The sequence below is a fragment of the Siphateles boraxobius genome, unplaced genomic scaffold, assembly GCF_051911475.1.
Source record: "Siphateles boraxobius isolate OS27281-9 unplaced genomic scaffold, OSU_SipBor_1 68, whole genome shotgun sequence".
NCBI classification, from domain to species: Eukaryota; Metazoa; Chordata; class Actinopteri; order Cypriniformes; family Leuciscidae; genus Siphateles; species Siphateles boraxobius.
Window position 1 is genome coordinate 3,134,761 of NW_027509195.1, and position 144,179 is coordinate 3,278,939.

General features: G+C 40.7%; 1 protein-coding gene across 1 annotated transcript; it reads left to right on the forward strand.

Moving 5' to 3' along the window:
• Positions 1 to 655: 655 nt before the first annotated feature.
• cntn3a.2 (contactin 3a, tandem duplicate 2) lies at positions 656 to 100,973 on the forward strand. The gene is made up of 23 exons (XM_077214098.1): positions 656 to 1,064; positions 13,425 to 13,562; positions 17,488 to 17,617; positions 31,203 to 31,378; positions 39,778 to 39,870; positions 47,594 to 47,797; positions 48,960 to 49,062; positions 49,536 to 49,720; positions 52,979 to 53,115; positions 53,341 to 53,470; positions 56,652 to 56,802; positions 62,556 to 62,683; positions 65,592 to 65,761; positions 76,518 to 76,635; positions 78,029 to 78,187; positions 79,095 to 79,244; positions 81,574 to 81,644; positions 81,950 to 82,184; positions 84,077 to 84,186; positions 84,604 to 84,790; positions 85,572 to 85,684; positions 86,050 to 86,215; positions 94,763 to 100,973. The coding sequence occupies exons 2-23, from the start codon at positions 13,508 to 13,510 to the stop codon at positions 94,861 to 94,863; spliced, it is 3,072 nt and encodes a 1,023-aa protein (XP_077070213.1). The 5' UTR covers positions 656 to 1,064; positions 13,425 to 13,507; the 3' UTR covers positions 94,864 to 100,973.
• Positions 100,974 to 144,179: the final 43,206 nt, after the last annotated feature.

A 144,179-nucleotide genomic window follows, 5' to 3' on the forward strand; every position in this document is an offset into this window, starting at 1 on the left:
TCTACTAGAAATATTATTTTTTAAGTCTCTTAAGCAAAGCTGTATTTGGTAAAAATGCAATAAAATGAGCAATATTGTAATAGTAATTACAAGTAGTACAATTTAAAATACTGTGGTTGTTTTCATGTGTAATATGCTATTTATGCCTGCGATAAAATTTCAGCATCATTTGGCCTACCCCAGTCTTCAGTGTCACATGATCATTCAGAAATCATTGTAATATGCTGATTTGATGCTCAAGAAATATTTCTGATTATTATCAAAGTATAAATGTTTTGTTGATGTTTTTGCTGCTTAACAGTTTTGTAATACCTGTGATACACTACCCACATTTTGAGGTATTTACACACACTTCGCAAAGACTCAATAAATTGATCAAACGTGAGTGTAAAGACATTTATAATGTCACAAAAATTCTTTTTTTTTTTTTTTGTGAAACAATGTTTTTCTTTTGAAATCTGAAATCCGAAAACTGCTTGGGGCATTCATTCATTTATTCATTCATTTATCAAAAGAAAAAGAAATCATTTATATGGAACCAATCGTGAAGGGGAATCTAAAACTGTAAAAAAAAAATCATAACGGCGAGTTGTGCGGTTCGGTCGGAAGGTAGCGCTGTTGTTCATAAAGTGCCTCAATCCAGTCTTTCGCTATCATTCTGCTGATTTGTTGGACCCAGCGCTGGCTGGACACGCTGAATGTAAATCTGGCCGCAAACAACGTCTCAGTCTTTCTCTGTGTGGCTGTGAACCCAGCGAGGTGAGCTTGGCACAGGCGCAGGACTGACTAGCTTTGAGCGCAGTTTGCAGACACACTGCGAGGGAGCCGTGCTGGAATATTATATTCAGGGGTGAAGTCAGAACCGAAGGAGAAAGGGCGAAACCTTCCTACATCCTGAGCTTTTCTTCTGTCCCTCTCTCTCTCTCTGGACGCAAAGACTTGGGCAAAATGGTTTTCCCGAAATCTCATTGACTGCGATGTCAGCATCTCTCATCTACCGCTTGTGGAACACAGACTGAAGAAATACACGTACTGCGAGGAGGGGAAAAACCCACGTTATTCGGGTAAAGTACAATTTTTCTAATCAGAATTTAGTTGTAATTATTCTGTCTGCTTATTGTTTCACCGTGCATCGGGTTTCAGGTGCAGCCGTGTGTTTTCATTTTATTTGTTGCTGCATTAAAATTCACATCGAATCAGTGCTGATTGAACCAGCAGATGCTTTAATCAGCAGGTCAAATATTGGTTCACACACCAGCTCGTGTTGGTTTATTGTTACAGTGTGTGTGTGTGTGTGTGTGTGTGTGTGTGCTGCATGATGCTGATTGACATGGTTTGATTTGACAGATAGGGATATAAGGAGCTCTGCAGCAGTGAAGTTCAGGCACAGCTTCAGCTGCAGAAATGCACAGGTGCTCTGCTGGTGTGTCAGGAAAACCCCTGGAGAGAGCCTGACATTCAGAACAAAAAGTGGCTAACGCTTTATATTACAATGTCCTTGTTACAACAAACTGCATGTAATAGGCTATAAACACCACAGAACTGCTTGTAAATAGTATAATTTACTGTATAAATTATTTATATATATATATATATATATATATATATATATATATATATGTGTGTGTGTGTGTGTGTGTGTGTGTGTGTGTGTGAAAGCTGTCTAAAATTCTTAAGTACAATCAACTTGTATGTCATTAAGTCATTTCAGCTTAAATTAAATTAAACTGACTTGAAAAGATTAGTTGAATCTTGTAGGCTGTAACTTACAAAATACAAAATATTTGAAAATGTATTTTGACGAGTTAAAGCAATGTAAAAACATGTGTTGCCATAACGAAAGTGTGTGTGTGTGTGTGTGTGTGTATATATATATATATATATATAATAGCAAAAAAAATGTTTCTAAACATGCATATTTCCCTGCTATGTAATATGCAAAATAGTACATTTTCGACGAAAGGTATTTTGTTTGTTAGTAAAACCACTAAAAGCCCATCTCATTTTCAGAAAGGAGGTTACATAGTTTTGTAAAGTTCTTGGAGAGAAGGCTAAATGAGTATGAAACAGAGGAAGAAATAAACAATACTTCTTTGAAAGAATCCCCCCCCCCCCCCATACATTTCTGAATCATGTACTCATTTGTCTGATGTGTTGTATTTACAAGTAGCTACAGTACAGTAATTCAAACTCTCATGTTGGTTACTTATTATAATCATGTAACATGAATACTGTAATGTAAAGAATGGGTTGAATGTGCCCAAAATGCCTGTTTGTGTTTCCTGAAAGTGTGGTGATACTGTATCAGCGAGGCATTTCATATTTTTTAGACTTCTCATGTGATGTAACACTTCCCATGCTCTGTGGTTGAACCGATATCAACCACTTCCTCCAGAAATGATCCTTGTAATATGGCTTTGCATTTTTAATGTGAACTTTTGGTTTTTAATTTCACTTGAATTATTCATCTGAAGTATGCATGCAATATGAGATGAACATTGAATCGCATGGAGTCAAGAGAAGTCAAGAAATGTCCCTACCCTTTTCACACAGCTTAGAAGTGCCAAGCGTCCTTTCATCTCACAGCCACAGATTTAATACGAATCCGCGCTAAAATTCAGCCAAGGACTCTTCCCCAATGCGTTCTGCATTGCGTGTGTGGAGAGGAGACTCTTGGATTTAATGCAGCATTCGATCATTTCATTCCACACGTGTGGTGTAAATATTCTGTGGACCTCTAATAATATTGAAGCTGTGAAATGAAGTCATTCATCGCCACAGTTACAGCCACAGACAACTTGCGTAAAATTCACACCATGTAGAATCTTCAAATGACCTGCTTTATATACGTGCGCTCCCCTCAATTTATTCACGCCAAGAACTAAATTGCATTTCTAAATAATCTCTAGCGGAGTCTATATGGCACAAAAACAAGCGATTCAAGGTATTTGTTAGCATAAGTGCCCTTGTGGGTTGACATTTTTAAAAACGGGGTTGTTCTCAAAAATCCTCATGCACAGGGAGCAGCCATGATGAGACTTATTAGTCGTCTAGTCATGTAGGAGTTGGAAGAATTCTGTGTCCTGAGACCTTCTTTCCAAAGCTGCCATTCATTATCCTAATGAGTGTCTCTGACTTTGGGCTTAAGGGAGCAAATAAATTAAGGACAAACGCATGCCTTCTCAAATTACAACAGATCAGCACTTAACAACACAATGTGACAGAAAAATCCTCAAAGACACATATAGACGAAACATGGGTGATTTATACAATTAAAAGTGTTTGGTTTGTTAGTAAAAAACACTTTTTTTATTTCCAGAAAGGAGGTCAAAATGGACATTATAAAATGGATAGTTCCGTTCCTTGTTTCTGATTGGTTGAGCCACGTTTGAAGCCATTGTAAATTACTCTACAATCATACACCTGTGTTAAATATTGAAATAAATATTTTTATGGACTAACCGTTTTATAAAAGCCCTGTGATGCCGTGGTTTACTATAAATTTAGAACAGCTGTTTTAAAATCACTGTAAACCGCGGCTTCGCAGGGCTTATTGCTTTATTGTAGCTTTGAAGTTCTTGTAATAAAAGCTAAATGAGGTCAGTACTTAAGAAAGAAGGGGAGGAAGAAAAAAACATAATAGTATCGAAAGAATGCCTTTTTTTTTTTACCATGTACGAATTTGTTGAATGTAGACTTACATTGATCAAAAGGAAGAAAACTTTAACACTGGTTAGGATTTACCCCTGTAAAGTCTTACATGAAATGATAGTCAGAAAAATATATATTTTTTAATGCAACACTTTATTAAAAAAAATATTAATAAGTGTGTTGTCATATTTGATACATCAGGCTTTTATGGCTCATTTATTATGATATAGGAGAATATGGAGCTCAAACTCAAAGAAGAAAAAACACCTTGATATTATTCAGAGGCTTAAACTGAGCAAAAAATATGCAATTTGGTGCAGTTGCTGATATTTATATGGCCAAAAAGAAAGATAAAATTCTGATATACTGAGATCTTTATAGCAGTATAGCAGACTGTGTACATAAAATGCATGTATACATCAGTGTTGACTGTATCTCTCAATAATATGTTTTATTATGATGATAAATAAATACTTAGTTTTATGATCAGATCCCTGTTGTTTATTCTGGGGGGCAAAACATATAATGCAATGCAACTGAGAAATGAACAAACAAACGTTCCTCAAAGCCTGTTGAATTATAGTTGCTTAAGTCCGGCCAATGTTCATTTTGAAATATAACTACACTGTAAAAAGAAAGTTGCTGCCTCTTTTATTTTTAAGTACAATCAAAAACTACAATCCACTTTGATGTTTAAGTCATTTAAACTTAAACTACATTGAACTGAGTTGATTCTTGTATAAAATAAAAAACGTTGCAATTATTTTGATGAGAATTTTGATGAGGTTTGTTTTGTCATAACTATTTTTTTTTACAGTGTAACAATATGAAAGTTATTCTTTCGTTTACTGTTTAAAAATCAGCTAAGATTTCATAGAAAAAAAGATAGGTGTACCACAACCTGAAGGGGGACGTTTTTATAATTATACTAAAAGGCCTTTTACTTGTTAAAAAAAATATATATATATAAACTATCAATCAGATGAGAGAAGGCATGTAGTAGATTGTGTACAACAGGATTTCCAGCCAAGTTTTGATCATGTTGGTAATTTACAGGTCTTTGAAATTCATGTATCAAATCAGGTTTTTTATTCTAAATCCATGAAAATAAAATCCATTGCATCTCTGTTCATTTGCAATTAGTATAGTTTTGTGTTTTCCCTGCCTTCTCTCAGTTGCTAGATTGGTCATCTCACTTGTTGCTACGTGCAATCCAGCTATTCATCAAACATTTATTCATCATTTAAATAGACATCACATAGAAAAACAGAGCCGTTACAGTAATGCAATAATGTGCTGCAGACTGCACATTTATCCCAAATCTCACTTGTATTGGCACACAGCAGTTTCACTGTCGGGAATGGTTTTGATAAGCTGTCTTCTATGCATTTGCTTAAACTAACATGTCACTATGAGATGCAGTTGTCATTTGTTTTGATGTAAAGTGCCTACAGGCAAAGGGACAGAGTGAATGATGATTATCACGAATCTCGCGTCCCTGTGTACCGGTTCCCTCGCCGCCAGTCTCATTTGCTATTTTGATGATGTGCTCCAGTACCCGTAGAGGCCACTCTTTGGTTCGAGAGAAAGAGAAAGCAATTGATAGGCCGTTATTAATGGCTTTGTGTTTCAGAGACAAAGCTTCACTCGTCACCAGCTGAGATTAATATTGTGAGGTCCACTACAACTGTGCCTCAAATCGGGCCTTGCTCATCGCTTTATCTCTGTATTTGTTGGTGACAGTGGGTGCTAGTCGGTCAGTAGGGCTGACAGATATGGATGGATGGATGGATGGATGGATGGATAATTGAAATGATCGTTTCAAACTGATTCACAGAAATGGATCAAACCATCTTTAAATGCGATTTTTGCTACTGATGGTTCAAGTTCCAAGACAGAGGAAGGTCTAGTCTTATGAGATAGGAAATGTAATTACGAAATAAGTTAATCTTTTTTATTATATCTTTAATGTTCAATCCATAACTTAGCCCTATATGTCATTTATTATACGTTGTATGTGTGTTTACATGCAGACACTGAAAACTATCAAAATCAGCTCAATCTCATCTCAACAATACACACACACAACACATTGGCATGATGAAATTCACAGCTACTCTACTATTTTTGGTTATGACATCAAAGCCATGAACAGAAATTAGTCATGCACACACTGAATTAAACACCAGAACATACGTGTTAACATGCAGAGTAAAATCAGAGCAAAAATCCATGCGTACCGAAACCGTATAATGAATAACAACAGTTTTACATGGTCTTACATGCTGTCGGGTTATTAAGCATAACATGTGTATGACTGTGCATTGTCAACACACTTAATATTAGACATTATAGATTGATTTATTATTTCATTGAGCTTCTATTATTAAAATTAATATCTAAAATAACGATGTATTGCAGTTTGATGTCAGCCTAACTAAACCAGTCAATCTCTCAGCATTACAGCTACATTCCCCCCCCCCCCCCCCCCCCCCCCCCCCATAAATCCTTGGATAAGTCACACCTGATGCCATTTATGTCCTTACGTAAGGGACGTAATAGATATTCGTCTCGTTTCAGCCTCGTTTCACGTGTCATCCACCCTGTAAAATAATGAAATAAATGAATACAAATATAACATCTGTCCCGCTAAACTGCGCTCAACAGCTTCGTAATTGAGAAAATCAGTCAGGCCGGCCAGCGACACAATAATCCCTCTTATACCCCGCAGAGGACCATCAAAACAAGATCTCACCCGCATATTATACAGAATAAAGTTATGAGCCACGAAGACGTCAGTTAACTAACCTATAAATGCAACGTTACGGGACTGTAACAGATTTATTTGTCATAAAAGGACTGTCTTTCTGAGTGTGTTGCTTATCAGAATGCTTCTTTTTGCCTTAATGTCTTTGATATTTCAGTTTTCTGAAGCACTTGAGGGCTTCATAAAACAGTTTGTTACAAAGCTATTGACAGAATATTGTCCTCAGGAGAGAAGAATACTTTAGCGTAGTCAATTTACGGCTACAAACGTTTTCCCATAACATTCGGCATCTCAGCAACATCCACTGCATAGGGTTGATGAAGATCTGGACGCATGCGTTTGTGTATTGACCTCTTATTATGTTGGTCGAGGAACAAAGCAACACAATCAAAGAATCCGTAATGGAGTGGAGATGGCGCTTTGAAACAGTCTTCGCCTCAGAGAGTTCGAACATTAAGCAACATTGATGCGGTTTTACATCTTCAGGGTGTTTTATTTGGAGGCATGTTGAATTGTTTGCATAAAAGGCATTAAATTAGGCTGCAAATAACAGAGCCCCTAATTATACAGCGCACACTTTCATTAATGGGAACGAACTAGACGGTTCACTGTGAAGAGAATGTCTCACAAGCTCACTTCAAGACTGCTTAGCAAGGCGGAACATGACATGCAGTGTTCTTCGCACAAAATCCCATTTTACACACTTACTCCTGCTAAAACCAGCCTAAAACTTGAAAGATGAGGGGAATCCTTCCTGAGGTCCCACGCTCTGACAACTACACAAGATGGCAATAATTATCATTCTTGGAGTGCCCTTATAAGTCTTCAGTGGCCTGGATATTACTCGGCTTTGTGCAAGTGTGTGTGTTTTGTGCGTCAGTGAATTGTGTGAACCGCTCCTCTGAAGTGTATTATGAGAAAATTGACGTTGAGCATCTTAATGCATTGGTTCTTAACTGGTGGCTCGCAACTCAAAAATGGGTCACAGGTCTGTTCTGATCAAACTCTGCAGTATGTGGGCGCAAATTAGTCTGCCATTTGGTAGAAAATAGTCAAATAAAGCAGATGCCAACATGGACAGATTGCGTGGCATGCTCTTATCCTTGAAAATCATGAACATAACTACACGGTTAAAAAAAATATGACCTGCGCAACATTAAATATGCATTGCAGCTAGGATAAACATGTCTTTGTGCCATCCAGAACATGTTCAGTGAATATTTGATTCTGAAACCATCAACATTGAGGAGATTATGTAACCAAAGAGTTTGCATCTCACAATTTTTACTTTTTTCTTACAATTACAAATTATAAAGTCTGAATTGGGAGATATAAACTCACAGTTCTGAGAAATAAAGTTTGAATTGGGAGATATAAAGTCTGAATTGCGAGATCTAAACTCACAGCTCTGAGATATAAACTTGCAACCCTGAGAAATAAAATTATACAGAGAATTCATGACTTTTCTCACAATATGCAAGTTTTGATCTCACTATTCTGACTTTTTCTCGTAATTCTGACTTTATTTCTCAGAATTCGTTTATATCTCACAATTCTGACTTATATCTCGCAAGCGCAACTTCATGTCTCACAATTCTGACAAAAGTCAGAATTGCAAGATGTAAACTCAGTGAGACAAAATGTCGCAATTATAATTTTTTATTCCGTGGTGGAAACAAGCTTCCCTAGAATTTTACTGTTCAATTTAAAAACGTAAATGATAAATTTAAATTGTATTATGTAGTAAATATAATTATTTTTTAAAAGGAAATGAATAGTTCTATTCAGCAAAGACACATTCAGTTGTTTAAAAAGGACAGAAAAGACTTTCACATTGTTAAAAACAAAAAAGTTATATAATCTGTTAAAGGTCCTCTGTCTTGCAGTCTCTCTGTTCTCGCATCAACAGTACTACATCCTTCCTTTTGTCTTGCTTTCTCTGTCTTTGGCTCAATAAATTGATTTAAAATGTTGCTTGGCAGATTGGCATTGTAGAAAATAAATGAATGAACATCATCCAAAACCCATAACTCACTGGCTGTTGTGAATATTGTGTCAAAACCAAAACCAGCACAATCTGCAGACCATCATACTTGTAAAGGGTACATCCTCTGACTGAACCAGTAGGTGATGGCCAACTGGCTTACGACATTACCATATAGCCGGACTGAATCTCCAGACTTTTTAATATTTTTGTAGTTGATTTTAGGGTAAATGGATTTAAACACTAAAATAGAGTTCAATAGAGTCGAAGGTATTTAACTTTTATTGATAACTGAAGCCATGAAGGGCCTGTTTCAAATAGAATAAAAACGTTTTTGTGCCTGTCACTGCATATTTAACTTCTTTAAGCTTTTCTTAACATCTTTTATTTAAGCAATGGATAAGTAGTTTCTTCATAAAAAAAGAAAAAAAAAGTAGTTGCTTTAAGTTGTTTTATAAAAGCCTATATTAGCAAAAGATTGTTTTGGTTTAAAAATAACAGTATGGGTCTTTGAATTTGACTGGCTCTTATTTATTATTACACGTGCAGTTGTCCTTTATAGGCTTCGTCAGTGTTTGGGACAACCATTTACTAGGTGTGAGTCTCGAAATGTCCTTTTCACACAGGAGCTTATAAAAGAAGCTTAAATGCTGTTTGTTTGAATGGGCAACCAAAGTCAAGTTCGTATTTGAGTATCGTAACCAAAGTAACAGTGACACAAGTAAATATTAATGAAGGTGACGTCTATAAAACATAAAAAATTCATATTAAAATTGGCATTGCGCAAGTTCATCCGTCAAGTCTTAAAGGGGTCGTGCATTTATGCATTTAAACATCTTTATATTGTGTTTCTAGAGGTTAGCTTGGGATGTTAGCAAAGTTTTTTGCAGCGAAAAGTTAAAAAATTATCCTAATTTACCCTCATTCACTATTCCCTACATTAGTCCATTAATATCGTTCATTTGAGGGAGTGAATGAAAACGAGTGAGTGAAATCGGACACTTGAGTGTGCCGGAAGGGCTGCTGGTTTTGCATGGTTTGTGCTTGCTGTTTAATAATCGTTTTAACTGGAAGCTCGAGTAGTTGGCTAATGGAAAGATTTATCTTTTAACTGTCATGGAAACTTTGTATAAACCTTAATTAAACAATTTAATAATCAATTGGCAAGGAATTTATACATTTATACATGTATGATATTACACTGTACCCACTGATAACCACGTATCTACGTACTGCATAAACCACACCTGCATATATTCAACTTGACTGTGCTTTCTTCACATAATCTATTAATAGATACAACCATTCAACTCTAGAAAACATTGTTAATCCATGTATGTACTGATCTGATTAGCAACACTCTAACAACAACACGCTTGGTCTCTTAATTGCATGAGAATAGACATGAGAAAAAAGTAGGCTATTTTCCACATGTCTACTTCAATGTTGAAAGTATTTGCAGCTAATTTGTTCTTGCACAGACCACAAAATTGATGGGAGAAAATACTTTTTTTTCACATAACTATGTTATTTTGAAAGGTGATTGAATATTCATGGCTTTAAAGTCTGCATAAAACATAAACTGCGATATTCTTTTTTTCCGTTGTGATGTATAGTTGAAATGGCTTCTCGAACAAGAAAAAATGTAGGGCGGGACTTGATTTTGTCTATGGAGAATTGTTTGGATGGTTGTGGTTTGCCATTGGTGGATCTCATGTGAGTGACATGTTGCCCCGCCCTCACGCCAGTAAACACGTCATCAGAGAGGAGAAGAGATGTCTCTGTAAGAGGAAGGGGAAGTTATTTTGATTAAAGATTGCGAGGGGCACATTAATAAAACATTTTTTTATAATAAATAAATACTGCAATATCCCCCCAAAAAAAATATTGTCAATTTTGCTTTCATGCTGACTTTAAAGGTGTCCTATTATGCCCCTTTTTACAAGATGTAATATAAGTCTCAGGTGTCCCCAGAATGTGTCTGTGAAGTTTCAGCTCAATTCCCTGTATGTCCATTTTTGAGTGGAATGCAAAACATGCTGTTGTCATGCATGTATCTTTAAATGCAAATGAGCTGCTGTTCCCAACCCCGTTTGCCAAAAGAGGGTGCAGCCTTTAAGACTCTTTTTGGTTTTGTTCATGCTTTCATGTTTTTTATTTTGAGATTTGTCTAGGTCTTGTTTCCTGGTTTGTCTTGTGACTCCCTTGCCCCTCATGTGATCTTTTCATGTGCTCCTTAGTACTTGCATCATGTCCTGATTGGTTCATTGTTTTATTGTTCACAGGTTTTCCTTGTTATGTGATTAGCCTAGTCCTTCAGTATTTAAGCTCTCATGTTTTCCCTGTTACTTTGTTGGGTACTGAAGTAAGTTGCTGCCTCATGTTTAAATGTGCTAGGTCTTTGTTTAATGGCAAGTTTAGTTTTTATGTTCTTGGATTTTGGGTATTCTGTAACATAGCTGATGTCGAGCAGGCGAAGACAATGACGTAGCGAACCAAAGTGCAGTCTCTTTACAGTGAAAATCCAATACATGAAACAAACCATTAACAGGAACAACACTTAACTTGGGGAGGAGCTAAGGGTAATGAGCTAAGCTAATAGGGCAGAATCTATCGCCAGTCGTCGGCGGGGTATAAGCATGTGACGTCACTTTGGATAGCAGTTTCCCGTACAAAGACATAACTTTCTGCTTAACTATCATAGTACGATGCATCGTTGAAGAAATCAACTGGCAAGTCTCAGGTCTCAGGTGCACGCCCCCCCTCCGCTGGGCTCTGCCCAATTTTCCAGCATTTTTCAATTACTGGCAGTGGGTGGAGTCAGGCTCTGACTAGGGGTTTAGTTACCCTTTAACTGCAATAGGGATAAAAGACCTTCAAAATCGCTCTGTAGAACACAGAGGCATTCCACTAAATTAGCTTTTAAAGGGTAAGTTCGGCGTTTTACAAGTAAAGCCCTGTTTTAAGATCGTTTCTGATGAAATCGAACGGTTAAGATAAAAATTCGGACACATGCTTCTGTCCCGAGAATTTTAGGTTTTTGTGTTAGAACCCCCCCATCCATGAAACAATGGTTTCATAGGTGCTTTGGAACAATCATTCATATTAACACATTAAACTTTAGTTTACAAAGACGTGAAACTCACTGAGTGGTCTGGGGTGTTCACTGATATGCTCACGCAAAGATCGCTGCAAAAGATGCTTTCCAACAGGTGTTTTACCATTCGTTGTAAAACTGTGGACCTATTTTTCCAAACGCCTCACAACCGGACATTCTTCCAAAAACTACGATAAAACCTGTCGGAAAGCATCTTTTGCAGCGATTTTTGCGTGAGCATATCACTGAACACCCCAGACCACTCAGTGAGTTTCACGTCTTTGTAAACTAAAGTTTAATGCGTTTATATGAATGATTGTTCCAGTGCACCTATGAAACCATTGTATAGGTGGTGGGGGCGTGCATACACAAAAACCTAAAATTCTCGGGACAGCAGCATGTGTCCAAATTTTAATCTTAGCCGTTAGATTTAATCACAAACGATCTTAAAACAGGGCTTTACTTGTAAAACGCCGAACTTACCCTTTAAGTCCACTAATAAAACAGTAATCTGTTTGAGATCAAATTAATGCTAGATGTTTTGCTATAAATTACGGACATGGCATCTGAGGACTATTTCTCATTTTTCTCAGTTATTTTGCTTTATATTCAGATTCAATAATAGGCTTGTTCTTACCTACTAGAGCACGTACGCACATGCGCACTCTTCAAAAATGAAAATCACTTGACAAACTATAAAATGAGAATGACATTTGTATGTATTAAGAAAAGATATAGATTTCAGCTGAATGTCAGCTTGCTTATTTGGCTCAGGATAAGGATTTATTGAGTCCACATGTCATGCAAACAAGAACTACTGTATGCTTCTAAACACAAGTCGAGAGCTGTCGTTCCAACCACACAACTTTGCAATGCTGTTTGCGAATGTTCGTTGGAACTATGTTTTCGTGAAACACGACAACGACAGAACTTGCGACCATAGTTGGCTAATGATGCTTTCGGGAAACGCACCCCTGAACTTCCATGCACAACTTTTGTTTCAATCGGACTGAATTCCTTCCGATTGATGATTACCGCAATGGATGGTTGTGGATGGTTGTGTACACACACTGCTGACACATAAATATGTTCAAAAACAAAGTGAATTTTGCATAATAAGTCCCCTTTAATATCACCGTCTTACTACATTAGGACTTACCTGATAACAATAACTATGGGACAATGGAGGAAAGTCTTGTTTTGCTCTCCAGGTGGACGTTTCTATAAGCATGTGACGTCAAGTTTTCACCAGAGCTACTTTATAGCTGAATGGAACTCATTTCATAATTGATGTACATTACGCAGTTATTGAACCACAATGAATTGACACTGATCTGAATTCAAATGAATAATGACTCTATATTATTGTCTTTTTACCACTGCTTCAGCAGAATTGAAGTCTGTTTCCATCATTGAATCATTATTTTCCTGTTTATCACGGTAACGCTACTTTGAAACAGTATTGTATAAAGCGCATTATAAATAAAGGTGACTTGACTTGAAACGTATGATTTGTAGTGTATTTTCAACATGTTGTTGTATACTTTTTGTATACTTAAAATGGATTTTGGATAGTTTAGAGATTCCTTAAAATAAATGTTGTTGTTGTCAAAATCTACTTTAGTTACTCCAATATATAATTTACATAAAATGTAATCTAGCCGATGAACATCTATTTGCATCATGGAGAGTGTTTGTTTTCTGGTTCTGAGTGCAAGAGGTCTTCTCACTTGTGATCTTTTAAGCCACATTAGCTGCATTAGTGCTGTCATTTTTGCCCCATAATGTGTATCATAAGCACACAGCAGCCACCGCTCATTACCTCATGGCTTTCTTTTGCATACATTTTTTCCAGTTAATTGAGAAAAATTGACTGTACTATAATAGATTATTTCTAATATCTCTCATAATCTGATCCTCAACAGGTCAGGTGTTTTTCTCATCGAGAGAGCAGCCGTTCATTCACGGCGCACTGGATTCAAGTAACACTCGCCCCTGGCAGCTGAAGATGACGTTACTATGGAAACAGTTTTTGCTGCTATCAATCATGGAGTATCTTGCAGGTAAAATGAATTGGTAATTCCTTCCCTGTGTGGCTCTTGTGGCGTATTCACAACTATGTCTCTATCAGCTTTAACTTAATCATTTTATAGGAAGACTATACTGATGTTTTGATGCTCAGAGTTAATATAAATGAGAAGTGCTCCTCAAAGACAGCTTGACGGTCACGGACCGTTGCATCCGATGTCTCCTCTAGTTCACTGAAGTATTATTGTGTGTGGTCAACTTGTCTGGTCATTTATTGTTTCGGTGTGAACTCACAGCAGAAAGGAACAAATGTGATGTTGCAGCATTTGTTGCTATCAGCCCATATCTTGATTATGAGCAGAAGACAGTAATAGACCCTGACGCAGAGAATCAGGCTTACAGGAGCAGGACGTGTTTTGGATGTGGTGGAAGAGCTTTCAATTAAGCTGTGCAGTCACTTCGAAAATGAATTGTGTTGCGCCATAGAAGGTTTTGGAGGCCTCAGTACAATGTGTCCTCCAAGGAAATTGAACTAGTATGTCACAGTTTATGGCTTCACTCCCTATAGATGTGGGAGGGGAAATAATTTCTCTGAATATGAATTCATTTGAAATTTACAGATTTATAAATACCAAATGGTCCTTGAAATTTGAATGAAGATATTGTGAATAATTGTACTGGTTGCTCTTTTCCCTTTCGAAGTCTTTTAAGCTTCGAACAGGAAGAAAAAGCACCATAAAAGTGGTCTGTACAACATGTGTGCTGAAAGTCTTCTGAAGCCATAGCTTTGCGTGAGGAAAAGATTGCAATTTGAGTCATTCTTCACCGCCTGTGAGCTGTTAATGGCTGTGACGGGATCATTGAGTATGTGAGTTGAACTCGAGAACCAATTCGATTTATGAATGAATCATTCAGGCTGGTTTTGCAAACTAAATCAACCGATTCGTTGAAAAGATCCAACTTAAATATACTTTGCTCATCGAAGTCATATTGAATCTGCAAGTTATTGTTTGTCAACTGTGGTAATTCCAAGTACTTACACTTTATGTTTGGTTGAATTTCACCGGTTGCCATTTTTCAACATTGGAAGTTCTCATAACAATTCCACACGTCTAATTGCGGAGACGTAGAAAATTACGTTAATACGCAAAACTGTTATCCAATCATAGCAGTGGGCTTTTACATCCAAACCATGAATGCAGCATGCCCATCATAGCGGAGCTGTAAAAAACCCCACAAAAACACAGGATAGAAAATAGCCTATTACTTCTAAATGATCAAGTTTTTTTAATGTAAAAATCATCATAAATGGACCTCAGAAACCATTATAAATTTATTTAAAATCCCCCTGTAGTCAATAAGTGTATCCCTTAAAACTCATCTTTGATCACCAAAATGACATATTTGTTATAAATAGTTTTGTTAAAGATAAAAGTTTTTCCTTGAAAAAAAAAAATTCTTCATGTCTTAAAATAGCTTGAGAATGTAACTCTACACCCTTGCTTCATTTAGTATTCGTGGCTCTATGAATATGTAAATTAGCCCCGCCTCCACTCACTCACACCAGCTCAGAGATCCAATTGTTGACGATCACACGTTGACCTGATTGGTTATACAAGGTAGCTTGTGACGTCAGAAACACCAGCGATTTCAAACCGTGTTTTTGTGACTGTCTTCGGTTCACTGCAGATTTAAGGAGAAAATACAATGGTGTTGACTGATGAATTTGCACATGGTTTGTCTTAAAGCACATTAAAAACACCACATAGACATAAACAACATTGAAAGCTTGATTTTCACCACAGTGGGACTTTAAAAAAATGCAGTTCATGATCCCTTTAAAATCCCAAATACTTCAAATGAATAAATCAGTGTGTAAAAATGTATTAAACACACATCACATTCAGTTGCCTTTTGCAACTGTAAAAAAAATTCTGCAGTATATAAATCTTAAACACTAAACATTATGCTCTATTCCATTGTATGTTCGTTTGCAAGAAAATATTGTTTATTTAATTTGTTTCACATTAATTTATGGTCGTATAAACATAGCTGTTTTGTTATAGATAATTGTTTATTTTCTTTATTTTATGTTTCAGAAAATAAAACAATGTTAATTCTGTTATTGATTTAACATTACATCCTTAATGATACCCATCCCTAATCGTACATCACATTATCATATTTGGCCTGTTCCACATGCCAAACTGTTGTATAATTCTAGTATAGTGCACAGGTTGGACTTGCTTTTGTGGTCCTTTTGTGTCCTTTTTGAAGCTTGAAAGCTCTAGTTGACGTGTATTGTGCATGAACCAGCAACCAACTCATTCTTCAAAATTTCTTCTTTTTTCTTCCATTGTCAAATGACAAAATCATTTTTTAAAAGCAATATAAAACTGAATGGAGACATTCAGTTTAGCTTACACAGTTTAGAAAGGGATAAGAAACAGTATTGTTAAGTAGAACTTCATTGTGCACAATATAAATGTCATATTAGAGCGCCTTAGTTCCCATTTTCTAAACAAATATCACACGTAAATGTGATTATTCCAGTGATTTTGCTGCTATGAAACCATCTTAAGTAGAAATTGAGTGATGAGAGCATAGCACTTGATTAGAACCCACACACCTGGTGTGATCTCTCCACATATGGTCTGTGTTTCTGCACTCTATGTATGTGTGTTGCGGTGCAATTCTGTCATTTGCAGAATATTTACCCTCAAACAAAAAAAGACTTGAAGTCACCATGAAATCAAAAATGACAATTCTTTTTCCTTTTTTTTACAGAATGTTGCCATGTTTTTTTTATAAACGATTTATCTGCAACCAATTTTTTTTTTTTAAGTAATACACCCTCTTTAATCAAAAACATTAACCTCCCCTCCGCTAAACAGCATCTGTTCTGTTCATGACTTATGTCTCGGTGGAGTGGGGACTGAATAAATCATCCACCCACCACACACCCGAACCTATGATTTTCTCTGATTTAGATATCCGTACCCGATCGTCACATTACAACTATTCTAAGTCTCAGTTTTCAGCGTTATGATATGGTAACATATTACACTGAAGTAGGCTGATCTTAAATGTAATTCTTCTTTGGCAAAATTACATATCCTTAATAGCCTAAACACAGGCTTTACTCCCTTCAAACTTAAATTGGAATGTCACTGTTTCCGTCACCGCAACTTCCTGAACACACACACAAGAAATTAAATGTGTTCAGCCCAAGCAAAGGCTTTTGCTTCACAGCAGTTTTACATCACACACCCAGCACTTGATTGGTCCTGGTTAACCACTTCAGTAAAACGCTCCCACACTGGACTTTCCTTTCCATCCGTTTGGTTTATTTTAATTCTCCCTTTTGAAATTTCTCTCAGATCTGTTGTGCCTCTAAATTGCTGCTTAAACAAGTGGACCCCAATTTGCAAAGTAGTGCCTGATGAAAAATTAAGCTTTGAACGTTACTATTTCCATCATTATGTTGGAAAACACAATTATCAGAATAATTTCTGTTACACCTTGTGGTGTTGATTACGAGGGCACATGAATAATAAATTTTAAAAAACAATAGGAATTTAAAGGAATTTTCAATTTAAGGAGACTTATTCTCCCCCATAAGTCATTGGTTTGACATGTTACATCCTGCCAACAAACTCACACCACTCATTGAGCCAGTGTCAATGTCTCTGGCTGCTTGATATACTCAAACAAACAGATCAATGTTTTGAGAGCATTACAGAGCCACAATTTGTACATCTTTTGAAGGAATAAACCTACAGTATGGCTTACATATAATTGTCTCTCCTTATTGAAGGAACCAGTATTGTGCTGTTTATTTTTGGGTGAACTATTCCATTAAGATGAGATAGGAAAAGGTATATTAACATGAAAAAACTGATACACTTCAGCCCAAACTGTGCATTAAGATAAAAACTGTATTCTGTTGTTTGCTCTCAGAGTGCCTGGATTATAAATCTTTTAATGGGCCAAAATGGCGAATGGAGCCCAGTGATCTGACAGTGGGTTCACTGGAGGAAGAGGCTACGCTGACCTGTGACGCAAAAGGCATTCCTACCCCTCACTACAGGTATGGACTTTGCATTTTCTACTTCTGTTTTTCGCACTCTTTAACTCTGTTCCTTTGCTTTCTAATGCCTTCATAAGGGCTTACAAATAGTGTTTGTTTGCTGGTACCAATGTTGCCAACGATTCCACACTCTAATAAACATAAAACCACATGTTCAAATATAGTGTGAATGTGAAAAATACAATTTTATTAGTTGGTTTATGGTTTGTTTAATGGATAATATTTTTGTAGTTGACTTCAATAATCTTTTATGATCTCCATGCCCGCCATCTTGGGTAGATTTTTTAAACTGCTCTCTCTCATCGCATTATTAGCTTTTCTGTGAAGAAATAACAAGGATGCTGCTTCAGAATTTGTCCAAATTAAAGTACCTGGAAGGGAAAAGAAATGATGCCTACCATTTGGATTGGTCTTTGCATCCACAGTGCATCATGCCTATAAATGATTCTGCAACACCAATCATGCATGATGTTATGTTTATTCATGCAGAACTGTATGATATTATTAGAATTTAATGACCAAGACGTACAGAATTCAAAACTTTCGCTCCCTCATAACGGTGAGAGTTGCCCGTGACAACAAAAGTATCTTTCATTTTGGTATGTCTCAACAGTCCATTAATTTTTGCTGTATGTTCAGATTAGATATATGCTGGGGAGCGCTGTGTCACTTTTTGACATCTGCATTATCTGATGGCAATGGTTAGTCAGGAGTGTTCCTGTAATTTAATGGATTATAGATTTCACATCTCGAGGCTGTACCTCATATTGTCATCCTGGGGCTCCATCTCAACAGAAGAGCCATAAAACTGCAATATTTACACCGGCTTCATGCTGGCAGGACTCGGGGAATGCATTGACACATGAACATCAATTAAACATGTGGCACATGTTGCGTGCCATGCATCATTCAATTTATACCAAGCTAGATCTCTTGAATGCAATGTGTACATCTTTTATTTAAAAGTGTATTTTGAATACTTGAATACATGCTTATTGTTTGCAATCTGTTTATGAAAATATGAAAATAGCTGATCCAAATTGTTTTTTCTCTAATTTATAATGCCCTGGCTGAGATTTTGAGGTTGACAGGTCGCTGTGCTGTTGGTCGCTTCTAGGCATTCCTGTCTCTTCCTAATCCTAACCAGACAAGATGGGATAAGATTCCAACAACAAGCAATTTTTTGCACTAAACAGAGGCAACTCGGCTACAAGATGCAGCAAAATCAATAACAAAATCACAGCCAATCAGAAGAGTGTGTGGGTGGAGCTCTCTCTGCAAGTGCATCCCTCAGGGATACGGGGGTAGTACTCTGGGCTCGGGCCAAATTCCACGCTCGTAGCCATCTCCTCGGACACCAACTCAAATATGTATACTCTTTACTCTATTTGTTAGTGTGAACTCGTGAAATATTATACAAATCGCAATCAGTACCTGAGCTGTCAACCACAAAGTCGCATAAATAGAAAGCATTTCAAAAATAGGCAAACTCGGCTGATTAGAATTGAAAACTCTGACATAATTATGAAGAAGTGCCTTTTATAATATTTTGCGGCATCACGTCCTGTCTAGTTAGGACATGGTGTTAATGTTGTTGGTTCTCTGCGTAACTTTTGAAAATCTCACAAATTAGATGTATTGTTGGTGCAAAAAGATGTAATTCTATTTTCTCCATGAATCAGTTTGCCCACTGCTAAAATACTTGCATTACAAGTGACTCAAATTAACAACTGTAGTGAGTCAAAAGCAAACAATGCTGCCTTTGTTGTCCGATTCTCATACCAATGAATATTTGAATCAGTTATTTTAAGGCCAGTTCATACTGAACCGACAGATGCCAACAGACGGTTACAGACACTTCGTCAAGTTTTGTCGGATTCTGTTGCCGTTTGTCGGCACTTGTTTTTGCCAATTGAACATGTTGAGTCTGTGTTTGTGGGGTCATTGATGCACTGTAATCTGATGATTGTCTGCATTGGTAGGCGTCTTTCGGTGCGGAATTGGCCTTGAGTGAATCAAATGCAGCTAGCGATTCCGATTCTAATGATTCTACGGATTCAGTTCATTTGAGTGAATCAAACACATGTTTACAACTAACAGTGAGACTTTATATAACTTTATATTAATTATTAATCAGTGTTACCACATTTTTTTTGTTTAGTATTGTGGTGGCCAATTATTGGATTGCACCTCTAAAAAAACTTTGAAGAGTCATTAAAGGTCTGTGTAAACACATTTTTGGAAGAATTTTTTTTAATGTTTAGTTTTTAATATATACATTATATTCAATTGTTTTACTTTTTAATAATTCAGTCACTCATGTCGCCGAAAGCAACAACATCAGGTCTTTTGTCACTGCAGAGTGCTTTATATGACATTCAGTGGCTGTATCCAATATCAACCGGAAAGATACCTTAAAGACACAAATCTTTGATCACCATCCAAATTGGCTGCTGTGCCCGCTGCTGTGCCCACCTCTGTTAAAGTGCTCTTTGTAGGCCTGTGCATTCCTCACTTTCTTCTAATCATCTTTTTGCTCTTTCTCTCACTGAGCCGAGTATCACGCAGAGCGGTGCCTTAACCTGCACACCTCTCTTGATGTGCAAATAGGGCTGTAGCGCTTCTGCTCTGGCTTCTTCCTGCTATTGAGCAGGGAAGCTGAGTTGTCAGCTCTCTAGAATAAATTGCCCTGCTACAACTGAGGTTCATAAAAACTGAAGGTAGATGCACTTTTAAATTACTCTTCCACTATCTCACCGGCCAGTGCTTGAACAGTGAAGCACTTGCTCCCTTAACTGTCAAAATATAATTTTTACCACCCAAGTTTCCTGACACCTTGGCAAAAAAATATTGACTAAGCAACTCCAAAGAATAAAGATTTGACAACCTTTATCAAATCCCAGTGCTTACTGGCAGCATGAGATATCAACAGCAAACGACTTGATTTAATCCGTGTAAATTCTTCAATGAACTGTGATTGAAGACAAAAAATATATTTTGAAGTGAGTCAGTCTGCGGAGTTTAAATGAAGCGGGTGCTAAAAAGATTTGTGCGAACGACAAGGTAATTGCTTGAAAGAATACATCAAACCCTGAGTTCAAAATATCCCATCTTTTAAATTTATATTAGAAATCTCAAACTCCTGTCCTGCTGAGGCTTGCATGAGAAATGAGTTTCTGTATGCATCCTTCCTCAGTGAAAAGAAAGACTGCTAAATGCCACAGTAAAGATCAAATAATTGATTCAGCTCCAAGCATTAAGAACAAAAATCTATTAGGTTTGGTGAATACTAGGTTTTGGTGATATAGCTTACTAAAATATATTTATGTGCTTGGAAAATATTCAGTAGGCTATATATTTGGATTAGAGGTGTCATTTACAGAGGGAACATTTTGCAATTTGTCCTTCCACTTATTGAAATAGCTTGCAGCAATAATGTTTCTAATAAAAAGGAAGCATTTTCAGTTGTTGAGCAGAATTTCTTATCAGTGCGTGTGATAATGATGGGCGATTGTTTGCTGGAATATTTTGCCTGGGTGCTCCTTGTGGTTCATTTATGGTGGAAAGTGTTTCTTTATATACATTTTTTTGGGCACAATATATTAAGTGAAGCCGGAAAACTAAACAAAAGTTCTTATTTATATTATGAAGAATGTCGGTAACCAAACAGTTGATGGACCCCATTGACTTCCATAGTATTTCTTTTTTCCTACGATGGAAGTCAATGGGGCTCATCAACTTGTTACAGACATTCTTCAAAATATCTTCTTTTGTGTTCAGCAGAAGACAGAAATTCATACAGGTTTGAAACAACTTGAGGGTGCATAAATGATGACAGAATTTTCATTTTTAAGTTAACTATTCCTTTAAGTATATCTCATTTCTGTCAGGACCATTATTGTCAAATACGATTGACCTTTGGATTGGCGGTATGGTTCTGTTCTGGGCAAGAACTCCCTGCAGCCTAGCATGGATAAGAGCAGGGAGAGCAGCAATCAGTGAGTGGCCTGCTAGTGTGTATGTGTGGTGTGTGTGTGTGGGCAGAGATTGCTCCCCTGTAACATACGTTGGCCGTCACAGCCAGAGATTGGTCTCCAGGGCGGTCCACAGGTGTTGAAGGTCTCAGCATCATGAGGAGAGCAGAGAGATGAGCAGATGAGCCTGGTGCTTTGGAGCCCATACCAGCAGTCATATCAATGATGCCACTCCCACCTCAAACAGAATTGATATGAACAGCAGGGTCGAGTCAAGTTCAACCTTAGCCACACCGGAGACACGGCACTTTCCAGAAAAGCCCTGAGGCAAACGTAACCCCACTTCACACCTCCCTTCACTTGATCTCCGTTTTCTTCTGCTATCATAGCCTGCGCGGATTTGTGTCACCTTTTTGCCACTGTGTGTGTCAAGTGCCCTTGATCGGGGCTCACTTTCCTCGCTACTATTTTTACCCAACTGAAAACCGCTTATTGACATTGAACGGCTCTTATTTGTATCTCTCGCGAAAGGTTTCGCATTAGAAGCCGCTGATTATTTGAAAAGAGCTGGAAAGCTATTTCATTCTGAGATGTCTAGAGCATTTTGTTCTTGGCCCTTACCCTGATCCTTGCTATGTTCCTGACATATACAGCTGCTTTTAGAGATAAACATGGTGAAAAGAAAAGATAATAAATATACATGATTGAAAACGTTAAGAAGCTGTGACTGGAACCAATGAATCAAGTCAAGTACTATTCCGTCATATATGCTCAGTTATGGATGTGTGGTTAACCTGTTGTGCCATGCTCTAAAGCCGTACTTGACAGCAAATGTGTATTCTTAAGAATAAATCTGTGAATTTCGCAGTGTGGGTGGTGGAAACCAGCTCATGTCCTTCCTTGTCTGTAATTTTTCCTCTAAATTGCACCTGTTTTTCCTGTTGCTCTCATGAAAAAAAAAAAATCTATGCGGAAGGCTCAAAAATGTTTCCATCTGAAATTTTAGGTGGTGTTGTTTTGCAGTATGGAACTGAATATACAGGTCCTTCTCAAAAAATTAGCATATTGTGATAAAGTTCATTATTTTTCATAACGTAAGGATAAAAATTAAACTTTCATATATTTTAGATTCATTGTACACCAACTGAAATATTTCAGGTCTTTTATTGTTTTAATACTGATGATTTTGGCATACAGCTCATGAAAACCCAAAATTCCTATCTCAAAAAATTAGCATATTTCATCCGACCAATAAAATAAATGTTTTTAATACAAAAAAAGTCAACCTTCAAATAATTATGTTCAGTTATGCACTCAATACTTGGTCGGGAATCCTTTTGCAGAAATGACTGCTTCAATGCGGCGTGGCATGGAGGCAATCAGCCTGTGGCACTGCTGAGGTGTTATGGAGGCCCAGGATGCTTCGATAGCGGCCTTAAGCTCATCCAGAGTGTTGGGTCTTGCGACTCTCAACTTTCTCTTCACAATATCCCACAGATTCTCTATGGGGTTCAGGTCAGGAGAGTTGGCAGGCCAATTGAGCACAGTAATACCATGGTCAGTAAACCATTTACCAGTGGTTTTGGCACTGTGAGCAGGTGCCAGGTCGTGCTGAAAATGAAATCTTCATCTCCATAAAGCTTTTCAGCAGATGGAAGCATGAAGTGCTCCAAAATCTCCTGATAGCTAGCTGCATTGACCCTGCCCTTGATAAAACACAGTGGACCAACACCAGCAGCTGACATGGCACCCCAGACCATCACTGACTGTGGGTACTTGACACTGGACTTCAGGCATTTTGGCATTTCCTTCTCCCCAGTCAGACTCTGGCACCTTGATTTCCGAATGACATGCAAAATTTGCTTTCATCCGAAAAAAGTACTTTGGACCACTGAGCAACAGTCCAGTGCTGCTTCTCTGTAGCCCAGGTCAGGCGCTTCTGCCGCTGTTTCTGGTTCAAAAGTGGCTTGACCTGGGGAATGCGGCACCTGTCGCCCATTTCCTGCACACGCCTGTGCACGGTGGCTCTGGATGTTTCTACTCCAGACTCAGTCCACTCCTTACGCAGGTCCCCCAAGGTCTGGAATCGGTCCGTCTCCACAATCTTCCTCAGGGTCCGGTCACCTCTTCTCGTTGTGCAGCGTTTTTTGCCACACTTTTTCTTTCCCACAGACTTCCCACTGAGGTGCCTTGATACAGCACTCTGGGAACAGCCTATTTGTTCAGAAATTTCTTTCTGTGTCTTCCCCTCTTGCTTGAGGGTGTCAATGATGGCCTTCTGGACAGCAGTCAGGTCAGCAGTCTTACCCATGATTGCGGTTTTGAGTAATGAAACAGGCTGGGAGTTTTTAAAAGCCTCAGGAATCTTTTGCAGGTGTTTAGAGTTAATTAGTTGATTCAGATGATTAGGTTAATAGCTCGTTTAGAGACCCTTTTCATGATATGCTAATTTTTTGAGATAGGAATTTGGGGTTCCCTTTCAGTCGATAACGTCAGACGTAGTCGACGGTCGACTGTATGGGGATCTCGCTAGAGAGCCTATCCTCTTCGAGTACTATTGAACGAGCCAATGTAATTGGCGTACGTGATTCGCATCACACACTCCGCCCCCGCGGCGCGGGTATAAATACGGAAGTGGATGCACGCATTAGTTGCCTTTTGCTTCGGAGCCGATCGTTTGATGTCTCTGAGAGTGCTGTTGTCTACAACGAGCGAGTGTGTCGGTGTTCTTCAGGAAGACTCTCCCAGTGCTGGTGTTCTACAGCGCGAGTGCAGTGGTGATCGCGAGCTTTGAGCTCTCAACTGCTGTTTTAACAGCAATTTCAAAATGTTTGTGTGTGTTGATGGATGGTTAGAGGGCGGAAAATTGAGTGCTTCACTGTTTCAGTTCTCTGTTCAGTGTTGCCGCGGTCATTCCCCTGTGTGCTCCGGCACTGGTGACGGTCCTATTTTCTGAAAGAGCAACACGGGTGCGTTTGCGTCTTTTTCAAGATGTCATTCCGCCCGTGCGTTTCTGGGTGCGGTCGTTCCCATTTCTTTCTCTGATGGTCACAACTGTTGTGACTGTTCTCTGCCGCTCAAGCGCAGACGGAGGTCATCTGGCACATCCTGCCCCGGTGGCCAGCTGCTGCCTCCACCCGCCGCCGGTGGCAGCTCCACCGCCTGCTCGTTGCCGTAGGCGTTCCCCGGCCGCCGCTCCTGCTGCGCCTCCGCAGCAGCCTCCACCCAGGCCTCAGCATGGAGCTGGCCGCAGTAGAGACGCCCAGCCCGCTCCAGTCGCTGCCAAGCCAGGTGGCAAGCAAAAGCGAAAGCTTTCCGGAGCGGGCCGCCCAGGAATGGATGAGATGCTCTTGGAGTGGCACGATAACTCCCTCCCCCCGGTTGAGGGCCGGGTGGAGCCTTTTGTTTGTGTGTGTGTCTGTTCCGCCGCTGGCTCCCTAAAAAAAAAAAAAAAAGGCGGAGCAAGCGGTACCCACACTTCAAAGAGAGAGCAATTTCATCTGTTCCTGGGTCTCAAGAGGGCCAGTCTGGCGGGTGTGACCCTGTATAGCCTTACACCCCTCAGCTCCCCCTTGGTCGCCAGCAGGCAGCTTGGTGCGTTCGAGGACCCGGTCATCCGCCTTCTCACGCACCCCCTGCCGCTGGTGGAGACAGGTAAGTGTTGCACAGCACACTAACACCACTCTCTCTACTTTGCTGCCCCACCTCAGGCTCGGTTACCCCGCTCAAGTCAGTGATAATCATCACATTAGGTGTTGAGCAGACGTAATCCTGAAAATTCAGTGATATTCATCACACCGAGTGTTGAGCAGTGCTCCTGACTTGTGCGCGCTTATCTTATCCTGCTGGCGAAGGATTTGATACAGCCGCTCCTCCAGCCGGTATGAAGGCCAGTTGTAAACTCGTTCTTCGTGCTTCTAGGTGGTGGGTCGTGACCATCTTGGCCCAAGATCGGTCTGCAGCTCCGACCTGAAAGACATGTGCTTCAGATCTCTACCTTCCGCACCGCAGGCCATCCTGTGTGTTGCGTGTAAGCGTGGAGTATCAGTACAGTGTCCTTCTCCTCGAGTGCTCCAGAGCCCGTTGGGTCTTCAGGTCAACTGGAAGAGAGTATTCTCGCCCACGGGCTGAGTATCCCTTTTTCAGTTTTGGAGATGGACTCGGTCTAACACGTCTCTCCAATGAGAATGTGTTCAGCTGGTGTTTGAAGTGAGAAAGGGTCCCACTGAAAGAACTTTCAGAGGCTCCTGGGGTATATGGTAGTTGCAGCCTTTGGCTTCCTCCATATGTGACCGCTTCATCGCTAGCTTCATGATCGAGTCCCGAGGTGATCCTGGCAGAGCAGCTCACCCTGTGTGACTATAGTTCATCCCGGTCTGCTGCCAAACCCTCTTCAACAGAGGGGCCATGTACAAAGGGCGTGTTTTAACGGGGGCCGGGGCGACCCTCGACTACACAGGCATTCGTGCCTCGAGTTGTTAAACATTGCGACCGTTGTGCAAGCTTCCCTTGCATGTCACAACTCACCCGTCACCTCCTCCTTGGAGTCAGAAGCTTCTGAGGACGCTGTGTTCCACTCTTCCCGCTCTACTCAATCGTGCCGCCATCGAGCCTCACGACAGTTAAAGCCAGGGCAAGTGGAGACTCCATCCCCTGGGTCCAGCTGTGTCATGACCGTTCCGGGGCCGCTCAGTTGCCCCTCTGGTTTCGTCTTCCTGCCAGTGTTTGTATAAACCGAGCGGACTACCCTTGGACAAACACTGGCTCTCAGCTGCCCAAGGGGCCCGCAGAAATGCGTTTAACCCCAGTGAGCCTTCTAAAAGCGACTGCGACTCATGGTCGCCTTGCGCCTGCTCAAGTCAGTGAATACATCACACTTCATGTTGAGCAGAAATGCTCCTGAAACTCAGTGAAGTTCATCGCACTCAGGTGTTGAGCAGCAATGCTCCTGTAGCTCAGTGAGTTCATCACACTCAGGTGTTGAGCAGAAATGCTCCTGTAGCTCAGTGAATTCATCACACGCAGTGCTGAGCAGAAATGCTCCTGTTGCTCAGTGAAGTTCTTCGCACTCAAGTGTTGAGCAGAAATGCTCCTGAAGCTCAGTGAGTTTATCAAACTCAGGTGTTGAGCAGGAATGCTCCTGAAGCTCAGTGAACTTATCACACTCAAGTGCTGAGCAGAAAATGCTCCTGAAGCCCAGTTATCTTTACATGTTGTGTTGAGCAATGCTCCTGTCTTTTTGCGCCCGTCGCTTGCACCTACATGCCAAGTCAGGAGAGGAACAGGTCTTCATAGTTGCCCCTTATTGGCCCAACTAGACCTGGTTCCCATCGACAGCCTTCCTGACTTCCCCTGAAAACTCTTTCAGGGACGGGGCACGATGGCACACGCGTTCTTCCCCCGGAGATTCCGGGCGTTCGTACATCTGAACGCGCAGGTTCAGGTGGCTATCACAGGCATGTGATAGTTACCATCACTTCTGCGAGCACCCCCTAGAAATGGGTAGCTTGCTTACGCCTTTAGAAGTGGAACCTAGTCGTTGAGTGCGTCTTCTCTCCAGGGGAGATCCTGAAAGCTTTTCGATCACTTCAGTGCTCTCTTTCCTGCAAAATGGGTTGGAGTAGGCTGTTTTCCTTCACCCTCAAAGTGATGTTGCCTTGGTGTTTAAACGACGCTCATCGTGTTGCAGAAGTGTGCAGAAGCACGTTCTGATCGTCAGGTTCCTGAGGAGCAAGGTCTTGTAAATCCTTGCGTCCCTCTTTATCCTCTTGGGCCTTGTCCCTGGTGCGATGCACTGCAGGGACCGCCCCTGAGCCACTGCAGGCAGTGAGTTAAAAATTCTGTTATATCAGTTCTCCTGCTCGCGTGGTCTCTACTAGAGGGTAGGGACTTGCTCGCTTTCGGTCAACCTATTGTGCCTGGAGTCTGGGCCGGCTAACTCTCACAAGCTGAGACCCCCGCTCGGATTGTGCCCAAGGTTCCTACCTCTCCCGTAATAGGAGCAGGTGGTGAGCCTGCAAGCGCTGCCCTGGAGGAGGCAGATCCAGCCCTGGCTTCTCTGTCCGTTCACTTGGACGTGTACAGAACGCAAGCCATAGACCTCAGACCAGCTCTACAAATATCTGTTGGAATTCAGCAGAGAGGGAAGGCTGTTTCCATGCAAAGTCGCACTAGTGCTTGCCTTCATTTCGGTAAAAATCCGAGATGCAACATGTCCACTTAGGTGTTGAGCTCCTCTATGATGAGCGTAAAGTGCTCCGCCTGGGCGTTGACGATATGCTTTGCTAAAACAGATTCTAGAGTTGGGGGCTGGACGACACCTAGTTGAACCGCTGCTTCCCGTGGGCTTCCTTCTCATGAAGCCAGTTTCACAGTGAGCCCGGTTCAAGTCTCGGCTTGCTGCGCCATTCCCCTCCTATGGACTGGATACGTGCGCCTTTCTACTCACGTTGAGTTCCCTTAAAATTGATCCCTGTTGAGTTCCTCCACAACCCTCCGACGTCGGACGTGCGGAACGTCTGGTGTTAGGCCTACCACTCGTAAGCAGTGTGGAACCTGTGTTAGGCTGGGTCCATATGTTGCGGTCCCTACGGCGACCCCATATGTGTATTCTTCCACGATACGGCTCCCTGCGGTGAGCCGGTGTCTTCCCTCGGCAGAGCCTCTCTGCCGTCACTGTCCGGTGTGTCTCCCCCCGTCTTAGGCTGGAGCCACCCCAGTGACATTCCATATGTTAGACTGCCCGGTTTCCGCCCAGTTCATATGTGTATTTTCCACGTTACCTCCCTCTGGGTTGGATATGGCTTCCGCAGCGTCCCTTCCTTCCAATGTACGGGGAACGCTTTCCCAGTGGTCCTGTAGGAACAGCAGTGACTTCCCTGGCCTAAGCCCTGTCCTTCCCCCGCCTTAAATTTGGGGGGGCATCAGGAGGCTTTGGTTTAGGCACTGGAAGGTGGCAGCGTTAGTGGCGTTTTCAAGTTTATCCCCATTCAGTCGACCGTCGACTACGTCTGACGTTATCGACTGAAAGGGAACGTCCTGGTTGCGTATGCAACCCACCGTTCCCTGAAGGAGGGAACGGAGGACGTAGTCCCCTTGCCACTACCGCTGGACCACCGCTGACCCCGGGTTACTCTCGGCTCCTCAGCGAAAAGCAACTAGTGCGTGCATCCACTTCCGTATTTATACCCGCGCCGCGGGGGCGGAGTGTGTGATGCGAATCACGCACGCCAATTACATTGACTCGTTCAATAGTACTCGAAGAGGATAGGCTCTCTAGCGAGATCCCCGTTCAGTCGACCGTCGACTACGTCCTCCGTTCCCTCCTTCAGGGATACGCAACCAGGACGTTTTCATGAGCTGTATGCCAAAATCATCAGTATTAAAACAATAAAAGACCTGAAATATTTCAGTTGGTGCGCAATGAATCTAAAATATATGAAAGTTTAATTTTTATCATTACATTATGGAAAATAATGAACTTTATCACAATATTAATTTTTTGAGAAGGACCTGTATGTACCCTTACATACCCTGGAATCTTAATACTGTGTGTTATTACCTGAATTTTTTTTTGTTTTTTTTGCCGTTTTTGTTTTTTTGTGATAGTTGTTGATGAGTCACTTGTTTGTCCTGATCAGTTAAACTGAGCACTGCTCTTCAAAGAAAAATCCTCCAGGTCCTGCACATTCTTTGGTTTTCCAGGATCTTCTGCATATTTAAACCCTTTTCAGCTGTGGCTGTATGATTTTGAGATTCATATTTTCAGACTGAGGACAATTTAAGGATTTATTCACAACTATTACAAAAGCTGCAAATAATCACTGATGCTCAAGAAGGCAACGCAATGAATTAAGAACCAGGGGGTGTAAACTTTTGTACAAGGTGATGATGTGTACGGTTTCCTTATTTTGTTTAAAGATCAAATATATACACGTATATATATATATATATATATACATATATATATATATATACATATATATATATATTTTTTTTTTTTTTTTTTTTTTTTTTTGCTCTGCCCTCCAGAAGCTCCAGAAGCTACTTACATGTTTCTCAGAAGACAAAAAAAAAATTCAAAATTCAAAAAGTTTACACCTCCCAGCTCTTAATGCATCATGTTGCCTTCTTGATCATCAGTGAATGCTTCATCTGAAGAAATCTTTTTTTTTTTTTTTATGTCCTTATGTTTTATGTAATTTCTATAATCCTGTGTCCACCAAAGCATTTTCTCATAAGGCTGGCATATTTTTCAAGTTGTTTTCAAAGGAAGCGCCACATTTTTAGAACGCGTGTAACGAGGCGTTAAGTGTCTATTTCACGCTGAAGCTCTGAGCCCTCGCCGTTTTTTACCGGTCACCGAGAGTTGAAGAATGTTCAACTTTGAGTTAAACCCAGAGCTCAACATCGTGATTTTTTTACCCATCCGTCCAATCACAGTTGGAGGAGGGGCGGGACAAATACCACACCGACCAACCGTCACATTCTGCTTGTACAACGTCAACAGATGACAACAAGCATAATAACAGGACAAAATAATTTAAAACAAGAGACAGAGCAAATACTTTACATTGTATTGACATTTTTATGTAGAAACAGCACAGAAACAAACTCTGTCAAATGAGATATTAGTAATACTTCTGTGGATATTCCGTATCATAATAAGCAAAGCGTCTCAACTGACAAAAAAGAAACGTTACGCTGCCAAAATGCTTTTAAACGTCTACAGCTAGGCGTTTTAAGCTGGCTAAAAACGCTTTGGTGGACACATGGCCTTAGTCTTTATTTAGTAAATCGTGACTGGAAAGGTTATAGGGCCTTCAAATATTTTTGTGGACAATGGGGGGCCCTGGAGTCAAAAACATTGAGATCCACTCATATTTAAGACTGTTTTAGTATTTACACCTCCATTAGCGATTGCTAGTGAATTAGCGCATAACATTTGGCCTGTTTTCTCTCAGCATCTGTTCCTGGGGTGTGCAGACACATGGGATTTCAACCCAGCTGACGCCCTGTCAGAGTAAATGACAAGCGAGGCCTCAGGATCCTCAAATGATCTTGCGCCCTTTGAAAATCTGTCCGTATTAGTGGGCTGGCCGCTGAATTGCATGCTAGCAGTTAGAGCCTCAGGTGGGCTTGGATCTTAATGATAGGCGTAGATGAGGTGTGAGGAAGTGGAATTGATGATACTCTCCGGCGCTAATCATCACACAATGAAAAGGAGCTGCGGTAAAATCTTTTACCATAAGAAGTCAACACGAATTTCCGTTTGCAAATCATTTTACCTCCATAATATGATGCATTTTCCTAGAGAAACAGGACATTCAATGAGAAAAATGTAGATGGGTTTTTCTATACCACAATGCAGCTGGATTTTCATAGAAAGTTCAGGTTTTGAAATATTTCTTTTCTTATTGAAATTAATCAGTGATGAAATGTAATACCAATCTGATTCAGCTTTGTAAGGATACATTGATATTCCACGTGACATTTGTACATCCAAAACAAAATCAATTTCAAAGGTTATCACGAAAAATCACAAAAAATCTGCAGTTATCATAACACATTGAGCTGTGTGCACTATTATCTGTCTGTTTGTGTGTCTGTAGGTGGTCTCTGAACGGCACATTGATTAATCTCAGTACTGATTCCCGTCGGCAGCTATCTGGGGGGAATTTGGTCATTAGAAGTCTGGACCGGGCCCAGGATGGAGGAATATACCAGTGCACTGCCTTCAACCCACAGGGAGCAATTCTTAGCAGAAGATCTAGCCTCCAGTTTGCATGTGAGTCATCGACTGTGCGTTAGCATGCTATATTATCACTTCAGCCGCTCGATGCAGGGTGACAGGTGTTAGAGTGGATGCTGCCAATACTGAACTAGCTTAGAGAATGAGTGAAATGAGTTAACAACACCTTAATGCAGCAAATGCAATCATAAATATAGCTTCTACAGGAAAATTAATGATTATGAAGATAAAAGGTTGTATTTTTATATGGATTATATCTATGGCTCTAGTGCACTTACATTTTTGTATGTTTGTATAGACACAACTTTAGATTTGTTAATACATTTTTAGAATCATAATATATGGAATTTGTGTTGGTTGATTTTTATTGCATTTAATAAATGACAATAATTAAATATATTCAACTCCATTATATTTAACACATTTAACTAATTTGACTCAAAATAAATACATATATATAATTTTATACTGAAGCTCAAATTGTCATGTACTAAATTGTGTGTACATTTATCTGCCTCTAAGTTGTTTTTAAACATTTTTAAAGTGGATACATAAAAGCTTTTACATTTTAGTTATTTTTCATATATCCAAAAGTAGATGAATGTACTGTATGTTTAAACGTTATGCACACATACTTTTGAGATCAGACTAATTATATAGATTGCTAGAAATGTATATATACAGGTCCTTCTCAAAAAATTAGCATATTGTGATAAAGTTCATTATTTTCCATAATGTAATGATAAAAATAAAACTTTCATATATTTTAGATTCATTGCACACCAACTGAAATATTTCAGGTATTTTATTGTTTTAATACTGATGATTTTGGCATACAGCTCATGAAAACCCAAAATTCCTATCTCAAAAAATTAGCATATCATGAAAAGGTTCTCTAAACGAGCTATTAACCTAATCATCTGAATCAACTAATTAACTCTAAACACCTGCAAAAGATTCCTGAGGCTTTTAAAAACTCCCAGCCTGTTTCATTACTCAAAACCGCAATCATGGGTAAGACTGCCGACCTGACTGCTGTCCACAAGGCCATCATTGACACCCTCAAGCAAGAGGGTAAGACACAGAAAGAAATTTATGCACAAATAGGCTGTTCCCAGAGTGCTGTATCAAGGCACCTCAGTGGGAAGTCTGTGGGGAGGAAAAAGTGTGGCAAAAAACGCTGCACAACGAGAAGAGGTGACCGGACCCTGAGGAAGATTGTGGAGACGGACCGATTCCAGACCTTAGGGGACCTGCGGAAGCAGTTGACTGAGTCTGGAGTAGAAACATCCAGAGCCACCGTGCACAGGCGTGTGCAGGAAATGGGCTATAGATGCCGCATTCCCCAGGTCAAGCCACTTTTGAACCAGAGACAGCGGCAGAAGCGCCTGACCTGGGCTACAGAGAAGCAGCACTGGACTGTTGCTCAGTGGTCCAAAGTACTTTTTTCGGATGAAACCAAATTTTGCATGTCATTCAGAAATCAAGGTGCCAGAGTCTGGAGGAAGACTGGGGAGAAGGAAATGCCAAAATGCCTGAAGTCCAGTGTCAAGTACCCACAGTCAGTGATGGTCTGTGGTGCCATGTCAGCTGCTGGTGTTGGTCCACTGTGTTTTATCAAGGGCAGGGTCAATGCAGCTAGCTATCAGGAGATTTTAGAGCACTTCATGCTTCCATCTGATTTCATTTTTCAGCACGACCTGGCACCTGCTCACAGTGCCAAAACCACTGGTAAGTGGTTTACTGACCATGGTATTACTGTGCTCAATTGGCCTGCCAACTCTCCTGACCTGAACCCCATAGAGAATCTGTGGGATATTGTGAAGAGAAAGTTGAGAGACGCAAGACCCAACACTCTGGATGAGCTTAAGGCCGCTATCGAAGCATCCTGGGCCTCCATAACACCTCAGCAGTGCCACAGGCTGATTGCCTCCATGCCACGCCGCATTGAAGCAGTTATTTCTGCAAAAGGATTCACGAACAAGTATTGAGAGCATAACTGAACATAATTATTTGAAGGTTGACTTTTTTTGTATAAAAAACACTTCTTTTATTGGTCGGATGAAATATGCTAATTTTTGAGATAGGAATTTTGGGTTTTCATGAGCTGTATGCCAAAATCATCAGTATTAAAACAATAAAAGACCAGAAATATTTCAGTTGGTGTGCAATGAATCTAAAATATATGAAAGTTTAATTTTTATCATTACATTATGGAAAATAATGAACTTTATCACAATATGCTAATTTTTTTAGAAGGACCTGTATATATTACATTTACATTTAGCTGACGCTTTTATCCAAAGCGACTTACAATTGCTATATTTCAGAGGTCGCACGCCTCTGGAGCAACTAAGGGTTAAGTGTCTTGAAAAGGGACACATTGGTGTCTCGCTGTGGATTCGAACCCGGGTCTCTCACACCAAAGGCATGTGTCTTATCCACTGCGCCATCACCACCAGAATATTATATTTAAAACATTTCTGGATTATTTTAAAGACGTCACTGTGTGCAAACAGTGTGTGATTTCTGCACTGCACTGCACTGACGTTACTGAATGACATTGCAAAAATAATTAGGGTTTTCTGTCATTGGTAGTACAAACAGGTAGCATACAATTATTCAATACATAGTTTAGTCATGAAACTCTAACCAAGCACTGATTGGCTCCTCTAACGCCATGACATTAGCCATTGAGACGTACTTCCTATTCCACACAGCCACATATATTCGTACCCTATCGTGCAATTGCCCTGACGCCCTCCTCCCCAGTGCCACCTGTAGAGATCTGCTATGGGGAGAGGAGCTGGGTTTAATATATTCTTGCAGCAGCATGTCCTTTATGCATGTTATTTTGACTAAGCTGAACAAATTCTTGTATTTGCTAAGCTTCAGGCTAGCAGATATCATCTGCCAAAAATCGACATTCCATGCCCCATGCCAATAAATTCTGGTTAAATAATTCACTCCGAGAGTTGTCATGATTGAACCAATAATAATAAAAATAAACAAATTTTGTTATTAATTAATCAGGTCTGTGCACTGTGTATGGACAACCTCTGCCAGTCCTAGAATTTTACAGCCGTGAATAATTCATTTTAATGAATAAAATGCATCTGAAAAATAGCTCAGGTCACAGTGTGAGCAGTATGCGGGAAAAATGCACAATCCAAGCTGCCCAAAACGCAAGGATGTGTCATGTTAAGTGTTGCATTAAGCGCTTTAAACAAACACTTTAAGCATATAGTCTAATGTGGCTTGCCCTGTAAAGTGCTTTGACAGATGTGTGTGCTGTTTAATGCATTTTCAGACCAGCGAATACAGCAGGGTTTTTTTTTTGTCCAAACCTGTAAGTATGAAAAGGTTGTGAAAAGTATCCTTGTTCTAAGAAAACCTTCATTTTATAATTTATAGCCTGAATGACTTCAATTGTTTACCAAAAGGTTATGACAATGTTTTATTTTAGCAGACTCTAGAAGAATTTCAGAGGCTCAACAGCAGTAGTTGAGACAGAATTTCAGAGGCTCAACAGCAGTAGTTGAGACGGGATATCAGTATTGACTGACTTCTATTGAAAATATAAGTTTTGGCTAGTTCAGCAGTTCAGCTGATTAGAGTCCAGTTGAGATGGATCATGGTGACTCTTTTCATGGGGCCTTCCACGTTCCTTTATTTTTTAATTGCCCCTACAATCTCATTTTTCCTTGCTTTGTTGACTTTGATGATGAAACACTTATGGACAAATATGTGATTAATTTAGAGCTTGTTGGCGAGCATTACCAGATGACTCTACGAATAGGCTTTCTTCATTTCTTCATCTCTTAGGACGTGACCTCTATGGTTTCGGACACCATTTGTGTATAAAGTGGGGTCAAGAAAATCTTGATCAACTCTTTCAATATCCCCAGACACCTGGTGCTCAACACAATCCATTGGTCTCCATGCTGGCCTGGAATTCAGATGTTTGGTCCTTCACTTTTTATGTGTCACCCCTTGGAGCTTGCATTTTATTAGTTGTATGTATTGATAATAACCCACTGGCAACACATAAGGAGATACCTATGAATGGGCCAAGCACAGATTATGAACAATATGAACCATTACACCAGGTCAACAACAGGGAGATCAGACCAGAACACCTGCTGACCAAAGCTCAGGCAGTCGAGGTTGAGATGAGAGAGGGCGTTAAAAGAAAAAGAAAGACTTCCGGCAGGTCAGAAAGCAGAGGATGGAAAAGGAAGAGATCAAACCAAATGATTCTGATTCTGATTCTTTAAGTGATTTCCTCAGGTCAATGTTTTCTTACCCAGCATCACTGGATAAACATTTAGAGATGATGATCTGAGTTGAGGTCAGATCTGGAAGATACAGAACACCTACTGACCTTTTTCCTCCATTACTTGGAGAAAAAATCAGAGACGATGACCGGCCTGCGCCTTCTCACAGAAACAACAGTGAGGTCAGACCATCTGATGACCAGAGCAGCCAAGATGAGTTGAGACAAGGAGGGAAAAGAAAAAGAAAGACTTCTGAACACCCAGACACTCAAGCAAAAAGAAGATTCAGACCAAAACATAGAGATGACTGACGAATTCAAGAAAACTCTGGTTGGTCTGTTATGCTGTGCATAACATAACAACAGTGCATAACTGTTATGCTTATGCATTTTGCTGGCTTCACTTGCTTTGGGTTCACTTGTCCCGGTATACTGTACTCACGGCAAAGTTCTTTTTCGTTCTTCACTTAGGGGTAAAGCGAAATTTGAAATATGTGACCAGCGATATACTGTTATCCAACATCTGATGCCGCCCACACTGTTGAAAGCAACGTTTAGATGAATATGTAAAGATCTGCTGTGCGCTTTCCTCACAATAACAAAATAAACACACAACAAACATGAGAAAACAGAAAGCATCTGATCATAGCAACGTGGATATGTTTGCACGAGATCTACAATTCGGCACCCTAGTAAAGTCACGTCAGATAAATTTTTATAGCACTTTATACAATAGATTGCTTAAAATCAAGCAGCTTTACCATATTAAACATGAAAAACACTGTCAGTGTCTCGTTTCATCGGAAGTACATCTTCATTTTCTACTATAATGCGACTCTCCAGTGTGCTTATGTTGTCATTCCTGGACATCTGACCTCAACGGACTGAAAAGAAGAAATGAACTGGAAAAGATTTCAACGTGAAAGAAGGTGTTTACCAGCCATAGCAAACTTTTCTGGAAAGTTTGGTTTGGCAAGCTTTGTCTAACTCCCAAAACAAACTCCAAACAAAGTTCGTCTTGGCCTGATTTTGTTCGAAATGATGTTACTTTAGTTTGTTCTTCGATTTCGCTTGAAGTATATCGGGGCCTATGTATATACAGGTCCTTCTCAAAAAATTAGCATATTGTGATAAAGTTCATTATTTTCCATAATGTAATGATAAAAATTAAACTTTCATATATTTTAGATTCATTGCTCACCAACTGAAATATTTCAGGTCTTTTATTGTTTTAATACTGATGATTTTGGCATACAGCTCATGAAAACCCAAAATTCCTGTCTCAAAAAATTAGCATATCATGAAAAGGGTCTCTAAACGAGCTATTAACCTAATCATCTGAATCAACTAATTAACTCTAAACACCTGCAAAAGATTCCTGAGGCTTTTAAAAACTCCCAGCCTGTTTCATTACTCAAAACCGCAATCATGGGTAAGACTGCCGACCTGACTGCTGTCCAGAAGGCCATCATTGACACCCTCAAGCAAGAGGGTAAGACACAAAGAAATTTCTGAACAAATAGGCTGTTCCCAGAGTGCTGTATCAATGCACCTCAGTGGGAAGTCTGTGGGAAGGAAAAAGTGTGGCAAAAAACGCTGCACAACGAGAAGAGATGACCGGACCCTGAGGAAGATTGTGGAGAAGGACCGATTCCAGACCTTGGGGGACCTGCGGAAGCAGTGGACTGAGTCTGGAGTAGAAACATCCAGAGCCACCGTGCACAGGCGTGTGCAGGAAATGGGCTACAGGTGCCGCATTCCCAAGGTCAAGCCACTTTTGAACCAGAAACAGCGGCAGAAGCGCCTGACCTGGGCTACAGAGAAGCAGCACTGGACTGTTGCTCAGTTTTGCATGTCATTCGGAAATCAAGGTGCCAGAGTCTGGAGGAAGACTGGGGAGAAGGAAATGCCAAAATGCCTGAAGTCCAGTGTCAAGTACCCACAGTCAGTGATGGTCTGGGGTGCCATGTCAGCTGCTGGTGTTGGTCCACTGTGTTTTATCAAGGGCAGGGTCAATGCAGCTAGCTATCAGGAGATTTTGGAGCACTTCATGCTTCCATCTGCTGAAAAGCTTTATGGAGATGAAGATTTCATTTTTCAGCACGACCTGGAACCTGCTCACAGTGCCAAAACCACTGGTAAATGGTTTACTGACCATGGTATTACTGTGCTCAATTGGCCTGCCAACTCTCCTGACCTGAACCCCATAGAGAATCTGTGGGATATTGAGAAGAGAAAGTTGAGAGACGCAAGACCCAACACTCTGGATGAGCTTAAGGCCGCTATCGAAGCATCCTGGGCCTCCATAACACCTCAGCAGTGCCACAGGCTGATCGCCTCCATGCCACGCCGCATTGAAGCAGTCATTTCTGCAAAAGGATTCCCGACCAAGTATTGACTATTGAGTGCATAACTGAACATAATTATTTGAAGGTTGACTTTTTTTTTGTATTAAAAACACTTCTTTTATTGGTCGGATGAAATATGCTAATTTTTTGAGACATGAATTTTGGGTTTTCATGAGCTGTATGCCAAAATCATCAGTATTAAAACAATAAAAGACCTGAAATATTTCAGCTGGTGTGCAATGAATCTAAAATATATGAAAGTTTAATTTTTATCATTACATTATGGAAAATAATGAACTTTATCACAATATGCTAATTTTTTGTGAAGGACCTGTATGTATATATGACGAACCATTTCTATCCTGATGGGAGTGGACTCTTTTCAGGATGGTCCCCATCCATAGGGCACGAGAGGTTACTGAATGTTTTGAGGAGTATAAAAATGGTGCGAATCATATGCTATGGCCATCGCAGTCACCGTATCTCAACCCAATTGAACACCTTGGAACAGCGCGTTAGACAGCGTTCTCCACCCACCAATGTCAAAACACCAAATGAGGGAATATTTTTTGGAAGACTGGTGCTATATCCCTCCAATAGAGTTCCAGGGGCTTGTAGAATCAATGTTAAGGTTCATGGAAGCTGTTCTGGCAGAACACGGTGTCACCTGATGCTGGTTTTTCATTTCATTTCACCCTCTGCATCTTACATTTTACAGTTGTATCCTGATATGTAAATGTTGAAAATTCACACAATTATTTCTACTTTGCATAAAGGCACATCCAGACAGTGATTCACCGTTAAACTTCACAGTTTGCATGCACGTCAAACAGATGGAGCACAATAGAGAGGAAACGCAATACATTTTTTGAGTGGGAAAATATTCATTATATTCATATTGATGATGAGCAGGTTCAATGTTGCTGAAATATTTGTTATCGGATGGTAAATTAAAAACATGTAAATGAACATGTATGTTACAAGTCTAACATTAGCAATAAAGAAATGGCGAGGACTTATGATCAGAGGTTTACGTTTTTTTACATAATTAGCATACATTTATGTTTTACGATGTAAGAATCTACGTATAGCTTAAGCCTACATACATTCATTTGTTTATTTTTTCAACAACAGATAGTATTTCAAATTTGGCTTTTGGTCTGAATAATCGTCAGAACAATCGACTATTAGAATGACCCTGTTGTAGCCCTAGTCCCACGACAAACTGTTGCTATGTTGGGCTGGTCTGGATGCTCAAACAAACTACAGAGTTACAGAGTTTAAACTTTTGGGGAGAATTAAGTTACGAATGGTTGTCTTATGGTTGTCTCTACATTTTAAGTTGAAATAAAAGAAATGAGCTCTGAGGTATTTTTATTTTCATGCACATCTAGAACTGCTGTATCTTCCCAGCAAGGAATAGCCGTCATTTCACCGTCTAGGTTAACTATAGACCCGATATAGTCCGGCTATGAGTAACCCACTTCTAGCCAAAATAACCTTAAATTTGGTTACATGTCGTTTTTGCCAAAATAACTTGCGAGATGTTTGATTTTCCATCATGTAAGCAAAGTAAACAGTGATTACAAGGTGTTTGGTTTCATTTCCTCACTCATTTAATTTATTTGTTATCTAATTGATGACTAGTCTATTCTTGGGCTATGGTTTAGACGACTATTAAATTTTCACTGACAGCTCAAAAGTTTGCCTTGTTTTAGCCTAGACATTTGGGCTGTGTTTGGACGGCTATTAGACGTCTTTTAAATGCAAAATTGCTTGCTGGGTTATGACTTTTTTTTCATACCTTTCAGACTTGAATTTAAAAACTCAAACAAAAAGCGCTGTCTCTGTGCGAGAAGGCCAGGGGGTTGTTTTACTTTGTGGTACACCATCATATGCAGGAGGTAAGGCTTTTATAGTATTACTTCTTTGGCTTATATTTCAGTCTGGCATAAATATTCTACGCATACAGTATGTGAAATTAAAAGTTAGGAGTCTTATCAGTGTGCTCCATGGGATTGAATATGTGTTTTGAATGGGAAGAGCTTGCTCACTCTGTCTTTGTGGCCTCTTGAAATGTTTACAAATTCGCAGGACATTGAGTTAGTGTGCTAGTTCATCTCATTTGATATTTGAGTCTATGCACCGGACAACTATTGGGTCCATATGGACCCAATAAGTGTCAGGTACATATATATACAGTTGTGGTCAGAATTATTGGTTCCCCTGGTAAATATGATCAAAGATGGCTGTAAAAATAAAATTGCATTGTTTATCCTTTTGATCTTTCATTAACATTTTTTGCAAAACTCCAACCTTTTATTAAAGTAAATGAATTGAAAGTGGGGGAAAATCACATCATGAAATAAATGTTTTTCTCCAAAACACGTTGGCGATAATTATTGGCACGCTTTTATTAATTATTGCCTTTTTGCAACCTCCTTTTGCCAAGAGTTTTCTCCTATGCCTGATAAGTTTGCAGAACACCAAACTTTTGTTTTGATTTTTTTATCTGTTGGTATTTGCTAGAATCCATAATACCATGTATCTGAACAAGATGTCCAGGACCTCCAGCAAAAAAATAGCCCCACAACATATAAGATCCAGCAGTATATTTAACCGTGGGCATGGGGTACTTTGTATCCCTGTTAGCACCAAACACATATGGTGGGTTTGCTGCCAAAAAGCTCTTTTTTTGTTTCATCTGACCACAGAACCGAGTCCTTTTTGAAGTTCCAGTAGTGTCTGACAACTGTATTTGCTGGAGTTTTTTTTTGGGTGAGCAAGGAGGATTTGTCTTGAAACCCTTCCAAACAACATGTGGGGATGTAGGGGTCATTTGATTTTCTTTTAAGGCTTTTTGACCCCAAGGCTCAACAATTCTCCATCTATGATCCTTGTAGAGTCTTTGGCCGCTCAAACTCTCCTTCTCACCGTGCATTAAGACAATATAGACACATGTCCTCTTCCTGGCAGATTCAAATCATCTTTAGTTGATTGGAACTTCTTAATTTTTGCCCTGATGGTCAAAATGGGGATTTTCAATTCTTCAGCTATTTTCTTACAGCCACTTTCTATTTTGTGAAGCTCAACAATCTTTTGCTGCACATCAGAACTATATTCTTTGGTTTTACTCATTGTGATGGATGATTAAGGGAATTTGGCCTTTGAGTTTCCTCATATTCATACTCCTGTGAAAGTCTTAGCTAGACAATTTCATGTTCCTAGTCACCCTGGTATGATAAAAAATGTAAATATTCATGAAAATATACTTCAGAGATATTTTACTCGTAAAAAAGTCTAGGGGTGCCAATAATTGTGGCCAACGTGTTTTGGAGAAAACCATTTATTTCATTATGTGATTTTCCCCCCACTTTCAATTCTTTGACTTCAATGAAAGGTTAGAGTTCTCTTACGAGAGTATCTCTCGTACTGCGTAATTTATTACGCTATGGGGAAAACCTCTTTTCCACGAGATATTGAAGCCAAAAATTATCCTTAATTTTTAATCAATGTAAAACGCTTTGCGACAGCATGCAGACATAGGCAAGGCAGCATGCGTGCTATTGGCTGACCTGTGGCAAAAGCAGCAGCCTATCGACAGAGGCCCTGCGAGACATGACACCCAATGGGGCACTTCACGCCAATATACGTCACGTCCCGCCAAAATAGGCGTGGCCTTGGCCTATAAATACAGATCGATAGGCTGATACAAACTGATTTTCATCTCTTCAGCGAAGCATCTGCATCGCTGGATCCGGAGTGACAAGCCATCTGAGGAAAAGCATACAGCGGGACGCCGCCTTTAGCCGCCGTACCTGCTACGCTTTCCGGCGTCATATCCTTTCCATTCAAGTGTGTGTGTGTGTGTGTGTGTTCGCCGCTGCGACACACACTTTTTTCACTGTTTCTCTCCCTCCTGAAAGAGCTGCGTCTTTCTCAAGATGCATAGGTCCTGCGGCTCATGTCGAGCCACACTCAGTGAAGTGGATCGCCATGTCATCTGCGTTTCCTGCCTGGGTAAGGATCATGCGGCTCTCGCTCTCGTCGACGGCGGATGCCATCACTGTGAGCTACTGCCTATGGTGACTCTGAAGACTCGCCTGGCATCTTTCTAAGAGCCTGCACTTCAACCCGCTGCAGCGCTCCGCCTTAAAAAGCGCCGTGCACAGCGCGGCCCCGAGCCTTCTGCTGCCCGCCAAAGCTCGCCGATTCGGGCGATGCCGGCGAAGCTCGCCGGTTCGCCCGCCAGCTTCGCCGGCATCGCCCGAGTCCCTCACCGACGGACAGCGGCCGCCGCTTCCGCCATCGAGGTTGACGAAACAGCCGAGGTCTGCTCTATCCTGGCATCAGATAGTGAGGATTGGGCGAGCTCTGTGGACCTCCCCCCTGCTATCCGCGAGCCTGCTGGGAAACGGGCCGGCATCGAGTCAGAGCTGCTTCCTCAAAAAGGACCACGCGCCGTCACAATCCAGACCCGCCCCTTTTCTTCCTGAACTTCACGAAGAAGTTGCGAGGTCCTGGAATGCCCCCCTCTCGGCCAGGGTGCGTACCTCAACCTCTGCTGCATTCTCCACTGTGGACGGTGCGAAGGACAGAGGATACCTTTCTCTTCCCCCAGTGGAAGCAGCGGTAGCTTCCCATCTCTGCCCGCCCTCTGCTGGACGGCGAGCTCAGATAACGCTACCATCTAAAGCCTGCCGAGTGACGTCATCCATGCACGGTGACGCATACACCGCCGCCGGGCAAGCCGCGTCAGCACTACACACAATGGCCATCCTGCAGATCTTCCAGGCCGACCTTCTCCAAAAAATGGACGAGGAAGGCGCTGAATCGATCAACGTTGCGGATTTACGGAGCGCTACAGACCTGGCTCTACGCGCTACGAAATCAGCTGCACAGGCCATTGGGCGGAACATGCCTCTCTCACCGTGGCTGAGAGACATCTGTGATTGACGCTGTCTGAAATGACTGAAGCGGAGCGCGCTGTATTTCTCGATGCGCCCATTTCATCAACTGGCCTTTTCAGATCTGCCGTCAAAGATTTCGCGGACAGATTCCAAGAGGTTCAAAAGACATCGCAGGCTATTTTGCACTTCCTCCCGAAGCGCTCTAGTTCCGCAACAGGTCGCTCTAAACAGCCGCCTGCCCGAGAACAGAGACCGCGCTCTCGCTCTACCGGACGCCACCCCCCTCAGCGCGGGCCCCTGCCGAGGATCGAAATCAAGCCCGAGGTCTCAAAGCCTTCCTAGCCTCTGTAGGAAAGCGACGGTGTTCAAATCCCGCTGCGGCCGGGTTTTCACCAAAACATTTCGCTCGTCCAGTTCCATGCAATGTGACTGTTCCAGTGTATTTAGCAGTCAACAAGCCGGTTCATTTGCCCGCTTGCCTGCACACAAAAGCCGTTTTTACGGCTACCCAGATAAATCCAATAAAGAGTGTATTTTCTGGTGTTCCGGCCACGGCCGATGGTGTTATGAGTGTTGTAAGAATGCCCACGTCCCAGTGCCCATTCCCACACGCAGACACAGCCCGCCACAGCGCAGGGCTAGCACAAATAAAATCGACTCAGGTCGATTGTGCAAACAATGTAGTGAATGTGCCCACAACACAGTGCCCACAAACACTACACAATGCGTGTCCCTCGGTTTCTGTAAAAACGAAACCGACACACATTCAGTCAGCACAAGCCGACGGTGTTATAAGTGCAGTGAATGTGCCCGCTGTCCCGCGGCCACATTCCCTCACAGACACGCTCATCCCCACAGGGTTTGTCCCGCTCGCTTTCTCTCCACAACCGGTCATAGAGAATTGGAGCGCGACCAGGCTGCCCGCCGTGATCGGCGCGCCTCCCGCCTCGCACGTTGTAAACACAGTGTTTATGTCTCAGCACACCAGAGCTCTGCAACCGCTGCAATGCCGCGGCCAGAGCACGGATTTCATTCTACCCCTAGCTATTCATGCAGATGCGTGGGCAAAGCTGCCCGGGGTATCAGAGTGGGTGTTGAACACTATAAAGAGAGGCTATTCGCTACAGTTCGCTCGACGTCCCCGCCGTTACACGGCGCGAGTCGAAACCTCGGTGAACAACGAAGTATCTCATCTACTTCGAGCCGAAATAGCGAAACTGCTGAGAAAAGGGGCCATAGAACATTTATCTCGGGCTCAGAGCGAAGGGTCGGCTATACAGCAGATATTTTCTGGTACCAAAGAAAGACGGGGGTCTCAGACCCATTCTAGATCTGCGACAGCTGAACAGAGTGCTTATGAAGCGCCAGTTCAGAATGCTGACAACCAGGAAAATCATCGCGCAAGTGCGCCAAGGAGACTGGTTTATGTCAATAGATCTGAAGGACGCCTATTTCCAATTCCAAATAGCGTCACGTCACAAGCGATTCTTGAGATTCGCCTTCGAGGGTAAGGCTTATCAATACACAGTCCTACCGTTCGGGCTGTCTTTGGCACCCCGTACATTTACGAAGTGCATGGACGCGGCTCTCGCACCCCAGAGACTTCGGGGCATGCGAGTGTTGAACTACTTGGACGATTGGCTGATTCTAGCTCGATCACATTCAGAGCTCATAGAACACAGGACCACATTGCTCGAGCATCTCGAGAATCTGGGTCTCACAGTCAATTGGGCGAAAAGTTCGCTGTTTCCCAGCCAGAAAATCTCTTTTCAGGGAACAGTGGACCTCTGCTCTATTTCGCCTCAGGGTCAACATGAAATGCGCCTCGGCTCTGGAACCTTGGAAAATAGCCAACTTGTATCAGTCAGGCGTGAGTCTGGGGACTCCCTCAAGTGTGACGGTGGTGTCCACGGACGCCTCCACCTCGGGATGGGGAGCGCTGCTCGAGGGCAGACCGTTCTTCGGCCAGTGGTCAGAACGGGTGAAGCTCCTGCACATAAACTGTCTAAAAATGCTAGCAGTAGACAACGCGCTACGGCGCTTTTGTCCCCAGATAAAAGGCCGCCATGTCTTAGTCCGGTCGGACAACATGTCAGTTGTGGCATACATAAATCGCCAGGGGACAATGTCCCAGCAGGGGAGTGGTCGCTGCACCCGCAGACGATCCAACTGCTGTGGGACACATTCGGCAGAGCGCAGGTGGACTTGTTCGCGTCTCAAGAAAACGCTCACTGTCCGAACTTTTTCTCCAAGAGCAGGGCTGCGCTGGCCCACGTATGGCCCCGCTGCCCCCTCTATGCTTTTCCCCCCGTATTGCTCCTGCCTCAGGTGCTAGAACGGATCAGGGAAAACGGATGCCCAGTGCTTCTCGTGGCTCCGCTCTGGACAAACCAGAACTGGTTCCCAGTCTTGATGCGGCTCACCAACAATGCCCCGTGGCTGATACCGGTGAGGAGAGACCTCCTCTCTCAGGCAAAGGGCTCGATTTGGCATCCTTGCCCGGATTTATGGTCCCTACATGCATGGGCCATCAACGGGTACCCGCTAACCTCCCAGAGGGAGTGTTAAAAACAATATCGCAGGCTAGAGCCCCGTCTACTAGACGGCTCTATTCCTCGAAGTGGTCAGTATTCTCTGCCTGGTGTCAAGCTCAGGGCTTTTCACCCGCAGACTGCGGGGTTACGGAAGTGCTCTCCTTCCTTCAGGAGCTGCTGGATAAGGGCAGGACCCTATCCACGCTCAAAGTGTCGTGGCGGCCATAGTGGCGTTTGCAAAACCGACGTCTGGCCAGTCACTGGGGAAAAACGACCTGGTCGTGCGATTCCTCAGGGGAGCTCGGAGGCTGAATCCTCCCAGACCCCCCATGGTCCCTCTTTGGGACCTTTCTACGGTTTTGGAAGCCATGAAAGGTGCCCCATTCGAGCCAATCCATTTGTCAGACATGAAACATCTGTCTCTCAAAACGGTATTCCTTATGGCTTTCGCTTCAGTGAAGCGTGTAGGGGACTTGCAAGCGCTTTCAGTAAGCGCGTCATGCATGGAGTTTGGGCCTAATGACTCGAAAGTCATACTCAAACCAAGGCACGGGTACATGCCCAAATCTCTCAACACACTGTTCAGGGCCCAGGTTATATCCCTGTGCGCCCTCCCGGCTCGTGATGAGGAGGAGGATGCGAGTCTCCTCTGCCCTGTCAGGGCACTGAGAGCTTATGTGTCCCGCTCGTCGGTCTTCAGACAGACAGAGCAGCTCTTTGTTTTGTTTGGCGGACGCTCCAAGGGACTGGCCGTATCAAAACAGAGCCTATTCAGATGGATAGTTGATGCCATAGTGCTGGCTTACACTTCTAAGGGCCTGCAGTGTCCTTTGGGTGTCAGAGCGCACTCCACGAGAGGTATGGCCTCGTTGTGGGCGTGGTCTAGCGGGATCTCCTTGCAAGATATCTGTATGGCGGCAGGCTGGGCCTCACCGTCTACATTTATAAGGTTTTATAACCTAGAGGTTCCCGCCTTACAGGCTAAGCTGCTGTCGGTCTAGAATTCAGTATTATCTGTCCCGCTGCGCCTGGCGCAGAATACTAAGTCATTGCTTATGCACACTGATCGAGAGAACAGCTCCATGGGTGCTGAATAATCCGTACTATTACCCAGTTCAGGCTGAACAAGTTCACCCTGTCTGTGTGGAACACTGTTAACATAACTAGCTCCTGTAGGATGCTATTTCATGGGAAATGATGCTTGCACCCTCTCTTCCCCGACTCTTTGTGAGTCTATGGTGATTAGGCACTATATGGGCCCCTGGCTACTGCCCTTGGGACCTAAGTGTCGGATCCCAGTACGCACGGCGTGTTGCATTGTGTTCCCCATAGCGTAAGATATTACGCAGTACGAGAGATGCTCTCGTAAGAGAACGTATTCGGTTACTAACGTAACCTCGGTTCTCTCTAGAGAGGGAACGAGTACTGCGTATCTTGCCGTGCATACTACAGCTTGGTTCGCTTCAGCGATGAAAACCAGTCTGTATCAGCCTATCGATCTGTATTTATAGGCCAAGGCCACGCCTATTCTAGCGGGACGTGACGTATATTGGCGCGAAGTGCCCCATTGGGTCATGTCTCGCAGGGCCTATGTCGATAGGCTGCTGCTTTTGCCACAGGTCAGCCAATAGGCACGCAAGCTGCCTTGCCTATGTCTGCATGCTGTTGCAAAGCGTTTTACATTGATTAAAAATTAAGGATAATTTTTGGCTTCAATATCTCGTGGAAAAGAGGTTTTCCCCATAGCGTAAGATATTACGCAGTACTCGTTCCCTCTCTAGAGAGAACCGAGGTTACGTTAGTACGTTACGTTAGTATCGATTTATTTTTACAGCCATCTTTGATATTTCATATTTACCATGGTTGTCAATAATTCTGACCACAACTGTGTATATATATATATATATATATATATATATATATATATATATATATATATATATATATATATATATATAAGCATAGGCTTTAACATAGCTTAGGCGTCTCATACCCTATGATAATTTTGGAGTCACCTGGGTAAGATTTCTGAAGTGCTAGTGGGAGAGATAAGTAGGATTGGTGCCCCAATGACAATACCAAAAAGTACAAAGAATTTCTCATTTAAGTTCCCAAGAGTATTTGGCAAGCTTAGTTCATTTTGTTTTGAATTATATATGTTCTGTGTCCCATCTCCTTTCCAGATCTCTCATTTGCATGGGTCTTTAACGAGTACCCTTACTTTGTTCAGCAAGACAATCGTCGCTTTGTCTCTCAGGAGACGGGAAACCTTTACATCGCCAAAGTGGAGCCTTCGGATGTGGGTAACTACACGTGTGTGGTGGTAAACCGCATCACTAAAGGCAAAGTCCTCAGCTCCCCGACCCCTCTGGTACTACGAACGGATGGTAAATATCAACATTTTTTCAGTGGGCAGTTAAGTAGACAGAAGCTGAATCATAACATCAGCTCTAAATGGTTTGATTAAAATGTTGATGCAGTTGGCATCCGGTTTGTTTGAACTGTGTCAGAACACTTAAAAGGTCACCCCAACTCCATCTTCCACCCCGTATGTAACATTTAAATGCTTTATGTATGTATGATGTATTAAGCAAAGTTATATAAATTAAAGCTTCATTAAAGCTTTATTTTTTTGGACATGGGTTTCATTCCCCTGGTGGAATATACAAATGTTTTTTTTTTTTATATATAAATAGAGTAGCGGGATAATTTACCACAGTGGGATTTCATTTGGTTTCATGTTAGATTTGACTGATTAGATTAGCTTGACTTCAAAGCATTGATGAACACCCCATCCCCTGACTAAAACTTAAGAAAAAGTATATATACATATACTCATACTCTAATTATTACATCATAGTAAATGTTTTACCTGGTACAAATTTGTAGAGGGCTCTTAAAGTTAAATTTTTCCTTGTCAGCTGCCTAAAATCTGTCAAAATCTGTTGATTCTTCAGCTGATTCTATAATTACAGAAAATATGAACTCACTAAGACTAAACTAACATGTAAAGTGTATTTGAAAATAGCATTTAAATCAACAAAAACAGAAATGCATCTTTAGACTTTGAATACAACACTAATTTGTATTGCTTAGGATTTGATAGCAACACAGAAAACACTTTCTTTGGTGTCGACTTGACAGCATGCAAACACTTTTTTTTTAACATAACAAGACAGTGTAAATTAGTTTTACATAGCATTTTTAGCAACCATAGTTTCATGAACGAGCCAGTTTACTCTCCAAGAAATGCTTTCACAGTCCTAAACATACTTTGTCATAAAGTAAACATAAACAATGGCTATATCAAATATTTACAGACACTGTAAAAACTGCAGTAAACACCACACCTCTCTGCGTAGTGTCAGACTCCAGATTGGTATGAATTATTTGTTGCCTTTGTTTTAGCCGCTTGTTCTCGGGAGAAAAAGCCGTTCACCTACTAACACTGTTTCATATTTATCATAAACTATACTGTAGTCTCTATTATTATACATAATCAGTGAATGAATTATGAATGGAAAAATAACACTGTTTTTTCCCTCATAGGCGTAATGGGTGAATATGAGCCGAAAATAGAGGTTCATTTCTCTGACATGGTTCCGGCTGCAAAGGGATCAGTTGTGACACTGGAGTGTTTTGCTTTGGGGAAGTAAGTGGAATTCTGCACCCTTTTGTAGTTACTGATGCCCGACTTTTAATGGTACTCTGTCATTGAGCTTAATGTGTTTTTCAACTTGGCCCTTTTCCACCTCTTCTCACCACCTTTTAAACATGCTTGTCAAAGTCTGTTTGGGAAATACCGTATAACAGTCTAGTTTTTGCCTTGAGGCAATTTTTCTGTCTCAATTGATCCCATTAGTGAATGAGCCAGATACGTTTTCCTTGCAAAAAGAAATGAGATGGTGTCTTATGAGGAAATGTTTCTCATTTAGTATGTTAGAGCTGAGATATGAGTAGGAACGACAGTAATCTACAAAATAATAAAATTATACAAAATACCCATTCTTTATCTTCATCTGTTCTGTTTCCCTATCTCTGTTTCTTTTTTCTGCTCTATGTAGCTTTTTCATTTTTCTCTTTTGCTATTGCAAGATTACTCACCATAGTTTCTCATACGTTCAGCCCAGTTCCAGAGATAACGTGGAGGAGAGCGAATGGAGTGCCGTTTCCCAGCAAGGTGAAGATGAAGAACTCAAATGTAGTCCTGGAGATTCCTAGTTTCCAGCAAGAGGACGCCGGAGGCTATGAATGTGTGGCAGAGAACAAGATGGGAAAAAACACTGTGCAAGGACGACTGTCTTTCCACGGTATGATTATTTCACTCATAGTATTTTTTTTGTATATTTAGTGCATGCGGTATGATCATTTTTTGCTATAAAAATTACAAGTGATGCATAATTACAAGTAACTAACTCAAATCCAAACCCTAACCGTAACTCTTTAGTAAGTACATGCCAGACAGCACCATAGTGTCTGCCCAGATCCGGCCCACATCTGGTACGCGTTGAATCCACCAGATGTACCAGATGTGGCCCGGATCTAGGCCGACACTATGGTGCTGTCTGGGATGTAGTTAATTCATATTACTCAGTATTTATATGAGTTAGTACAATGTAACTACGTCACCTTAACATAAAGTGTAACCACAATTTCTTGCAATTAAAATAATGTGTTCAGAATTTTACAAATAATTCGAAGCAAGCTAGGTTATTTTCTGCCATGACACAACAATACCACTCCATTGTGGTATAATGACGTAAATGGTATCATTATGGTTGTGCAAATACTACTGTAAAAATGACTGAAAGAATGGCAATGAGTTGCTAAGAATATATTGTAAATACAGACTGAAAATATATTGGAATAAATATACATTATAGTGTGTCTATGGTGCTGTTGAACTACACATGGTTTGGTTCTTTTATCCATTGTACTAATCCAATTAATTATTTCCTAGTACTGTTACACATTGGCTGGATATTAGTAGGAGTTACAGAAGCTGTTGTCTCTGCCATATTGTTTCTTCTGTCGTTGAAATTAATTCTTACTAATAATTTAAAACACTTAATGTTTATTATTGTTGTCATAACCATTCAAATTCTTGCCGGCGTTTACTATGAGGAACCCTGCCAGTTCAGTCACTTCACAATTGCATTGAATTTCTTTCTGATTACTTTCTGCCCTGTCTGCACTTTCTTATATTTTCCATAACCGCATAGTAAAGATCAAAATAAACTGAGCTCACGTAATGGATTTGGCAGAGTAATGTTGCATCTTGCCAAGACTCAGCAGTGCTAAATGCTATGATTTGAGACACTTTTGTTTATCCAGAAAAGTGTCAAATGGCAATAGTTACAGTTTAATAGAGCCAAATCAGATGGATGGATGGATGGATGGATGGATAACAAACATGCATGAAGAACTCATTATCTCACCTCTGGTGTGTTATTATTCATTATCATTATATTTTAGTTAATAACTGTACTCGTTATTATCAATTCAGACACTGCAATTAGGTAAGCTCTAATTATCAAGCCATTTTACTCTCCAATTTATTCATTATTTTACCTTAGTTTTATAAGATCAAGCCTCAGTTCCAAATCTAACACCAAACTCTGTTTCAAAGAGATATCGGTTCAATATGGACAAATTGTAGGTATATCTGGAACTGGAGCATTCACGGACCCATTTTTGGAGACGAGATATGACTCAAAGGATTATTAGGCACTAGAAACAAAAGAATTATTACCTCCATTGGGCCTGCCATTTTCCATTGACACAACAAGAAGAACAGGCCTCGTCCTAATGATGTGGAGATCACCAGATACACGCAGAATTACAGTGTGCAGTGGCTGCCTATTGAATAGCAAGATGAAAACAGCAAATAATTCCTGTGATAATTGATAGCAGAACAGCTATTCGATATCTTGGAAACCTTTCACATGTGGTGGGTTATTGATTCAAATAAAATGGATATATATTCAAAGAAGGAAAAACCCATTAGTGAAATACAATACAAACAAAACTCTAGACCAAACCAGCATAGGTTTATTGCACTGGACAGATGGGATTTCAAAGGTGTTATTTCCACTCACATCTGTGTACACACCATTTCTTAGTTCAGCTCCCAGATGAAATGTTGTTATCGTAAATGCGAGTTCAAGGTTTATATATGACTTATTGAGAAGGTTAGAGGGGCAGCTGCAACTCCGACATCCTTCTGAAAAGACCTGGCCTCCACGAACGATACAAAACATGAAAGCTTTTCTTCCATGTGCTTTCAGAGTGCAAGCGTCCTTGTATAACGCAGACTCTTTGAAAAAGGCCAAAGCTCGGAAAAAAGGAATTGGTAACAGTTGCAGGGTTAACTCGTGCGTTTCAAATGCTTTGGTTTAATTAATTCTTGAAAACCAGAGCTGATCAGTTTTCTTGATGAGTCAATCACTGTGTGACTTCGATCGATCAATTAAGTGCTTAGTTGCCACAAAACCTGCAAGCGTTGTTAGCAGGAATAGTGATTGATGATTAATCTATAGGTATGCTTACATGGGCCTTGTGTGATTGCTGTGAATCTACGCAGAACATGAGGAGAGTGTCACAATATAGAGCCGTGTGATGGTTCAATCGTGAATTCAGAAAGAACTGGCGGCATGAATGGAAACCTGTCACCTTTTCCATTGACAGGAAGACCGATAGATCAAGTAATTATTGACATTTTGTGCTTTCAGTTCATCAGATAAAAGAGTGTCCATGCCTCATTAAGGCTAAACTCTGAAATCATTGTATATTTAGGTAGTTGCTGGATCAAAACCGCACAACCCTAAGTCTCTATGATATTATTGTCTCTCTATATATAAATAAGAAAACTTGAGCAATTTAAACAGTGCTTGCCTTAACAATTGTTTTTATTAAGCTTTGCAGATTTATTTTAAAGATAGACAAATCAGAATGTTTTTTTTTTATTATTACTAGTATAATGTTTTCTTCAGACGTCAACTAGAATTATTGTTGAATTTTTGAATTTGAATTTTAATAATATTAACCTATCAGTTAAGACTGTTGAGTTCATACATTACAGTTTAAAAGTTTGGTGTCATTAAGGTTTTTTTCTTTTTACTTTATTCCGCAAGAATTCACAAAATTGATGAAAGAGACAGTAAAGACATTTATAATGTTACAAAAGATTCTATTTCAAGTAAATGCTGGTCTTTTGAACTTTTTTATTTGTCACAGAATCTTGAAAGAAAATCTATCAGTTTCCGCAAAAAAAATAAGCAGCACAACTGTTTTTAACATTGATAATAATAAAAAATGATTATTGTGCATCAAATCAGCATATTAGAATGATTTCTGAAGGATCATGTGACACTGAAGACTGGAGTAATGATGCTGAAAATTCAGACTAAAATATTTCACAATATTACTGTTTTTACTCTATTTTTAGTCAGATAATTGCTGCCTTAATGAGCAGAAAAGCCTTTAATAAAAAAATTGTTTATATACAGTAGTATAAAAAATGTAATAATATGCAATAAAATGTACCCTTTTTTTCTTTTCTTTATTAGCAAAACCTCAGTGGGTTCAGACGATGCGAGACAACGCTTTGTCAATTGATGAGAGATTGTTTTGGGAGTGTAAGGCCAATGGCAAGCCCAAGCCTTCATACAGCTGGCTGAAGAATGGAGAACTGCTGGCAGCCGAGGTAAAACTCAAGCAGCGCAAGGAGCAATAGTGTTGTAGTCGTAAAAAGATCTGGGTTGACAGTGCAATGATCCTCAGTTCAAACCTCACCAGGAGAGCTCTGTTAAATGTATATACCACAGTTTTATTGATCATATAATGACTAAACTACTTCAGTCTCTGTTGTTTGAGTTGAATGCACAGCTATTTTTTAAATGCTTTTCATTGCTGCTCTTCTGTGTCACAGGACAGGATACAGATAGACAACGGAGCCCTGACAATCAGTTCTGTAAACCTCTCAGACGTTGGCATGTATCAGTGCGTCGCTGAGAACAAACACGGAATCATTTATTTTGGTGCTGAGCTGGTGGTGTTAGGTGAGAGAGCCTCCTGTACTTCCTCATTTCCAATTATCTTGCGCCTTTGTTCACTTTGCTGCCCCATCCCAGCAAACACAATACATTTTTACATTTCAAAACATTGCTTTTTGGTTGCAGTTGAGGAACGTTTGCTGTATAATGTTTAAAATCGTTTCTAGAAACCACAACTAAAATCAAATAATTTATATATATAAAATAATTTCTTATATAAGTTGGTTTTTATTTATTTTTTATCATGACTGCTATTAATTTCCCTTAAATAAATTGTGATTTTTGTTTTCATAATATTGTTTCAAGACAATGTTTATGGCATACATTTCTCATTTGCAAAAAAATTAAATTAAAGACTTTTGAAGCAACTTTCTTTTACCTTGCAACAAATGATATCAGCCTCTAAAAAGTATTATAAAAACTATTATGACATTTCAAAATGTTATTTACATGTTGGTTACCCATTTAAGAATAGAGTAGATAGAATATATTAAGATGTGGCAGATGTACTGCTATAAAGATTGTGTCATTTTAATATCTAGACAAAAGCAGTTGGTGAAATATTAAAATATTCAAAAGTTGGAAAAATATTAACAATATTAAAATTGTATTTTATTTTATCATGACTGTTATTCACTTCCCTTCCCACATTTTCAATGTTTTGGTTGTCAAACTCCAAATTGTGGGGAAAATGAAACAGACTTTTGTGTTACTGTGCTGAGGAAACATACACGTATGTGTCCGAACACAACGCTGAACATGCAGAGTTGAAGGAACAGCACTGAAAATGACGTTTGAATTCTCCACTGTAATGCGATCTCATGCGTAATACAGCGCAGTGATTGAGTTAAGAGTTCCTTTTCATGAATAAATGCAGAGAACCAGATGGTGTAGAATCGTGCTTCTCCAGCCCCTGGCAGCCAATCACACACTCCGGATGCACACTTCTACCTCAGATGTGTCGACTTTTCAACCAGGAAGAACGAAAAGCACAAAAATAACCAATTTCCACATATTGATCAAATTCATGAGTGCCTTTAGTGTTTTCAGTTATGTGCAGCCTGTACATATCAGTTCAAAAAATGTGTTTTTGAGGTTTCATGGCCCTTTAAGAGATTTTAACAAAAGAAATGTTTCTACAATATACTTGAGTTTTGTTTTTGTTTTTTATTGTGAGCAGACTTTCAGACAGTACTTTTTTATGTAGCTCTGAGTCCCTGGTTCAATTGGCACGACAAAGAAGTGACTAGTGTAGTTTGCAACATAAAAAACAGGAAAAAAAATAAAGTTCAAACTGCAATATGGTTCATTATAAATATAAGAAAAAGGAGCTGCTCTGAAGTCTTTAAAGGCAAAATAAACTCTTGAAATGGACTCACACACACCGAGGAGCTGCCCTCTTTTCAACGTTTCCCATAAGAGCATTGATTTAGCAGCATTTAGAGTGGAGTGGCGTGGCACTGTGACTTTTTAGTAATGTTAATCCACTATTGATTGGCTGGTGGGAGATGAGGAAACTGTGGCCGCTCTGTTGACAACATGACAAAGCCACGACTGAGGGGTTCACTAGTGGAAAAACATTCAAGTAGACAGTGACAAAGACCAGAGAAAGATCTTTGTCATCAGCTCATATACAGAAACAGAGAGAGAGAGAGAGAGAGAGAGAGAGAGAGAGAGAGAGATGGTGTAAAGTGGGTAGAGGTCATTAAGGACACCTCTGCTTTCTGACTGCAGCCAATTCCTTCACTGCCCTTCTCTAATGATATTTGTGGAGGTGCCAGCAACCCTCCATTGGCTAATTAGGTAATAGAGATGCTATTTAACAATGCTTTAGGACACAGCGTGTTCGCTGTGACAGTGCATGAGCGGCTTTCCCATTCACAGCATTGGATAAACGCTGCTTCTCGGCAGAGGAGATGCATTAGACCCAATTAGTGCAAGTCTCTTAGTGTTACGTCACCGCTTTCGGAAAATGACTTGCATATAAGGGCTACTTTAAAAGCTGGATAACTTATATCATCATGGCTTGATGTCATCCCTTGTTTAAATGGGTTTAGGAGGATTTTATACCAAATCAATCCATTTTGAAAGGGATAGTACAAACCAAACCAACTCTGGTATGGTTCAAATTTCTGTCCAATGAATGGATGACCTTAGCACACGTGTGGTTTTGTTTGCAAATTTTGGTTCACTTGCAAAAAGGGCAGTGTGACAGCGAACCAGACCAAGCTAAAATAAATTCCATTTTATTTGAGCCGGACCAAAGCAAGTTACCTAGCGGACTATCCTGGTGTGAATACACCCTAAGACAAAGAAAAGCTTTTGGCAAGTTATTTTTCATACAAGGACATATTGTTATTATTATTATTATTATTATTATTATTATTATTTATTACATTTTAAATTTGGGGGTCAGTACATTTGTTTTTAATGTTTTTGAAGGAAGTCTTCACCAAGGCTGCATTTATACAGTAAAAATGGTAATATTGCAAAATATTATTACAGTTTAAAATATCTGTTTTATATATTTGTTGAAAAAAAGTGCAAAAGGACAGCATTTATTTGAAATAGAAATCTTTTGTAACAATGTTTCACTTTTGATCAATTTAAAGCCCAGATTATATATATTCTGTTGATAATGGCAGCAGTAATTCATCAAATACACCAACTTTGCTCAGTGAAAAGCACAATAATTGGATCTCATTTCATAAATCACATTAATGCGAAATAAAGTGCATGATTTATCCTAAGAAAAGGTCAAATAATGGGAAATATTGTATCCCAAAATCAAGATTTAACCTTTTTTTGGACTATCCTAATAAAGGATTGTCGACTGCATCTTGCAAAACCTAGCGCTCAGAACCACACAGCATGATGGGAAACTGCACTGTGCAAATTGCATTCATCCCTAATTTTCTTACCTGATTTGCATAATTCCTACTGAATCGCTAAAACAACACAGAGAGCATGCAAGCGAATTCCCTCCAGAATTTCCAATGAACTGTTTCTTTAAGAGGAAATGCTAAGGTGGTCATAGATCAGCAGAGCACACACACACACACACACACACACACACACACACACACAACACTGCTTTTTGGCCTTGCTGTCCATTAACAGTTATGTGCGCAGGGCCTCCATGCCTGAGGCGGCAGTTTGACTCTCTTTGCCCTGTGTTTTTCCATAGCCTCGCCCCCAGACTTTTCCAGAAGCCCCCTCAGAGCTCTGCTTAAAGCCAAGACGGGCAGCACAGTCACCATGGAGTGCAGACCGCAGGCCTTTCCCACAGCAGCCAGACTGTGGAGGAAAGGCAATGAACCGCTGCAGAGCACTGAGAGGTACAGATACAATCTTTCTCTCCTTTTTCTTGTCCTTAATTCCTCGTATCTCTTCCTCCTAACCATCTATTCATACAAGGCTTCACCCCAGGAGCCCTGCTATGTTCACACTATCTGTGCACAGGCTGCAACTTAACAGTTATCAAAAGGAAGCTGCATTGCCAATTGTGGTGGCTCACTGACCATAACACTCATGAATTATGAAGCAGGCCATTAGGCCTGGCCGGCAGGAGGTCGCTCGTCATTTTGGGTTGAGTCTGTCAAGGGTGAAATGATTCCCGGTAGGAGGCCACTTGAGGAAGCACAGCAGATCGCAAGCTTGGCTCTTTTTATAATGAAGTTGGATTAAATAGTATGGGGCGAATCCTGTCAAGGGTGGAGAACTGTTGTGGGAAAACAATAGATTTGCATTAAGCCACAGTTGTTTGTTTTGCGAGCGTTTGGTGAGACATCCGCAGTCCAATTTAACTGTAAGCGCATTGCCAGGGAATTGTGCATTAGGACATTAACATTCCAGTACTGGGATACCAGCATTCGCTCTCTGGTACTCCAGATGATGCATTGCGAATCGCTGTTGATATGTAGGGGAGACCAGGGGCAATTGTAAGATATTTTACATGTTTGTTTTTTTCATATATCACACTCTGCTATACAAGTGCCATCAGTAATAGTACCATTACATTTTTACATTGATAAAGCTTTGAGCATTATATATATATATACACACACACACACAATAAGTTACTATTACAGGGATGATTGTAACATTAGAAAAATGCTGGAAAACTAGAGAAACATATTCGCACTTATCATAGTAATATTTCATCAAAATAATATAATTGCATTAGTATATATTAGCATTACTTATTAGTCTTTTTTTGGGCAGTGTACATTGCTAATTCCTTTAGCTCTCAGGAATATTATTCACTATCATTTATAATTTTGGAGTCTGTACTTTTTTTTTAAAGAAGTTAATATTTTCCTTGGGCGAGGATGCAATAAATTCCTCAAAAGTGACAGGAAAGACTTTTACCTTGTTACATTAGATTTATATTTCAAATAAATGCTGTTCTTTTGGACATTCTTTTCATCAAAGAAAAAAACTGTATCACAGTTTCCACAAAAATATTAAGTCGCACAACTGCTTTCAACATTGATAATAATCAGAAATGTTTCTTGAGCAGCAAATAATCATATTAGAATGATTTCTGAAGGATCATGTGACACTGAAGACTGGAGGAATGATGCTGAAAATTCAGCTTTAACATTTTAAAATGATTAAAATTGAAAACAATTATTTTAAATTGTAGTAATATTTCACAATATTACTGCTTTAACTGTATATTTAATCAAATAAATGCAGCCTTGATGAGCATAAGAGGCAAAGCTCTAGATATACTGCACATCCCCCTAAAAATATACCTTGAAATGATTGAAAATATTTAAATGTAAATATTAATGTCTAGATGTAAACGATACTCGGTTACTAACGTAACCTCGGTTCTCTCTAGAGAGGGAACGAGTATTGCGTAAGTTTAGCTTACGCTACGGGAAAGATTCATCTTCTCGAGATACTGAAGCCAAAAAATTATCCTTAATTTTGTATTCCTTGTCAACGCAGTGCAGCAGCTAGCAGACCTAGAGCAGGCCATCTAGCGTGCTCATTGGCAACTGCTGCAGCCTACCAGTGAGCCCGGCGTGACGTCACGCCCTTCCGCGCCTTCATAGCGTCACAGCCCGCCAGAATGGGCGTGGCTTAGCGTATAACACTAGGGGCTGTAGGCTGACTTCCCTGGTTTTCGTCGACTGAAGCGAAGTCGCTCGTGGCGCGAGCACGGCCGGTTACGCAATACTCGTTCCCTCTCTAGAGAGAACCGAGGTTACGTTAGTAACCGAGTATCGTTCTCTTACGAGAGGTTCTCTCGTATTGCGTAAGTTTAGCTTACGCTACGGGAACACTTTGTCAACGCCGTGCGCGCCAAGCATCCACATGAGACCCCGAGCTTTCAGGGGAACCCCATAAGTGGAAAAAATAAGGTGGCCAGCCACGCGGGCCATCACTTGTACATAAGCACATATAGGGAATACAGAGCAGCGGACCGGTCTGTATAGGCACATGGCACATACCCTACTTAGTGCAGCTCAACCAGGAGAGCTGAGTCATGTGAGAGTGATCTGAGCAGGAGATCTGGGCAGAATACACCTCTCCTTCAGACTGACAACAGTTTAGCCTGCAAGGCAGGAACTTCTAGGTTATAAAACCTGACAAAGGTAGACGGGGAGCTCCAGCCCGCCGCTACACATATGTCATGGATAGAAATTCCACTGGACCATGCCCACGAAGAGGCCACGCCTCTCGTGGAATGAGCCCTGATTCCCAGAGGGCATTGCAGACCTTTTGACGCGTAAGCGGCCGCTATAGCGTCTACTATCCATCTGGACAGGCTAGGCTCTGTTTCGAGAAGGCGAGACCCTTGGTGCGCCCACCAAACGAAACAAAAAGCTGTTCCGAACGCCTGAAGGAGGCAGAGCGCGTAAAGTAAAACCTCAGCGCTCTGACAGGGCAGAGGAGATTCACATCACCTTCGCTGTCAGATGCTGGGAGAGCTGACAACGAAATAACTTGCGCTCTGAATGGTGTGCCCATCACTTTAGGGACATAGCCATGTCTAGGTCTGAGGATGACTTTAGAGTCATTCGGTCCGAACTCAAGACCCGACGCGCTGACAGACGGCACATGCAGGTCCCCTACACGTTTTACTGACGACAGTGCAGTCAGAAAGACGGTTTTCAGTGATAGATTTTCAACCCCACAGTGTCTAGTGGTTCAAATGGAAAAGCTTTCAGGGCCTCGCGGACCAATGAAAGATCCACATGGGAACCGACGGGGGGCGCGGCGGATACATCCTTCTAGCTCCTCTAAGGAAGCGGATGGCCAACTCGTGTCTTCCCAATGACTGGCCGTGCGTCGATTCTGCGAACGCTGCCACGGCCGCCACGTATACATTGAGCGTGGATGGGGACCTTCCCTTATCCAACAGCTCTAGTAGGAAGGTGAGCAGATGCGCCACCCCCCATGTCCGCGGGTCCAGACCTCTGTCGGTGCACCATCCAGAGAAAACCGACCATTTAGACGCGTAGAGCCTTCTCGTAGAAGGGGCTCTAGACTGCGTGATCGTGTTCATCACTCCTTCTGGCAGGGCAACGAGTACCCGTTGATCAACCATGCATGCAGAGACCAGCGCTCTGGATTGGGATGCCAGATCGTGCAGCGAGCCTGAGAGAGGAGATCTGCCCTCACCGGATTCGGCCACGGAGCTGTATGTGACAGCCCTGCTAGTTCAGGGAACCAAATCTGATTCTCCCAACGCGGGGCTATGAGGAGCACCGAGTGGCGCGTTTTCCTGATTCTCTTGATCACCTGTGGCAACAGAGAGACCGGAGGGAAAGCATATAGCGGGAGGCTGGGCCAAACCTGGGCCAGCGCGTCCTCGTCCTTCGAACAGACCGTCGGGCATTGAGCGTTGTCTTTTGACGCAAATAGGTCGACTTCCGCTCTGCCGAATAGGCGCCACAGTTTCTGGACCGTTTGGGGTGCAGGGACCATTCCCCTGGGGAACATTGTCCCTGGACAGTTTGTCTGGGCCATCGTTCAAATGGCCAGGCACATGCGCCGCCCTCAGCGAGCGCAGGTGCATCTGAGACCAAATAAGAAGGCGTTCCGTCAGATTGCAGAGATTTCTGGATCTGACACCGCCCTGACGGTTTACATAGGATACCACAGACATGTTGTCCGAGCGGACAAGAACATGCTGGTCCTGTATGAACGGGAGGAAGCACTTCAGCGCGTTCTCGACCGCTATCATTTCCAGACAGTTTATGTGAAAACCCTTCTCCTGGTCTGACCACTGGCCAAAGGCCGGTCTGCCCTCGAACAGTGCGCCCCAACCCGAGTTGGACGCGTCTGTCGAGATGACTTTACGATAAGAGATGGTTCCCATCATTACTCCCTGCTGGTACCAGTCGGCCACTAACCAGGGCTGCAGAGCTGCTATGCAGGCCTGAGTCACTCTGATTTTCTGGCCGCCAGACACCCGGCGGGACACGCAAGCATTCAACCAGCGTTGGAGCGGGCGCACGCGCAGTAGGCCCAGCTGGAGCACAAACCGGCTCGTTGGCTGCTAATTGAACCACTGCAGTAGCCTGTTTGAAGGGGACTGACAGGGAATAAACTTAAACACGCACGTCTTTTCGGAGGCGATGTGTCTGTTAGTAAGCGTGAGCGCTCGTGAGCGGGCACGCAACTTACATTCTTAATCTGACATTATACTCACTTGAGATTTCTCTGGGTCGCCGCGAGAACGGCGGATGTGTGCAGGCGAGCGGGTTGCATTACTGGCTCGTTGGCTGCCAAATACACCACTGCAGTAGCCTTATCTAAGGGGACTGACATGGCGAGACATTTCGACGGCGGCGCGCAAGCCCGTCCGGGTCATGCAGAGAGCTCGAGAGGGCTCTGCATGACGCGCGAACGGGGACGCGTGGGCGGGGTAGCTCTCTTGTAACGTAAAGAGAGCTAGCCGCGTGCTCGTACGTGTCCCTCGGTCTCATTCTCAGATGCGACGGCAGTGAGGCTCGTGAGCGGCAGCTGCGCGTCGGTGAGGAGAGGCGGGGGGTGTTGAAGGCTTCGAGTCGAGCCCGCAGGGTTGACAGCGGAAGCGCTTCACAGCCGGAAGTGCGAGGCGTCTTAAAAAAGACACTCGCTGCTCTTTTAGAATAGGTTTTAGCAAGGTAAAGGATACGTCGCCGGATAGCGTAGCTCGCACGGATGGCTGAATGTGGCGAAGACGGCCGGCTTCCTCAGCGCTCTCCTAAGCTGGCTGTCCGCTGTTCGACGGCGGCGGTGGCTTCTCTCAGATCCAGCGATGCAAAGAGCTCGCTGAAGAGACGAAAATCAGGGAAGTCAGCCTACAGCCCCTAGTGTTATACGCTAAGCCACACCCATTCTGGCGGGCTGTGACGCTATGAAGGCGTGGGCGCCCTACATTGGGCGTGACGTCACGCCGGGCTCACTGGTAGGCTGCAGCAGTTGCCCGCAGGGCAGCCAATGAGCACGCTAGATGGCCTGCTCTAGGTCTGCTAGCTGCTGCACTGCGTTGACAAGGAATACAAAATTAAGGATAATTTTTTGGCTTCAGTATCTCGAGAAGATTAATCTTTCCCGTAGCGTAAGCTAAACTTACGCAATACGAGAGAACCTCTCGTAAGAGAACTACAGTTGTTATATGCAGGTATTTTAAAGGGTTAAAGTGTCACAGATGGCAGTTGCAGGTAAATAGCAATAATGATAGGCACTTAACATGCACATGAGGAAAATAAGGTTTGTATTTTTTTTAAGATTAAGAGTATGTTCAAACTGTAGAAATAGTCATGAAGGGTCGGAAGGTAATCTGATTCAAATAATGGGGTGGTAGATTGAGCGACAGGCTGCTGTTATAGCTTGTCGGCTTTACATTCGTGTGAACGCACATTCTTCAGCTTCATCGGCTCTCGGGCAGCTGTATGCACAGAGACATGGAGAGTGTCCGATGCACAAAGATGTATGTGCCATTCAAAAGAAACACATTATGTTCTTTTTAACACATTTCTACTGTTCCCGAAAGATAAAACACATTTTTACTCGGGAATGTAGCTCCATTATGAGATAACCAAGTTTCAATTTGATTTGAGAGGATTGTGGTTCTCTCCTTTAGGATAACTTTTCTCCCTGATGGAACACTTAGAATTACAAATGTGACCAAGATGGACGGGGGAAACTATGCATGCTTGGCTAGAAACCAGTTTGGTGCGGCCAGCACTACGGGAAGACTGCTGGTCACAGGTAAGGATTACTGTAACCGTATTACGGTTTTGGCTTTAGCCTTGCTTTTCCTGCAGATACAAGTCATTTTAGAGTGTCATTCAACTGTGGGAATGTTATGTGGGAAGTGGTGATTTGTCTGTAAACTCTGGGGACTTCAGGCAACTGTGTTCTTGGTACGGCTGGACAATTAATCAAAATCATGACAGTTTCTTAAAGGCATAGTTCCCCCAGGAATGAAAATTCTGTCATCATATACTCACCCTCTTGTTGTTGCAAATGTTTCTTTCTTCTGTGGAGTACAAAAGAAGATATTTGAGGTATGTCTTTTTGTCCATACACTGAAGTCAATCGGGTCCAACAGTTTGAAGTTCCAAAAAAGGAAATAAATGTAGCGTAAAAGTACATCATACAACTAGTCATCTGAATTTATACACATACTGTATAGTAGGTACTACATTTGTTTTGACACTTGATTCACAAACGTTAAAAACGTATATTCTATATAGTATAAATGTGCATAGAATGCAATTGAGACGTACTACATCCGCCACGTTGTCACTGTCAATATTATTGACAATGACAGCGATATTATTGATCTGACTGTACTGATACTGTTGTATGAGGACTGAACTGAGCTCGACGATGACATAATTTTTTGCAGAACTGCTTTATAGATGAAATGAACTAATTTAATAATTGATGATCTTTACAATGGAACTGAATCAACACTGAACTGACTTCAGCCGTTATCACTGTAAAGTTGCTTTGAAACAACCTGTATTGTATAAAGGACTATATAAATATAGGTGACTTGACTTGAATGTCATGTGATCTCTATCAGTTGCGACAGGTTATAGAGGGTATGCGCGTGACGTCACCATCGCCTGGACTGACTGCGGTTACAACCACTGAGTGGCAAAAAGACTGAGCAGCAGCATTTGTTTTCAGCGTGAATGCTGCGAAAAACACACAAAACACATCTAAAACGGGAAAGAGCTTTGCGATTTACTGTACAACTACATTTGACAAGAAATCTGAGGTATATTTTTACAGACTGCTCCTCATCAATTAAATATTAACCATCGTATATTCTGCATAATTGGACAAAAAAAACTATACAAGTTTTAAGACTGGATGATACGACGATATAAATAATTAAAACAAGTCATCACCCAGAATTATATATATATATTGTACTTATATAAAGCGTTCACAGGCAAATTAGCTTTATGTTTTCCCCGGCGTTGAAATCAGGCACATATAAATGTCAGGAAACAGTATTCCTGGCTGCATGGATGTCAATATCTATGGATCACTGGATCTTTGGTAAGTTGTAAGGAACACTATATTGAGTCCAACCTCAGTTTAACCAATAATCACTTGTTTTACTTGCATTTTCGCAGTTTCGCCTATTAAAGTCAGTCATGCAGCAGCTCTTTTGCCACTCAGTCGAGCTGAGGGGGTGTTTTCCAGCGGGAAAGTAACGTCAATGCATTACCTTTAGTGAGAATTGGACCCTAAAGGAAAGTAATAGCAACACTTTAAACCACTACAGTTTTATGAATTACTTTTACACTAACTGTGTGTCCTTTTTGGAGCTTGAAAGTGTTAGGGTTAGGATAACCCTATCCTAATGCATTGACTTGCATTGTATAAACAAAAACATTGACAGAATAAAGAAAATCATACGAGTTTGGGACAACATGAGGGTAAATGAGGAATAAATTGAAATTTTTTGGGTGAACTACCCTATCCTGGAAGTTACGCCAGAACAACAAATAGATTCAGCTGAAATAGTAAATACAAAGGTGTTCTGCACTGAAGGACTTCTGTTTCATGCAGTTTGTTCTGTTTTATATAATGCATTCTGACAGAAAAGTTGTTTGATCGCTTTCTGGGGCTTACATGCTGCCCTAGTATATAACGCAATGGGTTGAGCGGTTCAGCTCTCCAACTGGCAGGGTTTTTTTTCTTCTCGGCTCAACTCAACAGGGATGGGATACAGTGGCTTTTTGTGTGTTGTTATAATTACCCATTTTCACGCTCCGTTTATGGCATTGCAATTACCCTGGATTACACTAATGGACTGTGTGAGGGTGTAGGTTATAGGTTGAGCGTGCACAATTTAGAGAGAAAAATATAGAACGCTGCATTTGCACTCTGGGTTTTACTGAGATTACTACAGTACATCACAGTATTTTGCAGCTAACTCCGCCCTAGCAGATTTGAATATGAATCTGAAAGGAAGCAATTGGGCAAATGTAAAAACATTGATTTAGTTAAAGAGGTTATATCAAATAAATAGACATTTATTTTTCCTTGATTGTTTAAAATAAGAGTTAATCACGCTATTTAAACGTTTTAATTTAGAGAACAGAAAAATTCCATCCCAAATTTATTTTTGCATGTTTCTGGTCTTTTTTTATCCAATCAGATGCTCTCTACAATGAGAAAGTCAATCTTTTTTTCCTTAGAATTGGAGTTTATATCTCACAATTCAGAGAAAAAAACGTCATGTATCGTATAAACCTTTCAAGACAGACCTACTTTGAGCTCCACGGTTGTTAATGTGCTTCTATAGAAGTCCATTGCAATGCTACATCATGGGATTAGTAGATCATTTATTAATACAAACACTGTCTCTTACCTTTGTCTGTTTTGCATTTTAAAATTCTGTGTCTTTGTTGTGATTGGTTGGTTTGGTTCGAGGCTCAGAACTCTTGTACATAGAGTAGTTTCAGGTTTTACAACAATGTGTTCCTTATGAGATCAGGTTGAAAAAATTGCCTATTTAATTTTGTGGTTAAGCAAGATAATTTATGTATTTATTATCAATTTAATGTTCATTGAATCAACCTTATGATGAGTAAAAAGTACTTATAAAGACTACTTATCATTGAGTAAAGCTGAGTGTGATTTTGAGCAGATCCAACACAAATCACCCAGGGTCCTGTGGACATGGAGATCATCGTCGGGGAGAGCATTGTACTGCCCTGCCAGATCTCCTGTGACCCTGCTCTGGATGTTTCATTCTCCTGGGCATTCAATGGGCAGCTCCTCAATAAACTGGACCAGCATTATGAGCATGTGGGAGGGGTAAGTCATATTTTATTAGATATCTACAGTATATTCTGTTCTGTCTACTGTTGTGTCAAAAAACTGGATCAAGATTTTCCACATATATCAAGCATTTCAACCTTATCAAACAGTCTCTTAAAGGTGCACTCAGTAAGTTTTTTGGTTTATGTTGCTGTTTTTGTTTTTGTTTATGTCAGTTGTCTTGAACTAATTTTAATTCAAATTCAGCATGAAATGGAAGTTGTGATAGACTTTTCTTCCCTCTTGTGACATATAGCCAAGTGAAATGGCTTCTTGAACAAGAAAAAATGTAGCTCGGGACTTGATTTCGTCTATTGGAATTTATCGGATGGTTGTGCTTTGCTATTGGTTGATCTCATGTGAGTGACAGGTTGTCCCGCCCTTGCGCCCGTAAACACGTCATCAGAGAAGACGTCACTGCAAGAGGGAGGGGAAGTTAATGTGATCAAAGTTTACCAGGGGAAAAAAACGTCTACGGTTACGTATGTAACCCTCGTTCCCTGAGTAGGGAACGGAGACGTTACGTCGGATGACGACGAATGGGGTTTCGCTTAGAAAGCCTATCAACTTCGAGTATTACAAAACGAGCCAATGGCAAAGAAATGCCATGGGTCTGCGGAATTTGCATGGCGTAACTCCGCCCCACCTCGTGGGTATAAAAGGAGGAAGCCGGCAGCAAGCAGATATGTTTCTTCGCTGAGGAGCCAAGACTGAGCTCAGGCGATCCCCGCGGTACAGCGGAAAGTGGCAGGCAGACGTAACGTCTCCGTTCCCTACTCAGGGAACGAGGGTTACATACGTAACCGTAGACGTTCCCTTTCGTTGTCACTCCGAGTTACGTCGGATGACGACGAATGGGGTACCAGTCTAATCACGCCACCTTCTCAGCTGTCTTCCAGTGCCCTGCGTAAATCGAGATCCCTGTCAGCCTGGACAAAGGACTCCATATAACACAGGAATACCAAGGTACACTGGGAAGCATATCCCAAGCTTAGGGGAAGTATGCAATTAATGCCAGCCCGGAAGGGGGGGGAACTTAGAGAATACACATATGACCCGAAGGAAGCATATGGAAAACACTGGGGTGTCCAGCCGCAGGTGGAATATTTCAACCCCAGGGGTGGCAAGGTGGCTTGCCAAGGGAAAGACACACGCTCAGAGAGGCTTACAGTGGAAATACACATGTGGGGGTCGCTCAGAGGAGGGACCATGCACACGGGAGGCACCTAGCCGACGCACAGGCAATAGACACTGGCGCCGACGTCAGGAGTGCTGGAGGAGCTCAGGGCTTTCGGAGAAGCTCACCTGAGGAAAATATCGCACGTATCCAGTCCGTGGAGTGGAATGGCGAGCAAGCGAAGACACCTGAGCGGGTCCGGTACTAGCTGGTTGAAGCGAGTACACGAGAGGACACAGGCTCCACTCGGAGATTATAGAATCTGGCGAATGTGTTAGGTGTCGCCCAGCCTGCAGCTCTGCAGATGTCTGTTAGCGAGGCGCCATGCGCTAGAGCCCAAGAGGACGCCACACTCCGGGTGGAGTGGGCAGTCACACCAAGGGGGCACGGTCGACCTTGCTGCTGGTAAGCCAAAGCAATGGTGTCCACTATCCAGTGAGACAACCTTTGCTTGGAGAGAGCCTTTCCCTTCAGCTTCCCACCATAACAGACAAAGAGCTGGTCTGAGGTCCTGAAACACTGCGTTCTGTCTACATAGGCGCGGAGAGCGCGTACTGGACAGAGCAGTGCCAAGGCTGGGTCTGCCTCCTCCGAGGGCAGCGCTTGCAGGTTCACCACCTGGTCCCGGAAGGGAGTGGTAGGAACCTTGGGCACATATCCAGGCCGGGGTCTCAGGATCACGTGAGAGTAAGCCGGCCCAAATTCCAGGCACGCTTCGTCAACGGAGAATGCGTGCAGGTCCCCAACCCTCTTGATGGAGGCCAGTGCAACCAGGAGCGCTGTCTTCATAGACAGGAACTTAAGCTCGACTGATTGCAGGGGCTCAAAGGGAGCACTCTTCAGGGCAGTTAGAACCACTGAGAGGTCCCAAGAGGGAACGAGAGGAGGACGAGGAGGATTCAGTCTCCTCGCTCCTCTCAGGAACCTGATGATCAGGTCGTGCTTCCCCACCGACTTACCTTCGATGAGGTCATGATGTGCGGCAATGGCGGCAACATAGACCTTCAGGGTGGAGGGAGACAGCCTTCGCTCCAGCCCCTGTTGAAGGAAGGAAAGCAAAACACTGATCGAGCATCTCCGGGGGTCTTCTCGGTGAGAAGAGCACCAGTTGACGAAGAGGTTCCACTTCAACGCATAGACGTGTCTCGTGGACGACGCTCTAGCGGAAGTGATGGTAGCCACCACCGCTGGTGGTAGGGTACTCAAACCTGCCTCGTCCCATCCAGGAGCCACACGTGGAGGTTCCAAAGATCGAGACGAGGGTGCCATAGGGTGCCCCGTCCCTGAGAAAGAAGGTTCTTCCTCAGAGGGATCGGCCAGGGAGGTGCTGTCGCGAGGAGTACTAGTTCGGGGAACCAGGTCCGGTTGGGCCAGTAAGGGGCAACCAGAATGACCTGCTCCTCGTCCTCCCTGACCTTGCGCAAAGTGTGCGCAAGAAGGCTCACTGGGGGAAACGCATATTTGCGGCCAGCTGTGCGCCAGAGCATCCGTGCCGAGAGTGCCCTCGGTCAGGGAATAGAACTTGGCGCAGTGGGTCGAGTCGTGAGAGGCAAACAGATCTATCTGAGCGTCCCCGACCTGGTCCCAAATCAGCTGAACCGACTGGGGATGGAGTCGCCATTCTCCAGGGAGGGGCTGAAGCCGTGAGAGCTCGTCGGCTGCACAGTTCAGCGCTCCGGGAATGAAGATGGCTCGAAGCGACCTCAGATGCTTCTGACTCCACAGGAGGAGGTGGCGAGCGAGTTGTGACATACGGAGGGAGCGTAGACCACCCTGATGGTTGATGTACGCTACAGTGGCGGTATTGTCTGAGCGGACTAGTACGTGTTGACCCCTGAGCAACGCTCGGAAGCGGTGCAGGGCAAGGCGTACTGCCAACAACTCGAGGCAATTGACATGCCATAGCCGCTGGGGTCCTGTCCAGGAGCCCGCAGCAGCATGTCCATTGCACATGGCGCCCCAGCCCGTGGTGGAGGCATCTGTTGAGACAACAACATGCGGGGAAGCTCGAGCCAGGGGGACACCGGCCCTGAGAAAATCGAGGTTCGTCCACGGGGTGAAGAACTGACGGCAGGTCGGAGTAACTGGTACTCGGAACGTGCCGTGTTGCCATGCCCACCTCGGGACTCGGTCGCGAAGCCAAAGCTGAAGCGGTCTCATATGAAGCAATCCGAGCGGCGTGACCGCGGCTGCAGATGCCATATGCCCCAGGAGCCTCTGAAAAAGTTTCAGTGGAACCGCACTCTTGCCCTCGAATTGTCTTAGGCAAGTCAGCAGTGACTGCGCGCGCTCGCTCGTAAGCTGCGCGGACATGGCGACCGAGTCGATGTCCATACCGAGAAAAGAGATCCTCTGCACGGGCCAAAGTTTGCTCTTTTCCCAGTTGACCCGAAGGCCCAGACGGGCTAGGTGCCGGAGCACTAGGTCCCTGTGTTCGCAAACCTGATCTCGAGAGTGAGCTAGGATCAGCCAGTCGTCGATATAACTCAGGATGCGAACCCCTTGCTCTCGAAGATGCGAGGAGACAGGGCTAGCCCGAAAGGGAGAACCGCGTACTGGTATGCCTGCCCCTCGAAAGCAAACCGGAGGAACGGTCTGTGTCGAGGAAGAATGGAGACATGAAAGTAGGCGTCCTTCAGGTCGATCGCTGCAAACCAATCCTGGGGCCGTATGCATTCGAAAACGCGTTTGGCGGTGAGCATCTTGAACGGCATCCGGTGAAGGGAGCGGTTCAGCACGCGCAAGTCCAGGATTGGCCGTAACCCACCGGTTTTCTTGGGGACAATGAAGTAGGGGCTGTAGAAGCCGGACCTCATCTCGGCTGGAGGGACAGTCTCGATTGCACCCTTCGCCAGCAGGGTGGCAATCTCTGCTCTCATGATAGGGGCATTGCCACCGACCAAAGTGGAGCGGACTCCCCTGAAGCGGGGAGGAGACCGTGCGAACTGAATCGCATAGCCGAGCCTGACGGTACGCGCGATCCAGTGGGACAGACGGGGAAGCTCTAGCCAGGCTCCCAGGAACTGAACCAACGGGATCATGCGAGCCACAGGCGTCCCCCCGGAGGGGCAGCGAGGCGGAGTAACTGGCCCAGATGTGGACGGCATAGCGGCCCAGAGAGGGGGCACAGTTAGCAACCGCACCCTGGCAGAGGGGGCCAGGGGAGGACCAGGCTGGTCGTCCCGCGGGGGCCTGCTCTGCCAGGGGTCTGGCGACAGAGGGGGACAGGGGCGAAGCGGTCCGTGGACGGCACGCCGTGTCAACCGCCTCTGGGACAGAGGGGGGCGAGGAGAGCACGGCTTGTGGGCGGCGCTCTGTGTCGCCCGAGAACTCTGTGAGCTCAGGGAAGAGGGGATTGTTTCTGTCTTTAACCACATTAGGGTGCTGCCCACCCGTGGGTGAGCAGCGGGGAGTGGAGAACAAAAGATTCTCCCCCGGCCCTCCACCGGGGGAAGGAGTGGTCCTGCTACCACCTCCTGAGAAACAATCATCATCCCTGAGCAGCCCGTCTCAGGAGCGCCGCTTGGCCCGGCGTTTAGCGGGGGGGCGGGGCAGGAGAGGGCTGTGGCGCCTTCTTACGGCTTCCTCCGCGACCGGCCCTGGGTGGAGGCTGCTGCGTGGTCCGGGCGGGAGGGGCGGGAGCCGCAGGAGGGCGCCCTCGGCGGGAAACAGGTCGAGGCATCTGCCCGGCCGGCAAGGTGGAGGCAGCAGCGGGTCGGCAGGGCAGAATGTGTTTGATGGCCTCGGTCTGTTTCTGGGCAGTTGAAAACTGTTGGGCAAAGTCTTCAACTGCACTGCCGAAGAGGCCGGCCTGGGACAAGGGGGCGTTAAGCAGACGGGTCCGCTCAGCGTCCCGCATGTCAGCCAGGTTCAGCCACAGATGTCGCTCCTGGACCACAGCTGTGGACATCACCAAACCCAGGGAGCGCGCGGTAACCTTCGTCGCCCGGAGAGCAAGGTCGGTCGCGGCGCGCAGCTCATCAAAGAGCCCTGGGTTTGTCCTACCCTCGTGCATGTCTCTGAGCATCTGGGCCTGGTAGACCTGCAGAGTGGCCATAGCATGCAGTGAAGCAGCCGCCTGTCCCGCCGCTCTGTAAGACTTCGCCACCAGGGTCGACGAAAATCTACAGGCTTTGGATGGGTGCTTAGGCTCGCCCCGAGAAGAAGCACTCTGAGGACATAGTTGCATGGCAACAGAGCGTTCAACCGGGGGAAGCCCAGTGTACCCACGGGCAGCTGCCTCATCGAGGGGAGGAAAGGCGGATGAGACCAGCGAGCGGTCCCGAGAAGACAGGGGGGTCTTCCAGGACTTCGAGATCTCATCATGCACATCCGGGAAGAAAGGTATTGGGGTTTGCCGAGGACGAGGGTCGGCGGCCTTACCCAAAAACCAATCGTCCAGCCGCGAGCGCTCAGGACAGGGTGGAGGCCTCCACTCAAGTCCGATGCTCGCGGCTGCCCGGGAAAGCATGGCCGTCATCTCCGGATCAGACTCGAGCACAGCCGTATGCACACAGGAAGGTGGCAGCTGTGACGAGCCCTCACTTCCAGAAGAGTCAAACCCGCCAAGTGATGCTGCAACAGACATGGCATCTTCCTCTGTAGCTTCAACTGAAGCACGCGGGCCACCAGAGGGTAGACCCGCGGGAATCAGCAGTTCACTAGCGGGCACCGTCATTGAAGAGGGGGGCTGGGGTCGCGGACACATAGTCGGCGCCTTGTTCCAGACCGTAACCCTCAGATCACCCTGGCCACCAGCCGCAGGACGGGGGGTGGATGAGGGGACTCTCACTCTTGCGAGTTCACCGAGTCTCGACCGTAATGACGCGATGGTCATGTTCCCACAGAGAGAACATGAGTCATCCACGAGCGCTGCTCTAGCATGATCAATGCCCAAACATACTATGCAACGCTCGTGCCCATCAGAGTCCGATACCAATCTGCCGCAACCAGAAGTACACGGGCGAGACATCTTTAAAAAGACGTGCCACGTGTAAGCTCTTTTAGTGAGAGAAAACTCAAGTGTTGAAGCACCCGGGGAGAAACGCACCGACTGGCAGACCACTGCAACAGATCAGCAGGAAGCACGCTCTCGCCGTAGATCGCCGTCACACCAACACTCGAGGTACTCGTTTGTAAAGCTGACAATTCAGAGATGGCTTGTGGAGAGAAGAATACACTTGGCTCCGAAGCGAAAACATATCTGCTTGCTGCCGGCTTCCTCCTTTTATACCCACGAGGTGGGGCGGAGTTACGCCATGCAAATTCCGCAGACCCATGGCATTTCTTTGCCATTGGCTCGTTTTGTAATACTCGAAGTTGATAGGCTTTCTAAGCGAAACCCCATTCGTCGTCATCCGACGTAACTCGGAGTGACAACGAAAGGGAACAGTTATTTTCATGGATAAATAATTTATAATTAGTACTGCAATTATTTTAGCCTAGAAATCTAGACGCACCCTAGCGGCAGCAAATTTTCTTTTGCAGCCAGTGTCTTCTAGCAACTGTTGGTTTGCGAGCTGAAAAAACCAAACTCTAGTCAGGCCAATCACATCGTGTATAGAGTTGGTGGGCGGGCTTAACATAATGGCGGCAGAGTTGCGACGGTTCCGCGTGAATTCCCTGCAACTTGAAAACAAAGAAGAGGTCTGCTGCTGCTGGCGAACAGCGGCCTTTTGAATCGGCTTTGGTCGCGACTCTGGAAGACTTGGAGTTCAGCTTTTCTTTGAGAAATGAACAGAACGGCACTGAAGTCCGTCGCTCTGACTACATCACCTTCTTCTTTGGTTGGTTGTAGCACTATCCTATTGCGTGCAGAGGGAATTTGAAAGACAACCTTTTATCCCTCCCCTCGGATTGAGCCCTGCCAAATGGGTCTGGCTTGTCAGGCTAGCAATATTCCATAAAAACAAGAATTGTCAATTTTGCTTTCATGGTGACTTTTCAATTTAATTTAATTTAATTTAATTTGAAAAAAAACTTTGGTTTGGAATGCTCAAATGACTGGAGTCTGATTCATACTCAATGTGAATTCACATTATTTTAAACAGATTTATCAAAAGTACTATCAATTTCTTTGTGTAAAACCTTTCTAATGAGATAAAAATACTGAGTGCACCTTTAATGTCATGGTACCGTATACTAACTCTTAAAACAAATTAATTTATTATACTTTTTATACTCAGCGAATGTCAGATTCTAAACAGATGCATCCAGTAGTTTACTGTGCAATGCTTCCATTGTGCTATGAGCCAGACCTACTGTTAAAAAAAGACTTCAGGAATTAATTTATCACTTTCTTTTCGAGTTTTTAGCTGTTGCTTCCTCTGCTTAGCAGCCAACTATGTTGACTTTGAGCTTCTTTTCCCTGCTCTTCACAGAATAAAAATCAATCCATCAAAGTTATGCCTTCAAGGATCTCAAGTGTAATATCCTCTTAAGGCTTCTTAATGGTCAGATCTCAGATTGCTTTTCTCTGGGATGTAATGACGTCTTTCGGGAAATAGTAATGACTGAGAGAATGCCTTAATGAGGACTGACTGGTCAATATTGGATGTGCATGACTCAACTTAGCCATCCTTAAAAAGATTCATTAATCACCACCCCAAAACCCATCAAAAATATGATTTCTTTCTCAAATAAGGTTGCATAGTTTAAGGATCTAAATGAGTTTGTTTTCTGCATTGTGTAAGCAATGGTAAAATAAAAATTATTTTTGACTTTAATACAATTATGATAATTTCATGATAAATCAGAACATGTTAAGAAAATGTGGGGGTTTTCGACATTTGGACACACACATACTGTAGGAAACGCACTCATCTTCATTTAAGCCAGTGATTCTTCTCGGTAATTATATTCCGGTTCTTATGAATTCTCCGAAGCCACCCGTCTTGTAAAATTATCAGCATGAAGTTCACAGCTTGGATGAACTCATTTCCATAATGAAACTAAATTTGTAGCCTAATGTCCTTACTGCTGAAATTGCAGATTTACCTCTTGTTTGCCAACCACAATCTCACCCTTAGATAAGAGCACACATCTTATCTCATGTAATTTAACTGATTTGAAATCTAAGCGCCTTTTATTAAATTAGTGAAGTTGTCCGTGCCGAAGAATTCACAGACAATATCAACATCCGAGCGAATCAGTGTCTATGAATAGCAATAAAGACCATTCTACTTAAAAAACATTCTATTTAAATGAAGATTTTTTTTGACAGATGGGGAAATAAAGTAGGAATTAACCTTTAAATGCATGAGTGTTTCGCCAATCATTACATATTTGGTGAATAATTTTTTTAACAACCCAAATGGCTCTCTAACTATAGCAATAGTATAAAACACTTGTGATACTTTAATAACATTTACAAAAGGATCAAATTAAGCATATTCCGTTACCTTTTGGAACTTGTGGTATCTGGTTCATATTCATACCCATAACCAGGGGTTAAAGTGGGCCATAACGGGACGGAAATGCGTTCCGGTACCTCAAATAAATTATTAAATAAATAGATTCATATAGATAAATAGATTCATAGATTCATTCATTAATCTCAACGAATCTCGCTGGTCCCGAGATGGACCGACTGGCCGACCAACCTCCCTTCCTCCCCGCTGAACGCAAGTGATTATAAATGCGTGAAATGCACTCACAGTGGTTGAGCGCGGCAAAGTTAGTTTAATGTTCAATATTTCGCCGGACTTTGTTTTCCCTTGCCACTGTTATAGGGTCGGCAGTCTTACAAAGATATCAATAGCAGGATTAGTTATAACATTATGTAACCATTATCGACATTAAATATTTGTTCAAAATCACCGTGCATTAATGCTGCATATTTATACCTGAGAATGCTTTGACGCATTTCCACAACGCATGCCTAGGGGACGTCTGCCAATTCCACTAACTGCGTTAAACGTAGCCTATAATTTGTATTATTTAAAATTACTTTTTCAAATTCCAAAGCTTGTAGAAGGTTCCTATTGACAATGCTGATCTGGTAGCCTTGAGTAAATTAATCTAAGAAAATGATTCATAAAACTCATCAGTTGAGCCTATGTTTAGGCTACTTTCTTCACTGACACAGACGAAAATGAAAAGACTATCAGTCAAAGTTCAGCTTTAGGAGGGGAAGAAATATGGCAGGATAAGGAGACTGAGAGAAAAAGAAAGATTAAGATGAGAGAGCAGGTATTGACAAATAATCTAATGCTCACTGACATGGTTTTAAATCTATTTTTATCTTATCCAAATGTTTGGCCTTCAAAAGTCTTAAATTGCACATATGTAGGTCAGAGAAATCAAATTTTTCTCAGGGGAGCATGCCCCCAACCCCCCTAACTACCGCACATTTAAATGCACATGGCTGTGGGGACTGGGGGGTAATGAGGGTTTGAGGGTTCCCCCACCTACCAAATCCCACTTTTACCACTGCCCATAACCTATCCCTAAAACCAGAGGGAAATGAAATAGAAGCACCTAACCTTTGTTCTAAGCCTAAACTTGGCATGAACTTAAACTTGTCCTTCATATCTTCATATATTCCAGTTCACTGGTATAAGTTAAACGTCACGTCATCATTGTGTTTCAGACATAAAGGTGAATTGCACTTTTTGAGTTATCAGAGATTCAATGATTGTTGCGTAGAAAAATTATACTTAAACTACTACAAACCTCGGGTTGCTAGCGACCCTAGACACATTTAATTAATAATTATTAGAAAACAGACATTCTTTCTGGATAGTTAATGATGTCCCGTGTCTCTAAAGACCCGAGGTATGCGTTAAGGGTTAAATGTACCCACTGATAGTGCTGTTTATTTGAATAAAAGTTAGTTTACCCGAAAGTACTTTACAGTAATTAAGGTGCTCATTTTGATTATAACTAATAGTAGTAGTAGTATACTTTATTGTCCTCGAAAGGAAGTTTGTTGTGGACTACATGTTGCTGCATGGACATATAAAAGACAGTATAACTATAATGTATGAGAATTCTAATGGTCTTTTTACTTGATATGTACATGTATCATCACAATTATATATGGACATATCATTATTACTTTACCTGTACTTCATCTATTTCCTTGATTGAGTACTTTTAAAGTTCACCTCCACTCTTAAGAACAACTTTCTTCATCTTTATTAGATTAACAAAGGCATTTAATTGTTGTATGTGAATTTAGTATTCATCACTTGCACAGTTTCGTAACACAGAGTTTTGGCACACTGAATCCAATCACACTACCTCTAAAATGTGATTAAGCTCTAATTAGCCAATTAGCGAGTGAGCTTGGTAGCTGGGTTCTGTGCGGTGCCGAAGGAGCCTAAGGGTTGGCCAGAGGGAATGTTTATCCATGACGGACATTTCAAACGTAGTAGCAAACAGCCTTTGCCAAAAGTCATCCATTAGCTGTGGAGTTGGGCCACATTTTCATTCCCAAACACAGCAGGGTGTCTACACTTACTGAATCACTTGCAGGAGAATATAGCAAACAGCTCACACATCTTCCTGTCACTTTAAAGTCTCTGCTGATAGAGTGGATTGTAATGCGTGTGTGTGTGTTGTTTATATCTCTAGAGTACATCTGGAGATTTGATGATACGGAATATACAGCTGAAACACGCCGGAAAGTACGTCTGCGTGGTCGACACGGATGTCGAGAGTTTATCGGCTGCGGCTATTTTAATCGTGAAAGGTAAGAGAACGACGGTCGGGGATTTTGGGGGAGTTTTAAATGTGGGGTTGGGAATTCGAAGGAAAATCTGATAGAAAGACAAAAATGCTGTCCTTGCTTTGCCATGGAAATGTATCTGTCTGTTGAATTGATCCGTTATTACATGTTCCATTAGATGTAATTAGAGGAACATATCAAAGCTGTTGATCAAAGGTCACAAATGAGTTTTTAGCCAGATCAATAACTTTCAATTGAAATTAGATTGGCAGGCCAACTTTTACTGCCAGAGAAGTACAATAATAATGCTTTATAACAGCATCACAGGGTGTAAAAGTAACAATCGCTGCAAGCACAAAACGCATGTAAAAACTGGCTGTAGCGTGCAAATAAAACCAGTTGGTTTAAATCAGTGGTCCACTATTGGACCTCACTTAAAATTATTTCAATTATGACAAAACAAGTATTAATATCAGCTAAAACAACTAAACATCAAGATATATCCTATTTTAATTAACCAATTTTACCTATTATTATTTTACCTACTATTATTTTACCTACTATTTTACCTATTAAACCTATCCTATTTTAATCAACAACTGTTTTGTGTAGTTTTTATTTCCTTTGCCAAATTATAAAGTGTGATTTCTAGATATGGAAAAGTCATGGAAATTCATATAATCATAAAACTCAATAGGAAAATAAAGCACTGGATATACATTTTTCTAGTTATGACGAGCTCTAAAATACTAGAATAAAATAAAAAGAAATTGTGAGTATTCTTTAAAATCACTAACCCTAATCTTTATCCAGTGAATCATGAACAACTGGAAAAGTCATTGGTTAAAAGAGTGGGACACCTAAAGAGCAAAACTTCTGAAACTTCTGAAATTCTGCTGTTAAATTACATAAAACTAGGAGTGACTGGCTTTCGAATATTGTTATGGCCAATGAAGGGCCTTTGTGCCAAAAGGTTGAGATTCTAAGTGAGAAACAAAGACTGTCTGATCTCGTAAGTGATGCTACGAGTGAGGCTTCTCTTCTTTATATTTTCCCCCAAACGTGTGCGAATTTGACAAAGCAAGACAGTTCTCTGCACATTTTAATTGGAAGAACCAATTATAGATGTGCAGAGAGAAATGCCTGCTTGCAGACGTGCTGCAGCTGTTAAGAAAACCGCTCCGAACGCTCAAGCCTCTGAAAAGCTTCACTGTGATTCTCGAAGAGATCTAGTGTTCCCACAAAAGCAACAGCTTAAAATGTAATAACACCTTTTAGAGACTGGCCTTATATCACAGAGCTTTAGTGAGGCGATAAGAGGACAGCTTCCTGGCAGGGGGGTGATTAAGGTTAGATGTCAGTGAAGGTAACTTCATTTCTAATTGCTAATTCACTGCTAATTGTATGATTGAATCAGGTCCCCCAGGAGCTCCAGATGGTGTAACAGTGGAGGAGATCACGGACAGCACGGCTCAGCTTTCTTGGAGACCCGGCCAGGATAATGGCAGCCCCATCACAAGCTATATCATCCAGGCCAAGACAGCTTTCACAGTGGGCTGGCAAGCGGTGAACACGGGTAACAATACAGGATTAGCTAAAGCTAGTCAAGCGGAGCATCAATTCAGCGAGAGGCTGAAATTACCATAGCACGTCTCGTATGCTTTTTTAGAAAGAAGCTTATGCTTGCTTTGAGTACATATAAGGGCCTTTAAGTATTAACGCAAAACGACTTAATCTGCTCTCTTGCCCTGCTGCTCAAATTCCAATTCATTGGAACAACATCCCACCCAGAAAGAGACATGGGACAGAACAAGTTTTTTATGTTTAGTGACATTTCTGGCTTACTGTAAACATTGGCTCAAAATTAGGCTGCTGTTGTTGACTTTTCGGTGCTGTGTAATCCAGGTCTTTACGGTTAAACCGAGGCTTTTTACAGGAACCCGTAAACGAGAGCACATTATGCCTGTTCTTGCCTCTCTTCATTGGCTACCAGTTTGTTTCAGAATACAGTTTAAGATTTTATTGTTTGTTTTTAAATCTCTTCATGGTCAAGCACCAGCTTACATAAATGATCTACTGAAGATGCATGCTCCTTTGAGGTCATTGAGGTCCGCTGACCAACTACTCTTATCTGTTCCTAGAACACGACTTAAAAATAGGGGAGATCGAGCATTTTCAGTCGTGGCACCGAGACTTTGGAATGATCTGCCTATGCGTATCAGAGTAGCTCCCAGCCTTGACATTTTTAAATCACAACTTAAAACTCACTATTATTCATTGGCTTTTAAACCAGCCTGAGAGTTAATTAATGCATTTTATATATTCTTTAGTTTGTCACTTGTTTAACTGTGCTTTGTGCTCATGTTATGTGTTTATAATTTGTCTGAAATTATGTTCAGCACTTTGGCTAACCTCGGTTGTTTTAAATGTGCTTTACAAATAAAATTGTATTGTATTGTATTGTATTTTCTGTTTGCTCTCAGTCCCGGAGGTGATTGATGGCAACACCTTGACGGCAACGGTGGTGGATCTGAACGCATGGGTGGAATATGAGTTCAGAGTGCTGGCCAGAAACAGCGTTGGCGTGGGGGAACCGAGTCCCGCATCTCTTAAAACAAGAACTGAAGATGCAGGTGAATCACCAACAGTGCTCATTTATACTAGTGCTGGGCAACGATTAATCGCATCCAAAATAAAAGGTTGTGTTTACATAATATAGTAATAATTACAGTATGTGTGTACTGTGTATCATTTTTTGTATATATATAAATACACACATATGCATGTATATTTAAGAAATATTTGCATATAATTTTACATAATTTATATGATACAGTTGTGGTCGGAATTAATGGCACTCCTGGTAAATATGATAAAAAATGGCTGTAAAAAATAAATCTGCATTGTTTCATCATCTTTCATTCAAAAAATTTGCAAAAATCTAACCTTTCATTGAAGTAAAAGAATTGAAAGTGGGGGGGGAGAAATCACATTATGAAATAAATGTTTTTCTCCAAAACACGTTGGCCACAATTATGGGCACCCCTAGAATTTTAAAGAGTAAAATATCTCTGAAGTATATTCCCATTAATATTTACCTTTTTTTAGCACACCAGGGTGACTAGGAACATGAAATTGTCTTGCTATGACTTCTTGTTTCACAGAAGTTTAAATATGAGGAAACACAAAGGCCAAATTCCCTTAATCATCCATCACAATGAGTAAAACCAAAGAATATAGTTCTGATGTGCAGCAAAAGATTGTTGAGCTTCACAAAATAGAAAGTGGCTGTAAGAAAATAGCTAAACAATTGAAAATCCCCATTTTGACCATCAGGGCAATAATTAAGAAGTTCGAATCAACTAAAGATGTTATGAATCTGCCAGGAAGAGGATGTGTGTCTATATTGTCTTAATGCACGGTGAGAAGGAGAGTTTGATCGGCCAAAAACTCTCCAAGGATCACAGATGGAGAACTGCAGAGATTAGTTGAGTTTTGAGGTCAGAAAGCCTAAAAAAATATATCAAACAACCCCTATCACCACATGTTGTTTGGGAGGGTTTCAAGAAAAATCCTCCAAAAATAAACAACATATTCAGTTGTCAGACACAACAAAAGTAATATTTTGAAATATGTTTACTTTATTGCAAATATTTAATAAATGTTATTTATTAATCTAATTTAATCTAAATTGTAATATGTTCTTGTGATGTCAAAGCTGAATTTTAAGCATCATTACTCCAGTCTTCAGTGTCACATGATCCTTCGGAAATCATTCTAATATGATGATTTGATGCTCAAGATACAGTTGTGTTGCTTAATATTTTGTGGAAACCATGATCATCTGGACAACTTCTGTCAGGACCACTATCGTCAAATACGACTGACAATTAGCATATAGTTTGGATTGGTGGTATGGTTCTGTTCTGCCTAGCATGGATAAGAGCAGGGAGTGCAGCAATAACCCGCCTTAGAGTAAACAGAACAGAACCAACATGAATGTATTACAGATATCATTAATTCAAGATTTTAAAGTACAACATCATTTGAGAATTGATTCTGATTCAGGGGGAATCAAAATGCCAAATCCTGACTGACGTGAGGAGGAGCTGAGGATGGAGGAGGGTAATGAGCTCCTGAGAAACCCGATAGCTGCTGATAATACTGAAGGAGCTTATATATGTATACAGTGATAGGCGTCGTATTCCTATTGGTAGACGTGGATAAGCTGAGAGTCAGCTGATGCGAGCTTGACTAACGTGACCTGCCAGAACTGATGATACGCTTGATTTTTGCCAACTCAGTTTTTTGTTTGTAAATTTGTTGACCCGATAAACCAAGTGGTCAGAAGCAAACTAGAAGCAAAATCATCATGAAATCAAAATTGAAAATTCACAGACATTACTGACAGAATCACTCTGAGTTTTCTTGATTTGATATAATGCCACTAAGATGACAAACTTTGGCAAGTACTGTGATAAATTTCATCCTTAAAATATATAAAGTCATCATCAGATTAGTCAGCCAATCAGAACAGAGCTTGCCAGATCGAGAAAGCGCAATCCAGTTTTGTGTGAAGCATGTATCAGATGGTCAGTGAGTGACTGTAGGCGGCCCGTGGGTGTGCTGTCTGATGTTGAATCCACCAATGTTTAAGTACCCGTATTCTTCAAATGACCATTCCTCAAGTGCCTCTTTGTATAATATAGAATTAATTCTTCGAGCATTATTGTTGAGAGACGCTTGGCATGGTGAAATTCACTAGAAACAAAGCCCGTTAACTCAGACGCTGCCCACAGAATCTTTTAAAAGCCGTTGCTAAGGGACCGGACCTTTGTTTCTTTTGATACTTGATAATGAGGCTTTGAGTAAAATGAAAAAGAAAAGAAACAATGAGGAAGGCTGCACTGAATCTGCTGTTCTGAAAACATGGCGGTTTTCTCTTTATTTCCCTGTACGCAGTTCCTGACACGGCCCCCACCGATGTCGGAGGTGGGGGTGGCTCCAAGTCAGAGTTGGTAATAACATGGGAGGTAAGTCATCTGTCTATATTATCACTCCCTCTGTGCGAGGTAATAGTTTTGGCTAATTAAATGGAATTGAATGGGGGTGTTTATTACCTCAGTCAAAGCCAAGCCTGTTTTCCATCTGGGCCCTTTACTCCCGTAATGGCATTCAATTCAGATTTGGTTGTATATTAGAAAGCGGTTCATTTGCGCTCTCGAGAGGTTGCATCACTTTGCAGAAACTGTGGGATTTGGAAAGGCACTGGGTGAACCTGAGGCTGAATCTGGTCTGTATGTTTTAATATCACTATAGTTTTTTATTTCCCTCCCAGCCTGTGCCTGAAGACCTACAAAACGGAGATGGTTTCGGCTATATCATCGCTTTCCGGCCTCTGGGAGAGGTCAACTGGACACACGCCGTCACCTCCGTACCGGCTCAGTCCCGTTACGTGTACCGAAACGAGAGCATCCTGCCCTTTTCTCCATTTAGCGTCAAAGTGGGTGCCTACAACACCAAAGGCCAGGGACCGTTCAGCCCCGTTACCATTGTGTTCTCAGCTGAGAATGGTGAGACTTTCATTTGTTTAAATGCTTACCTTTGTTAGTCATTTCCAGCGATTTCTATGGATTCTTCTCTTTGCTGTGTTTCTGTATTTGTCTGGCTTTTGTAAGGTGCATAAAACTTTCAGAGAACAGGAGCTGGAATTGATTATTTCACTACCAGCACTATATTATGTGCAGTGATGAAAGAACATAGCATTTTGTAACAAATGGTCAAGGAAAAGAGAGATGGGATAAAGATTTAGATTACATTATGTTGTATAATTTTATTGGTTTCTCCACGATTGGTGGCAATTTTCTGTTCTTTTAGCAATAATTTATCATTTCTTAACAGGAAGTGTATTTGGTATTTAGCAAAATGTTCAATGTGCAATTTTCTTTGTGCAGTAACTTAAAAGTAAAGCATGTACATAATGTTGTGTTGTAAATGTCAGGTGGTTTTAGCTCTGAAAGCTCTGAGTATGCACTGAGTGAAGCACCAATGCTGGAATCTTTCATCTGGTTAGGATCCGTTTGAGATGACGGGAAGACAGTGGTGTGTCAGGAAGCTACAGCATTAATTGAATTCCTGTTCAGATAATATTCCTTTGTGTCAATCAACTATCCTGTTAAAAATAAAGACCAGTCATTTTCGATTTTAGAGACAAAAGATTTTGCATCAGACATTTACAAATGATTTTCATCGGCCTCAGATTTGTGCTTCTCCTCATCTAGTCTTGTCTCTTCTCTCCTCCACCTCTTTCAATCTCCTTTCATCCCTTCTCTTCTAGTCTTGTTGTTTTGTCTTCTCTCTTTGTTGTACCCTTCTCATGTCTTCTCATGTCTTCTCATCTCCCTCCTCTAATCTCTTCCCTTCTCATCTTGTCTCTTTGGGTCTTGAGTTTTGTCTTGTTTACATCTCTCTTCGTTGCATCCTCATTTCTTCTCATCTCTTCTCTTCAGTCTTGTCTCATTTTGGTCTTCTTGTCTCATTTCATTTCATCTCATCTTTTCTTTTTTCTGTCTTGTCTCGTTTCTTCTTCTCTTCTCTTTCAGTCCTGTTTCGGCTTCACTCCTGGTTGCATCCTAGTTCTTCTCTTTCCGTCTCCTCTATTCTCTTCCCTTCTCTCGATCTTGTCTTCTCTCGTTTCTTCTTTTCTCTTTTTATCTCCTCTTATCTCTTTCAGTTTTGTCTCATTTCCATCTCTCTTCATTGTGTCCACTTCCCTTTTCTTTTTGTCTCTTCCTGTCTCATTTCATCGTGTCTCTTCTCTTTCAGTCTTGTCTCATTTTCTCTTCTAATCTCTTTTAGTCTCACCTCCGCTCCTCTTCTTGTTCCAGCGTAGTTATTCTCGCCTCCTTTAGTCTCTTCACTTCTCTTGAGCTCATCTTGTCTTCTGTCCCTTTATCTCATCTCACCTCTTTCAGTTTTGTCTCATTTACATTCTTCACTTTTTTTGTTGCATCCTCTTCTCTTGTCTCTTTTCTTTCAGTCTTGTCTCATTTTGGACTGCTCTCCTCATCGCATCTTGCTTCATCTTGTTTTTTTCAGTCTTGTATATCTTTTTCACTTCTCTTTTTTTCTCTTCTGTCCTCTTCTCTTTCAGTCTCATAATGGCCTCTCTCTTTGTGTTATTGAGTTATTTTCTCACCTTCTCTCCTGTTGGTTTATCTCTCTTCTCTTTTAGTTTTGTCTCATTTATTTTTCTCTTAATTGTATCCTGTTCTCTTTTCTTCTGTCTTTTCTCATGTTGGTCTTCTCCCTTCGTTTTTGTCTAGTTTACATCTCTCTTCATTGTATCCTCTACTCTTTTATTTTAGTCCCTTCTCTTTCTGTCTTGATTCATCTTCTCATTTTTCCTCCTCGTCTCTTTTGTCTTTATGTATTCATCTTTGTCTCTTTTTCTCTTTCCTCGCAGAGCCCAGTGGCGTTCCAGACGGCGTGTGGGCCAGAAGCATTTCTGCCACTGAAATTGAAGTGAACTGGCACATTCTCAGTGCTTCCCCAGAAAGAGTGTTGGGCTATGAGGTGCGTCCCTTCTTCTAAATGGAAATGACTCTCTGTCCGGTTTTGAAATGCACCGTGGGTTCTGTCAGAGCCTGTCATCTCCCACGCTGCACCTCAAAGTTCCCTCTGTACCCATGGAAACGCTCCATTTGGAAATAAGAATATGGCACCCTGTTCTTACCGTATGCATGGGGGGTCCTCTCTGCAGCATGGGCGAAATGGCTTTTCTTCATCTTTTTAAGGGCAGAGAACACATTACACATTCCTCTCTGAAACTCTTCATCCATGTAACCCCAAACCCAATGTGTGGGGAGAAAAAAAGTGAAATACACCTGTATGATGATTCTCATGCACTGAACATAATGGCACCGTAACATTATATCCTTGAGTCTTTAGATCCCACAGTTTGTGCTTTCTCTCCGTTGCTCTTGAAATCAGGTGGTGTACTGGGAGGATGATACAAAACCAGAGACCATGGGCAAAGTCAGAGTGTCTGCCAATCAGAACAAGGTTAACATCAGTAGTCTGAGAGGATACACTCAGTATTTCCTGACAGTGAGCGCTTTCAACACAGCAGGCACTGGCCCTCTTTCTCCTACTATCAATGTGACCACCAAGAAGTCCCGTGAGTATACGCTTGTGTAATTAACCGTTCATTTAGGCCTCTTCTGCAGATTTAGAAAAAAAATGTATGTGGCATTTTCTACAATTGTAGAAGTATTGTAAATGTAGAACTCTCCATTTTATTGTTTAAACAAGATAAAGAAATCTGTCTTTTGACACATTACTGTTCAAAAGTTTGGAGTCGTATGATTTTAAAAACAATTGAGTCTCATCCTCACTAAGGCTGCATTTATTTGATCAAAAATACAATAAAAACAATAATATTCTTAAATATGTTTTCTGTTTAAATATATATTAAAATGTTCAGCATCATTACTCCAGTCTGCTTAATAAAAGTATTAATTTCTTTCAAAACATTCTTACTGATCCCACAATTTTGAATGATAGTCTATATATTTAAAGGATTAATGGTTATAACTTTCTGTCATCATTCACTCGCCCTTTCCACTCAAACCTTTTTTTATTTCATGGAAAACAAAAATAGACATTTAAAAACATGTTCCCGCTGCTTTTTCTCATACAACTAAATAATAAAAGCAAAAGTACTGATAAAAGTACCTTTAAATTAGTCCTAACCTTAAAAAGACTTGTAATATAATGTACAAATCATATGGACAACTTGGAGTATGACAGTCCTTGGTTTGAAATGACAGAATTGTCATTTTTAGTTGAACTTTCTGTTTAAGTATAATACATAATGAACAAACAGACAGCCAGGCGCCTCTCTTTCTCAGTGATGTTGTCACATGTTCACAGTAACTAATGGCTGTGTTTCCCCTCAGCACCCGGGCAGCCACCTTTGAACGTGGAGTGGAACCTGATTGGCTCGAAGCTCACTGTTCATTGGGAGCCTGTAATTTCTCTGGAGATGGAGTCAGATGTTACTGGGTACCAGGTAAGTGCTTCCCAGCAATGTAAACCTCAAAGCCAAACAGTAAGGCATTATTTTCACATAATCCTATTAGCTTGTTCTATTCCAGTGAGCATTTAGGAAACGACTACATTAAAGTGCTTCTATTATTTCTCTTGTTGGACCATTACCCACCTTTGTGGTAACGGAAATTAAAAATAAAATTCATTTCTAACGCAGTTCTACAGCATATATGCTGTACAGTATAGCGAAAACACCAGGTGTGCTAAAAAACACTGCGGTTCCCCACAGTGTATGATAATTTGATTTTACTTCCTTTATCGACTAAAATAGCTTTTGCTGAATAAATCTAAGAGGTTGTTAGCACCTCTCTCATTTGGTCTCTCCAGGTAACTTACAGAAGAAACCGGCATAAAGAAATGAACTCAATAACAACAGATCTGACCTCAGTGGAGCTTACCCTACCTGCAGATGACGATTACATCATTCAGATACGAGCGCTGAGCGACGGCGGGGAAGGCATGCCAACCGAACCCATCAACATACATAAACTTAGTAAGATCAAGCTATTTTTCTATAATCTCGTCAATTCGATACATTTGAGTATGGTGGTTTTCTAAAATGAGGGGTCATTTTAATTAATTTATTTACTTATTGCTGTTTGTTTGTTTTTTTGTAGTCCTATGTACACTACTTTTTTTCAAAAATGTGGGGTCTATATAGTTTTTTGTTTTGTTTTTTCAAAGAAATTAATTATTTTATTAAATAGGTAAAGACAGTAAAGACTGTCAAAATGTATAGTGTCACAAAAATCTATTTCATATAAATGCTGTTCTTTTTAACTTTCTATTTATAAAAGTATTCTGAAAAGAAATCTCTGAAAAGAAATCTATCACAGTTTCCACAAACATACTAAGTAAAACATTGATTGTAATGGTTACCTAAACAGCAAATCAGCATATGAGAATGATTCCTGAAGAATACATTACATTTAAAAAATATATTAAAACAGAAAACAGCTATTTTAAATTCTAATAATATTTTACCATATGTCCATATGACCATATGTCATGTAGCACCGTCTTTTCACCATCCAATCAATTTTCGGATCAATGGATCCGATGGAATCAATGGATCAAATTAAGTCCCCCCTACATTTTTTCTATTCAAATTTTCTGTTTCACTCTGAAAATTTAACAAATCTAAAAATTGACTTGCAGTTCTTTCTGAATCAGATGTAAACAAAAGTTGAGATGTCTAGGTGGCTGAATAGTTTACTTAATGTATTCTTGTTGACGGTTATGAACATGATAGGGTGGCATTAGAGTACTGTAATTTTGCCAAGACACGTTCCTGAATCCTCGTATTTTGTTGATCCTAGAACAACATTCCTGTACAAAAATTTTGTCCTAACCCTACCCATAACTTATCCCTAAAATCAGAGGGAAATGAGACGTGAATAACACTGATGTAGAAGCAGCTAACTCTGTTCGTAAGCCTGAACTTGACATAAACTGTAAAGTTGTCCCTCACACCTGATTGGTTGATTGAAATGTTGTACTCCCTCACGTTCACTGAATAGGACTTCTATGAAAATGCAACAAGCTAAAGGGAAGAAAAATAAAACGCTGCCTTCCTGATGTCCCTGTTGGACAGTGTTACTTTAGAAAAATTAGTGATTTATGAATTTGATTGTATCAGTTGTTTATATTTCGGCTCATTTATTTCACGTCTGCATCCTTACACAATATTACATTTGCGTGCATGAGTTAAACCTGCAGGCATGTGCAAAGCACATTTACTGCCCTCCGCTTTCAAGGCCCATGATGTAAAAGATAAATATCCAATGCCAAAGGGATATTAAACACACAGGCCCCTATAAAATAAACAATGCACAGTTGATCTCATAATGTTCTTGTCCTGTTCCCCCGTGGGAAAAGCACAGGTGCAGTTTGCAGCGTAGACGCTCTGTTACGGCAGCCCACAGAGTTTAATGCGCATCTCTAAATGAGTTCTCACTGATTTGATGTGTCCTCCTCGTACACCTTTTATTCTCCACTGGGCTAAGCAGTCTGATCTTTATTAACTAGCCCAAGCTCTCCCCATCTATCTTGTCCCGCTCGTCTCCGTTCCCCCATGGATATAACGTCACAGGCTGATGCAACTGCAAGGGGCGACTCTTCTCTGTGGCTTATTGTTCAAATTTTTCATTTAATGCCCTTCAATGCCTCGCTTTCATCGAAAAAGCCCTGGCTTTTACAGTTGTTAACGTTGGAAATTATTTTCGTCCAACCTGCTTTAGCATTAATTAGTTAGTAATTTAAAACTGCTCAGTGAGCGTCTACTGTAAGTCGATGTAAATCCGCTCAGAGCTCAAGACTGTCCACCACCAGATTTAGAGCTAAACACTGATAAAACTATAATTTCATCCTTCAATTCCCAACGATTAGGGCTTGACCCTTACCTTTTTTTCCTAAGGAGCACATGTGCTCTAAGTTAAAAAATGTAAACTTTAGGGGCGCAATGAAACTTCATATCTTAAGTGATCTCATTACTTTTTTCTTAATAAAGGGATACAAGGACACATTTACAAGAATAAAAAATAAAAATACTGTCATTTACTCACTTTCAACTTTCTTTCATCTGTTTAACACAAAAGAAGATATTTTAAAGAATGCTGGTAGCCAAAGAGTTGACGGTAGCTATTGACTTCCATAGTATTATGGTAGTAGTGAGTAAATGATGACATAATTTTCATTTTTGGGTGAACCATCCCTTTAACTGTCAGTGTCCCGGCAGCAGGATGCTTGGCACGCTTTTTTTTTTTACCTTTTCTCATATTTTAGTTATCATCATAAATTAGGTATCATTCGAAAGCTTACCATGGAAACGTATCATGCCATACCATACCATGGAAACGTCTCGGTTACATATGGTAACCTTCGTTCCCCGAGGAGGGAACAGAGAAGTGAGTCAGAAGTGATTCTTACGAATGGGGATCGCTTGCGAGAGCCTATCTACTTTGACTAACTAAACGAGCCAATGCACATTGCATGTGATAATTGATGGCGTGGCGTGAGCATATAATGAGCAGCAGGTGCCTCGCATTCCTTGTTTTTCCGCTGAGGAGCCTGACCTGTGACTCGGCCGTACAGCGGAAGCTCAGCAACTGTGGCGAGGGGACTCACGTCATAGTGAGCTGACGAAGAGGAACATCTCGGTTACGTATGGTAACCCTCGTTCCCCGAGGATGGAATTGAGACATGAGTCCCCGTGACGAATGGGGATATCTTACAAAACGCGTTGAGCCAGCGTCAAGAAGGAAGCAACACTTCTAGTTGAGTGTGCTCGCAACCCGAACGGGTAAAGCATGCCTTAAGCTTCGCAAGCCAAGGTAAGCTTCGTAAGCCAATCCACTGTCCAGTGGGCAATCCTCTGCTTGGAGACAGCCTTTCCCTTCTGCTGGCCTCCGTAACAGACGAAGGGCTGATCTGAGGTCCTGAAGCTTTGCTTTCTGTCCACGTATAACCACAAAGTTATAAAAAAAAAAAAAAGCAATGTATTCGTTCAGCTGCATTTCCTTTCCCTGCTCTCTCTCTGTCACTCACGCGTCTCTCTCTCACACCCTCCGTGCACTCCGCGTCTCCATGATAACGAGTGTTCGTTGAAAGCAAGTTTGCGAAAGGTTGGTATCTCGTGAACACCTTTACACAATCACACATTAAAGTGGTATAAATTTTTTTTAAATTCTGAATACAATTTTGTCAGTGTGTTAATGTCAACCCGAGAAGCAATTGCGGCTTTAGAAAGTTTGAGGTAAAATGCAGTTGGGTTGTCGATGTCAAAACACGATATAAGCTGTGATTCAAATATTAAATAACGTTATGTATTTTTTTTCACTCTTACACTGAATGTTTGCTGCTTCAATCCATATGAGTATTGTATAGGGTAAGTTTAGTATAGGGTGTTAAAATTGTACAGCTGTGGGATTTGTATAGGTTGTGAATTTTGTATATAAGATGTGTAGTTTTTTGGTATGGCGTGTGGATTTTGTAGAGGTAAAGAGATTGAGCTCCTGACACTCTGAAAGTATTGTGTAGACTGTTTACATATTTGTGCCCATATGTACATTTTATGTAGCTACTGGTGTTATTGTTGAATACATATTTCTGATATTGTATGATGTTTTTGTTGAGTTATTATTACACAATACTTTTTCGAACCTTTTTGAATCTTGCCCTTGACAAATAACCCAAATTAGAAAAAAAGACTAAAACTAACACTAAAACTAATAAAAACTAAACTGAAACTAAGCATTTTCAAAAAATAAAAACTAAACTAAACTAGCAAACCCACTTTAAAAACTAATTAAACTAAACTGAATTTGAAAACAAAAAGTCAAAACGAAATAAAAATATAAACTAATGAAAAATGTAAAACTATAATAACCTTGCCCTGGAGCCCCGAATGAATGCTCGGTCCCTCATGAGAAGGACCAGTAATCCCATCCGAAAGCTGCCAGGCATGCAAAATAGTGAATGTGGCCATCAACCTCGATGGCACACTGAGCGCTCCATCCCTTGTGAGAAAGGCAAGACGAACAACTTGCCTACGTGATCATGCTCTCATAAGAGAGCATAAACCACCCACGAACACAGTCTCAGCATGTTTGCGCTAGAGGAGTGAGGGTCCCGAGGAGGTTGTCTCGACAGGGAACGCTCACTGTAATCCTCAGATCACTAGTGCTCACTAGTAGCCAAAGTAGCCCTTTTCTGGTGGCCACCAGAAGGGAATAGGCAAAGGGACTCCACCTCGTTTGAGGCAATTGAGTCTCGACCACGCATCTAGAGTACCAAATGATGCGCGCTGGGTTGCCGTGACAACCCGCACTGTCAGTCGGCAACTCGACGGTACGCTGAGCGGCTCAAGCCTTTACGTGAAAGGGAAGACTCACAACGTGTCGACGTGGTCATGCTCACATGAGAGAACATGAACCACCCACGAACCCAGTCTCAACATGCTTAAGCCCAGGCATGTGAAACAGTGATCAGGGCCGTCAAATGAGGACAGGAAACGACGAAGAAAAAAAGATGCAGTGTGAAACCGTGTATGCTCTTTAAGGAAACTGCTCTCTCAGGGATGACCGCGGCTACACAGACAGGACGATAGTGCAAGCTGTTTGCTGTGAGCACTCACATTCTCGTTGAAGTCGCAACATTCTGAGCTGTGAAAACAGCTGTTTTGCTCTTTGTGAGATTACGGCCAGTGCTGTCTGCGCTGTAACACCAACACCAGCTTGAAGAAGCGTTCTCCTGAAGAAGCAGACTCGTCTTTTGAAGTTAAAATACTCTCAGATAAGATTGCAGGAACAGCATTCACTGCCTGGCTCCGAAGCGAAAGACAAGGGTGCGAGGCACCTCCTGCTCATTATATGCTCGCGCTGTGATGCACAGCAGCTGGTGCAATTATCGCATGTCAAGGTGCATTGGCTCATTTAGTTACACTCAAAGTAGAAAGGCTCTTGCAAGCGATCCCCATTCGTCAGAATTAGGGATGTTAACTGATAACAGCTTGACCGATGGTTGACCGTATCAACGTTAACCGATCAAAGTTGTTGGTAGTCGGTTAAAAAAAAGAAGTGATCTCTAAATTAGGCTATTATAGTATTAACAGTGGAGTAAACGCTACTACAGTTAGCCATCTCATTCCAAGATATTTTTGTGTGAAGTGAACAAATCCCTCACATTCAATTTTTCATAACTCGCCTGTTTGTACTTAACCAATAAAAACATTTGGTCACAGCTTTTTGGTTCACGCGCTCACAAGGTTTGCGAAAAGTAAAGGCTACAGGCTAAAACACTCGAGGTTAGAGCCAGGGCAGACGACAGGATGAAGCGTGCAAAGAAAACTAGTGTGTGGGACCATTTCACCAAAAAGAATGACACAGATGTAAGTTGCAACGTGTGTGTGATACAGTGCTTAAATACAGTAGTAGCACATCATCTATGATGTATCACCTGAAAACGCGACTTGTTCCGCCCGTTATTAGAAGGCACACAGTGAGTTAGACCTGCCTTGGCCGGTGCGTCTTTTACGCATTCTGAAGGTGCCTGTTTTATCCATTGGTGTTATTAGTAGGGAGGTTAAGTGACTTTTGACTTCAAGTCATGATGCAAAGGTCCCCTTTGGTATGGAAGTATGGAAGACACAAGTGAGATCACATTTTGTATCTTATATACGCACATATCGTTGTTGCAGTCTATTAGGCAACATTCCGCATATGATGGGCTTAGATTTGGAAATACATTACATCTACATTTCAGTCGTAACAGATAAGGTGATAATGATCATCATCTTTCTTTATTATTGTTAGCACTACGTTACCTCAAACTAAAGCGGCGTCTCTTCGGAGCTGTCATTTTCTTAAAGGAGCCGCAGCAATGTTTCAAATGAGCTTCTAACACTAGACTAACGCCTTTATTTTCAACGCGATCACCTTTTACCCAAACCATTTCGAAACTAAGGAGCCATTTGTCCTCCGATTACATACAAGCTCCTCGGCGGCGTGTTTGCGGGACTCATGTTTCGCGCTGTAGGGGATTTTAAAAAAGTGACATGAGTGGAAATTGCAGGCGCGGCTCGAAATGGCTGTTTTTTCAAATAGCGTAGTATATTTTAAACTAATCGGTTAACCGGTTTCAACCGGTTAATGAGGCTCGGTGGACGGTCAAGAAAATTTTCTAGCTTTTGCTATCCCTTGTCAGAATCACTTCTGACTCACGTCATAGTGAGCTGACAAAGGGGAACTGTACTTTAAAACCTTAAAGTGAGCTCAATGTTTGTCATATCCACTTCAAATTTGTAACACAACATGGTTAGACATATGGCTGGGATTTTCTATAGGGCTGGGTATTGTTAGGAATTTCACAATTCAATTCGATTTCGATTTCGATTCTTGAGGATTTGATTCGATTTCAATTCGATATTGATTTATTAGCTTCGATATTGATTCAATAATTAGTAATTAGTTTCCTGTCATGGTTTATTTAGCAGAACAAACTGTACAATATTGTACATGTGTTGAATACAAACCACAACTGTAACAAACAGGTGCTTTATTAACACACCTCTAAAGTGCATGTAACTGTAATAGAAAGTATATTTCTTTCTCCCTATACATTCAAGTTATAAAAGAAATGTAAACAGAAACACAAAAATGTGCATACTCAACAAAAAAAAAGCACTTTGTGAGGCACACACGCGCACATTTGCACACACACGCAAGGACTCTCGCTCTCCTCCTCTCTGTCGGGCGCGCGCAACGCGGTTTGGAGCTCGCAAGCTCTAGATTTCGGGAGATTTCGACTAATTTGTGGACATCAGGGAGCCGTCATCATTATGCGGGAGACTCCCGGAGACTTATTGTTGTTCTTATTACCATTTAGGGGGGCTTAGGAACATTTTGGGGTAGCTTCAGCCCCCCTAAAATAGGCCTAACGACGTCCCTGGTGGGTGGTGCAGGCTTGAACGGAGTGCTGTCCGCCATCTTGCTGTTTTGGTAAAGCGCGTCTTGTACAACGCTGAACGCTCTCACTAGAGTGTTACCCACAGCGCCGCCACTGGCCGGTGGGCTGAATCACTTCATAGGATTTGATGAATCGATATCGAATTGAGAAACAAATAATTGCAATGCATTAATAAATCAATATTTTTACCCAGCCCTAATTTTCTAGCAATTTTGTAAAATATGTATTTTATATAAAAATGTTTAGTTCAGTACATTTGCTGTACTGTAAACTTAAACTTCTATAACCTTTTAACACTTTCATTTTTTGCTTTCACTTCTGCAATAATCTGCTGAGTGTCTTCTTTAAAAAGAGATCAACCTTAGATCTGTAAAGCATTTATGAATAACAACCATTTAAGTTCAGATCAAAGCTGAAAATGTGGGCGGGGGGTTGACAGGTGACAGGTTAAATATTTCTGCTTCAAGCTGTATTTGATAATTATGTAATTATCTTAAACGCTCACACACATATATTTCAATAATGACAACTCTTGGAATAGGTTTAGCATGTGATTAAATATATTAATGTATTTGGTCTTGGTGGACGAGATCTGCTACGATGCTCCTGTAGATTATTGCTACTGCTAACAGATACACAGACGCGCTGCTGTGAGCTTGCAAGATATCCTGCTGCTGCATAAATAGACATATATCAATCCCGAAGGTGGAGCTGGGGGAGGTGGAGGGGTTCATAGGAACTCTAATAATAGCCCTGCACGACTAGCCAACAAACACTGAACCAGACTATTTGAATATTGAGCAAGAAATGTCATTGGCTATAGGATCAGCATAGGCCAATCAGCTTGTCGCATGCAGTAATGATGTGATTGCTTGCAGATTGCATAAAGGACCGATCAGCCTGCGCTCTCTAGAGTTTCATGACTGAACTATATTATTGTGCTATTAAAATCAGTATTGAATAACGTGGACTAAATTAAGTTTTTAGTTGTTCCTTCCTGTTGCGGCGGGCAGCCCAGACAAAAACATTGTCATAATTCATCAACAGTAGATCAAAAGCAATCTATTGGCATAAATGTGCATTATTCATTGATTGTGAACTGCTCTGAAAACACAAGCCTTTAGAATGTGCATCAGAACCACGTTGCTACTTTGAAACAAGCAGTGCTCATATTTATTAAATCATAGACTTTTGAAGCCTAATAATCATATTAAACTGTATCACGATTCCTGTATTTCCATCCCGAAATGTAAGACCTCTTAGAAGAATTAATGTTTGTTATACCATTTACTAGTTTTATGATCTTTAATTTCCTTACCTCTAAATATGCAGTAGTCAACATTTGAAGTGGATCAAAAAAGTTCATCAAAGTTGTCCTAAGACATGTATAACTTTGATGAAAGGTTTTGATCCACTTCAAATGTTGACTACTGTATTTTACAGTTTACACACATCTCTTTTTAGTCAAAAGTCGAGTCCTGGTGATGCCTTTCGTTATTGCTTCCGAGTCTATTTGTATTCATTATCACAAGATAATCCTCTTCAGCGTCTTAAAGACCTGTTTTCCATGTTCCAGGTATGAGCGTACGAGGGTCCAGAGCCTGGCGGCCCAACACCATCCCAGCCTCCTTGCTCTCTATCATTGCATTATCGACACTGCAACCGGCTTTGTGTTAACAGTCTGAAGGACTCGAACGTTCTCTGACCGGTGTGATTGCCCGTGCTCTTCCTCGCAGTGGAATCGCTGGAGAGGTGCACCAAAACACTTCTGAGGCAAGATTATCGATCCATCTCTCCATAGTTATCTGAGGCAATGCCCAGCGAACCGTTTGAGGAGCGTAACGGGAAAACGTCAGCGCCACGGTGGTCGGATTTTGTGTGCATGTTATGTACTGTGTATTATTGTCTCTTTGCAAGTGATCCGAGACCCTAACAAGGTTTCAGATGAAGGTTTTTGCAGCAAACCGGTGTATGAGGTGGGATGAGTCATATTACTGCACTAAGATTCCATCTTCTCATTGATCCCTAAGAACAAATGCCTTACTTCCATGTACATGCCAAAGTAGTTAACATCCTTTTGCTTTTTATTAAGCTTCTGTTGGGTAAAATTGTGATTGTTTTGTAATTATCACATTATTCATTTAAGGATTAGTTGACCCAAAAATCATTTACTTACTCTCATGTTGTTGCCATGTGACTTTTGTTTTTCTGTGGGACACAAAATGAGGAATTTTGGGCGCTGGGCGCTCATTTCCACGCAACTATAATGAATGGAGATGGAGGGCACTATTTTAAGGATCTAAGCACATGGTCTAAAGTGCACGGCGCAAGTGCACTTATGCCGCGTGTCCACCAAAGCATTTTTTGCCAGCTGAAAACGCTAGGCGCTCTGCTGAAAACACCTAGCTATGGCCGCTTGAAAGCATTTTGTTTCTAGTATCTCATTTCACACATATTTTGTTTGTGTTGATTCTATATTAAAATGTCGATACAATGTAAGGTATTTTCTCTGGCTCTTGTTTTAAATGATTTTGTTCCGTTATTATGCTTGTTGTTGTCATCTGTTGACGTTGAACAAGCAGAATATGGCGGTTGGTCGGTGTGATATTTGTCCCGCCCCTCCTCCACTGTGATTGGACGGTTGGGTCCGTCCGGGCGGGCGCTCAGCACTTCAGCGTGAAAAAAGCGCTCAGTGCCTCGTTACGCTCATGACGTTTAAAAAACGCGGGGCTCCAATTGAAAACAATTGGAAAAATACGCCAGCTGTGTGAAAAAACGCTTTGGTGGACACACGGCCTTAGAGCGTGTCCGAAACCACTTTTGCTAGTTTAACGACGGAAAAATTTTTGGCGCGCCCAGCGCATGGTCTAAAAGGGTTGTCACTTTTCTCTTAATAAATAATGGTCTCATCTCCCATTCCCTTAAAAAGCCAGTTGCGCTCACGCCATGGCGGATTCGCTATTTACATGGCGGAATTTGCAAGCTGAAAGACTGAACGCGTCTCCAGAGAGCAAACGGATCTGCTCGTGCGTGAGATTAAAGCGTGCAAGCAGACCATCTAGGGGACAAGCAGGATTCCACCAAATCTGTATGTACACAATATTAATCTCTTAAATTGTAATTTCATATTTGGTTAGTTTTTGTGCGTCCCTCTGTGTGTGATAACCAGAGTGTTATGCGCATTGTGGACCTGCCTATAGGCGCACATTATTAATGTGTCCTTTAAATAACAAAAATGAATATTGTGCCAGTCAGTTGCCTCAAAATAGCATCGCGCCAACAATGCGCCCGAACACACCTTGTTTTCAGATCAGCACGCCCTTGGGCGCATATGTAGGCAAAAATGCATTTGCTATTTAAACAAGGTTGCCACAGGACATGAAAATGATAACTGCGTCGGGCTGAAACAAGCAAAAAAACGTTGTGCCGGATTGCGCCGGGTTTATGAGACGAGAACATTCCGTGAGAAACAAGATTGTTTTTGTGAACAGGATCAACTGATTAATTTCGAAATCAAAAGAATGATTTGTTCATGAATATTGTTTATCTTATATTCTTATGAACCAGCAATGGAAAAGTACTTAACATCTTACATTACAGTATGCTGCTTAAAACTATTGTATCACTTCAGATGACTAGGCATATAGCAAGTCATTTTTCAGTGTCAGAAGTCCTCATTCACTTTCATTATATTAAACAGAGCAGCCAGTATGTTCTTTAAAAATTCACCTTTTGTGTTCCACAGAAGAAAGTAAGTCATTTGGAACAACACGAGAGCGAGTAAATGATGACAGAAGGTGTGAATGTTCCCTTTAAGCTACTGTTTGATTGTTTTGTAATATCATCATTAATTAATATTTAGCCTTTGCTTACCATTTCAGTTATTTGTTCAAGAGTTGTCCCTGTGCCTTATCTATGTTTTAGCATGCACACACACACAAGACTTGTATTTGTTTGCTCCAGGCACCATGTTGCAGCTAAAAGCCTCCAGTATTCATGCTGGTCACAGTGTTACATTCACAGATTTTGTGACATTTCATCTGCGTTAACACTAGGAGAAGTTATAGGTAAATTGGTCTACACTCACAACAACATAGTAATTATCATAATGACATGAAGGAAACTATTGGGCTTTTATAAATATGCTAGAGATGTTCAAAATTAAATTAAGCCTTTAGACACTTAAGACTTAAATGCAGTCATAAGGATTTGGTTTATTGAAGAAATGCCATCATTTTTTTATTATCCGAAATGTAATTTTAGTAATAGGTGTGTGAAAATGTAATTCTGAGATGAGCAACCAATTTTTACAATATTACAATGAGCGTTATTGGGCTTTCTTTCCACACTAATAGAAAGTCTGGAGTGATAAAGCCACATTTTAATGACGCATTTTTCAGTATTATCACTTTATCATCCCTTGAAAAAAAAGAAGTGCACTTAATTATATTTAATATGCATTTGTAGTGTACTTCAAAGTATATATTTTTAAAAACTGTACTTTAATAATAATGATATTATAATATTAAAAGGCCACTTAAGTGTACTTAAAGAGTCCACTTAGGCCCTGTCCCAAATGGCACCATAAACTCTAGCTGTCTTCCAACGAGTCCGCACTTTTTAGAAGTTGTCTGTTATAGAGCTCATGGGCTTGCAAACTTGGCAAAAGCGCGCATCGAGGGCAGATATCCACTGTAAAGGGGGCGCTCACGAGCACCCTTTTGAAACCTAAAATGACAAATGGGACACCCTATGGTCTGGTGGATTTTAGTATGTCCACAAGACTGTAAGTACATGTGAAGTGTGCCATTTGAAACAGGGCCTCTGATTCTTGACACACTTGTGTACACTTTTAAAAAGAGCACTTTGTAATAATATCCAATTTAAATTTTTACTACAATGTACGGTAACACTTTATTTTACAGTGTCCTTGTTACACGTTACATGTAGTTACTATAGTAATTACTATAAATTGTGCATAGTTACATGTAACTAACCCTAAACCACACCCTAATCTTAACCCTTACCCTATTGAAAGTACATGTAGTTAATTATTATTACTCAGTACTTAAATATATAATTTCACTGCAACTTTGTCATTGGTACTGTGTAATTATATATTTAGGAAATGAGAAATATTAAGTACATGTCCTTACTATAGGGTTAGGGTAGAATTAGGGTTTGTTTGAGGGTTAGCGGCATGTAGTTATGCACAATTTACTGTTATTACTATGGTAAGTATTTGTAACACTTGTAAACTGTAAAACAGTGTTACCAAAATTAAATTTAACCTAAAGTACAATTTAATTGTGTTTTAATAATATTTTGTCATGCTTTGAAAGAAATACACTTATTTCGATGTGTTGACTAACATACTAAAGCACATGTAAAGTACTTGATAATTTTAACTTTAGTGTGTTTGTTCGATGTTACATTTAATGGTAATGTATTTTAAATGTACTTAATTGCAACTTCATTACAAATATGCGTTTACGAAAATATTTAAATACATGACATACAAGTTTCAATAGAAAGAACAATAAAGTATTGACAAATGCTTGTCAATACAATCGGCAGTACACTTTAACTATATTTACAAAGACGATAGAATATAATTATGAAATTATTTTAAAGTGTATTAATAATTAGTCTTTTTAAAATCATGCTTAAGTGTACTTCTTTTCCACAAGGGATAGCTCAAGTATTATACTATTTTGACATGTTATTTTTTAAATCTCCTCCAGTACCCAAAATGAGTATTTTTAATAGCGCTGCAATTTTCAGGTACAGTAACGTGAGACTGATCGGGCATGTTTAACGCATTAATAATCGGTTTCAACTTGTTAACATAAAGCATTACAGCATAAACTCAAAGTTCCTTCTCGACTCCATTTGAAGTTGTTTTTATATGTAACAGCAAATCAGATGTCAGCTTGTGTTATTTTCTTTGCCCTCTGGTTATCTGCAGGCTGTTACATCTGAGCGAGCAACAGCCCCATATCAGCCGTTTCTTTTAGTACAGATATCAGCGCATCTCTAGTTTTTACAGCGACGGGCAGCGCTGGATACTGCAAACGTCTGCTGCATCTTAAACCCAAAATGCTGAATTGTTGCAAAATTCTACTTTGTTGTTTTTTTCTAGCCATGTACATTGTGACTTGTTCTTCTGTGACTGTTAAAAGTCTGGTACTTTATGTATTTGAAGCTTGTTTAGCAAATCTCAGTTAAATAGCTTGTGTTTTATTTGTTACGTTCTCGCTTTCTAGGCCACTCACCAGATGCTCCTCAGGGCCTTTATCAGCTGAATCAGATGCGTTTAGGAAAGTTGGAAGCAAAAAAAATCTGCTTACACGGTAGCGCTCGGATTGCTTTAGACTCTTTCAGTCTCGGTAAATAATTGTTATACTTGTGTATCACAATACTATGGCCTCAGACTTTGCAGGCAAAATAAAACACAAGAATAATGAAAAATTGAGAGCCATGACCTGAAAGCAAGCACACGATTTGACTGATCCTTCCCGTGATGTAGAAGCCATTAAACCACGCTAATAAATTACAGAGCGCCCTGCGGGGGCTTTTGACCAAAGCTGCAAGGGAATAATGGTTATTAGGACAGCCGAAACAAGATGGATGTGAGACGAACAGCACGACTGTCCAGACAGCTGACGAGGAGCGGGTTTGCTTTTCCTCCTTTTGTTTCTCCGCACGAAAGAGACTTTCGGTGTTATTTTTGGATGACAGCACTCAAAGGGCCTTCGTACAACTCTCACTTATGCACATTTGAGGAGACTCTTGGGCCGCCCCGCACACTCGGCCTTGGTTTTGATATGTAAGGTCAAATGAGAAGCAGTCTGAAGTGAGAGTAAATGAAAGAGCTTTGCATTGTCCCCACAGACTTGCCGTACAATATAGATGTCACATCAAACTCTGTTGAAGCTCTCGGATGTATTTTTTTTTTGTGTGTGTCCGGGATGAAGGCTCCTGCATGATTTTGATTTAACCTTTGATACTGGCTGCTGACATTTAGGTGACCGTTGGGCCTTGTGTATTTTGTTCTGGATTGTAAGCCCATTTTGTGGATATTCTTCATATTTTTATTCTGGAGTTGCTTCGGAGGACTTCATCTGAGATCCTTAAGTGCTTATTATTATTTGTCAGGCCATTTTGTGGATATTATTCATATTTTTTTTCTGGAGTTGCTTCGGAGCACTTCATCTGAGATCCTTAAGTGCTTTTTATAAATGTTTAAAAAAAAAAGTTTAAAAAAATAATTGGTTTATGTGATTGCTTCAGAAAAAAAGGTAAAAGTGTTTTGTATTTTGTATTGTTTTGTTGGTTCAGATTTATGACATCAAACTTGTAATAGGTTTTTTGTTAAAGGTCAAGTGTTGTCCTTTAAAAGTAAAGCATTTTGATTGTGACTGTCACAAATTGATTTGCGGAAAGATTATGTAGTGGAATGCAAGATGATATTTTGTTTCGTTTTAGTTGAAATGACAACGAGATCAAGATTAAATGTGTGTGTTAGATTCAAATACATCAACCTTCCATATGTCAATTACGTGTAACAACACTTGACCTGATGTTGTGATATTTCTGTTTGAATACATTGTTTAATACTTATCTCTGTGAGATGATGTACTCAAGCTGAATACCGTTTTCATATTGAAAAGAATTGGACTGTATATAGTAAAGCTGTGCATGTTGATTGTTTAATGTGTGTACATTTTCTAAAGCAACTTTAATAAAATAAAATAAAATAAACACTTATTGGAGATTTACCTCTATAATGTCACAATACTGAGTCCTTTTGTTCTGCAATATGTTTCACTGGCATTTAAAGCCACATGATTTTCACCAGCATAAATTCAGGATGTAGAAATCACTCAGAATCAGTTTCGAGAATCTTTCAAAAGCAAGCATTTTTTAGGCAATATCCAACTACGTAATTAAAAGCTTGTTTGACAGTTTGGTGGGTGGGTGGATAAATGTCTTGACAAAACATTCAGCTAAATAGAGAACGTTTTTTGTTCTTCCACAAAATGAATCATTTTCTTTTTGCAAATGTAATTTACAAGAACATGTTTTATATAAAAATATTTTGTATCTTTTTCCCCTACTTTTTGGGAAGACCTTTAGTGATTGCTAATGTGACTATATATATATATATATATATATATATATATATATATATTTATTTATTTTTTATTGGATCAAAAATACAGTAAAACACTACTATTGTGAAATATTATTACAATTTAAAATAACAGTCTCAAAAACATAAAAAATCTTACTGACCACAAACTTTATACAGTATATATAGTGTACCACTACAAGTGAGTGTGATTCTCCCATAAAGGTATACCAAGTTTATCCAGTGCCTAATGTGATCATACTGCCTTCTATAATATATAAAATCAAATCATTACCTTAGAACAAAAGCTCACATAAAAACACAAGCGCTATAACAATATTATCACATCCTAGTGTCACATTCGCTGGATTTCACCCCTAATTTCATCACAAATATCAAAATAGTGCACATGCTTTTAATAATTAGTTTCATTTTGTCCTTGTTTTTGAAATATCTGTCGCAAATGCTGAATTATAAGTTGGCCTTGCACCACAGCTGCCTTTGTCCTTTGTCCTATTGTTTCACTATTAAACCAGTTAGAAATAATGCATGAGCTGTTTAGGCCTGTTACATGACTAATAGATTGGAGTGGAACTGCACTATTCATCTTAGCAGTTCACTGACAGCCTCTAACCCAGGGGTGTCACACTCATTTTAGATCACTGGCCGGACTGGATTAAACCATTTTCTTTTTTCTGGTGTACCCATGTTGTATGCAGTCTCTGTGGAGACTTATAAACAATTGAAAAAACTTGCAAGCTATGGTAAAATGACCCAGGCTGCCACGGGACAGTTGTGTTACCCACTGATCCAGTTTCAGATGAACGGAGAGATATTCATATTCAGGACTGCTGACCTCACCTGAAATAACAGCTGGTTTTGATTATAGGGCATGTGAGAGGATAATACAATACACAGACGGGTTATGTGATGGGATTTATGCATTATAATGGGTCTGGATGAAGGGGGACGGGGGATAATTGCGATAGGTTTTAGTTTTTGCTCATTTATTGAGAAAATGTTTAGTGTATGGCTTTGAAATCTAGGCTCATGTATCTTTGACATGTTAGCAGTTACCAGTGTCAATTAAATTAACTTATTTGGGTCTGATTTAGTTAGACTTATAAGGCCAATGACATTCAGAACACCCATGCTATAGATCTGTATTTGGTATTTGATTAATATAGGCTACAAACTAATGTCAGTAGGTCCATACACCATTATTATTAAGAGTGACATCGAACTATATGTACACAAACAGTGATATACTAGACAATAGAGAAACTAGATAAATAGACGGACGGACGGACGGATAGATAGATTTGAATATCATGCAAAAGTTATAATTTTGATGATTATGGCTTACAGCTTATGAAAACCCCAAATTCAAAATCTCAGTAAATTAGAATATTACATGAAATCAATTAAAGAAAGGATTTTAAATACAGAAATGTCAGCCCTCTGAAAAGTATAATCATGCATATGTATACAGTTATATATAGTAAATATATTAGTTTCACTTTTTAATTTAAATTACTGAAATACATGAACTGTTGCACAATATTCAAATTTTTCGAGTTTCACCCGTAGTAGCCTAACATTAGAAACTTTACATGGCCGCTTGCTGTCGACCCTTAGGCCTACTCAGAAAACATTAGTTTATAAATAAATTATTAAAATGTTTAGACATTCTCCTCGTTGTTTTTTCTGACTTTACACAAAACTCGTTCTATGCAGCAAGGGCTCTAATACCAATGCTAATACTAATACCAAAACGCTATCAGGCGTGAGCAATGGAATGGGGAAAAAAAATGCAAGGTCCCTAGATCAAGATCATGAGACGCTGCAAAAAATTGTCCACCGACCGAGCGCATGTTTACATTAGAAAAGCAGCGCAGTGGAATGCAAAAATGTGCAGGCAATGCCATCATTTTGGGAGTAGAGCTGAACTGTGCTTGCATACAGCTGCATATGACCACTGCGACCTCGTTGTGCATTCAGAGTTATTACTGATATTTATTGAGCGTTGCAATCATCCCTGCTTTCCCCTATGTGCTGTTCTCGAGGAGTCTCTATTGGTGTCAAAAGCCGTGATGTGCAGAAGGATTTACTCCGGTCCATTCTTACGTATCTTGGGGTGAACTATATTTTTTTAAGTGTTTTTTCTCCTCTTTTCCTATTCTGTGCCTTTGCTTTGGCAGTGATTCATGCCGTGCCTTGCAAACTGGTAGCCCCTAGAATTGCTCTCCTGGCTATGTCCTGGCTCCCCCTGTGATGAATGCTGTATGCTCTATGCTCTGTCTATGATAAACTGTCCATAGTGCCCTCATAAATTGCTGTGTGGTCGAGTCCGAAACAGCTGTCACGGGGAAAACAAACAAGCAAAAGTCCACCGTCAGCCGCAGTGAAATGCTCCGCGTGTCAGCCAGAAAACATGCCGCCCATTTCAGCCAATCTGTTTGCTCCTAATTTGCTTCACCCTGAAATGAACACATTCATGAGCACTGGGAAATATTGAACGGCGTGGGCCTATTTTATGCTAAATATAAAATGAAATGTTATTACAAACTACAGTTATTAAAAATGACCTCATTATATATGCATATGCATTTCCATTTCCATCCAATTAATTCATAAGAAAGGCCTACATGTGGAAAAAGCCTTGAGGGTTTATTGAAGAGTCTCTCTAAATTTAACAGTGACAGCGGCCTCTAGAACCACCTGACATTTAAGTAAATCTTTTGGATCAATATCTCCACCGAGTATTTTACAACCTCTTGGCTCAGGTAGAGGTGATTTAAAGGGAGAAAGCCAGTGGCACGCAAAACCTTATTAGATAAAAATTTGTCAATTAAAAGTGTCTCCTGAGTCCTGATCTCAACGACCCGTGGCTTTAATACAGCCGTCGCCATGCATACTTTTCCTTACGCTGAGTCCGCTTCACTTGGTAACTTCAACATTATCTCTTTTATGTGAAACACCCGCAGTTTCCATGTGTCTTCTGCGTGGCATAACGCTGTGTGTTTAAGAGTGTGTGCTGCTGCTCACAAGTACTAATGCGTAATGGGCCTGAGCGGAAGGATGAAAGGAAGAACATAAAAAGGACAGACAGATAGACTGACGGATGGATGGATGGATGGATGGATGGATAGATGGATAGATAGATAGATAGATAGATAGATAGATAGATAGATAGATAGATAGATAGATAGATGGATGGATGGATGGATGGATGGATGGATGGATGGATGGATGGATGGATGGATGGATGGATGGATGGATGGATGGATAGATAGATAGATAGATAGATAGATAGATAGATAGATAGATAGATAGATAGATAGATAGATAGATAGATAGATAGTGATGCGCGGGTCAATGTATAAACAACCCGCACCCAACCGACGTTTTCAACTAACCGCTCGCAACTCGGACCGCAAAAAAAAGAAGAAAATATTGTACCCGACCCGCTTCCTGACCCGCATTTTTTTTTTAAGTAGTCAGTGTTGTGCAAGTTACTTCCAAACTGTAATACATTATATATTACTTGTAACTGTTATTTAAAAGTAATTCATTACCTTACAATATTACTGTCTCAGAATTGCAATGCGTTACATTATCCTGTATTACTTTTGAGTTACTTTCACCAAAATAGATATACAGTAGTAGAACTTAACATTCTAAGGCTGTAACGATATGCGATATGAAACCGAAATCGCGACACTCAGATCCACGAACCTGCAGAATCGCGACACACCCCTTCCAACTCCAAGAGTTATCCTTCCCGTCCAGATCCAATGCTACATCTTTAAATTACTGTTAGTATTATTTGACTTTTGAAGTTAACATTATAAAATACGTAGACCTACACCACAAAACTAGTTGAGGATAAATTATTTAAAATTGGGGAATTCCAGCGTATGGACGTGACATTTGCAGTCAAAACTTGAAATATAAATTCTCAGAAAATGCATTTAATAGCATACCAATATATTGAAACGGCTTATCCATAGCCTACCCCTTAAAGGAGTCCAGACATTAGAAAAATATCAGTCTACACATGCGTTTTATGTTTAATATGAGGCAAATACACACGCATTCATGCGTGACAAAACAAATATTTAACTTTTAGGAGGAAAAATATTTTTTTGTAATTCTATGAATTACACTGCGCAAATCAAAAGTAATACTACCCACCGGATGAAGGAGGGTTGGCTCTCCACAGAACATAAAATATTCATTTTATTTTATTTTTCATGTTTGCATTTATGAGGAAAAAACAATGTAAGGACGTGACAGTTTTCCTTTACGGACGCGGCCGCTCTGAAGCGGCACTAAAAGACTGTTTTAAAACTTTCACAGACACCTTACACAGAAGACACGAAGCCTTTCTTTAAAGTGAATTTCGATTTGTACTAATTGTATCTTAATTTTAATCAATGTTTTATCAACCAATTGCCTGGATTTAATAAATAAGAAGTAAATAGCAGACAATAGGTCACGACACTGAGTCGCCTGTGCGAGCGCGTCTCATAAATTAACCGAAACTCAGTGTATTAGGTAACCTACTTCACAGACTTGAAAAATATATTTCAATCTATATTGAAATGTCTACTTGTAAACAGAACAATTCAAAACGAAAGAAAACGGACTGCTCTCTGCTTATCTGTAGCCTATGAAATGTGCATTTCTCTCTGGCACATTCACTACTGCCAAGATCGCGAGTCAGCAACGTCAACTTCATTAATAAACAATAAATTAATTAATAAATTAATAAACATGTCTCCTTGCTATATTTGAAATATTCATAATCATTCATTGCTTTTGCCGGTTCTTTGTGACAGCTTTTAGGTGCTTTATCGGCAGCGCCGCCGCCACCCTCATCATGTTGTTACCTGAACGCGTCACCACCGCATCAAAAATATGATTGCGTGATGAAAACATGAAAAATACCACATAAACATAGCCTAACTGTTTAGAAAGAAAACACAGAACAAATAGAGTAGCCTAATGCGCATACGTCCATCACGCGAATGTAGCCTACAGTCTTCTTCATGCCATCTTCACCCATTAGCCGCTTTTCCACTGGCCAGCGCGAGCACAGAGGCCGAAATCATGCCTCACGGCACTCCTGAATAAATCGCTATACAAATATATCAGACGCTGCCATTTAGTCTTTATTCACAAACTTGGACACCACACGCGGCTATTGACTGACCACGAACAAGCATAGGCTACTGAGCTCTTGCGTCATCTTCATGCCAGTTATTCAGCCAATAAAGTGTAGGCCAATGTATTTCATAGAAAATTGTGTCTAGTACTAGGCTATATAAATTACATAGGTTTAATTGGAATCTTTATTTCAAACGACCCGACCGACCGCGACCCGAATATCATTAAAAATATTTTTGGATGACTCGTAACCGCGGGTGACCGCAGGCACCCGCTCATTTTGGATCAACCCGCGCATCACTGATAGATGGATGGATGGATGGATGGATGGATGGATGGATGGATGGATGGATGGATTGATGGATGGATAGATATATGGATAGATGGATAGATGGATAGATAGATGTAAGTGTTAAAATGATCATCCTGTGGGAGGAATATCATCAAATTCAAGCAAAGCAATCTTTGTTGAGGTCTTCAAATAAATGCTCTGTCTAGAGAATAAGTGTCTACCTTTATATAACTGGTCTCTTATTCAGACGCTCTGGTGTCAAAGTCAGCTCTTACAATTGACAAGGTTTTTTATGTCAAATGCTTTATTCAGTCTGCATCAGGAAAAAATAAAAACATTTATATCATATAAAGCCGCAGATCTCAACCAGGTGGCTGAGGCCTCGGGATTACTTACAATTATTTAAATTAATACATTTTTGCTAATATATAAAAAATAAATACATCTAAGTTAGAGTTAGATTATAAGGTGTTTTAGTGTAGAACATACAGTTTTTGGTAATTCAAAATTAATTGTTGTTCGTTAATTTAATATATCAATACAATTTCAGTTGATATAAAGTTTGAAAAAAAGTACATTTGTCATAATTACAGCAGAAATACTGAAAATATCTTATAAATAGCATATCCAATGTGTTATTTGGGTCAATGACATGAACAAACATGAACATGTCATGAACAAACAATGAACAGCTATATTTTAGGAGTCACAACACATGATATTTTACAACTTGAACCAAGCAAATACATTTTTCACATATTTTAATAATAATATCTTATTAATCTTCACACAGAGTGATGAGGGCATTCAATATATATATATATATATATATATATATATATATATATATAAATTTTTTTTTTTTTTTGAATAACATGCACTTATGATTCATGCACAAAGAGACAAGAATGTGTATTTAAAAAATAGGTAGGGTCTGTTTTGAATTCATGTTGACTTTAAAGCGGACTAAGATACAAAAACAGCCCTGGAGTATATATTTGGACAAGAATCCAGTAAGACTCATGGGACACTTTGTCATTCCTGAAGAAACAGGACAAAAACATAGTCCCTCCCCCAGGAGAATATAGTACTAGCATAAAGATATCCCATGAGATCAGTATTAGACACGACTTTTAAAGTTAACACGCAGGTCTGCCAGAAAATAAATTATTGGTAAGAAAAAAGGTTCGTTTATTGTTATATTATCACATTACACATGTGTTGTGTGGGTTTCCCATATGTGTGTTAGCACCAGATCCTCAAAAGTAATCTGCCTTTAGGGAATTTAAATACCATTGCTATGACAACACATCCACATGAACACAATCTCAGAAAGTTTGGAATGAAATCTACTAGTTCCTCAAACTATGCTCTCTTGCATTCAAACGTGAAATTCTGGCTGTTCAGTGTGTGGGATGCTGGAAAGAAAAAAGTTTTAAAAAAAAAAGTAAAAAAAAAGATGGCAAGATGGAACAGGAAAATCAGATACACATATTCCAGGACAATAAAAGAGCCAGATTACTGTCCAATGCCACACAGTCCAGCACAGTAATGTATTGAGAAAAATTCACAAATACATACAGACAAAACTATATTCCTTCTCCAATCAAAGTCTATCAAATCATTTTGTATCGGAAGTACCTTTAGAGATGCTCTTCGGCGACTACTGCATTGTACTTTCAAAACCTCCATGCGAATGAACAGTATGAGTGTCTACATCAGTCGATCTCCCTATTTTTTTTTATTTTTTTTTATCAAAGCATGAACGATTAGTACCGGATGAGAAGAAACACTGAAGAATTGCTCTTTCAACACTTTAGAATCAAAGCTTCTTGAGTACTAAAGTCTTAAAACTCATCTTTGATCAACGTTTTTTCCTTGAAAAAAAATCTTCATGCCTTTAAATAGCTTGAATGTAACTCTACACCCTTGCCTCATTTAGTATACGCAGTCCTATGAATATGCAAATGACCCCCGCCTCCACTCACTCACACCAGCTCAGAGATCCACTTGTTGACAGTCACACGTTGACCTGATTGGTTACAAGGTAGTTTGTGACATCAGAAACACCAGCGATTTCAAACCGCATTTTTGAGACTGTCTTTGGCTCACTGCAGATTTAAGGTGAAAATATTTAGCAATGGTGAGTGCTTGTGAATTTGCAAATGGTTTGTCTGAAAGCATATTAAAAACACCACATAGACATATAAATAACATTAAAAGCTGGATTTTCACCACAGGGGGACTTTAAGAAAGCCAACAAGTCTCAACGAAACAAAGATCCTCGTCCTTCCTCACAGAGCTGTTTCTGTGTGCTTTTCCCACTGCCCTTCTAAATGAGTGTCATCTTTGTTTTCTTCTTTCCTCACCACTATTTGAGGAGCATTAAACCCTAATTCTAGAGGAGCAAAAAGAAGAAAAGCATTGGCTAGGTGAATCTGAGATTGAGGAGGTCATTGTGTTGTTCGGTTGGTGGTGACTTTTAGCAAGCAAGAGGCTCCATAATTTCATTTGCCTGGGCTGTGATTCTTTAATATTGGCGTGTTGTCTAACATCCATGTCCCCAGCCGCTCTGAAAGAGGATGCTGCTTATTGCTTTTTGGAGACGAATTCAATAACGTGAGATTCGGATCTGAGGGAATAGTGACACCGAAGGACCTTGCAGGTCATGGACTAATGAATGTATCTCCTCTCATCTTGAGGGTTGTAAAACGTGTTATCTGCCTTCACAGTCAATACTCGTGGTTCAAACCCCCACGCCTGACTCCATGCGGCTAGTCTTTAAGCACTATAGTACATCTAGATATCATGGAGAGTTTTCAATAGTTAGGTTTGAGAACTAACTCTGGGTTTAGCCAAAAACATTGAAATTTCCCCACTAAGATGTACAGTAGAGGTATTCTTCTACTCTAATTACTTTCAGTAGCCTTTGCAAGTTCAAAGCAACTTCCAGGCAACACAACACCCTAGCAACTACATAGCAATACCCTGGCAACCACTCACTCACAATAGCAACTGAACTGCATCTCCCTGGCAACCATTCAGAATAACAACTAAATAACACAACTTCATTGTGATGTCCCAATAACCATCCACATCAGCAGAGTAACTTCCTATAAACCATATATAGGGTGATGTGTGTGGTCTAGCATCAACCCACTACACTCTAGCAACTGCATAGCAACACCCTGGCAACAACCCACAATGACAACTTCATAACAGCTTCCTATCAACAACCAACAGCACTCTAGCAACTGCAGTGTAATGCTCTAGCAGCAGCATAGCAACTTCCTTTAAGGCAACTGTGCTATGCAGTTGCTAGGGTGTTGTGGGTTTATTTATTATTATTATTTTATTTTTGTAGTCGTCACGGTGTGGTTGCCGAAACATTTGTTTCAGTTTCGGGTGGTTTTATCATGTGCTTTTGTTCTGTGACCTAGTTTTCAGTTAGTCTCCTTGGTTACTCATTGTTTGATTCATTTCCACACCTGCCATTCATTTCTTTAATTAGTTTGGTCTGTGTATTTAAACCCTGTTTTTTGTTCAGTTCTTTGCCTGATCTCATTACGTTATGTTTGATTGTTTTGTTCTTGTTGCCTAGTTCCTGAGTTGTAAAATAAACATAAAACTGCTGCATTTAGATCCTTTACTCATCTCTATTTCCAACCAAACTCTGACAGTAACAGTAGTGTTCTATCAGCTGCGATGTCTGGGTCCCATCTTCATCTGTTTAAAATGGGGGGGGGGGATATTTTTTTTGGTAAAAACACAGTTTTAAAATCAAATGCAGGTGTCAAAGAAGGTTTCAATATATATATATATATATATATATATATATATATATATATATATATATATATATTTCATGATACCAAGGCCAAATACACACATGATTTGACGATCTGAAGAAAAAGACAGACAATGGGGAATGATGTGCTGTTTTGTTCCTTTTTTTTTCTTCAGGAGCACAGCCAAGCATTTAATAGCAGCCAGTTCCATTAAGTTTATACACAAGAGATATTTTGGATTAATTGCCTCTAATTTTGTTAGGGTGTAAGAAATTTTACATATTACACTTTATTAAACCAGCAAAACTGTGACCAGAATTCACACTAGAGCAAATGTGATGAATAACACCATGGATTTTGACGATGTTAAGGCATATATCACTTCTTCTTCTTTTTAAACTCCCATTTTATATTCCTGTTTTAAAGTCTTATTTGCCTTCTAAAATATCTAATTATTAAATTAAAATTTGTGAGCAAATGACAACTGAAATAAGTAATTGTTGCACATCATTTCCTGGGACTATGGTCTCCGAATATTATAGACACTGTATTCATTATCAAATCATTTATCATCACATTAAATGTAAATATGTTGAGATGAGACCACTGCTGAATGCTTTATTTTTGCATTTTAATATACTTTCTTCATTATGCATTATTATCACCATAACAACTGAAACGCTGAAATATTAACATGGGTTTCAGCAGCACTTATTATAAATGTAAAATAGTTTATTTTAATTTTATTTGCAGTTTTAAATTAGATTTTGAATCCCAGATTTTTAATATTGTATGGTTATTTGAAGTCAAAATACACTTAATTTGGTTTAGATCCTGAAGCATGTTTAATTTGGCCTAACTACAGCAGCGTGCTTATTATTCAATTCATTTTTCAGTTCTAGATTATTCTTAGCTTATTTTGACATCTGATTTTAAGTACTGACATCAGATGAGTTTTATAGTGCATACTGGCTCTCACCTAGTGCAAGAAGAATATAATATAAACTGTTGCACTCTCCAAATAATATGCTCAGACTATGCCAAAAAATCTCTCTAAAGTAGCGAGAGGGCTGGCACGTGTTCAGAGCCAACACAATCGGCCAGTAATGCACTAATGACTCTCACTGTAAAAACAGACGAATTGGGAAAGGGAGGGGAGGAGGGGGCGAGAGATTTCTCCATCTCTTTCATCAGGTGCCTCACAAGACTGCAGAGTTCCAGCTAATCCTTCTCTGTGGAAGCTGGAGGGGGGTTGATGCAATCGATGCACGATGCCCCGATGCAATCAGAAACAAGCAGGGCCTGTGCTCCATGCTCTTTAAACACCAGGGAGCTCTTTATGATTACGCTGTCTGACAGCTGCTGTGACAACTCACTGCATATTAGCCAGAGGCATCTTTAGCATGTCTGTACGGTCCACCATGCCATGCATGAGCCCCACGCAGTACCAGAAAACATGAACTCAGCGTTTTAACCCTCTTAGGCTTTCTGATATTCAAATACAAGATTGATTCTCTCAATCATGGTATACTACAAATTTCTTTTAGCAATCTGAATGTTTCTGTTTTAGCTCTGTTTGGGGTCTTGAAATGAAGATTTTTTTAATAAAAAAATTCTAACACTTCACAATAAGGTTCATTAGTTAACATAAATAAACTAACATTGAAAATACTTTTAAAGAATTTATTCATCTTAGTAAAATTGCTATATAGTTTTATTAGAGTATCATGCTGTTAGCTTAGAAACATGCACTATTGAAATCAATATTCTAGACTTCAAATGAGAAGAAGAAGAAAAAATAATCTATCTAAAAAAATGTGAGTGGTGCATTCATTTTCTCCATAGGGAAATGAAAACGTATAAGCATAAGAAGTACTGTGAGATCCGAAGTTGTCAATCGATCTAATGGGCTTTTGTTGTAGTTGTCAGCCAGCATTATTTCACCTTCTTTCTCTTAATAATCGCATTTAATAGTGGACTTCCTGGTGGGAAAACGACATCACACATGATTATGCAAAGAAATTTCCACCAATCAGAGAACTAAAACAAGAAAATCGTGCAAAAAAAAAAAAAAAAAACTTTACCGGCCATGTGATAGTCAATCTGCCTCTCAAACTACTCAAAGTTGGAATGAAATAGATGTTGTGAGAGTCTTTTCTTCCCTATTTTGAGGTATATATACAAGTAAAATTTGCATTTGCACTGGTCCTCCGAAATCTGAGCCCTGCCTAATGCACGCACGCAGAGGTTCAACTACCGTGGCAAAGTTAGGAATAAACTTATTGTACCACAATAGTAGCCCGATGGAAGAGCGGAGTTGAGGTGCATCTTCTGGAGCTGATAGAGAATAATATCATCAAGATAATTGGCAACATTCGGAAGTCCCTGTAAAACTGTTGCCAACATTTTCTGAAAAGCAGAAGGTACTGAAGCAAGTCCGTACGGTACGCGGCAAAATCTGAAAGGTTCTTTGTGAGTAATGAAGGCGGCCAGATCGCGGCTCTCCTCGTGTAAGGGCAACTGAAAATAAGCACTCTCCAAATCGATAGTGGAAAATACAGCCGCTCCCCTTAACAAAGACAACAATTGACCTATGGCTAAGCCACGCCCCCTCCACTCACTCATAGCACCACAGGTGCTATGGCAGCTGTCACAGTAGGAGACATTTCACAGGAGGCAATTGATGATTTTTGGAGACAGAAAGATTATATAGATATATATTTTGTTAGAAAGCTGTCTAAAATATTGTACTTTAATATGTAATTAATGGTTCATGATCAAATTAAATATGTAGAGGTCTAAGTTGAATACGTTTCCAGGACAAGCCTTTTTACCATCTTTATCAAGAGTACCTCTCCGTTAGTTTGGTGCTACAGTATTTACATGAATCATTCAGCACAACATTGCTAACATTTCTTATCTCGGTTATTTACAGATACGTTAATGAAGCTAAGTGACATGATGTACAACGCAGCTAGAAGCTAACATTATGGTTTTCTAATGTTAGGCTAAAGTTATGTTAGAGATGTTAAAGATAACGTTAAAATACGTTGTTGACTTATCTTAGAACAGATGTAGACATCCTTGTTTAATGTATCCACGTTTAGTTGGTGTTGTGGTCTACCGCATAACTTAATCCAGACACTTATCTTGGTTGAGATGTGGCTTGGGAAAGGGTAAAAAATACACACCGTCGCCCAGTCTCTCGGGATACCTAGTGTTGGAGTTGCATGTACTCCAAGCACACCGTTTGACCATTTTAAACTTAAAATGACAAGAAAAAACGAATGAAAACTGACTAACTGCAATGCATTACAATGGACGAGGAAGCAGAGAATGTCCGAGTGTATGGGATAGCTATGCGCACTGTGATTGGCTCATCGCGTTTGGGGGCGTGGCTTAGCCATAGGTCAATTCCTCAATGTGTGGTAGTGGGTAGCTATCCGTAACTACAGCCTTGTTGGGTTCTCGCAGATCCAAGCACATTCGAATGGCACCCGACTTTTTCTGTACTACTACTATCGGGGAGACCCACTGCAAAGGGTCCACTCTCTCGATAATGTCAGACTCGAGAAATTGATGAATTTCCTCACTGACTGCGGCTCTAACAGATAACGGTAAGCGGCGCACAGGAGGGTTGCGTAAGTTTCTGGCGCACAGGAGCAACAGCTGGAGAAGTCTTTACTCTGTGAACAAAGCCTTTTGCACATCGCAAAGCATCACACAGACAATCGCAGCACAGGAGTTGATGACTGCACTGTCAAAATTTAATTGCCTTCAAAACGGAGATGTAACCCATTAATAAGATCCATCCCAAGCAGAGCTGTGCCAGATTCCACCACAAAGAATGACGTGGAGCAGGTGATGACATCCTTAGAGACAGTGACAGGTAAGCAGCCAAGTACAGAGTTAGTGAGTCATGAATACAGTCATGGACGAAATTATTGGCACCCCTGGAACTTTTCCAGAAAATGCACCATTTCTCCCAGAAAAGTGTTGCAATGATAAATGTTTTGGTATGTTTATTACCTTTAAGTGCATTGGAACAGCACAAAAAAGCAGAAGAAAAAAGGCAAATTTGACATAATTTTACACAAAACTCCCAAAATGGACTGGACAAAATCATTGGCACCCTATTAAAACTGTGGGTAAATAATTTCATTTCAAGCATTTGATGTTCATTTAAACTCACCTGTGGCAAGTAACAGGTGCTGGCAATATAGAACTCAAAACTGAAGCCAGTTAGAGTGTATAAAAGTTGGCTCAACCTTTGTGTCGTGTGCCTGTGTGTGCCACACCAAGCATGGAGAATAGAAAGAAGAGCCGAGAATTGTGTGAGGACCTAAGAAGCAAAATTATGGAAAAATATCAACAATCTCTAGATTACAAGTCAATCTCCAGAGATCTTAAAGTTCCTTTGTCCACTGTGCGCAATATAATCAAGAAGTTTATAACCCATGGAACTGTGGAAAAATCTACCTGGACGTGGACGGAAGAGAAAAATTGATGAAAGAATGCAACGCAGGATAGTTCGAATGGTGGATAAACAACCTCAGTCAACTTCCACGCAAATTCAGGCTGTCCTGCAGACTCAGGGTGCATCAGTGTCAGCTCGAACCATACCTCGTCATCTGAATGAGAAGAAGCGCCATGGCAGGAGACCGAGGAGAACCCCACTTCTGACACAGAGGCATAAAAAAAACAGATTGCAGTTTGCAAAAATGTACCTGAGTTAGCCTCAATCCTTCTGGGAGAACGTTTTGTGGACAGATGAGACTAAGGTAGAGCTTTTTGGCAAAGCACGTCATTCTACTGTTTACAGAAAACGGAAAGAGGCCTACAAAGAAAAGAACACAGTACCTACAGTCAAACATGGTGGAGGTTCAAGGATGTTTTGGGGTTGTTTTGCTGCCTCTGGCACTGGGTGCATTGACTGTGTGCAAGGAATCATGAAATCTGGAGACTATCAAAAGATTTTGGCCCATAATGTAGGGCCTAGTTTCAGAAAGCTGGGTCTGCGTCAGAGGTCATGGGTGTTTCAGCAGGAAAATGACCCGAAACATACCACAAAAAGCACCCAGAAATGGTTGGAGACAAAGCGCTGGAGAATTCTGAAGTGGCCATCAATGAGTCCGGATCTAAAACCCATAGAACACCTATGGAGAGATCTCAAAATTGCTGTTGCGAGAAGGCACCCTTCAGATCTGAGAGACCTGGAGCAGTTTTCAAAAGAAGAGTGGTCCAAAATTCCAGTTGAGAGGTGTAGGAAGCTTGTTGATAGGAAGCGATTGGTTTCATTAATTTTCTCCCAAGGGTGTGCAACCAAATATTAAGTTGAGGGTGCCAACAATTTTGTCCGACCAAATTTTTGAGTTTTGTGTAAAATGATGTCAAATTTGCCTTTTTTCTTCTGCTTTTTTGTACTGTTCCAATGCACTTAAAGATAATAAACATACCAAAATATTTGTCATTGTAACGCTTTTCTGGGAGAAGTGGTGGATTTTCTGGAAAAGTTCCAGGGGTGCCAATAATTTCAAACTCGTTGGTTTGGTTCATAGCTTATACATTTACATTTATTCATTTAGCAGATGCTTTCATCCAAAGCGACTTACAGTGCTATGACCCTTCTCAGTTTAATCTAACGCAGTACATGTAATTTAAAAAAAAAATAGAATAGAAGAGAAGAGAAGAAAAAATTGTTAGTATTACTGGATCAAGTGCTGTCGAAAAAGATGCGTCTTCAGCCTTTTCTTGAAAATGACTACGGACTCAGCAGCTCTGGTTGAGTAAAGCCTGGTTCACACGGGACGATTTTAAAATTGTTGGCCGAATTTCCAAACCTGAGAGACCCCACACACAGCGATAAAAAATCACGGGTCTAACAGTTTTGGTCGTACAGTGTGTGGTGCGCAACCACACGGCAAAATCAACACATCACACACAAACCGATTTGACTCCCGAGCATTCCCAGGTCAGACGGAAAATCTTGCAAAATCCCTCGAGATCAAACGTGACTTCAGAGTAAACAATCAAGCGGACGAAGAGGATGCAGTGGCGATAGTTTGTAGTTTGTTTTTAACCGAAAAAAAACGTTATCAAAAGAAAACGCGATGGTCAAAGAAGTGGAGACAACGCGAGCATGGACGGCTGTTTTGATTTTGTTTCCCGGTGCTTCCTCTGCGCCTCGCTTTCTGATTGGCTACACGCCACAGTCCACAGGCTGCACGCTCGTTTGTCCCCGGGGGGCACCACACACGAGGAGAAATCGGGCCAAAAAAATCCAACATGTTGGATATCCCTGATTTGAGATCGGAGCGGTCCCGACGTCCTTCCGAGCAGACGAGAGCAGTCTTAACACACCACACACGGCAGGAATATCTGATCAGATTATTTTACGATAATTGGAGCATCCTTAAGATTGTCGGAAGGGGTAAATCGGGGCTAAAATCGGCCTAATTATCCTGCCGTGTGAATCAGGCTTTAGGCAGATCATTCCACCAGCAGGGAACAGTCAGGGTAAAGGTCCGAGAAAGAAATTTTGTGCCCCTTTGAGATTGCACCACAAGATGACATTTGCTTGCAGAGCGCAAGTTTCTGGATGGCACATAATTCTGAAGTAATGAGTTTAGATAGGAGGGAGCAGAGCCAGTGGTTGTTTTGTAGGCAAACGTCAGTGACTTAAATTGGATGCGAGCGGCAATTGGCACCCAGTGAAATTTTGTGAGGAGAGGAGTGACGTGTGCCCTCTTCGGCTCCTTTAAAGACCACTCTAGCTGGATCAGTTGCAGAGATTTGACAATGCAGGCTGGAAGACCAGCCAGGAGAACATTACAGTGGTCCAGTCTGGATAGAACAAGCGCTTATAACTCTAAGACTTTTTGAACGTGCCCCTATTATGCTTTTTCAAATATTACATTTAATGTAGTGTAATATAGCTGTTTGTGCATGTAAAATGTCTGTAAAGTTTGAAGTTATTGCAAAATTATTGTCTCCCAAAAGACAGAACTGATTCTAAACTGCTTGAACTGAGTCATCAATAATTCGTCTTATAATCGTTCTTGCGTTCACACCGGACGCGAATAGCGAGTCAAATTCGCGTCTACCGCATCTAGTTTGACGCTTGACCACTTTGTGTTAATTCCTGTGTCAAGAGTGAAACTGACGCGTGTAAAAAGCGAAATTTATGCGCATCACGCACGTCAGAATCGAAACCCGTTGGCGGCCATCTCTTTTATGCTGATCGAGCATTCATCGAGAGAGTCACTGTTCTGTATTTGCTCTGGAGAGCAGAACGGCGGCGTAGGGGTAATCGTCGCCATATTTGTGTCCACCAGACCCTTCGAAGGCGAACCCAGTGTGGCGAGTTTCACCATTGGCTCGCTCCAGGAGCTGCGCCTAGATGACGCCGGCTTTCAGCGGTACTTCCGCCTGTCCCGCGCCCAGCTTGATGACCTGTTGTCCCACATCGGAGCGAGGATCACCCTCGCCCTCATCCACCTAATCTGTCAATTATTTTTGTTTTGATGATAAATGGAGCCAGCCTCCAAAAGTGATTAATCTGTCCTGTGATTTTTCTCTCTCTCACACACAACACTGTCCAGACACGAACTTATGCAGTATGTTGGTTGTCTTTACATTATAATTCTATTTCATATAATCTAGATATGGAATAAATAGCATTCAATACAAAATGAATATGTCTCATATATTGAAATCAAGTTTTATGTGATAAAATATTTGCTTTGTTGTGCATTAGAACCACAGTCATATTACAAAATAATTTATTGAAGCATCCAGATACTTCACCACGTGACAGCAGCAAGAAGCTAGCCATCTGACCAATCAGAGCAGACTGGGCCATCTGATCAATCAGAGCAGAGTAGACCAATCACAACAGACTGGGCATCTGAAGAAGAAGAAGTTTTATTTACATAGCGCCTTTCCGTAGCTCAAGGTCGCTTTACATTGTATATTACAATACATTTACACAATCCGTAAACATAAATCCAGGCAGGCAAAAGGTCAAAATCCATAAAAAGCAATCCAAAACAAGAAACAAACATGAAACAGACCTCTGAAGTGCAGTGACAATAAACAAGGAATCCACAATGAACACAGAAACAGACAGGGTATAAATACACACAGAAACTAACAAGGTTACGGGAAACAGCTGTGTGCAATAATCAATGAGTGACAAACAGGATGATGGGAAATGTAGTCTGAGTGAAGGACACCATGGTGGAAAAGGACCTCTTGTGGAAACCCAGGGAAACACAGACCAGACACTGTGACATAAAACCCTCACCCTCTGGTCTGAACTCCGGGCACTGTGGGGTGCAGGAAGTCCTCTTCCTTCTTCTCCGTTTCCGAGAGCGAGAGGGTGCAGTATCCCACTGGCTCAAATGATGAAGGTATCTGATGAACCCCAAAAAGTCCAGAATCTCCAGCCCCTTCATCTCCCACTCAGGTAATGGGTCATCAAGACAGACATTAAAAAAATCTTTCAATGCTGCATCATTTTAGTCCATACCTCTAGAGAGAGTCCAAAAAGTCTGAGCCAGACAACCCACCGTCTGGCCCTGCTGGCGTAGGTCTATCAAATTTTGGACTCGTCCCTATCCTCTCCCTCTCCGTGTTAGGAGAAGGATACGAAACCCCATAATGCTGGATCTTTATATTGGTGGATTCCTTCTGTCACGATACGCACACACAAACAGGTAAGATCCAAGTGCATTTATTGGGCAATCCGTAAACGTAAATTCAGGCAGGCAAAAGGTCAAAGTCCATAAAAAGCAATCCAAAACAAGAAACAAACATGAAGCAGACCTCCGAAGTGCAGTGACAATAAAGAAGGAATCCACAACCTTTAAAATAGCAAAATAGGTACACTTTAAAACCCCTATGGGAAAAATTCTTCTAGAACCAACTCCGCTGAAAAAGTGGGCAATCTGGGCTCAGCTGTTCTGATTGGTTGCTTGATGTTGCTAAATGGTTACAAGGGCATTGCAATGCAATTTTTTATGCTTCAAATACCATGTTGTTTGCTAACATGCTAATCCCAGACTCAATTCCAGACTGAACTGAAATCAATTCCTCTCCTCAACCAGCCACATGATTTGAGGTAACATTTATGTTCGTGAAACAAACAGTGTGGGAAGTTTAATTCTGAAGAGCATTTGAGCAAATAGAGATGTCTGCCTTAGCAAGAAACACTAATTATCCTACACGATAACACTGCCTTAGCATGCACCAATTATTTTAATTTGGCATCACGGCAAACAGCACTGATAATTCGACAGTGTATCAGCATTGTAGTCAGACAGGGAGGTTCTCACCTCATCAAGGCCAGTGTTCCATCATGATGCCAGTTAATGCATTTTCATTTGAAAGCAAACTACATTCCTGCCCGGCTGGAAGATAAGGAAATGAATTAGTCAGGGTTTGGGGCACGTCATTAACAGAGGTCCTAGAACATATTAAACCTGAAACATATCTGAGCTGAGTGACCAGGGTGAGAACAGGCACGGAAATCCATATCTGCCTCCGTCTGAAGTTAACAGTGCACAGACCCTCAGGGTCTCTGCTTGTAATGAAGAGCCACTCTTTATCTTCCAAATCAATGTGGAGGCATATTAAAATGTCTGGTGCATGCACTTTGTCTTGTAACTCATGATTGGAAAAACTCTAAAATGTTCACCTCAACAGAGCTTTTGTTATATTTAAGATTTTGCCACATTCACATAACATATTTTTTTAATGAAGATTATATGATTTGTTTTACATTACTCTAAACACTGTAAAGATGTAATTTAAAAAAGATTATTGGAGTATGTTTAACAAGAAAAAGCTATTTCAGTCTTTCTACTTCAAAATGTAACATTTAATTCATTTTGTACGTTTCTTTGTAATTATTTGTGAATTTTGACCAATCAGAGCAAAGTAGACCAATCACAACATACTGGGTCGTCTGACCAATCAGAGCAGAGTAGACCAATCACAAGAGACTGGGCATCTGACCAATCAGAGCAGAGTAGACCAATCACAACAGACTGGGCCATCTGACCAATCAGAGCAGAGTAGACCAATCAAAACAGACTGGGCCATCTGACCAATCAGAGCAGAGTAGACCAATCAAAACAGACTGGGCCATCTGACCAATCAGAACAAAGTAGACCAATCAGAGCAGAGTAGACCAATCACAACAGACTGGGCCATCTGACCAATCAGAACAAAGTAGACCAATCACAACAGACTGGGCCATCTGACCAATCAGAGCAGAGTATACCAAATGCGTTGAACACCCTGTTCTAATGATGCAAGAATTGCAACTATGCCAGCTGAAAAGGCCATTCTTTGTGTTTTTTTTTGAAGAATTTTCAGAGCCTGATAAAATCGGTATAAATATGTGTTTAATACTGCAAAATACACCCGATGTTACAGTCACTGCCCTTGCCATCCAGAATAAAAGACAACATCCCAATCGAGGATAGAGATTTGTGGAAACTGTGGTTTCTAATTATTGTGATTCAACATTTGCCTCGCATTTCAGGATGAAAAGACAAACATTTCAGGTGAATGATAATCCACTTCTTACCTCTGAGACTGTGTTATGATCTATATGACCTTATTATTTTTATTGTGAGTATAAGGCTTATCATTATTGCTGATCACTGTTGATATGCTATATTTTTACTATAAAACTCTTATGACAAACATGTCTTCTAATATCTTCAATTGTTGCGTATACCGAGCTGCAGTGGACACATTTGTAAACGACTTTACATGGACCCACTGTGCGAGCTGTCTCTTTAATACCGCGTGGTTTATAGACATGTTCCTACTGATTGGGCTGACATTTTTGACACACCCACCAAACAAGAGAAAACGTATTTAAAACCCCGTTTCCAGGAAACATGTCGTTCAACCCGGAGACCGTAGCAAAACGTTGCCACCGATTTTAGCTTGAACGTGCCCCTGACTGGGCCATGAGCAGAGTAGACCAATCACAACATACAGGGCCATCTGACCAATCAGAGCAGAGTAGACCAATCACAACATACAGGGCCATCTGACCAATCAGAGCAGAGTAGACCAATCACAAAAGACTGGCCATCTGACCAAACAGAGCAGAGTAGACCAATCACAACAGACTGGGTCATCTGACCAATCAGAGCAGAGTTGACCAATCACAACAGACGGGGCCATCTGACCAATAAGAGCAGAGTAGACCAATCACAAAAGACTGGCCATCTGACCAATAAGAGCAGAGTAGACCAATCACAAAAGACTGGCCATCTGACCAAACAGAGCAGAGTAGACCAATCATAACAGACTGTGCTGTCTGACCAATCAGAGAGTATACCAATCACAACCGACTGGGCCATCTGACCAATCAGAACAGAGTAAACCAATCAAAACAGACTGAGCCGTCTGACCAATCAGAGCAGAGTAGACCAATCACAACAGACTGGGTCATATGACCAATCAGAGCAGAGTTGACCAATCACAACAGACGGGCCATCTGACCAAACAGAGCAGAGTAGACCAAATCAAAACATACTGGGCTGTCTGACCAATCAGAGAGTATACCAATCACAACCGACTGGGCCATCTGACCAATCAGAACAGAGTAAACCAATCAAAACAGACTGAGCCGTATGACCAATCAGAGCAGAGTAGACCAATCACAGCAGACTGGGCCATCTGACCAATCAGAGAGTAGATTTTCAGAAAGGACTTGGAGGGGTTTAGAGAGGGTGAATCCTTGATTGAGCCGATTTAGACTCGTTGATTAACGGTGCTCGGTGCTCGTGTTCTTGATGTCGCCGCACAGATTCCCGAGATCCTGAACGGTGACGAGCGCGTCGGAGCTGTGGTCCTACACGCCGGGACGAACGACATCAGGCTGCGGCAGACGGAGGTTCTGAAGAAGGACTACAGAAGCCTGATCGAGACGGTTCGCAGCACATCGCCTGAAGCAACTATCATCGTGTCTGGACCGCTTCCCACGTACCGACTAGGACAAGAAAGGTTCAGTAGATTATTTGCTCTAAATGAATGGTTAATGTCATGGTGTAATGAACAGAAACTGCTCTTTGTAAATAATTGGAATCTGTTCTGGGAGCGACCTAGGCTCTACCGTGCTGATGGCCTGCACCCCAGCAGAATCGGAGCGGCTGTTCTGTCCGACAACATCTCCAAGACGTTACACACCATATGACTAGTAAGTCAAAGTCCAAATCACAGTCTTTGCTGTCCCAACTTAATTGATATAAGTAGTGTAGAACATTATATAGAAACTGTGTCTATTCCTCGCTTAGTGAGGCCAAACAATAAATCTAGTGTAGGATCTAGCAAAAATCTTATTGTAATTAAACCAGAAAATCTAAATATCAGTGAACAAAAACAATTTCTAAAGCTAGGTCTTCTAAACATTAGATCGCTCACACCTAAGGCGGTTATTGTAAATGAAATGGTCACAGATAATAGTTTCGATGTACTTTGCCTTACTGAAACCTGGCTTAAACCAAATGATTATTTCGGTCTAAATGAGTCCACTCCACCAGGATACTGTTATAAGCATGAGCCCCGTCTGATCGGTCGTGGCGGCGGGGTTGCAACAATCTATAGAGATATTCTTAATGTTACTCAGAAAACAGGTCACAGGTTTAATTCGTTTGAAGTACTTGTGCTAAATGTTACGCTCTTAGATGCAAGAAACAAATCCATATTATCTCTAGCCTTGGCTACCCTATATAGACCTCCAGGGCCCTATACTGACTTCCTAAAAGAGTTTGCATACTTTCTCTCAGATCTATTGGTCAATGTCGATAAAGCAATAATTGTTGGAGACTTTAACATACACGTAGATAATACAAATGATGCGTTAGGGACTGCGTTTACAGATTTATTAAACTCCTTTGGGGTCACGCAAAACGTCAGCGGTCCCACTCATCGTCTAAATCATACACTAGATTTAATTATATCATATGGAACCAATCCAACTGATATAAATATTATACCGCAAAGTGATGATCTCACTGATCATTACATGGTAACTTGTATAATACGTACTGCTGAAATTTGTCACGTTGCGCAACGTTATCGACCAGGCAGAACAATCCTTCCAACCACTATAGATAGATTCTCAAATAGCTTACCTGATCTATCTCAGCTGCGCAGTGCACCCAAACAAACAGATGAACTAGAGGAAATGACTAGCAGTTTGAGCACCATGTTCTCTAGTACACTAGATATTGTTGCACCAATTAGATTAAAAAAGGTAAGAGAGAAAACTAAAGCACCATGGTACAACAGTGCTACGCATGCAATCAAGAGAGAAACTCGTAACTTAGAGCGTAAATGGAAACAAACTAATTTAGAGGTCTTTAGAATCGCGTGGAAAGACAGTATGTCACGTTATAAAAAGGCTCTAAAAGCAGCAAGGGCTGAGCATCTCCGCAAACTAATAGAAAATAACCAAAATAATCCAAGGTTTTTATTCAACACCGTGGCTAGACTAACAAATAAACAAACATCACCAGAGCAAAATATTCCATTACAATATAGTAGTAATGATTTTATGAATTACTTCAATGAGAAAATAGAAAGCATCCGAAACACAATTGTAAATATACAATCCTCTATGATGTCTTATGATTCAGCCTCAATTATGGCCCCTCTAGAACAACTACACCGATTTACAACTATAGGACAGGAAGAGCTAAATAAACTTATCATTGCATCGAAACCAACAACATGTTTATTAGATCCAATACCCACTAAACTACTGAAAGAAGTGTTACCTGTAGTCGAAGAGCCTCTTCTTAATATTATTAACTCGTCTTTATTTTTAGGTCATGTTCCAAAAATATTCAAGCTGGCAGTAATAAAACCTCTCATTAAGAAACCGCAATTAGATCCAAATAACTTAGCAAATTACAGACCCATCTCAAATCTTCCATTTATGTCTAAAATACTAGAAAAAATTGTGTCCGCTCAATTGTGCTCTTTCTTACAAGAAAATGATATCTATGAAAAATTCCAGTCGGGATTCAGACCGCATCATAGCACAGAAACTGCGCTAGTTAAAATTACAAATGATTTACTTTTAGCTTCTGACCAAGGCTGTATCTCAATACTAGTTCTACTCGATCTAAGCGCTGCGTTCGACACTATCGATCATAAAATACTCCTGGATCGACTACAAAACTACACTGGTGTTCAGGGACAGGCATTAAGCTGGTTTAGATCTTACTTATCAGACCGTTACCATTTTGTCTGTCTAAATGGGGAAAAATCAAAGATAACGTCAGTAGACTATGGAGTGCCGCAAGGATCGGTGTTAGGCCCTCTGCTATTCTCAATATATATGCTGCCACTTGGTAATATTATAAGAAAACATGGAATTAATTTCCACTGTTATGCTGATGACACTCAATTATATATCTCATCACGACCAGATGAAAACACTAACTTATCTAAATTGACAGAGTGTCTAAATGATATAAAATGCTGGATGACGTGTAATTTCCTGCTATTAAATTCAGATAAAACGGAGGTACTACTTATTGGTCCAAAAAACTACCCACAAAATCCCTTACAATACAACTTTAATTTAGAAGGATGTCCTGTTACTTTGTCCACTACAGTAAAAGACCTGGGTGTTATACTAGACCGCAACTTGACTTTCGAAAATCATATTTCATATATTACAAGAACAGCCTTTTTCCACCTTAGAAACATTGCTAAGCTACGCAACATGCTATCTGTTTCTGATGCAGAAAAGTTAGTTCATACTTTCATGACCTCGAGACTAGATTACTGTAATGCTTTATTAGCTGGCTGTCCTACATCCTCAATTAACAAGCTACAGTTAGTGCAAAATGCAGCTGCTAGAGTTCTTACTAGATCAAGAAAATATGATCATATAACACCTATTTTATCATCTCTACACTGGTTACCTATTAAGTTACGTATCAATTACAAAGTATTCCTACTGACCTATAAAGCCCTAAATGGTTTAGCTCCTGTGTATTTAACAGACCTTCTATCGCCATACAATCCATCGCGCTCTTTAAGATCACTAAATTCGAGGCTTCTGGTCATTCCTAGGATATCTAAGTCCACTAAAGGAGGGAGGGCGTTCTCGCATTTAGCTCCTAAACTCTGGAATAGCCTTCCTGATATTGTACGAGCCTCAGACTCGCTGTCCCAGTTTAAAACTAGATTAAAGACGCATCTCTTTAACCAAGCATTCACTTAATGCTTAACCTTTGATACTACTGCTGAATCAGTTCGAATGCATTAACATTATGAACATCAGCTATGCTAATTATTTCCCATCTGCCTTTCTGCTGTTATCTCGGGACGCTAGTCCCGAGGTAAATAGCGTTCGTCAGCTCCAGTTTGTATCCAGCCTCTCACGGAGACTTCAGATGCCCCAACGCCTGTGAAGAGACGACTCGACGCCTGTGAAGAGACGACTCAAAGCCGGCGATATGTTATGCCATAAATTAATACTTGATTAACTAACTGTATTTTTCTATGTACATTTCCGAAATGCAATTTCTGTAAAGCTGCTTTGAGACAATGTGTATTGTGAAAAGCGCTATACAAATAAATTTGAATTGAATTGAATTGAATTGAATTAAAGAGGTGAGGCTTGCAATGTATAAATAGCAAAAATAAATAGCAATGTCCTTGTAACCACACCATACAAACCAATCAGAACAGCTGGGCAACTGAGTTTGTTCCAGATGTATTTTTCCCATAGGGATTTTAAAGTAATTTTGTAATTCCTAAATTTACAACCAATTTCAGAGTGAAAATAGTTTCAAAGCCATTTTTTTCAGTGTAAGTACATTTTCCCCCCAGATAATTTAGATTTTTTAGGCTGATTTTATTACATGAAATAAATGCCTGTAATTTCCCAAAAGCAATAAATCACAGCTATAAACCATGATTGATGTTTTGTGTCATCAGACAACATATTACTCTACCACCATGAAATGTATCTCACAAACCGCTAAACATTCTTGTTCAGATAAGCACTTCACTGCCAAGATTCTTTAGCAGAATAAAACACAATTTGATATATAAATTCATGGCTTGCCCTTTGCTGAAGATAATAATCATACTTGAGAAATGACCAGCATTCTAACACCAACTAGATACTAAGATATAATGTCTCAATGGAGGTTTAGCTATTGCAGAGACTAAAATTGATGTTTGAGTCATAATATAGTCTCAATGCAATGCTGATCCTGTGATTCAGAATAATAATAGACTTCGTTGTGTGTGTGAGTATGTGTGCGTGCGTCGTGCGTGTGTGTGTGTGTGTGTGTGTGTGTGTGTGTGTGTGTGTGTGTGTGTGTGTGTGTGTGTGTGTGTGTGTGTGTGTGTGTGTGTGTGTGTGTGTGTGTGTGTGTGTGTGTGTGTGTGTATCAGTAAATTCACAGACACATCCTAAAATGTTTTCAGATTAAATTGAGGGCAACCTCAAGGTCCATGCTAAATTACTATTGATTGCCGCTTTCTGTTCCTTTTTAGCTTTTGTCTGTTGATGCAAAACTATAACAGATGTTTGAATTGGTAGAGAAATTAATAAATAAATAGGCTACATTTTAGCATCCAGGTTATTTTTAGTATATTCCACCAATCCCTCGCTCTCTCACTATGAGGTGTGAATTCCTGGCAGCATGATGTGCCTGGTGGATTAAATCTGAGCCGAGCATCTTGTTCCACAAGCCTGTCGCTTTATCACCTTTCTGTATACCACATTTCAAGCCTTTGTTCCAGATTTTTAGCTGCAGCGGTTAATTTGTACAATCAGAGATGACAACCACTTCAGAGAAAACAGATGGATGCAGAGAAGGAAGAGGCTTGGAAATGTCTTTGTTGCAAGTAACTCATGGCAGGAGCACTATTCAAACATCACAGACTGTAAGCCTGTAAGGTAGGCCTGATCATCTCTATTTCCACATCAGCGCCATTGATTTTCAGTACTGGTCTTGTAGAACCAGACTTTTGACAATCGGCATTAAATCTGGTCCACTTTGCAGCTTATTCTGGCCAAAAACTGCCAACTTTGTTTCCAACAAATGTTCAACTCTAGTTCACATATACTCACAGGATTGCATATACAAAAAAAGAGATATGCGCACATTGAAATATTTTTTAAAAGGTTTTACAACTAGGCCGTATATGTTTACATCAGGTACCTACTTAACCTGAAACAACAACAAACAATACTTAAGAATTGATTATAAAATGCTCAAAAAATATGGTTATTACGGAATGATTCAGAGAGATGGACAGAGGTCAACAACAGTTCTGTTTTATTGCAGTAATGAGCAAAATGGAGTAATGGAGGTAAGTTAATCAAGGTAATAGGATTTAGAGTATAAATGGAGAGGTATACATCTTTGCAGATGCTAGAGAGATTGTAGATGTGAAGATTAGGAACAGGAATGCTCACACCTCGTCTTCTTTTAGGTAAATATCCAGGTAATCCCAAACACAGGGAGACACAGGGAACGCTGGAGACAGGAACTCAGGAGTAACACTGGAGATACGAAGGAGACAGGAATGCTGGAGAATACTGTCTCAAATTAAGCGAGACCAGACTGGAGATCGTGACAATGCTTCACTGATATTGAGCATTAATAGGATATCAAGATTTATTAAACACTCAGAGCAGAGTAGTGTTTAAACCATTGTGCCATCAAAAATATTTGGACTCTTCAGTCAACTTAAAAACATAAAAGTCCTAACACAAAACCGGAATCATGACACAGTCACACTTAAAAATACATTAATTTCACTGAATTAGAAACAAATATCAAACCATGTGGCATCAGTTAGCAAATGCTGTTAGAGCTTTTCTTTGAACTGCCATTTTCTGAGCCACTTTTTCAATTATTTGTAATGAAATGATCTCAATGTAATTTTTTGTCGATGTATGGAGTCCAGGTGGCCCGACAGAATAACCACCGGTGTAGTTCATTATATTAACATATGAACATGTTCCACAAAGTCGGACAACCAGAAAATGTCCAAGACATTTTGAATTAATTTTAAACAATATATCTGTTTGTTCATATTCTAAAACCTAACACACTTCTTTTTGTGAAATATTTGAATAGAAAAGTGTGCTTGTGTTATATTTAAAATAAAAGCATCTTTTTATATATATATTTTGATGCAAAGACATTTTTTTATTGTTTAATCGTTTTGGGGTCAGTGTATATTGTGAGATATCTCTCAAATAAATACATTGTGGATTTAATGGAATTGTCATGGATGGAACAGGAGTCATACTGGTGGTAAGTGAAATAGTTTATTTTACAGGTTTTGCAGAAGCAGTCGGAGATATGGTGAGTATATAGACAGATGATAGTTGAATGGTAACTTAACTGATGATTAACTAGAGTCTCTTTTGCAGACGCAGGTGAAAGATCCCAGGGACGGATGCAGCAGATGGCTGAAGACTGAGGAAGAGTTCTGAGGGCAAGGATTGCATGAAGTCCAGTGGAAGGCAGGTAAGTAGCATGAGAGAGTTTGTGAGTCATGTATTGACGAGACCAGACAAAGAGTGAGTGCAGGGGAGCTGAATATACAGGGAGATGTGATGATGGGGTGCAGGTGATGGTGATTAGTATTCGAGTAACAGTGAACGAGTGGGCGGTGTGATTGAATGAGTGGGAGGAGTGGATGAAGCTGGTGGAATCCTGACAGTACCCCCCTCCTCCGAGGCGGCTCTTGACGCCTTAGAAGAAGGACGAGGACGGCGACGAGGTCTACCCTGGGGCCTGGGAGCCGGGCGATCAGGATGGTCGGCGTGGAACTGGGTGAGTAAGGCTGGGTCCAAGATGTATTTGCGAGGAACCCACGACCGCTCCTCTGGGCCATAGTCCTCCCAGTCGACCAGGTACTCCAGCCTTGGACCTCGACGCCGTGAGTCCAAGATGGTGCGGACCTGGTAGATGGGCTCTTCCACGATGGGAACCGGAGGAGGAGTTACGTCGGTTGGAACAGGTTCTGTGGAAGGAGGAGTGACAGGTTCAGTGAAGGGTTTTAACAGAGACACATGGAAGGAAGGTGAGATCCGGTATTGAGGAGGAAGGTTGAGTCTGTAGGTGACATCGTTCAGCTGCCTCTGTACGGTGAATGGCCCAATGTATCGAGGACTCAGCTTACGGCAAGGCAGGCAGAGGCGAATGTCCCGGGTCGACAGCCACACCTTCTGTCCTGGCTGATACTGCGGAGGTTCAGAGCGCCGACAATCTGCTTGATCTTTATGCCTCCGCACTGCCTGATGGAGATGCACGTGAGGCGAGTCCCATACCCTCTCGCTCTGATGGAACCAGTAATCGACAGCTAGAACCTCTGAGGGCTCACCCGACCAAGGGAAGAGAGGAGGTTGAAAACCCAGGACACACTGGAAGGGGGTGAGCCCATTGGTAGACTGCCGAAGGGAGTTCTGGGCGTATTCAGCCCAGGGAAGGAACTGGCTCCAGCTGTCCTGGTACTGGTGGCAGTTGGTCCTCAGGTACCGTCCAATCTCCTGGATCTTCTGCTCAGTCTGGCCGTTAGTCTGAGGGTGGTATCCAGAAGACAAGCTGACCGTAACCCCGAGGAGTCTGAAGAAAGCTTGCCACACTCTAGAGATGAATTGCGGACCTCTGTCCGAGACAATATCTTCGGGAATACCGAAGTTCCGAAACACATGATTGAAGAGGGCCTCCACGGCCTCAAAAGCAGTTGGAAGGCCTGGTAATGGAATCAGCTTGCAGGCCTTAGAAAACCGATCCACAACAACGAAGATGCACGTGTGGTTGCTGGATCGGGGCAGGTCAGTCATGAAGTCCACCCCAATATGAGACCACAGTCATTGAGGGATTGGAAGTGGCACGAGCTTGCCCTCCGGGAGTCTTACGGGGGGTGTTGGTAACGGCACAGACTGAGCATCCTCTGATGTACCTGGACACATCCTGGGAGATGGACGGCCACCAGTACCGGTTACTGAGGAGCGAGAGAGTATGCCTGCTACCTGGATGTCCAGAGCTCTGAACAGGTAAGAGTCTGTGAGTCATGTATTGACGAGACCAGACAAACAGTGAGTGCAGGGGAGCTGAATATAAAGGGAGATGTGATGATGGGGTGCAGGAGATGGTAATTAGTATTCGGGTGACAATGAACGAGTGGGCGGAGTGAGTGACTGACAGGAATAATTAAAAAAGAAAAAAAATTTAATTGTGGCTATTTATCTAACAATTCTGACATTTTCCCCCATGCAAATGCAGAAATAAAGTCAGAATTGTGAGATATAAAATTTCATTTGCAAGAAAAAGTCAGAATTGTCATATAAGAAGTCGCAATTACCCCTTTTATTTTGTGGCAGAAACAAGCTTCCATTGTATTTTAATGCATTGTGTAATGTTATGTTAATAAACTGAAAGAAAATATGTTATGTGTAAAAAAAATATGTTTGAATTTATTGATATGTTTGAAAAAGAAAGCAAATGTAACTATTCATGCATTTGGGCATTAAATTTCAGATTTTACAGTTTTGCATTTTCAAGGTTATGTGCTGCTGTGCAGTTCGTGACATACATTAATAACTGTCTAACAAATTGTTTAATAATGTATAATATTTATTAAACACTGCCATATGGGAAAGATAATCTGATAGCTCCAGCATTCACAAATCTAAGCATTTTTTTCACATGATGTTCAACTTCCCCAAATGAAGAACACAAAGGAAACAATTTAAGACCCTCAGCATGTCTTTGTCTTAATTACTCCTTGTCCACACACAGTATACTGTGGTTAATGGGTGAACTGTGATGGCTGCTGGTCTTTATGTCCACCTGCCTGGAAGATGAAAACAGGACCTTTAAATCCACCGTGGCTCTCCCTCTCACTGAGTCAGCCCGCTTTCAGAGAGGAGAGACCACGAGGGTTGCTGAGGCAGCACATCACATTTTATTTGTGTGCGGTGTTCACGCTTTGACACACACCGTCAGATCACATCCTCTCTAATGAGTTCTGGACTGATAGCTCCTGTAACACGGCTCCTTTAATTCAGCAGGCACTCACCCTATCATTGGCTTCATAACTAAAGCATGGTGTCGCAGCCCGCTGAGAAAACCCAAGGTCTGCAGGGCGGAGATCAAGATCTAAACCGAATCATGTCAAACAAGATAATAAAATGTTGATTTTAGTAATGTTTGGAGGCTTTTATTGCATGAAAAACTATTCAGAGCAAAAAGCATGGTGTCTGCTTGAAATAAAGTATTGTATTCAGACCAAAAAAAAAGCCAAGGCACACTTCATTGGCGTTGATGGTATACTCAAAAATGGATGACCGGTTAATGATGATTTGATGGATGCAACTCGTTTTAACTCTCGTCGTGTCAAAAGTGATCAAACTTTTCAGTTTAATGCACGTCGCCATCTTTGATCACTGTCTGTATGGATATGAGAATACAGACTTGACTCCCGTTGAACGTTCACACAGACAGTATTCAAGACGGGACACTTCAGGACTCACACTTTTAAGTAAACATGGTTGTCAATCCCAAAAACTGACAGTGTGAACGTAGCCTTAATGTCTTCACGCTAACAAAAAGAAACAGTTGACAGCACCGTAAAAAAAAAAAAAGTTCTGCCCAACGGCCAGAGTTTACGTCACTTCACTTAGAGTTCCTGCCCGTGCGAATGCAACCAGGAAAATGTCCTTATAAGAAAATTTAGTTCTCTGGGAACCGCCCTGGTGGCTAGTTCCTATAACTGAGTTCCTTCAACTACCTGGTGAGAAAGCCCCTATGCTGCAAAAAAATCTTTTTGGACCCATAATTTTAAGAGTGCAAATCAATAGCTTTTTCTTACCTCAGTCAGAGTGTGCAGCACAGAAGGACCGAAAACACCTTGCCTGAGGTTCACCTCTGAAGGACGGACCATGTTGTCCATTAAGGTGTTCTGCAAGGTGAAGTCTCAAATATTTAGGAGAAATAGGTTCAATGTGGCAATGTGTCCAATTTCCCACGGCCTACGGTCCAGTCAGGCAGGTGACAGAATGATGTTTTTGCTGATGAGAAAGCTGTTTAATGAGATTTTTTTCTACAGCATGCTATAATGGCGATGACCAGTTTTGGACAATAGACGGTGATGAGAAGTAAATAATTGATTATCCTGCAGGCTCAGAAGCAGAAATGATGATTTTATGTGAAGGCCAATAGAAGGACATTGGATGGGAAAAGCCAGTTAGATCAGCTATATTAATCTAAAAAAAAAAAACATAGTCTTAATTGATTTAGACATTTCTAGTGTTTCCTAGTGAAGTTAATTTTCTTGGACATAGAGCAATGGGTGCGTTCAAAGTCCATGAATGAATCAAATACTAAAATCTAAGTACATGTTACAAGGTTTCCTCACCTGGAACAATTCAATAAAAGCAATTATTTTTCCATTGGTCTGAAATATTCAGTGTCGGAGATATGGGCGGAGAGCATACGTGAATATGATTTGCCTGTTTTTCATGTCAACTCATTAAAACTCTGTAAGAATTAGTTTTAACTGGATCACAGTAAACAAGAAAAACAAGAAAAAAAAATACTAACCCAAACCCTGGATAGGATATTGTTTCAGCATCGAACAAAGCTAAACTGAGATTGAAAATGTAATATATATCAATTTATAGATTGTGGTGTGTGTTATGTTTGATCTGACTGAACCCATTACACGCATACAGTGTGTGTAAATTCCCAATTATCTATGGTAATTAACTTTGATATTTACAATAAAAGTGCACTATTACTGTAAATAAAATATGTAGACCTGGGCCAATAACAGAGGCTCCTGTATTATTTCTGTTGAAGGAACCTCCTGCTTCTGATAAAATGACAATACAATCAGAGCAGTGGCAGTTTTGTTTGCACGTTCATAAAATAAAAAAGTATTCCTGCTGGGATTTTAGTCCAACTAACACATAGCATATGCAGTTGTGGTCAGAATAAATGGCACCCCTGGTAAATATGATCAAAAATGGTTGTAATCTGCATTGTTTATTCTTTTGATCTTTCATTCAAAGAATTTGCAAAAATCTAACCTTTCATTGAAGTAAAAGAATTGAAACTGGGGGGGGAAATCACATTATGAAATAAATGTTTTTCTCCAAAACACGTTGGCCACAATTATTGGCACCTCTAGAATTTTTTACAGGTAAAATATCTCTGAAGTATATTCCCATTAATATTTACATTTTTTTAGAACACTAGGGTGACTAGGAACATGAAATTGTCTTGCTATGACTTCTTGTTTCACAGAAGTTTAAATATGAGGAAACACAAAGGCCAAATTCCCTTAATCATCCATCACAATGAGTAAAACCAAAGAATATAGTTCTGATGTGCAGCAAAAGATTGTTGAGCTTCACAAAATAGAAAGTGGCTGTAAGAAAATAGCTAAAGAATTGAAAATCCCCATTTTGACCATCAGGGCAATAACTAAGAAGTTCAAATTAAAGAAAGATGTTACGAATCTGCCAGGAAGAGGACGTGTGTCTATATTGTCTTAATGCACGGTGAGAAGGAGAGTTTGAGTGACCAAAGACTCTCCAAAGATCACAGATGGAGAACTGCAGAGATTAGTTGAGTCTTCGGGTCAGAAGCCTACCAAAAAAAAAAAAAAATCAACCAACCCCTACATCCCCACATGTTGTTTGGGAGGGTTTCAAGAAAAATCCTCCTCGCTCATCCAAAAACTAACTCCAGCAAACATAGTTGTCAGACACTACTGGAACTTCAAACGGGACAGGGTTCTGTGGTCAGATGAAACTAAAAAATAGCTTTTTGGCAGCAAACACGCTAGATGGGTTTGGTGCACACAAGGATAAAAAGTACACCATGTGTACAATTTAATATACCGTTGGATCTTTAATGTTGTGGGCATATTTTTCAGCTGGAGGTCCTGGACATCTTGATCAGATACATGACATCGTGGATTCTTTCAAATATCAACAAATAAAAAATCTTATAATGGGCCGTGGTTGGATCTTCCATCAGGACAATGATCCAAAACAAACATCAAAATCAACATAAAAATGTGTTACGGAGCTTCTGCCATGACCGTCCCAGTTCCCTGACCTGATGAGTGGAGTGAACTGAAGAGGAGAAGCACCAACATGGATCTGGAAGTCTACAGGATCTGGAGAGGTTCTGCATGGAGGAATGGTCTCTGATCTCCTGTCAGGTGTTCTCCAAACTCATCAGGCATTATAGGAGAAAACTCAGAGCTGTTATCTTGGCAAAAGGAGATTGCAAAAAGTATTTAATAAAAGGGTGCCAATAATTGTGGCCAACGTGTTTTGGAGGAAAATTTTGATTTTCCCCCCACTTTCAATTATTATTTTACTTCAATGAAAGGTTTGATTTTTGCACATTTTTTTGGAATGAAAGATCAAAAGGATAAACAATGCAGATTTATTTTACAGCCATTTTTGACCATATTTACCAGGGTTGCCATTAATTATGACCACAACTGTAACTAATACATAGCCCATATCAAAATGTCTACACATAGCCTATAATGATCGAAATATAGATGGAGTAGATCGAGTCCATCAACACCCCAAAGCTTCAAAGTCATATACGTCTTGGGTCATCATTTCATTCTGTAACATTCGGCAACTTTGAATTTATATGCCGTTTAATGTTTGATGATCGTGTTATCGTGATTGTGATAATCGTGTTATTTTAGGCTACATTTGCATAAGCAATCTTCTATCACTTGTTTCTGCTACTTCTTCACCTGTATTTTGATCAGGAGACTCTTTCAGAAGATGTGTAATAGCGCCCCCTATCGTATAATAGTGAAAACATGGATAGCTGGAAAATTTAGTCAATGGCGGGGAAAGAGTTAAGCAGATTTTAAGTAAATTCCAATTTAAGTGGACTTTAAGATTTTAAGTGGACTAGCCAATCAAAAAATTCATATAGGCCTACTCAGAATTAGGAACATATCTGTTTTCTTTATAAATCAGTATTTTAAGGGTTGATAAAACTATGGGGAAAGAAGTATTTAATAGGCTACTCAATCAAAAGAATAAACAAAAGTGCAATCCAATACTCAGAATACTTAATACTTAAGTATATCTCGATCAAAATATTGAGTACAAGTATAGACCAAATTTACTTTTCTGTCAGTTTAAGTCAAGTATACTTGAGTGCAACTTTAAAGGTGGGGTATGTGATTTGCAAAACGACCGGCAGATTTTGAAAATACACAATTCAAATGGTCCTACCTTCTTTCTTCCAACGCTTGCCCTGACTCCACCCATTCGAAGAACATGGATGCGCAATCATGCACGAGCGAAAACTCAGATGCGCGAGAGATTGTAATGACGATTTACTACTAATCATGGAACCGGCTTTACTGACGAGATGCGCATGCGTCACAAGCTTTGAGTATGCGCACGAAGGGGGTCACACGCGCTGGGGGGAGGGGGGTATGGTACGACCGTTTGATTGACGCACTTACTGTCCAATGATTCCAGGTGGTCTTGGAAATTATTGGCTGGAGTTTTTCGAGTCCTGCCCGTTCCACAGATGATTAAATTGCTTAATTTTAATTTCAGTGCTTCTAACTCAGTGGCTGTAAGTGGGTTGGGAATAGGATTTCAAGTTATTTTGAAAAAATTGACAAAAAAGAGAATCAGATACCCCACCTTTAAGTATATTTCTGAGAAGTACATAAAAAGTAAACTGAAAATATTCTTTATTATTTTTAGTATAAAGGAAGTATACTAATAATCTCACACTTGAATAAACTTCTCCTTTGTAAGGGTTGTTGTGCTTCCTCCATCCTACTTGAGAGTACATTCCAGTTAAAAGTTCCTACTGAGGCCTATGAATTTCGAGCCCGTTCTCATCCTTTGGCGGCATATGTGACGCCATATGACAAAACGGCGAAATACTACGCACATGGCACCCTTTAGCGTGAATATAACACGCGAACCCAAGGCGTCATAAAGTTGACTGGCATCCTTTAGCGTGAATATGAGACCCAGACCCTACCCCACACCTAAACCTACCCATCACAGTGCGTGTTATATTGACGATAAAGGGTGCCATGTGCGTAGTATTTCGCCGTTTTGTCATATGGCGTCACATATGACCCCAAAGGATGAGAATGTGTTTGAATTTTCCACATCCAAGGACAAAGGAATGCGAACTGCGATCAGAAAGAAATTAAGCCAACTTGTTGACCAACAAAAACTTACTGTGGGAGGAGCTAGAAACCAAGGCTGCGTCCGAAATCGTATGCTTCCCTATTATAGTAGACGAAAAACAGTATGAGACAAAAGTAGTATGTCCGAATTCACAGCACTCATAAAAGAGTAGGCAGAAAATACCCGGATGACCTACTACTTCTGGCGAGATTCTGAAGTGTGAATACGATGGACACTTTACTATCCCATGAGGCCACGGGAGAGGATTTAGGAATGCAGTGAAGCAATGCAACTGATGCTGTATGTCATGTTATAAGGGCAACATGGCGAATGTATACATCCAGATTATGTTCATACTACACATACTCACACTGTACAGAACATACTTTTTTAGCATGCTAATAAGTACCTACTCAAGAGAGTATGCGATTTCTGATGACCTGTTGCTTTATCGCGTCGCCGAACCTGGTTAGGACACAGTGTAGAAAGTGTTTGACATGCACACAGCAAATAATGCGTGTTATTAACTTGGTTGAAACCACAAAACCAGCTTGACTGAAATGTTTTAGGTCTCTTAGAATGAAAATTGACATTTTACCCAATAATGCAGCTCTCTATCATTCAATATTGTAAAGAAGAAGAAGAAATACTTCCAAGTCATCCATTGAATTGTCTTGAAATTTCCCTGAGACCAAAATAATCTTACAGAGTCTTTATACTGTTAAAAAAATTCTTGTATTTTTACAGTACAGTACTGGCAGCAAGGTTGCCAGCAAGTTACTGTATTTTGCTTTACAGTAATTGTACTGTAATTCAATTAACAGTACACACAAACAGTACTGTAAACTACAAAACAGTACTGAACTGTATTTTTACTGTATTTTGTAATTTTTGTCTACTTCTGCTGTAATTATACGGTATTGTACTGTAATATCTATATTGATACATTATTGCAAAATATTATAATTTTCAAATTACTAATAATGATACTATAAATAATATGTAGTTATTACAGTATATACATCTATAGGTAATAATATTATAATGCAACTTCAGAATAACTGCAAATCAAAAGACAATCCAAACTATGTTCTTGTCAAAAATGTTTTTATTCATAAATTACACTATTAAAACCATTTAAGAACATTGCATGTCCAGTACACCAGCAGTTTACAGGTATAAACAGCTTTTAAAGGGATAGTTAAAGGATTAGTTCACCTCAAAATGAAAATTTCCTAATAATTTCCTATTATAATATTATACTATTACAATAATCTCCCAAAAACAAGCTGAAACATGGACTCATCTGACCACAGCACACATTTACACTGTCTTCTAGACCATCTGAGATGAGCTCAGGCCCAGAGAACTCGCCGGCATCTCCACATAGAACTGATGTAAAGCTTTCTCCTTGCGTAACAAAGATTCAAGTGGCATTTCTTGATGCAGCGTCCGACTGTGTTCAGTGAAAATGGTTTTCCAAATTACTCCTGACCACATGTGGCTGTATTTAACAGAGTAGCATGATGGTATCTTGTGGCATGCCATCTGAGGGCTCAAAGGTCACGCACATTCAACAGAGGTCTACTGCCTTACCCAACACAGACTGAGATTTCTCTGGATTCCCTGAATCTTGTGACAATATTATGTATGGAAGATGATGAAAGGCATAAATTCTTTGCAATCTTGCATTGAGAAATGTGATTTTCTTAATTGTTTGACAATTCTCTCAAGATATTTGGCACAAAGTGATGAGCCATGACCCATCTTTGCTTAAAAAGACTGAGAAGAACTTTTACACCCAAACATGATACCCTCAACTATTACCAATTCACCTGCTCATTGTGGACTGTTTCAAAAGAGTTGGATAATCTAATTTGGGTAATCTTTTCACTTTTATTTGGTCTCTGTCCCAACTTTTTTGGGGTGTGTTGCAGATTTGTTCATATTTACAAAATACAATTATGTTGGTCAGTGAAAACATTGGAAAACGTTTCTTTCGTCAGTTAATAAAACGTTAAATAGAATGAACAAATCACAGATTCTTGATTTTATTGCATTTTACAAAATGTCCCAACTTTTTCTGATTTTGGGTTGTAGATAAGCCCCTCCTCCTCAGCTGCGATCGTTAGAAAGACCTTTGAAACTGCATTGACTTGGACTTCAAAACGCTGGTTGTCATTGAAGTCCATTATTCGAAGAAAAATCCAGAAATTGTTTTCCTCAAAAAACTTAATTTCTCTTCCACTGAGGAAAGAAAGGCATGGATATCTTGGATGGCATTGGGGTGAGTAAATTATTAGGAAATTTTCATTTTGAGGTAAACTAATACTTTAAAGAAGATATTTTAAAGAAAATAGGTAATCAAACAGTTGAAAGTAGCTATTGACTTCCATAGTAGGAAAAAAAATACTATGGAAGTCAACGACTACAATCAACTGTTTGATTACCAACATTCTTAAAAATATCTTCTTTTGTGTTCAGCAGAAAAAAGAAACTCATACAGGTTTGGAACAACATGAGGGTGAGTAAGTGACAAATTGCATTTTTGGGTGAACTTCAGGATTGGTTTAGACAAATAAATTAGTCTTGCCTTGCCAAGGTGTCGATACATATGATATGTGACTTAAAAGTTTGAAAATTCTTAAAAGTGCAAGGGTTGGCTGAGACTTTGAGGTGGTACTGGAACCTGGCGAAAATTGGACTGATGACCAAAACGGAAAAAGACATGACACACAAAAACACATATGACAAAGCCTGTTAGCCACAGCACCAAAGATGAGCAGACAGACAGTGGAAGAGAGAAATTGTAAAAGAAAATTCTGTAGAAATAACAAAAACAGCCATTTTAATAATAATAATAATAAAATAACCTTTAGATTTTAAACCATTGTATTAACATGGCTAATACTTACAGAAAACTCCTTCCCAGGCTGCAAATAAATTTGCCCCACACTGTGGAGCTGTAAGAAATCAAAATAAATATTATTCAGTTAACTGTTATGTGTTGCTTGTTGAGGACATATATCTCATAAATCTGCTTACAATACATCTAAGTTAGGTTAATAAAATATAAGCTTCACTTGACCTCTCTATATATTCTAACTTGCTTTTTTTGGCATGCATTTTACTTGTCTTTGTTGCCTAATAGATCATTAACTCAACAAATTTTTTCAACAATTTACACCTCTATTCATAATTAGGCCCTATTATAATAATCATTATAACTGTGTCTCCTGCCTAACTAGAAATGAAGTAAAAGGTTGAACTGGTACCAATAACCAATCTTTCTAAGCCCAAATAACTCATTTTGCGTTGCAAAGGAAAGTGCAGTATTTTTAAGCCTTATTTTCACGCGTTTTTGTGTCCAAACGACTTATTCAATTTGGTCCAGTATTGATCATGTTTGTAAAATCATACAATTATTAAGTTCGTCATTCGGGAAACGGACTGCAACACAGATTGAGCAAAATAACGTTATGTCTATTATAAGTGCTTGTTTTTACCACTGACAGGCTCGGATGTTATGGAAAGCATCCCTACAGAGATAACAGTTACGTAGATATTTTTGTTATTATAAGATCCTTCAAACCAGTATGTCCTCCGTAGGCTATGTCAAATGCAGCAATGTTATCTCGCAGCGAATCGTAAAACAAATTTAATTAAAACTCGGCAGAAACTAAATAAAACTCACAAAAGACCCCCTCGCTTTGTCTTTCCACCGTTACAACAATCATCAAGTCTGTTTTGGTCGAAATAAACCGTAAGGTAATGTTAATTCACGGAGTTAGATTTGAAAATGTCAGCACAAGCAGCGGGGTAACGTTAACGTTAACGTTAAAGAGCAGATTGTGTTTTTGCAACCGTCGCTGGCTAAACTTCCACTGTCATTTCACATTAAAAGCCAAGTATACTATAGCGTAAAATCCTAAAACCTTATTATAAAAGTAAAAATTAACTTATCAAATTTCCAGATATCCGCAGAGTGAGATATCCATCCAGTGAGTGACCTGCCGCGGTTGTGCTCTGACGTCAGTCAGGCGGTGCGCGCGCTCTCTGTTTACAGCAACCCTGTATTATTGCCTGGCATGTCACAGCCAGGTTACAACTAGCTACACTAAAATGTACTGTAAAATGTTCCCGCTCAAACAAAATTGCCCAGAATGCAATGCAAATTACGGTATTTTACTGTAATATAAAAATGCAGTATTGTACTGTAGGTTTTTACAGTACTGTGCTGCTAAATCTACAGCGACAGTTAACGGGTTCCTGGGCTCATTCCTGCAGTGGCGAAGTAAGCTTGACAGTGAGTTACTGGACACTGTGAAGAGAAAATTACACTTCATTTTCACTTAGCAACAGAGCTTACTACTAAATAAAGAAGCATCAATCAGGAACATTTCTTATCATTATAACCTAGCATTAAAGTGAATGTGCTGAATGCACTGGCACTCAAACTCATATGTGGGGTCTATAGAGTACACACTGAAAATTAGATTTTATTTTTATTATAATTTTTTATTTTTAATGGGAACAAACAGATTTTGAAAATTTAAAACAACTGACAGTTATGAAAAACAGCACAATCAGTTCTAAAATGTAAAGTATTTCAGATTCTGCAAATAAGGTACATTAACAGCATTCGTCTTAAGAGATACAGGTCCTCGTAGAAACTCGTAATCACAACTTGTAAACTCAAAATTTTCTGAGAGCACCGACTTGTATACCACGCTGCAGTGTCATGCAAAAACATTTACAATGGAAGCAGCTTCAGAAGTCAAATGTCAAGTTTTTTTTTTAAATACGTTTTTACATTACCCTAAACCTGTTTTTACATCTGTAATTAATTTCTGTAATTACATCTATAATGACAGCTGTTGACTTTTTCCTTACCCCTTAACTCACACTTAAACCTACAGTACATATACCACCAAACCTGTCCCTTGATGAAAAAACAAATATCAAGCAATTTCTTTTATTGTAATTAACAACACTTCAGTCAGTTCATGTTCATATTATTACCTCTCTGGTGCTGTTAGTCACTCCTCGCTTTTGCCAACCACTGGATTTGGAAGGTTTTTAGTTTAATCAAGTACTTATTTGGAGATTAGTTCTTATTTATGAAGCTAAATTTGAACCCAGGCTGATTAATCAGCTCAATTACATAAGGTTTAAGCATGCTATTTTCCACCATAAATTAGGGCGAGCATCAAGCAAACATGGTTCAGTCAAGGTAAATGAGCTGCTCTCGCTTTGATCACACTTGGTGTCTGAGTATCCAAGTGTGGTCTTATACATTAAAAAGTGCAATGTTAGCTGTGTTAACCGAACTCACTGATAAATCCTATTACCTCCTCAGCAAGTAAAATACCATGATGGGTTTCTGTTTTCCCTGACACTTCAGTCCCCAAATGGATGACACCGCGACAGTAGTTTGCCATAGCCCCAAAAAAATCAATACGCTTTTGAAATCTGCTCCAACATGCGTTACTGTGAAGCAAAAACGTCATGATTTATTGCTCGTGAAGTAGGCATCTGCAGTGAAAATATCATCCTTCGTGGCCTGAAGGTCTAGTCGTACTCTCGAAGCAAGACAGGGATGAGACCGCAAAGAGACACGGACGAGATGCTTTATAGTAGGCCTAGGCTATGTCTGAGCACTCAGGGCTTTATGAAAAGAAAAGAAAACAAGACCTTTTCACAAGATCATGCACATTTAAATGTGAATTTAGCAACTGTATATTACTGAGCTTGTTAGTTGCCTAGCAATTATATTTACAGTTATGTTTGAAACATTGCTTTCCCCCTTTTTTAAGTGCTAAATCGGTCTACAAAACTAAATGTAGTTCCACAAAGCAACACAAATGATCGTGTCTGAATATTTTGAAAGAATTTGCCTTTTGTGCAAAAGTCATGGAGATGAAAACAAAATTTTTGAGATTAAATCTCACTGAAGAAGAACTTTTGCATGCGGACATTTTAATCAAAACTCTAGACGGATAGTTGGTTGAATATAATACAAGATGTCATTGTCATGTGTAGCTACACTAAGAAAAAGACTGCCTAGATTTAATATTTCCCATATAAGCCTGTGGATTCTTTTTAGCCTATGTTTGCCAATGACTTTTCTGTAGGATTAAAACAAAGCAAAAACTTTTTTTTTTTTTTTTTTTTTTGCAGAATGCATGCATGCAAGCATGCAAGTAAGTAATTATATTTAGCAAAACAGCGCCACCCAGAGTGTGTGATGAGAATTACACCTACTGTTGCCGAATCAATAGATGGCACTATTGCACGAATATTCAGGTCGGTTTTAACAACTTGCGCTCTGAAGGAAGGTGAACTAAATAGATTTTATCAGCATTATCTTAAAGACCTCCACATGTATTTTGTGAAAGACAGGAAAATTGGTTATCTTGCTTTAATTCAAGCACCCTGTATAGCAAATCGTCAGAGTTTGCAGTGTAATCAAGCAGAAATTACCCGAGATAAGAGCCATAAGAGAAAAATACCATCCTCGAGCATTTGAAACTGTTAATTTAAGAAGTGCACTGTGGGCTCTGCAGATTTTTTAGGTTGATTTACTCATTCTAATGGGCCTTTAGGGAACTAATTGGATCTGGGAGCTCTATAAGACCTAAATCAAGCCCAAGCGCTTCAGATAACCAGAGAAGCAGTTAGCAGTTCTTCATCTGCAGAGAAATGGAGAGAGTATCAGAAAATCTCCTTTCACACTCAAATTCATATTCTTTCTCTGTATTTGTCATTTCACACAAAGCATTGGTCATGAGTGAGTGGCTGCATGGATGTGATGGATATATTGGCTGTGATTCAAGGCAGAGGATTTAATGCGTGGCGTGAGTCATCGGGTCACACAATAATTCAGCAGCTGTTTCCTCTTGCAGATGTAGAGGTTGCCAAGCATTAGCCCTTGGCAAGAATCTCTCCTTGACTGCTTGCATCTCTGTATTCACATTCATTCTGTATGTTACATTTGTCTTATTAATAATGGCATTGTACAGAACAACATTACATGTTTGTTTAAGAGAAAAAAGTTGGTTCCAAGAACGTTCTGGGAACGTTAGTTTTGGGTTCCCACTGAGAATGTTCCCAAACCATGTATTTGTTTGTTTTCGGATATCCAGGAAAGTTTTCGTTACGGAATAGAACAGGTTTTTTTTCAGGTTTGCAGAGCGTTCCCCTATTCTTCCGTAACGTTCCCTTACGTTATATTATTTACAGAGATCCCACCCTGCAAAAACTCATGGCACAATATCGTAGGTTATAAAACAAATAATCTGCAGACAATCTGCAGGGAACGTTCTTGGAAGGTTCTCTGTACCAGATAGCTAATGACATCATGGCCCCGTTGTG

Bases quoted from the DNA above. Each gene is read 5' to 3' on its own strand.
- cntn3a.2 (XM_077214098.1), top strand. From the start codon at position 13,508: ATGACGTTACTATGGAAACAGTTTTTGCTGCTATCAATCATGGAGTAT. The intron at 78,188-79,094 runs GTAACAATACAG...GTTTGCTCTCAG, and splicing joins CTGGCAAGCGGTGAACACGG to TCCCGGAGGTGATTGATGGC. The intron at 81,645-81,949 runs GTAAGTCATCTG...TTTCCCTCCCAG, and splicing joins AGTTGGTAATAACATGGGAG to CCTGTGCCTGAAGACCTACA.